This window comes from Hevea brasiliensis, unplaced genomic scaffold (assembly GCF_030052815.1).
Source record: "Hevea brasiliensis isolate MT/VB/25A 57/8 unplaced genomic scaffold, ASM3005281v1 Scaf9, whole genome shotgun sequence".
NCBI lineage: Eukaryota > Viridiplantae > Streptophyta > Magnoliopsida > Malpighiales > Euphorbiaceae > Hevea > Hevea brasiliensis.
Window position 1 is genome coordinate 1192895 of NW_026615310.1, and position 144179 is coordinate 1337073.

Genomic DNA, 144179 nt, shown 5'->3' on the forward strand with positions numbered 1-144179 from the left:
AGATCGCTTTGTGAGATTTTTTACCCTTTTCGATGCCCATAAATTAAATATAATTATATGATAATTATTAACAATTTATGGACTTCATTTAGGTATGATCAGATTAGTGATACCTCACTGGCACTCAGAACTGAGTTTTCGACCTGGTCTGAGTGTCCTGCAAGCTGTCCTGGAAAGATATCATGTTTACAGTTGTTCCTAGTATTTTCAGACTTTCCGGACACGTTTCAAATAGCAGAATTTGCAAATATAGTCCCTAACTCAAGTTGTGTAGTTTGTGTTTTGATTAAGTTAGTTGGTTAAATTTGTAAAATATTCTTGGCTTAGAAAAATTTAGTGAAATGACTTTAATTAATACAAGGACAATGTGGAGGACCTCCAAGAATATTTTCATAATTTTTAAAGTGCTAAAAATAAATATTTGGATTGTAGAGAAGTTAGACACCCGAGTTAGAGTTTGGCTATTTTAGACCTAGATTAGGTTTCTTGTAGGCCACGGATGGATATTATAATTGTTATGGTGGGCCTGAGACCCTGTGTGTTACTATTGCTGAGTTTTCTTGCAGGAAGGTTAGATCCAGTTATAGAGGAGACTCTACCGAAATTTTAGCACGAACTTAGAAATTATTCTTACTTCTTTAATTAAATTAATTTGTTAATTTTATCAGTCTTTTTGATAGAGGTCAGTGTGTATGTTTAGGTGATCGGTGCCGCCGTCTTCTCCTTCCAACCGGAACAGCTGTAGTCAAGTCGACCAATCTGTGAGTTGGATATTAATTATTTTTATAATTTCAATATTAATTATATATCTAGCATGCTCATGCATTCTATAAATAATTAATTATGCATATAAATAGTTAATATATTAGGAGTATTTTAGTTGCTGCATATTAATTATTGTTATTTATTTGTACTTGCCACCCTGAGGATAATTTAGAGCTCTGTGTGTGTGTTGGCTTGAGTATGGTGTGAATATGGATATGGGTAGGATGGGTAATCGCGGCTGGAGCTTGACTCGTTGGGACCTGATCCTTCTATATGGATAAGTCAGGGTGAGCGTGGCTTTGAGTTGATCTCGCTGGCCCCCACACTGGGATTATTAAGCGAAAGTCCGGCTTGAGTTGACCTCGCTGGCAGGTATTGGATTAAGAGAGCTGTATAAGGTATCAGCTTCCACATATATATATATTGATGTGACACACTGGGTGTGTGAGTAACTTCAAATTAACTTTCTGTGTGAATATTGGGTGAATTATTTATTTTATATGTTGGATGTGCATTTCATGGTAGGATGACACTAGTTTTAGATAGTCATAGAAATTGCATCTATAATCAATATCTAAACTCTCTGAGTCAAACGCTCATTCCTGTTCAAATATTTTTCCCAGGTTGTAAGAAAAACAAATTTATTTTTTGAGTCTAACCTGTATTTTTCTCCGCAAGTTGTGCTTCTTAGTTTAATAGTTTATTGTGTCTATTTATTTATTTATTTTTTTAATAACTAGAACTCTGCTGTGACATTAGTTTATGAATATATATTGTATTAATTAATAAAAAAATTTATGATATTAAATAGTTTATACATGATGGGTATCAGGGTTGAGCTGAGCTCCCCTAGTTTTGGTTTCCTGATAAAAATCAGGTTGAGTTGGCCTAAAATAAATTTATAACATTTTATTTTATTTTTGTTCGCATGATGGGCCTTGATTTTGGTCCTGATTATGGCTTTGAGAATAGTGAGGCTTACTATGAGTCTCGGGAGCTTTATACTGGCTCAAGTCCTAGTGCAGTCTGACCCTTGAAATTGGGTCATAACAAAATTGGTATCAGAGTTTAGGCTCTAGATTCATGGGAAAGTGTGTATATAGAGTTATCATATGCAGAGTGTAGGATCTTATTTCGTCTTTTTTTGTGATTCCTCATTTATAGACTCTACATTATTCCTTGGGTAGTATAAGAGTACTTCAGTTTATTGTCTCGATTTTCATGGAGTACATGGTGATGTGAACTAGAGCTAGCAGATGTGTTGAGGTCTATGATGGGAATATTTACACCAAGAAGTTTTGTGTTTTTGTCAGTATGGGGTAATTTAGCATGCCTCTCTAGTGCAAAGCACAAGTACATAAAGGTGAGTTATGACAGTATAGTTGCCCTAGATGGAGGTAAGGGTACCACTGCTGGCAGTTATTAGTGGATAGCCTAGTCAGGGCAAGTTTATAGTATTGGTGGGTTAAAGAGAGATAAGAGGTTGGGAAACCTGATCTGTTGGGACGTACCGTAGTAACTATGCAATGTTCTCAATGTTCGTAATGTAAGCTACAGATTATAGTACTAATATGGGATTATTATGTAGCATTGCATGCATCCCGGTGGTTTTCCATGATGAGAGTGTTTATAGACAACCTCTAGTTTGGTATAGATATGCCAAAATAGAGTATTATATCTGCAAAAGAGTTGAAAACTCATAAAACCTTGAGGTAGAATATCAAAGGTCACAGTTGGGCAGTAACCAGAGTTAGTGACTTGATTACCCTAAGATGAGCTAGAGTTAAAGCATGAATTGTCTTGGATTAAAGGTTTAGTATAGTAGCAGTGTAAGGATAGCACCTACTAAATGAGATCAATTATTCTTCAGTATGGGATCTTGGATAGTTTTTGCATTACGATGTACATTATGCTTAAAGTTTAGTAAAAGTAGTATATCCTTTGCTTGTTAGCGAGGTGCAAAGTACAACCTTGTTGCCTAAAGGAGATCAGAGGCTAGGAATAAAGTTCATAGCCTGTGAGATGATGTTTTAGGAAAGTTTAGAATATAATAAGAGAGCAGATAGCTTTACATAATTGTGGCAATGTAGTAGATGTAGTACCTCTCTTACTGTCAGATGTGTTGTCGAATATGATAGTGTCCTTCAAGAAAAATAGCAGATTGCTTTTGATATTGGTGACTTACTGAATAGCATCCCAGTTAGGACTGTAAGCAATGATAGAGAGTTATTGGCTCAAGTATCCTGGAGAGGGTACAAGTTTCATTGTAGGAACCATAAATGATCGAATCATGATGGATGAAAAGTCTGTGAATTGAATGATGGGTTATGGTACCCAGTATCTTAAGTTTTGACTAATTGAGTGGATATTAGAAAATAGAATTGCTGCAGATCCCCTCTCCTAGGTAATAGAGGGTAGTATGTAGTCTAAAGGATAGGAATAGAGATCACACAGTGAATGAGTGGTGGCAATTCCCCAAGTCTCTTTTTGACTTCTTATTACTCAAGACAAGAGTATACTCTAAACAGAATAATTTTAAGGGAAGTAAGTCAGTAAAGATAAATTACAGAATGCCAGTAAATAGAGAAAGTGTAGAAATAAAATTTTGGACAATTGGTGGCAGATGTAGCATGACCCGAATGCCAGTGGAAGTACTACCTAAAGTGGTTACAAGACCAATTTGATGTGTAGATGACTTGGTAGAGACAGTGAAAAGATATAAGTTTCTAACATGACAGCCAAGTCAAGAAAGAGAGTAGAGCTAAATAATAAAATAATCAAAGTTCGATTTTGGGTGAGATAAAAGGAGTTGGCTAAAGAACAAACTGAAAAGCCCATATTAGGATAAGATTAGGAAGAGTAGAGTCAAGATATAGAGGAGGCAAATTATGATTCTATGAAAGGTAAAAAAGGTAAACAAAAAAGTAAGGATAGAGAGCTTAGAAAAGGACTACTTTAGGGAGAACATTGTCACGATATAAAATCAAAAAGTATAGAACTCAAGCAGGTCATAGTTGGTACAATGTTAGGAGCCAAAAAATAAAGCTCAGAGTGCAAGGTTTGGAATAGACTTTTCTATTTTTTGTTCCGAGGTGGAATAAGAGGCAATGGGACAAGGAACTTTTAGATTGTTAACAGTATGAGGAAAGTTAGGTGAGGTATGCAACCAAAGTAGGTAGTAACCGAAGGGTGTGCAATGATAACTTAAACTATCTTATCAGATAAAGAAGTGAAGTAAGTAGGTAGTAAGTTGAATAAAACTCAACCTAATAGATTCAAATATGCTTGATGGGAGAAAAGAATGAGGGATAATGGCACAGAGATTTGATATTAGAATTCAAAATAGTGAGACAGTAGTCATAGAGTTTATAATCAAGGGTTAGACAGGCATTTTTAGTGTGATCAATAGGATAACTCTGTAAGGAAACATGAGTGATGATATGATAATAGGTAATAGAGCAATAATAGAGGACAAGACAGGTATAGATGTCACTCATAAGTTACAAGGAAGTACAAGGATTCGAGGAATGATTATTGGTAAAACTGGAGTTAGTTCTGGGAGAATCTGTTTATGAGAGGTATCTTCCAAAATTTGGTAAGAAAGATGATAGGTATGGAGTACAAATGGGGTATAAGCAAAGATAGTAACTTATAATATGATATATTAGGCAGGACAATGTTATAACAAAGGGTTGATGCAGTTGACATTCTGTAGTAAGAGCATAGTAATTGTGAGAAGATAATGAAATTTAAAGAAGACAAATCAAGAAATATGGATAAATTTGAGGCTGAAGTTTGAAAAGCTATGGGTAGCAGATGTGGTTATATCAAGGAGAATGAATGTGTTAAATATATTGCCTAGGGGTGTGATAGAAATACGTTTACCACTGCCATGTTAGTTCATATTAGGTTTAAGGAGTGCCCTAATAACCATGATGAGCAATTCCCTATAAAGGATAGTAAGGGATAATAAAGTTTTGATGGTCAAGTTGGGAAAGAAGGTATAGGAATAATCTTCCATGGTGAATTGCATGTGTTGCATAATGTGAAGAGCATATTAGTATTGTAGTGTTACATGATATGAAGGATGTGCTGGTAAGAGCCAATCGCAGGGTTAGAATTCCTAGAATAATATAGCTAGTAATTAAGTTAGGACTAAGAAAAAAGAGAGAGAGAGAGAGAGAGAGAGAGAGAGAGAGAGAGAGAGAGAAAGAGATTGAAGTTAATGCCGATAGGATGGATACCTTCGAAGGAAGAGGCATAATGATGAAAAAAGAAAAAGGGCAAAGTTGAGGACAAACAAGATGGACAACTAAGCATTACTGGTGCCATAAGTTCAAAACTTGAAACAAAGGTGAAAATGAAAATACAATAGTTTAGAGATGGTATTAACAGTAGTAGTAAGAAGAAAAGAGGTAGCAAAAAAGGCCCAAGTAATAAAGAAGTTTGAGAAGAGTAGGTTAATTAAGATGAATAGGAGCTGGTACAAAGACCTCTTTAATGGCAATATCATGGAATTATGAGAACAGATGCTTTAAACATGGAGAAAGCTTTGCTAAAGTTTCAATGAGCTATAGAATCAATAATGATCTCAGGTAAGGTACATTTAACAGTAGTTACTTCATAAAGGTACTTCAATTGACATTTCAAATTAGGGAGTATGAGTTACATCTTTACGCAACAGAGCTCAAGGAACAAGTACTCATACTAATTCCAATCACATTCATTCCAATACCTTTTCTTTGTTTAAAAATTCGGGGACGAATTTTCTTAAGGGGGGAAGAATGTAATAACCTGAAATTTTTTTTATATATATATAAAGATATAATTTTAATATTATTCTAATATTATTTTATTATTTAAACATAATTTATGAGATTATTAATATTAACATCATCATCATCATCATCATCATCATCATTATCTTGTTATTTTATGTTAAAACTAAATTTAAAAGCTTCATTTATTATTGTATTAAATTAAATTTTGGTTTAATTGTTGCATTGAGCTAAGTGTATTAAATAAAATTTATTATATCATTAAATGTAATATTTTAGTTTAATTGTTCATTTAATAGTTATTATCATTATTTTAAGTGCATTTAAATTTATCAATTACTAAAGGATAAAAATTCTAATATAAAAATTTTAATTATAGTATCATTTATATTTATATGGTAAATTCATATTAATATAAAAATTTGATTTTTATTGTATTATATTAAGACTTTATTTAAATTTTTTTAAATTTATTATTTAGAAAATAATAAAATTATAATTTTATTCTATTATTATTGTTTATTAAAGTTATATTTTATATTATTTTAATGTTAAAATAGATTAGATATCTTAAGTTTATATTACTATAATATTATCGTAAGTGAAAGGAAAAAAAAATGATAAAGTACAATAATGGTTGTGATGTATGGGACGTCACCAGTAGGAAAGAAAAGAGAAAAAAAAAAGATTTTTGCATGAACCATTCCTCCCTCCCCCACGCACTCTCCTCCCCCGTCTCTTTTCTCTCCCATTCTTTTCCTTTCTCTTGCGACGACCACCTTCCCACTTGACAAAGACCGATGAGACTCAGGCCCCACAGCACCATACAATGATGCAGCAGGAGCAAGGTTGGCAGCGAAAGGTGGTGCTTTCTAGTAGTTTCGAAGAGAGAGAGAGAGAGGAGAAAGAAAATTTGGTGTATTTTTTTTTTGTGGTGATCTACACATTGGACAGCAGATCTGGAACCTGTGTTTAACTGCCCTCCCTCCAAGCCTTGTTTTCCAACCAACCATGCTTGGAATGGTGGAGTTTTTGGCAAGAAACGAAGAGAGACAAAGAGGAGAGAGAAAGTAATGGCAGTGGACTTTCCGACGAGATTTCAGCCAATCCGACTATTGGATCGAAAATCCAAGACCACTGTTAAACTCAGTGCGACGAAATCTTTAAGATGGGACTGGCCCCGCTTCGATCGAATCTCGTTTGAAAGAGGCAATCATCAGACTGTCTAGATCGCTTGGTGAGATTTTTTTACCCTTTTTGATGCTCATAAATTAAATATAATTATATAATAATTATTAACAATTTATGGACTTTGTTTAAGTATGATCAGATCGGTGATATCTCACCAGCACTCAGAATCGAGTTTTCGGCTCAATCTGGGTGTCCCGCAGGTTGTCCCAGAAAGGGGTCGTGTTTATAATTGTTCCTAGCAATTTCAGACATTCCAGATACATTTCAAGGAGTAGAATTTGCAAAGGTAGCCCATAACTCAAGTTGTGTAGTTTGTGTTTTAATTAAGTTAGCTAGTTAAATCTATAAAATATTCCTAACTTAGAAAAATTTAGTAAAATGACTTTAATTAATACAAGGATAATGAGGAGGACCTCCAAGAATATTTTCATAATTTGTGAAGTGCTGAAAATAAATATTTGGACTGTAGAGGAGTTAAGGATCTGAGCTAGATGTCATAATTTTCAAAGATCATATAACACAAATTTGATCAAACAATTGAATAATACAGTATTGCCAATCGATAATACAACTTAGGTCATAACACAAATTCTCTGAACATGCCGTGTTGTACACCACGACAAGGCATACTCACCCCACTAATCGAAATCAATGAGGGAGGTGGCTAGCTAGATAATGAGTACTCATTCAAACTCACCTCAAACTGGCAAGCCAGAGAGGAAGGAAAATAATCAAATATCAAACTCAACCCCACAAGTGGAGGAGAAACAGAGTAAGGGATTGCCATGCCAAGTGTGAATCAAAAACAATTTCAAATCATATTATTCAAATATTTCATGCAAAACATAATCAATTTCCAAAGTCAATTTTCCATTCACAAAGTGGTAACACAGTAGTTATCAAAACCCATAATTAACACAATGCATACTAATCAAGTTTTCAATGGGAAAATGATAATTTAAAGTTATTGTGCACAAACACAATTTAAAACTATAATGTTCAATTGTAATTCAGGCAACAATCAAACAAACCTCATTTTCAAATTTCCATTTCTAAAATAGGCAATAAACTTTTCTCAAATAAATTTTCCCAAGTCATAAACTCACAACTCATTTCTCCAAATAAATTTTCTAGTAAAAGCAGTGAATATAAAAAGTATTGTGCACAGACCTGATTTGAGTCGCCTCTAGGCCTTTACTCAATGTTCCTTATGCTTTTCAATATCCTTTTCAACTGAAACACACAATTTAAAATGTTTCAGTACTCAGTTAAATTGTTCTAACAATAAAATCTAATATCTAAATTTTCTTTGTACTATTCCCTTCAATTCATTTCATTAGTCAACCTATAATGTTGACCATTAATACACACTAGGTGAATTAATTTTAATGTTCCCAATTTGTCACATTTTATAGTCTCTAAGTATTGGTATATGTTACCAATTTCATTTTAAAGCTTATAGCATTTTATTGCCATTTTCCAGATTTCATGGCCAATGTTTACTGTCTATTGGACCAAGCTATAGTGTAAATTTAATAGATTTCTCTTCATTAAATTGTTTCTCATTGTGTCTTCTTTACTTTCCTTTTTGAATCACTCCATTTGGAGTTGTATAGCTCAAGTTATGGTCAATTAACCATAACTAGGTCAAATCTAAATTTTAGTTTCCTTTTTAGGCATTTTCGGTTCTGATTTTACTAATTTATTTGGATAGTTTGTAATCGCATTGAGGTCTAGCATTCTTCATAAGTATTGTTGCCCTATGTCTTAGGGACAACCAAAAATTTTGCTTACCATTTTTCAAGTCTTATAGAATTCTTTATAGAAAAATTGTTAACTTGGACTCAAAGGTCCTATATTGGCATGTCAATGGCTTGACCTTAAATTCTGACCTTATACATTTATAATTTGAGGAAGTTGTCTGAAACAATATTTTAGGTCTCTTTCTTAGCTTTCCAGATTGGTATGGCTCATTACATTGGGAGATTTCTTGTGGGAGATATGCCTATTTGAATTTTCTGGACTTAATGGTCAATTGTACCAATTCCAGATTTAGTGTGTCAACTTAATCAACTTAATTGACGTAGTTCCCTTGATTTCTAGATTTTGGTCAAATTACCAATATAGTAGGTCTATGTCTTATTGAAATTTTGGGACTGATTTCATGTCATTTGGAGTTCTATGGACCAAGTTATGGTCATTTTACTATTGCTGGTCAAGTTGCACTTATATTACAAAGTTTAGGTCATTTTTAGTCCAAAGTCAATTCGGCCAGTTTTTGTAACCCAACTTTGGCGATCATTTTGACTTGGTAATTGGCATTTCTGGGCTTGGTGTCTTCACCAAAGTTGTATCCCTATGTCTAAGCTTTCAAACAGTATAAATTTCAGATCATTTGGACCTGTTTTGAGTGAGTTATGGCCAGAATACTGACTATTGTTCATATGGTCAAAATCTGAGTTCATATGTTAGGCAATTTCGGATTTGGTCATTTTTTTAGGTCATTTTCTAGGCAGAATCTGGACAACACTTCTACAGGAAAGTTGGTTCATTACATGTCTAATTTTGCTTCCAATTGGCCTCATACTAATTGGGGTCACAATTTTCCACTTATAGCTTAAAATGTATACTGCCCTTAAACAACCTAAATTTGGATTGAAGATTGGCACTTCTAATGTTTACCATTCACAATTCAATTTGGTCAAATGACCAACAATAACTCAATTTGTTAATTTGTCCAGCAACAACTCAGTTTAATGAAATGAAATGTCCAACAATACTCAATTCACTTAAACATCCAGCAGCTATTCTATTTAAGTAAATATCCATTACACTCAATTCAATGAAATCAATATCCAACTCTTATACAAACCTTCAAACCCTAATCCATTGATCAAAACCACTAATGTACATTCCATTAACTCATAATCAACATTAATATACATGAAATTAAAGCTCTCTTACATACATCAAAACTGCCCAATTATACATTTGCTTCAATCTTCCATATACATTTCACAACCTTACTAAATTTAAGCATACACATGAAATTAAATTACTAATACATGTAATTGGCGTAATTAACTTCATTACCTATCAATTTCATGTAACAACAACTCAAACTTCTTCAATATCCATGGCTTCCAAAAATAGTATACATCATTAACTTCTCAAATCCTTCAAATTTCTTCACCATTTAACACTTCTCAACCTCCATATAAACTTTAATGAAGCAAGGAAAGGAAAATGGCACTTACCTCTTTTTGGAGTTTGCTAAAACTTCTTCAAATCCTTCCCTTTTTACTCCCAATGTGCTGCCCAAGATGTGTAGTCCAACTTTAGTGAAGGAATTTGTGAAGATCCAAGCTTGATCATGAGTAGATGATGGTTGAAGGTGGGGCGGCCATGGGAGAATTCTTGGGAGCTTTGGTTCAGTTGGTGACAAAATGAAGAAGAAGAAGAAGAAGAACTTAGTGGAGATGGCTATCCACTAAGCCTTATATAGGTCCCTTAATATGTTTAAATATTCCTTAGTGCTCCACTTAAGTTTGATTAATCAATATTATATGTTAAAGTTTTAATTATTCAATTTATATCACATTTCTTTCATCATTTATTTTATGTACCACAATTTTTAATTTTCATGACATTTTCAAAGTGAGCTATCACTCATTTTTAATGGACATTGAGGTCAAAAGGCAACTCTAGGTGTCAAATGACCAAAATGCCCCTCTTTGGGTTGTATTCCCGATTTTTCGGTAACACCGATTTTTGTCGATTTCTTGATTTTTCACTTTTTTTTGTACTAATTCATTAATTTTTTTTGGACATTTCTAATATCAATTATACTTCAATAAGTCTTTAATTATGTCTCAAAACTTAATTCCAAGGGTTCTCATGTCCTGTGGTCACTATTGCTTGCGCCAGAATCGGTCCAGTCACCCATCGCTTCGGTACTGGCTCGTTTAACCTAGTTTCATTTCCTCTCTTTTATTTTTCCTTAATTTTTCTTATATTTTCTTTTATTTATTTCATCATTTTATGCCTGTTTACTATCACCGGAGTGTAGTTTCAGACATCCTGATTTGCCCGGACTGACTTTAGGTCACCAAAGCAGCAGAAGGTACGGACTACGTAAAGTGAGGACGTTACACTAGAGTTTGGCTATTTGGACCTAGATTAGGTTTCTTGTAGGCCTCGAATAGGCATTATAATTGTTGTGGTAGGCCTAAGGCCCTGTGTGTTGCTATTGCTGAGTTTTCTTGCAGAGGAGTTAAGTCCAGTTATAGGGAAGACTCTGCCAAAATTTCAGCACGAACTTAGGAATTATTCTTGCTTCTTTAATTAAATTAATTGGTTAATTTTGCCAATCTTTTGATAGAGGTTAGTGTGCATGTTTAGGTGATCGGTGCCAGCCGTCTTCTCCTTCCAGCTGGACTAGCTGCAATCAAGTTGATCAATCTATGAGTTGGATATTAATTATTTTTGTAATTTAAATATTAATTAAATATCTGGTATGCTCATGCATTCTATATATAATTAATACACATAAATAGTTAATATATTAGAGGCATTTTGGTTGCTACATATTAATTATTATTATTTATTTGTGATTGCCGCCCTGAAGATAATTTAGAGCTCTGTGTGTGTGTATGTGTTTGCATGAGTGTGGTGTGGATATGGATATGGGTAGGACGGATAATTGCGGCTGGAGCTTGACTCGCTGGGACCCGATCCTTATATATGGATAAGTCGGGCTGAGCGTGGCTTTGAGTTGATCTCACTGGCTCCCGCACTGGGATAGGATAATTAAGCAAAAGTCCGGCTTGAGTTAACTTCGCTAGCATGTATTGGATTAAAAGAGTTGTATAAGGGATCAGCTCCCATATGTGTGTGTGTGTGTGAGTAACTCCAAATTAACTTCTTGTGTGAATATTGGGTGAATTATTTATTTTGTGTTAGATGTGTATTTCATGGTAGGATTGCACTAGTTTTAAATAGTTATAGAAATTGCATCTATAATCAATATCTAAACTCTCTGAGTCAAACGCTCATTCCTGTTCAAATATTTTTCCTAGGTTACAGGAGGAGCGAGTTTATTTTTTGAGTATAACCTGCATTTTCCTCCGCAGGTTGTGCTTCTTAGTTTAATAGTTTATTGTGTTTATTTATTTATTTATTTGTTTAATAACTAGAACTCTATTGTGACATTAGTTTATGAATATATATTATATTAATTAATGAAAAATTTATGATATTAAATAGTTTGTACATGATGGCTATCAGGGTTGAACTAGGCTCCCTTAGTTTTGGTTTCTAGATAAAAATCGAGTTGAGTTGGCCCAAAATAAATTTACAATATTTTATTTTATTTTTGTTCGCATGATAAGCCTTGATTTTGGTCCTGATTATGGCTTTGAGAATAGTAAGGTTTACTCCGGGCCTCGGGAGCTTTATGCCGACCCAAGTCCTGATGTCGATTCGACTTGTGGAATTGGATCGTGACAAACCTGGGTAAAAGATGATTTATCCCACCTTTCAAATTGCTAAAAAAATATAAAAAAAAAAAAACCAATTATTAATGTAACAATGATTTAATTCGAACAACCTTTTTCTTAAATATGCATACATCTTGAGCAACAATTATCAAACTTCTCTTCATCTTAACCAAATCCCATTCCAAGTTATGAATTTGTGATATGAACACATTTTTCCTCTCTCCAATCAATCCTCGAAGCTCCTCATTTTCTTCTTTCATATGCTCACATTCATCTTGCACTCGATACATCTAATTTTCAATTCTTTTAATCTCATTCCTTTGCTCATTAATCACCACCTTAGCCCATCCAGAGAATTGAGTGTCATGCCATTCGAAAAAATCACAACACTTGTTCTGCAATGTAATTAATAAAGCTTCAATCTTTTGACAAATACAATAGAATAAAATGTTAAATGGTAAAAACACATTATCCCTTCTTTGTTGCATGCATAGAATCTTCCTCCTGGGTTTTTCTCAGTCAATGAAACCCATCTAGGGGCTTTTCGATTGCAGTAACACGTTCGAACAATTCCCTCATACTTATAATCAAGTCCATAAAGTATGGTAAACCGACTTGAACGTGCAAATTGAAACGAGCTTGAAGAGGAAGACATACTCATGTGCTGCAAATTAATTTTTGAGGTTTGAGAAAAATATTTATTTTTTTGCTTCTGTAACTTTGACCTTTGGGGATTTTGTATAGTATATAAATAGAATAAATCTATATTTATTTTACACAAATAAGTGTAAAGTGATAATTTTATTAACTTATTTTATTGTTTCAAGTCGCATAGGCATCACTCGCAAACATTTTGTCAGAGAATAAGCTTAAATGACCATAAATCGAAAAAATTGGTTCAATTTCACCGAAAACTTAAAATTAGACAAATTTAGACATTCATAAAAAGTTAGAGAACAAAAGTGAGCTTTCATCCGTAACCTGTGCCCACTGAAACTAATCTCACGTGGCCTATGACTATGAACTTAGAAATTAATCCATTTTATTATAATTATTGTTACTACAGATAAAAAAAAGAAAAAAGCAGTTATTATAAATTTAACTGAAAATAAATTTAATAATTATTAAAATTTAATATTTACATATAATATACAATTTTTAAAAATATTTAAATTTATGCTTTTATTATATATATTTTAATTAATTTTGTAAATAATCCGACATAAATATCTAATTTAGTAATTATGAAACTCAATTAAGAGAGATCCATATATGAGGGCTGAGGCTGAGTTTGGGTGGATTTAAAGGAAGCTGTTGCACTTAACAGCAAATAGCACTTCATAACTACTACCGGCTGCCACTTAGACATCATATAAAGCTGGTAAACATAAACACATTTGAGACTCTAAAACAAAGGGGTTCGGACAAGCAAACAAGAAACCAGAGAGCAACAACAGGACTCTCAAAAGAACACAAATACCTACTTTACAATTGTTTTATTAAAAGCAACCCAAATATTACAGATACTTTTTCAAGCATCTGCATCGGAATAACATTGCATAAGCAGCCACATCTCCACCTACAAAACCTCCATACAATCATCAATACTATCAGCACATCATAGTCGTCCCCCTTGGAGAAGTCCAGCTTGAATGCAATTTGTCTATCCAAAAAAACAAACACACTTAGCAGTGAGTCACCACTGTAGTGATTACAACAAGAGTAAGATGGTCTCAAAAAGTGAATAAATAAAATATATGTGGTGTAAATTACAGAAATTGAATAAATCAAATACAGAAAGTGAAACAAAATGTAGCATAGAAAGGGCACCACACTAAACTAAACTTGCAAGCATTATAAACACCAAAATGTTAGGTTAGTATCTTATATTCTAAAGCTTGATTTCCTTACCTGGATACATCTCAACTTCATCGAAAAGGGCCTAATCAAAATATAGATGCTCAAAGTCAGACATATCACTGCCACCAAAGAATTCATGGTAGTCATCATCATCAGACAAGAAATCAATCTCAGAAAATCCAGATGGATAGTCTTCCTCAGATGATCCCATGTCAGCAATTTCAGCATCAAATAGATAGTCATCAGTGGAATCATAGGGATGCCGCAAATCTTTGATCCATTCAACGCACATTAAAACATTGGCGGAGATCAAGTGATTCAAGGTTTGGACAACCATCTAGAATGGCTTGCAAGCCTTCATTTGTCAGCTTATTCCCAAAAATTTGAAGGTAGCACAAATGAGGCATGTGCTCTGCAATAGCTAGTGCCTCTTCGTTGCAATCTATATGCAGATTTCTGCAGCCCTGGTTGTTCAGATTAAATGATTTGAGTAGAGGACAACAACGCCCAAGAACTTCAAGAGCTTGTTTTGATAATGAGCAGTATGAAATGTCAAGCTCCTCCAGTAATGGAAATTTTGTGGCTGCTTCACTTAATCCCTCATCCGAAATGCTATAGCAAGATACAAGCCGAAGTCGTTTGAGATGACTTGATCTGTAAGGTGGTCATCAAAGAACAAAATAGTAGATGTCAGCACATTGATACCAACAGATAATCAAAACATAAAAGTGAGATTGAGTGTAACATTTTCACTATGGAAACATAAAGAAGCTTAATAAAATATTAGAGAGAAGAATATATCATGTGAGGACACGGATTCCATCATGTCTCACAATACTAAATTGAACCTCCCCGAAATTGGTGAGGCAACAACAAAATGAAGTGGGTTCTATGTGCAAATTGTAAATCATTTTTTCATAGGCTTCTTTTTTGATGATTAAATGCAAGGAAATTTTTCCTCCTTCCAAGATAAACCATCACTGAAAAAAGATGTACACTTGCAGAAAGCATTTGCCAGTTTATCCAGACACAAAATATTAAGACACACAAGAAAGGATCCACAAGCCCAAACCAAATGCTCTTATTAGTTGTCCGTCAATTCCTTCATAAAGCCCACATTTTCTACTCTTCCCTTTTCCTGTTCTTGGAGGTAAGAAAAATTATGCAACTGAAAAAGAAAGGAAATTATACCAAATGCTTCAAAGCTTCCCAACATCCCTAGTCATTTCTAGGACATTATGTCCTCAGCTACTTAGCTAAATCAATTCAACCACATTAACAAAGGTATAGAATAAGAATCAGCATTCTGATAAGTATGTCAAAACACAATACAATAAGTCAACCTGCAAACAACCTGAATTTCCAGCATATAGTGGCCAATAGCCAACAGGATTGCACTTGGCTTGAAGTGAACTAAGTATAAATTTCTTCTTCAATCCACATTGATATGGGCAGAAATAATCAAGACAGGATGGGACAACAAGTTTATCCAATTGACAATCTCCCTAGAGACCTAAAGGTCTGACTTGAAAGAAAGAAGGATTTGTCGACTAATCCACTAGGACCTTGAGTTCGGAAACCAATCTCACACTTGGAAAATTTCTCTCAATCTAAGAAAAGCTTGAACTAAGCTACCTCGAATCCAGATTGTCGGAGCATTAATGATAGATTTGACAGATATCATAAAAGCCTGTCAACAAGAAACTGTAATAAATGAGGCTTACATGTTACAGTTAGAAAGACATCATTACCACGCGTAGATACAGTAGCAGCAGAAGGATTAAAAGACTCTAATCATACCCAGACCAAAATTAAAAGGAACTTCTGCCAGAAGAATGGTTGACAAACTACCACTTTCCAGGAACTGGGAACATCCACTCCAACTATCCCACCACACTAACAGGTATAAATACGAGAGAGGTAAACCATGAAGGGGCTTCTGATTCCACTTTTCTTACTCTCTTTCCCTCTAACTTCTGATAATTAAGGCAAATTCCTTTTTCTAACAACCAAACAGCTTGATCTGGAAAATGGATTCAGGGTGACCTACTTGTTAGTCTATAATGTTCTCTACTTAGTCGCTGACTTAATCTTCGGAGGTCTCAAGGTGCAGATACTCATCCCCGCCATAACCTATTTTTCCTGTATACAAGCTCACAAATCTACCAAATTGTTTTCCTATAGTTGTTCAAGGAAAAAAAAAAAAAAACTTTCAGCAAATGCTTCGAATTTCTCAAGGTTAAATTTATTTTACTCTAAATATAAATTAATAAAATAAGCAAAAATGGACAAGACAAGCATCAATAACCACAATGATTATCGTACACAAATTCATAAGATCAAATTCAATTTGTTCGTACTGTAGGGAGCTTCAGTAATCCACAATAAACGAATTGAAAAAAAAAATCCAAATTCAATTCAAAATTATCACCACAAAGAAAACCTTATCAAAAAATTCAAGAAGCAAACAAGCATCAGTACCTATCAGCTATGTATCGAAGGAGATCATCGGTACAACAATACTCGATGTTTATATCGACCAAGCCACCAGAACTTCTATCAACAGCATGCCTGCACATCATAATCCATGTCCCAGAGATCACCCAAATTGTGCATGTCGATCGATCTCCACATGGAGTGGTCCTTGCAAATGCTACGCCATGTGGAGCAGACGAGCTGCGCTGTTGTCAAGATCTCGATCGCCCCCAGCTTCCAAAGGATCGACACCGTAACGGTCCGTGGCAGCTGCACCCAGTTCCGATATGGTTCTTGTGGCGGAGAGAGCGAATCCATGGTTGAAGAATTGCGATTCGAAGGCGAGTTGTCAGCTACGCGCTTGTCATTTGAGTCGGTTTCGTTTGCTGCGAATTTTCTTCGGTTTAGCGTGGGAATTTCCCTTCTTTTTTCTTTTTTGCAAGGTTTAGAGTGGGAATACGGTGATAAGGGAGTTTGGTTTTGTCTACAGTGAACATTTGATTAATTCAAATTAAATTCCTACTAATTAAATTTTGGGGAATCAGATAAAAAAATTGTAAAGGTTTATGTTAAATTATATATAATTCTATGTAATATAAATTAAAAATTAAAAAATTATATATGATAAATATATTGATGAAAAGTTAAATTATATAATTTAAAAATATATTATTATAATTATATATCACATATTAATTTTATTTTTAAATATAACTCTAAATACTAATATATTTATATAATCAAATAAGATAAAAAGATAAAAAAAAATTATAATTAATTTTTTTAATTTTATGTAGAATATTGTTGTAGAGAATTTGAAATTATACGACTATAAACTTATTAACTGTTATATTAAATTTTTATATTTAAATTCATTCTTTTGTATATACACTTTAATTATTTTTGTATATATTTTAATATAAATATCAAATCTAACAATCATTAAGCTTATTTTCATATAAATTATAACCTATGTTAGATACACTCTTTTATACACTACTATTTTTAAATGTATTATACACATTATTTATACTCATTATTCATAATTGAATTTATTTTCATATAATTTTATGTTAATTTTTTGTATATAATTATAAGATCAAAAATTTTTACTTCAATCTAAATACTAATGAAATCAAACAAATAAAATAGAAATTAAAAATAATTAAATTTAAATGTAAAAATAAAAATATTAGAATAATAATTAACCTTTGATAATAATTATGATATTTTTTTTACTCTTATTTTTAATTTTATATATTGATTTGACATGAATAATTACACTGAAAAAATCTAGGTAAAAATTTATTGAATTAATATAATCGAATATAATATAAGGTAATTTTACAATTTAAAAGGCAAAAAAATTATAATTTTATTTTATTTAACATAATTGTTTACATCATCAAAAGCTTTCAAGTTGTGCATCAATATTTCTTATGTCAAAGTTTGATATTAAATTAATAAAATTAAAAGGTTTGGCTAAAATTAAAATTTTTTGTAAAAGTTTTGATTTTTTTAGTCATTTAACCATTAAATAATACTATAAAATTTATATAAATACATAAAAATTTGAAATGAATAAGCATTTAAATTTGATATTATAATTTTTTTATTATAAAATTAAACTTTACTTTTATTTTAAATAATTAATTATCTAAATAAAGTCTAAATAATTTTTATGAATATAATTTTTTAAATATTTTTTTAATATATTTATAAATTATAATATTCTATTGATATAAAGAATAAAATTAATTTGAAAATAGGACTAATTAATAGAAAAAATTCTAAGCACTTTTTTAATTTTATTTAAAATCTTAGTTGATTTTATTAACATTGTAAGATTAGTGTTAGTTTTATTCTATTTACCTAAATTAATCAAAATTAAAATGCAATTATAATAATTTCATTAAAGTTTTCAATAAAATTTTTTAAAGTTATTATATTGAACAATAATTTGAAAATATAAAATAATTTATTTTTATTCTTAATAAAAATAAAACAAATAAAATTTGTTTATATATAAAAATAAATTTTAAGTTTGATTAAAGTTATATTTTTATCAATATAAAAAATTAGAAAATGCCATATATTTATGGCCACTAATATGGTTCATTTACTTTCGATTAAAAATTCAAATTCTTGATTTTAATATGTAGTTAATGCTAAATTTTTATTTAATTTTTTAATAATATTTTAGTAATTATTTAATTAAATAGTTAATTTTTTTAGTAATAATTTTATAATAATGTGAAGGATATTTTTTGTTCTTCTAATTATTTCCCTCCTTTCCAATATATATGTGTGTGTGTGTGTGAATTTTATTAAAATAAATTAAATAATTATTAATTAAGGATAAGTTGAGAGACGGGAGATTGAGGTGGTTTGATCAGGTGAAGCGTAGACATATGGAGGCTCTAGTTAGATAAGTAGAGTACATTAGGTTAAAGAATATAAAAAAAAAAATGGCAGACCTAAACTGATTTGGATGAGAGTAATACAACATGACATAGAAGCATTACACATTTCAGAGGATTTAACCAAAAATCGTTTAGAATGAAGAAAGAGAATCCATATAGCTGAACCAAAATTCTTGGGATAAATACTTAGTTGCGTTGAGTTAAGTTGAGTTTAAATAATTATTAATGAATTAATAATACTTATAGGATTATAATTATAGAATTACCATATTAAGAATTATAATATAGTTTTAGTATAAGTAGAATTATTGTAACACCCCAAATTTTATTATTTATGAGTATTTTTTATATTTTAATTTTATTTAAAATTTTAGGAATTTTTTTGAGATTTTTCGGATTTTAAAAATCGGGTTCGATTTTCCGAAAATATAAACTTTGATGATTTTTAAAAATTAATTTAAAGACCACGTGGCAAAACTAAAAATATATTTGGAGTCTACGTATTTTCTGAGTTTTATGGAATTTTTTCGGAATTTTTGGACCTCGTTTTCGGTCCCGAGACAGAGTAAAAATTCAAAATTTTGTATTTCGAATCGAACCGGCCGAATCGAACCGGACCGGATCGGACCGGTCGAATCGGACCGGTCTCTTCCCTTTTCTTTTCCTCCTCCTCCGCGACGCCCTCTCCTCTCTTCTCTCTCGTTTCTCTCTCCTCCCTCCCCGCCGGCCAGCCGCCTCCCCTGCGTCCTCCCCTCACCGCGCCTCCCGGCCAGCGCCCGAGCAGGCCGGAAGCGCGCGATCTTCCCCACAAGGCCGACTTCCCCGGCCAAATCCGGCCGATCCGGCCACCGAGTGGACCGGGTCTTGTGTCCAAAATCATCTACTCGGCAAGAGCTTTCCATAGACACCAAGAACGCCGAAATCCATCGAGCGGATTGTCCGATTTTAGCTCGGGAAGATTTTAGCCTATTTCGACTTTTGGGCTAGATTTCTCGAAAACCGTGAATCCCACGAAAACCGAGGCCACCAGCACGCTCCATTCGTCGAGAGCTTCGAACGACATAAATTTCAAATTTTTCTCGACACCGCTTTTCTGGGTCCCACTAACCGCAGATGTATTTTCGAGCATTAAATGAGCTTAGAAAATTATGAAAAATTTATGTACTAACCCCCGTGTTATGGGCTTCGTGTAGGTATCCTCGATTCGCGGAAATTCGGCGATTGGCCAAGATGCAAATTTGGGCGAACGGACCGTTCTAGGAAAAAGTCTCCGAATTGGGCGAGGTTTTGGCTAGCCCCCATTGTCGACGCGTCGGCGCGTTCTCAAGTCGGAATCGGCAAAGGTAAACCCGAACCTTGTTTTTTCGTAATTTTCTAGTGCTTAAATAGGATTAAAAATCCATAAAATATTCGTGGTAGCTTAGAAAATTACGATTCTTTTTGCAATAGCTTAGTAATATTGCTAAGGACCGCGGGGCAAAGTTTTATAATTTTTAGAGCTTGTTTGGGCAGTTTTTGCAAAAATGATCAATAATAAGGACTAAATTGAAATTTTGCGTATTGTGATTGATGATTGATTTGATGGGACAATTAGGTGCTGTGTGATATGATTGAACTGTTGATATATGGATTGTGAATATAGAAGTGCGTTTTTAGCCCTTTTGCAGGTTGGGTAGGTCCTAGGTATAGGGGAGACTCTGCCGGATTTTCGGCACGACTTAGGACGTACTTGATCTTTTTCTTTGTTGTATTGAGTCAAATTTATTAAATATATGTAATGTAATTGTCAGGTGAGCCGGGACAGCCTTCTTCCTCCGCCCAGCCGCCACAGTGATTGTCGTCAAGTCTGTGAGTAAAATATTAATTTTAATTGTAATTTCGATATTATTATATGTTCAGCATGCCCATGCATCACTTATATGCATATATTTATGTAGTTAAACTCTAGGCACGATTTTTGATGCATTGATACATGTTAAAGTGCCATGAGTGTTGTTGTGGTAATTTGGAGCAGTGTGCGTGCGTTGGCGTGCGTGTGATGTGGTGTGGACTATAGATAGGACGGGTAGACACGGCTTGAGTTCTTCGCTGGGACCCGGTCCTTCTGGTAGACACGGCTTGAGTTCTTCAGGACCCGATTTGGTATTAAGCGAAAGTCCGGCTTGAGTTCTTCAGGCACCGGTTGGATTTAAGAGAGTCAGATAGGATCGGCTCGGTATATTATGATTGATGCTACGAGTGCGTGAGTGCTCCAAATTACCTTTTGATGCTATGATGTGAATATGATGTTAATGTTGCATTTCACTCTCTGAGATTGCATTAGTTTGAGATAGTTATAGAGATTATAGTTAAGATTGATATTTTACTCTCTCGAGTCGACGCTCACTCTGTTCAAAAATTTCTACAGCCACAGAGGATATTTTGTTCAGGTTAACTCCTTTTCTACCGCAGTTGTTTATCAATATTTGTGTAATTTTAATTACTCCTAGAATTTCCGCATGTGTTAGCAGAAATTATTTGATTATGGTCTGTAATATTGTTATCATGTTGGACCTGTAAACTAAATATGCTATGCATGTTTGATGGATTGGATGAGGGAGCTGAGCTCCCATTTATTTTATGTTAATGAGTATGTGGAGGGTGAGCTGAGCTCCCCAATTGACTATATGTTGTGTTTACAGGTCGGGTGAGTCGAAAACTCCCCGTTGGTAAGTCCATTTTATGGGCGGACTCTGTCCGTTTGTTTTCTTGATATTGGGCCCAAATGGGCCTTAGAGTTGGGTTAATGAACAGTTAGGCTTACTACGGGCCTCGGGGGCTTTAGGCTGGCCCAGGTCCTAGTGCCGGTCCGGCCCATAGGTTGGGTCGTGACAATTATTATTAAAATAATATTGAAGTTTTAATTTATATTAATTATTATAATATTAAAAATGAAATTATTATGTATTTAGTGACAAATATTGCATTGCTAAAAGTTATTAGCTACAATATAATATATTGTAGAATTGCAATCATAAAGGATTTAGTAACAATAATATTTGGAAGGCATTAATTATTAAAATTATTAGCGATGTATTTTTTGGTCACTAAAATAGTATTAGCAAGGAATTTATATGATCAACTACATGTTATTATCTTCAATATGTATTATTAGAGGCGAATTATTTATCTATGGTTATAAATACTTTTTTCTTATATTTTTGTAAATAATAGATACATTAATAATATATTTTTTTATTTTTTTATTAGTTTCTTATTTTAATTAATTACATTTTATAAAATTTTATATTTAACTTAAATTAAGTATAAGTAGGATTAAAAATTTTAAATTTATATGAACTTCAAAATTAAGAATTTTAAATTTATATAAACTTTAACATTAATTTAACTAATAAAAATATAATTATAATTAATTTTAATATTAATGTTTCCCCCTCTTCATATATTTATATATAACTAGTTTTTACCATAACGTGCGTTGCATATTAATTTGCTCGATATATAAACTTGTAATTTAAAACTTTTTTATATAGTTTTTTGCAATTTTTTATATAATATAATATTATCATTATATATTTTTTCAATAGTCAATTGAATTTTATTATTTAGTAATATGATTGTATTTTACTTCTAATTAAAGTTGATTCAAAAAATTATAAAAAAATAAAATTAATAAGTTATATTACTTTAGTCAATTTAAATATCATAAGTAAAATACAAAAAATAGAATTTTTAATATATATTACTTTAGTGATTAAAATATTATAAATAAAATACAATAAAGATATTTCGGAAATATGAATATTTTGATTTTACAAATTAAAATTTATTGTTTCCTAAAAATTATTTTCAAAGTAGTTTCAATTTTTTAATAAAATTATTATAGTCCATTTAAAATAGATATTGTATGGTAAAAAAAATATGTGTTTTATTGTTTTACTTTATTTTATCCCAACAAAAATTTTAGAACTAACAATTTTTTATAAAACAATGTTTTTTAACTTTTGTAAATAACAAAAATAATGAAGGTGTTTTTAGAAATCCCGATGTTCCCCTTTCTTACTTTTTTTTTTTTCAACTTCTTGGTATTATAGTCATTTTTTAAAATTTTTTAAAATTTTAACCTGATTTTAAATATTTATTATTTTTAGTAAGCAGTAAAATTTAAAATAATTTGACAGTCAAAATTATAACTGTAAGAGAAATTAACAATCAAAATTACATCATATTAACTGATTTATATATTTTTTACTATAGGCTAAAAAATTTTTTTAAAACCATGCTAAAATTGTTAAAAAAATTAACTGTAATTACAAAAATTTGAAAAAAAAATATTAAGCATTTAAATTACATACTATCATTTACTATTAATAAAATTTTTTATGAGTTTGGATTTTTATCTATACAAATATTTTTTGAAATAAGATTTATAATAAGACTAAGATCTTAATACGTTAATTATTATTTACTATAAACAAAAAAATTATAAAATAATTTGGTCATTTCGTAAATTCTTCCATTAATATTTTTATATTTATTAATTAATTATTGAAAAAAATACAATACTATAAGTAAAAAAGTTAGGATAATGATTGAATAAATTTTATTAAAACATTTATGTCAATTATCACTTTTAGTAAAAATTTTAATTATATCAATCCAATCATAAACTTTTCCAAATATTTTTAATTTTAATAAATTAAATTAAAAATAATTAACTCATCAATTAGTAAAAATAATTAATTTTTTTTATTAATTTTTATCTTAACGCGTGTTGCACATTGATTTACTCATTATATATCGTGATTTAAAACTTTTTTATAAAATTTTCTTTTAATTTTTTATATAATATAATATTATTATATATTATTTTCAATAGCCGATAAAATTTAGTTATTCATTAGTATGACTATTTTTTTAATTCTAATTAAAGTTATTTAAAAAAGTTATAAGAAAATAAAATTAATAAGTTACATTTTTTTAGTTAATTGAAATATTATAAATAAAATACATGAAATTGAATTTTTAATATGCATTACTTTAGTGATTAAAATATTATAAATAAAATGCCATAACTATAGTATGAGTAAATATTTTAATTTTACAAATTAAAATTTGTTATTTAATAAAAGTTATTTTTAAAATAGTTTCAATTTTTTTTAAATAAAGTTATTATAGTCTATTTAAAATAGACATTGTAGGGCAAAAAAATACATATTTTATTGCTTGACTTTATTTTATCTTAATAAGAATTTTAAACCTAATAATTTTTATAAAGACATTTTTTTTGCACTTTTGTAAATAATAAAAATAATAAATAGTGTTTTTGAAAACTCCGATATTCCCTCTTCCCACTTTTTAATTTTTTTTTTCCAATTTCTTGCTATTATAGTCAATTTTTCAATTTTTAAGATATTTGGCTTGATTTTAAATATTTATTGTTTAGTAAACAGTAAAAATTAAAATAAAATGACAGTTAAAATTATGACTGAAAGAAAAATTAACAATCAAAACTACATCATATTAACTAAATTAAATCAATTTTGACTAGATGTTAAAAAAATAATTTTTAACCATGCTAAAATTGTTTAAAAAAATTAACTATAATGATAAAAATTTGAAAAAAAAATATTTTTTAATATTAAGCCTTTAAATTACATATTATCATTTACTATTAATAAAATTATTGGTGAGTTAGAATTTTCATCCATAAAAGTATTTTTTAAATAAGATTTATAATAAGATTAAGATTTTAATATGTTAATTATTATTTATTATAAATTAAAAAATTATAAAATAATTTGATCGTTTTGTAAATTCTTTCATTTATATTAATTAATTAATTAATTAATTAATTATTAGAAAAGAATACAATACTATAACTAAAAAATTATGTTAATGATTAATGAATTTTTATTATTTATTAATTTATATATATAATTCTATGTAATATAAATTAAAAATTAAAAAAATTGAAGAATTTAATATATATATATATATATATATATATATATATATATATATATATATATATATATATATATATGGTAAATATATTGATGAAAAGTTAAATTATATAATTTAAAAATACATTGTTTTAATTATATATCATATATTAATTTTTTTAATATAAATCTAAATATTCATATATTTACATTATTAAAATATTTATATCAATTATCAATTTTAGTAAAAATTTTTAATTATATCAATTTAATCACAAATATTTTCAAATGTTTTCAATTTTAATAATAAATTTAATTAAAAACAATTGACAAAAATAATTCAAAATTTTTTTTATTTATTATCAATTTTAACTATTCATTTTAGTTTTATTAATATATTCAATATCTAAGTATTTTTATTAATTTTAACAAATTTTATGTTAATAAAAAATAATAAATGAATTACACATATAATGTTATTATCTGAATTTTTAATTTTTGTTACTCTTTCTTTTTATTTATATTTTTAATTCAAAATTTTTTTTATTTATTATCAATTTTAACTATTCATTTTAGTTTTATTAATATATTCAATATCTAAGTATTTTTATTAATTTTAACAAATTTTATGTTAATAAAAAATAATAAATGAATTACACATATAATGTTATTATCTGAATTTTTAATTTTTGTTACTCTTTCTTTTTATTTATAATTTTAATTCAAAATTTTTTTTATTTATTATCAATTTTAACTATTCATTTTAGTTTTATTAATATATTCAATATCTAAGTATTTTTATTAATTTTAAAAAATTTTATGTTAATAAAAAATAATAAATGAATTACACATCTAATATTATTATCTGAATTTTTAATTTTTGTTACTCTTTCTTTTTATTTATAATTTAATTCACATTTTTCCTAATAAAATTTAAAGTAAAGAAAGAAAAAGAAAAAAATCAAATATTTAAAAATAAAATATGAACAAATACTAAATCCAAAATAAATGTAATTAAAATTTTCAAAATGATAGAAAAATTAATTAAAATAATTTTTTTATTGATTTGAGAATAACTTTCAAAATTAATACAACTCAATTCAACTCAACTAAGCCTTTATCTCAAAAATTTGGGGTCGGTTATATGGATTCGTTTTCTCCACTCTAATCGATTTTGGGTTAAGTCCTCAGAAATGTGTAATGCTTCTAGGTCATGTTGTACTACTCTCTTCCAAGTCATTTTAGGTCTACCACTTTTTTTCTTTCTATCCTCTAACCTAACGTGCTCTACTTGTCTAACTGGAGCCTCCGTATTTCTACGCTTCACATGACCAAACCACCTCAGTCTCCCTTCTCTCAACTTATCTTCAATTGGCACTACTCCTACCTTTTCTCTAATATTCTCATTCCGGACTTTATCTAGTCTAGTATGGCTACTCATCCACCTTAATATTCTCATCTCTGCAACTCTTATCTTAGACGCATACGACTCTTTCAGTGCCCAACACTCACTACCATATAACATAGCCGGTCGTATGGCTGTACGGTAAAAATTTCCTTTCAACTTATTGGGAATCTTACGATCACATAAAACTCCCGTGGCATGTCTCCACTTTAATTATCCGGCTTTAATCCTATGACTAACATCTTCCTCACATCCCCCATCTACTTGAAGGACTGAGCCTAGATATTTAAAGTGATTACTTTGGGACAGTAGCACTCCATTCAAACTAACTCCTTTCCTATCACCAATTTGGCCTTCACTGAACTTGCAATGCATGTATTCTATCTTCGTTCTACTTAACTTAAAACCCTTTGACTCTAGAGCACTTCTCCAAAGCTCTAGCTTTCTATTGACTCCTTCTCGTGTCTCATCTATCAGAACAATATCATCCGCAAACATCATGTACCAATGAATACTCTTTTGTATATGTTTCGTCAATTCATCTAAAATTAATGTAAAAAGGTAAGGGCTTATGGCTGATCCTTGGTGTAATCCAATTGAGATTGAAAAATCTCTTGTGTCCCCTCCCACCGTGTGCACAATAGTAGTTGCTCCTTCATACATATCTTTCAACACTTGTATGTACCTAATAGATACCCTGTTTTGTTCTAACACATTCCATAAGACATCTCTTGGAACACTATCATAAGCCTTCTCCAAATCAATAAAAACCATGTGCAGATCTTTCTTCACATCTCTATATTTCTCCATCAAGCTTCTAATGAGAAAAATCGCTTCCATAGTTGAACGACCGGGCATGAAACCAAATTGATTAAGAGAGATAGAAGTATCATGATGTAGTCAATGCTCCACAACTCTCTCCCATAACTTCATAGTATGGCTCATGAGTTTAATTCCCCTATAGTTTGAGCAACTCTGTATCTCTCCCTTATTTTTAAAAATAGGTACTAAGATACTCCTCCTCCATTCATCAGGCATTTTCTTTGAGCTAAGAATTTTATTAAATAATTTAGTTAACCATGCCACTCCCATATCTCCCAAACACTTCCACACTTCAATTGGTATTTCATCGGGTCCACAAGCTATACCCACTTTCATTCTCTTAAGTGCTTCCTTTACTTCTAAAGATCTAATCTTTCTAGTATAATTCACATTCTTTTCTATTGTTCTATAATCTATATTCACGCTATTACCATTTTGACTATTATTAAAGAGATCATTAAAATAATTTCTCCATCTTTTTTTAATGTCATCATCTTTCACCAACACTTTTCCTTCTTTATCCTTAATGCACCTAACTTGATTGAGATCTTGACATTTCCTTTCTCTCCTCCTTGCTAATCTATAAATATCTTTCTCCCCTTCTTTACTTCCAAATTTCTCATATAACTTTTCAAAGGCATGTGCTCTTGCTCGATTAACTACCTTTTTTGCCTCTTTCTTTGCTATCTTGTACTGTTTATATGCCTCATTATTATCACATTTAGGTAATTTCTTATATCATTCCCTTTTTCTCTTCACTGCCTTTTGTACTTTCTTATTCCACCACCATCTCTCTTTTGAGGGTGGTCCATGTCCTTTAGACTCTCAAAGTACTTTTCTAGCTACTTCTCTAATCATTGATGCCATCTGTATCCACATATCATTAGCCTCCATATCCAGCTTCTATACTTCGGACTCGAGAAGCTCATTTTTGAACTTCACTTGCGTTACTCCTTTGAACTCCCACCACTTTGTTCGAGCTACACTATTTCTTCTGACCTTACTTGAATTGTTCCTAAATTTGACATCCAAGACCACCAACCGATGTTGACTTGTTAAAGCCTCTCCTGGAATGACCTTGCAATCCTTGCATAGAGCTCTATTTATCTTCCTGGTTAAGAGGAAGTCGATTTGGCTTCTATGTTGCCCACTTTTGAAAGTCACTAAATGTGACTCTCTTTTTATAAAGTAGGTATTTGCTAGCATTAGGTCATATGCCATAGCAAAATCCAGGATACTTTTTCCCTCCTCATTTCGACTTCCAAAACCAAAACCTCCATGAACATTCTCATAACCTTGTCTATCACTTCCTACATGTCCATTCAAATCTCCACCAATGAAAACATTCTCTTCATTTGGTATGCTTTGCATTAAATCATCTATATCTTCCCAAAACCTTTGTTTACTCTCACTGTCTAGTCCTATTTGTGGGGCATAAGCACTAACTATATTTATTGTCTCTCCTTCTAGTACTAGCTTTACTAGTATAATTTTATCTCCTACTCTTTTCACAGCTATTACTGCGTCTTTTAATGTCTTATCTATGATTATGCACACTCCGTTCTTATTTCTCTCCTTTCCGGTAAACCACAGTTTGTACCCTGAATTACCCACTTCCTTACTTTTCTCTCCTACCCATTTAGTCTCCTGAATGCAAGCAATATTCACCCTTCTCCTTTCCAAGGTATCCACAAGCTCCATTAATTTTCCTGTAAGTGATCCAACATTCCAAGTACCAACCCTGATCCTCCTCATAATCTGCTCCTTCCTAATTGGTCTCTTTCTATAATATCTTCTATTGTTTTCTATGTCTATCTTGTGTTCTGTTCCACTATTTGTTCTACCATCTGTCCTATGGACTAACTTCTTTACCCACACCTTTTCATGATGTGGGAACCCTTGTTCACTTAACACCACACTCGGGCGCAGGCATGGCGCGTCGCTTTCGGTGAACGCCTTACACCCTTACATATTTCTCACTACACCCGGGCTCTGATGTAGCGCGTCGTTAGTAGAGGACGTCTCAACGTTTATATCATTTGAATCCATATCATAAGGTGTGACGAAATTTTTACGTTGGTTGTCACCTACCGCAACCCTCCTCCTTTATCCGGGCTTGGGACCGGCTAAGCGCAAACTACTTAGGCGGAGTTAACTTTCAAAATTAATATAAAAATAAAAAGATTGACTAATATTAATAATGTATACAAATATTTAAATTACTTTTATCAATTAAGTAATCTAATTAGGATAATTACTAAAATTAAAACTAATGTCAACATTTAAGATTAAATTGATAAAACTAAAAGGTTTGGTTAAAATAGAATAAATTTATAAAGGTTTTAATTTTTTAGTCATTTAGGCATTAAATAATAATATAAAATTTACATTCGTAGATTAAAATTTGAAATGAATAAACATGTAAATTTGATATTATGAATTTTTTTTATTATATTTTAATATAAAATTAAAATTTATTTTTATTTTAAACAATTAATTATCCAAATAAAGTCTAAATAATTTTTATGGATAATATCTTTTTAAAATTTTAGTAAATTTATAAATTATAATATTTTATTGATGTAAAGAATAAAATTAGTTTGAAAATAGGACTAATTAATAAAAAAATTCTAAGCACTTTTTAATTTTATTTAAAATTTTAGTTGATTTTATTAAAATTGTAAAATTAGTATTATTTTTATTTATTTACCTAAATTAGTAAAAATTGAAATGTAATTATAATAATTTCATTAAAGTTTTTAATAAAAATAAATTTTTTAATTTATTATGTTGAACTATAATTTGAGAATATAAAATTATTTATTTTATTTTTAATAAAAATGAAATAAATAAAATTTGTTTATATGTGAAATAAATTTTAAATTTGATTAAAGATATATTTTTATCAACATAAATAATTAAAAAAATACTATAAATTTATGATCATGATTCATCTATTTGAATTCGATTAAAAATTTAAATTTAAATTTTAATATGTAGTTAATGCTAAATCTTTATTTAATTATATATATATTATTAAAATAAATTCAATAATTTTTAATAAATTAATAATGCTTATAAAATTATAATTATAGAATTACTATATTAAGAATTAGAATATGTTTTTTAGTATAACTATAATTATTATTAAAATAATATTAAATTTTATTTCATATTAATTATTGTAGTATTAAAAAATTACTAAAAGTTATTAGTGACAATACAGAATCAGTAGAATGGGCATCATAAAGAATTTAGCTATAAATTTTCTGTCACTAAAAGATTAGTAACGATAATATTTGGAAGGCACTAATTGCTAAAATTATTAATGACACATATTTTTATCGCTAAATAGTATTAGCGACGAATTTATATGATTAGATATATATTATTATTATTATTAATTATACATTATTGTCAACGAATTATTTATTTGTCAATATATTTTTCTAAATAATAGATATATTAATAATATTTTTAAATTTTTATTTATTCATTTTTTATTTTAATTAATTATCTTTTATAAAATTTTATATTTAATTGAAGTTAAGTGTAAGTAGGATTAAAAATTTTAAATTTATAAGAACTCTAAAATTAGGAATTTAAAATTTATATAAACTTTAAAATTAATTTAAATAATAAAAATACAATTGTAATTAATTTTAAGAATGAAAGGCAACTTAAACAAAGCCAATGTTTTCCCCTCCTTCATACATTTATATATAATATAGATATAAATATAGACTAATCTTTAAAGCACACGTGTTACACATGTATCAAATTAAGAAAATAAATATAATATTAAAGTATTTATAGTTTATTATTAATAATGTACTATATATATTATATATTTAATTACATATAAAAATATAATTATATTAAAATTATATAATATATCTTAAAATATAAAAATATATCTATAAAATTATTTTTTTTCATTCTTTTATTTGGTACCATTTGATATAATTTTTAATTCAATTATTAATAAGGAAAAAACTAAAATCATATTAAAACTATAAAATAAGTTCAGATCGATATGGTTTGATTCAATTTTTTAAAGTATCGATTTTTATAAATTGTGTACACCTTATTTTCAACACTAAAAAAATAAAGATAAAAAAAGAAACTAATAACTCTGTCGTAATAATTTTTATTAAATTGTAATAAATAAAATAATTATATTTTTTTAGTAAAATTATAAAATAATTATCATTATATAGATATAGGGTGAATTTTACCTATAATACATGAACTTTGAGGTTGGTAACAATATGGTACATAAATTTTAAATTTTAACTTAAAACCTCTTAAATTTTAACAAAAGTAACTTTAAATCTTATGTGACCTACAATCGCCAGTTTAAAGGTAAAATGATGATATATCACATTCAAATAGGGTTAAAAATTTTCTATTCCCTTTCTTTCTCTTTCGCCATATATCACCATCACTCTCTCTCATCTCTATTTTATTTCTCTCTCTTGCATGCAAGGTCTTCTTCATTCTCCTAACGGCTCATTCTCTCTGCTCCTTTTTCTTCCTCGCTTGCGGCTTTGAAACCCATCCACTTTCATCATTAGTAATTGTATTATAAGGGCATCTAAATCTAAGTTGTTCCAGCCTATTCATCCGCTTAACTTCTATGTCTTCATCAACTTGAGGTTTTTTATCTGTAGAATGGGACAACATACACCTATTAAAAAAAATTAATTTCATAAAAGATGCAATATGCATCAAATTTTGCATATTGACTTCTTTTACCAGTAGCATCATTATCGTCTTCTTCCTCAAGTTTTATTGGCTTCTGCTAGTTAGTCAGGTTTTTTCCACAACCAAAACACATAGCCCATTAGGTTTAACTTAATTTCCTTTTCTTCTCTTTTTCATTATTAGTTTTGTGTGTGTGTGTATATAATTTTAAAATTAATTAACACAAAAATAACTTTAACTAAAAACACAATAATCACATTTCTCCTTGTCTTGATTTAATTTTAGACTTTTTGCCATGTTGAAAACTCTCGTTTTTTTTTTCTTAATTTGGGTTTTATTGGAAGGATTTTTTTTTTCTTTTCTTTCCTTATATGCCTTGTTGTTGGGTTCTAATTATTTTTCCTCTTTTTCCCTTTTGTTTTTTCTTTTGGGAATTTTTGGTGGGTGACAGTTAGCCATGGGGCATAGTTGGATGATATTTGCCAAGAGAGGCATGAAGTGAGAGAGAAGAAGCACATGAGAATAATGTTTTCTTTTTTATTTTCCTTTTTTTACGCCACTTTTTGACATTTGATATAAGACCAAAAGGATTGAAAGCCATGGGAAGTATAGAAGATGATTCAAAATGAAAGATTGTCACATTGAAGGAGTAAAGACTTTTTTTTTTCTATTTTTTAAGGAATTTTTGGAATTTTTATTTATAGATCTTGAGAGAATTTTTGTTTGCAATTTTTTTATTCTACTTCTTTTATTTTTTTTCCTCATTTCCATAAATGATGTCTTATTTTATTGCAATTTTTTTTTCTCTTTGGGTGAATGGCAAATATAGTAACATGATCTTACTCTTTTACCAACTCATAATTTCGCTATGGTATACTTAGCAGTTTGAAGCATTTCCACACATTAGAGTCTTTACATTCTTAAGAAGTAAAAGAAATTATTAAATAGATAATGGATAAAGTTCTCTTCAAGGTCAAGAGAGAGGATGTTAAAGTAGTCGAGAGGATGAAGAAAGTACTAAATGCAAGAGAGAAAAACAAAATAAAGTTGAGAGAGAGTGTGAAGAAATACATAGTGGAGGAGAAAGAAGCAAGGGAAAGAAAATTTTTAATCCCATCTAGACGTATAATGTCACCATTTTACCTTTAAACCGGCTTTTGTAGGTTACATGAGGTTTAAAGTTACCTCTATTATAATTTGAGAGGTTTTAAGTGAAAATTTAAAGTTTATGCACCATGTTATTACCAATCTTAAAATTCATGTACCATAAATGAAATTTACCCTACAGATATATATGAAAATAAACTAATTGAATTTAGGCATAGTTATGGTTTTTGTTAGTATTAATTTTTTATTAAAATAAAATAAAATTCTTTTTCTCTGCATTTTACTTATTTCTTAAAATTAACATTTATCTTTGATTGTTTTATTGTTTAATTTTTTTTTATAATTCATAATCATAAAAAGTTAAAAGGTTCAGTTTTATTTAATAATAATAATAATAATAATAATAATAATAATAATAATAATAATAATATTATTATTATTATTATTATTATTATTTTATTAAATTATTATAAAAGGTTCAATTTAATTTATTTTTATTAATTTTTAAATTTTTTATGATATTTTATTATAGCATTGCTGATAATATAAATTTATTATTTAATGAATTACAAGAGATTAATGAGTATGTAAAATGAAATAAAACTTCTAATCATAATGCTATGATTTCAATGCATAATTTATTGTATTAAAATAAATATACAATTTACAATATTATAAAATTTTTATTTCTAAATATATTAAATAATATTAGAATTTCATTAGTATTATAATAAAATTATAAACAAATTAAAAAAAATATTTTGTTCTTTTACGTAATGTTATTGATTTATCATGTTTCAAGTAAAAACATGACTTCAATTTTTTTTTTAATTTTATCGTAATTATTTATAGTACATTTTTTATTCTTATTTTTATTTTTATTATTTTCATTGTAACATTTTATTTTATTTTTTGGTTAAACTTTATAATATTATAAATAATCTAAAAGTTAAATATATATTTATCCATTCATAAGTTTACCTTTTATTTGTACTCTTATATTTATAGATTATAGGTAGTTTATTATTATTATTATTATTATTATTATTATTATTATTTTAACCTTTTATGTTTGCAAACGTAAATTTATGATTTTAATTTTTTTATAAGATTTTATTTTAGATTATAATAGGAAGTATAAATAGGATTAAAAATTTTAAATCTATTAAAACTCTAAAGTTAATTTAAATAATATGAAATAATTTAATTATAAATAATATAAAAAATAAAGATATTTTTATTCACTCAAAAGTTTACCTCATCGTTCATATATTTATATATACTTATTTTTGAAACACGTGCAATGCACATGCATTAAATTTAAAAAATAAAATAATATTAAAGTGTTTATGGTTCATTATTAATAATGTACTATATATATATAAATATATAATTGTATTAAAATTATATAATATATCTAAAAATATAAAAAAATATAAATTTTTGTTTCATTCTTTTTATTTGGTACTATTTGATATAGTTTTCAGTTCAATTATTAATAAAAAAATAAAACCATGTTAAAACTGTAAAATAAGTGATTGAATTTTTATAATAATAATTTTTATTTGTAATTTATATTAATTATTTTAATTTTTTAAAGTATCAATTTTTATGATCCGCTCACGCCCTACCTTCAACACTAAAGAAAATAAAGATTAAAAAGAAGTAAAAACTCTAGGGTAGTAATTTTTATATAAATTTCTTATTTATTGAATTACAAGAGATTAATGAGTATGGAAAATGAAATAAAACTTCTAACCATGATACCTTTATATGTCAATATGATCTCAATATATTATTTATTGTATCAAAATAAATACACAATTTATTATATTATAAAATTTTTATTTTTAAATATATTAAATAATGTTTGAATTTTATTAGCATTATAATAAGGTTATAAAAAAATTAAAAATAATATATTTTTTCTCATAATGCTATTAGTTTATCATTTTTAAAGTAGAAATATGACTTTGATTTTTTTATTTTATCATAATTATTTATAATACATTTTTTATTCGTATCTTATTATTTTTATTTTTTTTTATTATTTTCATTGTAACATTTTATTTTTATTTTTTTATTAAACTTTATAATATTATAAATAATCTAAAAGTTAAAGATATATTTATTCATTCACAAGTTTACCCTTCATTTGCACTCTTATATTTATAAATTATTATTATTATTATTATTATTATTATTATTATTATTATTATTATTATTATTATTATTATATTGATTTTTTAATTTTTATGTTTGGAAACGTAAATTTATGATTTTAATTTTTTTTTATAAAATTTTATTTCAGATTATAATAGGAAGTATAAGTAGGATTAAATATTTTAAATTTATTAAAACTCTAAAGTTAATTTAAATAATAGAAAATAATATAATTATAAATAATATAAAAAAATGAGGATATTTTTTTCCACTCAAAAGTTTGTCTCCTCATTCATACATTTATATATATATTATAGACAGATTATAGATAGATAGATAGATTATTATCACGACCCAAATTATGGGCCGGACCGGCACTAGAACTTGGGTCAGCATAAGACTCCCAAAACCCATAGTAATCCTAACTATTCTTAACCCAACTATGAGGCCCATCACTGTAGTCCAATTTCAAGAAAACAAACGGACAAAGTCTGGCCATAAATTAAACTATCCAATGGGGAGTTTTTGGCTCATCCGACCTGTAAACATAAAATAATTCAATATATCTCAAATTTGGGAGCTCAGCTCACCTTCACAATCCTCAATATAATCAATTAAATAAATGAGAGCTCAGCTCCCTCATCCCAATACAATCCATCTCATGTATCCATAGACATTCACATAAATAATATTACAACCCCAGAATTTAGTTATTACAAATCCAAATAAATATTACACTGCTGATACATGTGAAGTTCTAGAATGGAATTAAGGAAAATAGAAATGCAATTAAATTTCTTTGACAAAACCTGCGAGAAAGAAGGCAGGTTATTCTCAATAAGAAACCCTCTTGTAGCTTGAAAAAATAGGGTGAACAGGAATGAGCGTTCGACTCATAGAGTAAGATATTGATTTTAGATACAATTTATATAACTATCTAAGTCTAATGCATCTTTAAAGAAGAAATGCAACACATTCATATGTTTCAAATAAGTTAAATAATATTCACACAAAAGGTAATTTAGAGCACTCACACACCCCTGTATCAAATCCATACACACATATATATATATATGTGAGCTAATCCCCTATACAGCTCTCTTAATTCCAATCTCTACCAGCGAGATTAACTCAAAGCCTTACTCACCCCGACTTATCCATAGAAAGGATCGGGTCCCAACGAGTAAAGCTCCAGCCGCGTCTACCCGTCTTACTCATATCCATAATCATACCACACGCATGCCAACTCACACACACAGTTTCAAATTACCGTAAAGCAACATCCACAACAAATTCATCATATACATATGCAATACAAGGCATGCTTAATAATTAACTATATACATATATTTATAAGTAAATGCATGAGCATGCCTTGAATATATAATAATATTGAAATTATAGATAAAATCAATATTTACTCATTGATTAATCAGAAGTTACTGTGGTGGATAAGTAGAGGAAGAGAACTGACCCTGATCACCTAAATAATTATATTATATTTTCATCAGTACTAACTCAAAACAAGACTTTAAAGATACCCTAATTTATGTCGAAAATTCTGCAGAATTTCTCCTGTATCAAGGACTTACCCAACCTGTAAAGTAGTTCAAACAACACTTCTAAGACCACAAGCCACAAGTCCACGTTCTAACAACATCATATGGCCCCTCCTGGGCCCTTCAAACCAGACAAATCTCACATGGTCAGACAATTCAGCTATAAGGCTAAAAATTGATATTTTGCAAAAATCATTCAATTCAACTTCAAAAATTCTATAAACACACCCCGCAGTCCTTAACAATGCTATAAGGCTATTTCAAAAGGAATTATAATTTTCTAGCCACCCACGAATATTTTATAGATTTTTATTCTAAACTCGGCATTAAGCTAATAAGATAATTTGAAGTTCGGGTTTACCTATGCCAATTCTGACACTAGGAATGTGTTCGGGGCATCTGAAAAAGGTAGCGAGGACTGTAATTTTAACCCATTTTCTGGGCGGCTTCGATAGCTCGACTGTCCGGCTTGAAAATGTAGATTCGAGCGCCAATAAAATTTTCACGAAACGAAAGTACGTACTTAAAACTCACAATACCAGGAGTTAGAATATAATTTTTATTTAATTAAATAAGCTCATTAAGGCTCAGAAAAATACTACGAAGTTTATGAGACTCACTGGATTTTTGATGTCAGAAAAGTTTGAAATTTATATCACCGTGAAGCTCTCGCTGAGTAGAGCGTGCCGGTAGTCTCGGAATTGCTATGGAGTTTCCTGTTTGGGAGAAATTTAGCAAAAAATTCGAAATGGGCTAAAACTTTTCGAGCTTAAATTAAACAAACAGCTTGATAAAAATGGGCATTCTTGGTGTCTTTGAAAAGCTCTCAGAGAGTAGAATGTAATTGGAACTGGACCCAGTCCGATTGGTGGCCTAATCGACCGGATTCGGCCTTGGAAGCTCAAAGGTCACGCCGCGGATGAAGGCTCCTTTGGGTGCATTTTTCTGGCATTTGGGGCTGCGGCCGGCCACGGGCAGGGGTGTTGGTGGGGCACCGACGTGTGGGGGAGGCGGGGGAATGGTAGGTTGGCGATGGGGAGGGGAGAGGAGAGAGAAAATGAGAGGGGAAGGAAGGGTGGCAGAACGCATGAGGGAGGGGGAGAAAAAGAGAAAATGGACTGGTTCTATTTTACTGGTCCAATTCTATTCGATTCGATTCAATCAATTCGATTTAGGATACCTGAAATTTAATTTTTACTCTGCCTTGGAACCCAAAACAAGGCCCGAAAATTCTGAAAAAATTACAAAAAATTTTAAAAAAATTGTGAAGTCCAAATATAATTCTTAATTTGTCACGTGGTTTTTAAATTAATTTTTTTTAAATTGATAAAATTTATTATCTCAAGAAAATCAAACCCGATTTTAAAAATTCAGAAAATTTCAATTTAATTTCCATAATATTTAATATAATAAAATATTATAATTTATATATAAAATAATTATTTAAAAATTCAGGGTGTTATATTCTTCCCCTCTTATAAAAAATTCGTTCTCGAATTTTACACAAGGCAGAGTAATATATCAGGATTACGTATTAAACAAATAAGAGTACTTGCTGTGCATGTCCTGCTTTGACTCCCAAGTACACTCCTCTACTGATTGGCTCCTCCACATAACTTTTACTATAGGGATCTGCTTTGACCGAAGCCATCTCACTTGATAGTCCACTATGGCAATAGGCTATTCCTCGAAGGTCAAGTTCTCATTTAACTCTACTGTATCTGGCTACAGCACATGAGAAGGACCAGGAATGTATTTCCTACATATGGAAATGTGGAACACTGCGTGGACATGAGAAAGGTTTGGTGGTAACTCTAGCCGGTAGACAACTGCTTCCACTCTGTCTGTAATCTCAAAAGGTCTTATGTATTGGGGTGCCAGCTTGCCTTTCTTCCTAAATCTCATAACTCATTTCATAGGGGAGAACTTAAGGAACACATAGTTACCCATTGCAAATTCTACATCCTTCCGCCTAGGATCTGTATAACTCTTCTACTTGCTAAAAGCTATTTTTAAACATTCTCTGATTAGAGGGATCATCTCTGAAGTGTACTGCACTAAATCTACATTATGTACTCTTGTCTCTCCAACTTCTGTCTAACACAGAGGAGACCTACACTTCCTGCCATATAATGCTTCATAAGGTACCATTCTAATACCGGAGTGGTAACTGCTATTGTAGGCAAACTCCACTAATGGTCACTGATCATTGACCTCTAAAATCCAGGACACACATATGAAGCATATCCTCTAATGTCTTAATTGTTCTTTCAGATTGCCCATCCATTTATGGGTGGAAAGCAGTGCTAAAGTTCATCTGTGTGCTAAGTGTCTCTTGAAGTTTCCTCCAAAATTGGGAAGTGAACTGGGGCTCTCTGTTAGATATTATGGAAGTAGGAATCCCATGCAATCTGACTATCTCACGGATGTACACCCTTGCATACTAGGCAACGAAATAGGTGGTCCATACTAGCAAGAAGTGAGTCGACTTGGTTAGACAATCCATTATCACCCAAATAGAATCATACCCATGGGTAGTACGAGACAACCTAGTCACAAAGTCTATAGTAATCATTTCTCACTTCCACTATGGGATGGGAATCTCTTGTAACTTCCCTGACAGCCTCTGATGTTCAAACTTCACCTTCTGATAAGTTAAGCACTTGGACATAAAATCTGCTATGTCCTTCTTCATGCTATTCCACCAGTACCTATCTTTCATATCATGGTACATCTTTGTGGAGCTTGGGTGAACACTGTAGGGTGTATAGTGTGCCTCCCACATAATCTCATTTCTGAGGTCATTCACATATGGCACATAGACCCTGGAGCCTTGTATAAGGGTACCATCTGCAGCAAACCCAAACTCACATTCTTCTCCTTGCTATACCCTTTCCACAATCCTCATTAATTATGGGTCTCGATGCTGGGAAACTCTAATCCTATCCCTCAAGTCCGGCCTTACTCTGAAATGTGCTAAAAGTGTGCCCGCATCTGTCATATCTAAGATCAGACCCTGATCTATCAACTCATGTATCTCTTGAATCAACGATCTCCTTTTTGTTGATATATGTGCCAAGCTACCAGAAGATTTCCTGCTTAAGACATCTGCTACCACATTCGCCTTACCTGGGTGGTATTGGATGGTATAGTCATAATCCTTTAGAAGCTTCATCCATCTCCTCTGCCTTAGATTTAAATCTCTCTGCTGGAAGATATACTTTAAACTTTTATGGTCAGTGTATATCTCGCACACCTCACCATACAGATAGTGCCTCCAAATCTTTAATGCAAGGACTACAGCTGCTATCTCTAAATCATAAGTGGGGTAATTTTGTTCGTGCCACTTTAACTGCTTTGAAGCATAAGTCACTACTTTACTGTGCTGCATAAAAACACACTCCAACCTAACTCTAGAGGTATCATAATGCACTGTATATCCTTCTCACTCACTGGCAAGGTCAACACAGGGTTTGTAATTAGACATTCCTTAAGCTTCTAAAAGCTTTCCTCACACTTGTCTGACCAGAAGAATGGGACATTCTTTCGAGTCAACCTAATTAGAGGAGCTGCTACCCTGGAGAAATTCTACACAAAACACCTGTAGTAGCCTGCTAGGCCTAAAAAACTTTGCACCTTAGTGACTATGGTAGGTCTAAGCCAATCAATTACTACTTTAATTTTCTTAGGATCCACCTGAATACCTTCACTAGAAACCACAAGTCTCAAGAATGAGATGCTCTCCAGTCAGAACTCACATTTTGAAAATTTTGCATACAACTGATGCTCCCTCAATGTCTGAAACACCATCCTCAGGTGCCAAACATGCTCTTCCTTAGTTCGGAATACACCAAAATATCATCTATGAAGACAATGAAAAAGCGGTCCAAGAACGGCTTAAACACTCTGTTCATTAAATCCATAAAGGTTGCTAGTGCATTAGTGAGTCCAAAAGACATCACCAGGAACTCATAATGACCATACCTAGTCCTGAACGCTATCTTTGGCACATCCTCACTCCTAATCCTCAACTGGTGATAGCCCGACCGTAGGTCTATTTTAGAGAAAAATCTAGCCCTTTGCTGCTGATCAAACAGGTTATCAATCCGAGAAATCGGATATTTGTTCTTAACAATCACTTTATTCAGCTGTCTATAATTAATACACAACCTCAAAGATCCATCTTTCTTCCTCACAAATAGTACAGGAGCACCCCAAGGTGAAGTACTTGGCCAGATGAAACCCTTGTCCAGAAGCTCTTGCAGCTGCTCCTTCAGTTCCTTTAACTCTGCTGGTGCCATCCTATGAGGTGGCATAGAAATAGGGTTTGTACTCGGCACAATGTCTATGCAAAACTCTATCTCCCTATCTGGCAATAACCCTGGAAGCTCCTTAGGAAATACATCCATAAATTCCCTGACAACTGGTACATTTTCCACACTAACACCTTCAACAGATGTGTCTCTCACTAGTGCCAAATAACCCTGACATCCACATCTCAACATCTTTCTGGTACTAATAGCTGACACTAAGTTGTATGGAGCCATACTTTTATCACCATCGAAACTAAACTTTTCTACTCCAGGTATATAGAAATACACCTTTTTAGTCCTATAATCTAGGGTGGCATAATGTGTTGACAGCCAATCCACACCCAAGATCACATCGAAATCCATCACTGGCAAAGGAACCAAATCTGCTAGGAAGATCTTTCCATCAACTACCATTGGACTACCTGGAAAAACCATATCTACATCTATGTTATCACTAAGAGGGGTAGCTATAGACAAGGGACACTCTAGAGCTGTAGGATTCTTACCTAATCTTAAGGCAAACACAAGGGAAACAATGAGTACGTAGCACCCGAGTCTATCAAGACATGTGCCTCAAAAGAACAGAATGAAAGAATACCTGCCACCATTGCATTTGAAGCCTGTGCATCCTAGTGTGTTAGAGCGAAAACTTGAGCCTGTCCTTTGCCTTGAGATATAGAACCCTGGATTAACTCCTACCATTAGATCTGCATCTAAAATCGCATCCTCTTTGACCTCACTGCCTGTAACACCCTCACCATCTTATCTTACTTTATTCCTTTCATAATTTGATCTCATTATATTTTAATATTAATTATATTTTACAAATAAAATCTCATCAATTATTTTCATAACCATCTCATTCATATATCTCGATTTCATATTCATTTCCATGCATTATCTATATATTTCAAATTTCTTTAATTTACATAATTTCATAATTTACATGATATATAAATTAATTAAATATGAAAAAGCTAATTTATTAAATTACATTACATTTCTATTAATTACCTGCTCATAATCTACATTATAATACAATATCTAGCATTTTATACTAAATACTGCTTAGTGGTGCAATAATAGAACAAGAAAATAAAATATACAAATAAATTTAATTACTAATAGTCTTAATTTATTTCAATAAATTACATTACATAATATCATTAAATATTAATATGTTGTGTTTTATGACTTTATTATTTCATGATAAATTTTAATTATAATTCATACATTCCTTTCTCATTTATACATTCAAAAATCTACTTATGTAATTAAAAATTTTATATTTCAAGTTGAATTACTAATATTTTATGAATTCCATTTGTAATGGGCATATAAGCCCCTACTATCTATTTACATCAATTAGGTGACTTATTTTCATGTTTCAAGTAATCCCATGAAAAATTTCATGATTTCAAATTTATCTTAATTAATTTCCTTTTTTTTTTTTTTTTGCATGGATGTTCACATACAATTCACAATTTTAAAAAGCATTTAAGCTTAGTATTGGTTAGTCTTCATCTTAATTTACTAATCATTTTGCTTACTATTCACCTTACTAGTCAAACCAAAATGTTGACTTTTCATACATAATAAATTTATTGAACCTAAGTTCTCAAAGATACCACATTTTGCATTTAAAACTTGTTGGAATTAATCACCAAATCCATTTGATTTTGTGCCATAAGTTTACTATTCCATTAGGGACTGTTACAGTGGAAATTTGAGAAATGGTAAATATGAAAGTTTTTGTTATTTTGTTGTCTTGATTTTCTTTTTTTTTCACATTTTTGGAGTTTTGTAGCCAGATATGGTCCAAAAATGACTGCCACTGCCTTGTTGAATAGTTTCTGGTCATATTTTGGGGTAGGTTTCTTCATGAAAGTTGTTTGTATATGTCTTATCTTGTTGCTGTAAAAATTTCAGGTCAATTGACCGATTCTACAGTGAGTTATGGCCAAATGAACAGTTACTGTTCATTTGGTCATTCTGAGAAATTGGCTTGGTGTATCAGAGATTGGGGCCAACTTTTGGTCCACTTGCTTTGGTCTTTTGGGCAGGGTTTCTTCAACAAAATTGTGCCATTATAAGTCTAGTTTCATGTCCAATTAGCCAAACACCAATTGAACCTACACAGCCAAAGATATAGACATTTCACTTTGCCATGCTATATTTCAGTCCAAATTATGGTCAACTTACCTCAAATGGTCACTAATTGACCATTAGAATGTTCTTTAACAATTTCATAAGCTAAGTCAAATTTTTCACCCCCAAACCCTAGCCCAAATTCAAGGTTCACCCATATTACCTTAGTTTAACTCACTAATTCATTAACCCCATGTATATATTCTTTAATCATGATCTTTAGTCCACTTTAAGTCCATCAAAACAATCACTCTTATCCCTTCCTTAGGGCTGCCGAAATTCAGGGCATGCATACACATAAATTCCATTCATTTGGTTTTCAAATTCTTACTCCTTTTTAAGTCTTTAACATGAAAATAAAGAGTTCTAAGTATATATGTGCACTAACCTCTTGTAGGGCAAAATTTTCCAAGCTCAAACTTCACTTTCCTTCCTTTTCTAGGCTACCAATCACTTTCCCAAGATGAGTGGACAAGTTTTAATGAAAGATGTCTAGGGTTTTATAGTGGAAATTTATGGGAAAATGGAAGTGATGCAAGAAATTTTTTTATGGAGGGCTATGGAAGAGAGGTCACGTTTTGAGGAAGAAGAAGAAGAAGATGACCAGAATTTTTGGTCTATTTTTGACTCTTTTAAGTGTTTTAAGAATGCTTGTTAACTTGTGATTTGTTGGGAGTAAGTGAGTGACATCATGTGATGTCATATTTGGCATTTTATTGTATTTTCTTTTTCTTTTCGTTTCTACTAACTTCAAATTAATTTTTCATCAACATTAATTCATATTTTATGTCATAATAATTATTTACTAAACTGGACAAGTCAATGACCAAAATGCCCTCAGTTAAACACTCAAGTCAAAAATTTGTGCTGGATTGAAAAAATTTTTCTAAATATTTTCTTGGCATTCTAATGCCATAGGAACCTCAATGACCCTTCTCTGGAGTTCCAAAATTTATTTTATGAATTTTTTTAACTTGGTTGTATTTTATTTCTAAAATTTTTACTAAATTTTTCTTGTTAATATTTGAGTTAGTTATGGTTCTGACTTTAGTTTAAATATTTTTGTGTTACATGACCGAATCAAGCTACCTGCCATACCAGAAGTACCAAGGTGAAGCTGGCGGGGTACATTAGCAATAGAACCTTAAGACCCCATTTGATGCTCACTGAACATGGGGCATTCCCTAGCAAAGTGACCTAGTTGGCCACATCTGAAACATCCACCCAAACTCATCAAACAAGGTCCTATATGTACTCTCCCACACCGTGTGCAAGGAGCAAAAGAAGACCCTGAACCAGATCCAGAACTGCTATAGCCCGAGCTCTGACCACTGCTAAAACCATATCCTGATCTGAACCCTCTAGATTTGTGTTTGAAGCCACCTTTCTTATTACCCCTAGTTCTTCCACTGTGATGACTCTGGTTGCCACCACCCTTGGTACTCATATAGGGCATACCAGATGATCTTTCAGCTTTATTCTTCTTTGCCCTACCCCCTTCATCACCTGCATAACTGATCTCTATCTGCCGAGCTCTATCCACTACTACATCAAAAGGTTGGTCCGACAGCATGGACAGGTTCGCATACCTCCTGTCCAGCCCCTTCAAAAATCTCTTTACCTTCAAGCTTTCTGTGGCCACAGCAGTAAGGGCATACCTGCTCAACTCCAAGAACTCAGAAGCATATTCATCCACTGATTTGCCATTTTATCTTAAGGCTTCAAAGGCCCACTGCTTCTGATCTCTGAAGCTCTCTGATATAAACCTGTTTATAAATAGTTCTACAAACTATGCTTAGGATAAACCCTTAATCCGGGGAAGCACGTAGTCTGTCATCCACTGTTTTGGCACAAGTCCCATCACATACTGCACACACTCTATCAATCATCTGCCTGTCAATTGCAGTTCCACTCCTACCTGTTTGCAAGAGTCCAAGAATCGATATGCATCATCTGTGGTATCATAAGTTCTAGGCACTAACTTCTTAAAATTTATTATCTGTTTGTATGGTTTCACTCTCTGAACTAGGGGTTATTGTTGAGGAGGATGAACCGTGTATTGAGCCATCATGTCTATAGTCCTCTGTAGACTTGCCAGGGTGGCTGCCATTAGATCCATAGGACCCTAGGCCATAAAGAACTGTTCTTATACTTTTGGTTGCTGCTCTTCTACTTGAGCAGCTCTAGGTCTCCTACCCTGTCTCTTTGGGCAGGTGCCTCTACTACCTGATATTTCATTCAGCACTTCTGGCTCTGGTGCTGTGGCTGCTCTCTTACCTCTATGCATTTTTTCTAAAATTCAGCACTATTAGCTACAAAATCCAAAACAAAATACTATATATCTACAACTCATATAGGTATGTAAGGCAGAAACTAGATACAAAGATGACAAAGCAAGGATGAATAAGAACCCTATACTCTGCATGTGACCCCTTACCAAGACTCTTTTTAAAACCCTAGACATACACTTCCCATGAATCTGGAGCTTAAGCTCTGATGCCATATTGTAACGCCCCTCTTAGAACTAGATAGTATTATTTGCTTTAGTCCAACGGACCTCACGACTTTATCCTTTGGACCCCTTCTTTGAGGCCCAAAAGCACACTATCCAAGTTAGAGGTTTGCCACCTTATAAGGACCTTCACTTTCCCCTCCCTTTCTGATGTGAGACTTGGTTCATTCCTGCCCCCCATTTGGACAAGGTCACCAGTGAGCCTTATCCCTCCCAAAGGATCACTCTAGCCAAGATCTTCCTTTCTACATGGGATGTTACAGGTTCAATAGCTTCTGCCTGGTTCGGCGTCACGACCCAAACTATGGGCTGAACCGGCATTAGGATTTGGGTCAGCATAAGGCCCCCAAAGCCTATAGTAAGCCTAACTATTCCTAACCCAACTATGAGGCCCATCACTATAGTCTAATTTTAAGAAAACAAATGGACAGAGTCCGACCATAAATTGGATTATCCAACAGGGAGTTTTTAGATCACCTGACTTATAAACATAAAATAATTCAACATATCTCAGATGGGGGAGCTTAGTTCACCCTCACAATCCTCAATATAGTCAATCAAACAAATGGGAGCTCAGCTCCCTCATCCCAACACAATCCATCTCATGTATCCATACACATTCACATAAATAATATTATAACCCTAGAATTTAGTTATGACAAATCCAAATAAATATTACACTGCTGATACATGTGGAGTTCTAGAATAGAATTAAGGAATATAAAAATGCAATCAAACTTCTTTGACTAAACCTACAAGAAAGAAGGCATGTTATTCTCAACAAGAAACCCTCCTGTAGCCTAAAAAAATAGGGTGAACAAGAGTGAACTTTCGACTCATAGAGTAAGATATTGATTTTAGATACAATTTCTATAACTATATAAGTCTAATGCATCCTTAAAGATGAAATGCAATATATTCACATATTTTAAACAAGTCAAATAATATTCACACAAAAGGTAATTTGGAGCACTCACATACCCATGTGTCAAATCTACACACACACACACACACACACATATATATATGGAAGCTGATCCCCTATACAGCTCTCTTAATTCTAACCTCTGCCATTGATATCAATTCAAAGTCATACTTTCTCTTAATATCCAATTGCGGGGGTTAGCGAGATCAACTCAAATCTATACTCACCCTGACTTATCCATAGAAAAGATCGGGTCCCAGCGAGTCAAGCTCTAGCTGCGTCTACCCGTCCTACTCATATTCATAATCATACCACATGCACGCCAACTCACACACACAGCTCCAAATTCCCGTAAAGCAACATCCACAACAAATTCATCATATACATATGCAATATAAGGCATGCCTAATAATTAACTATATACATAATTTATAAGTGAATGTATGAACATGTCTTGAATATATAATAATATTGAAATTATAGATAATATCAATATCTACTCACTAATTAACTAGAAGCTACTGTGGTAGCTGAGTGGAGGAAGAGGGCTAACCCTAATCACCTAAATAATTATATTATATTTTATCAGTACTAACTCAAAATAAGACTTTAAAGAGACAAAAGACACCCTAATTTATGCCAAAAATCCGACAGAATTTTCCTTGTATCTAGGACCCACCCAACCAGCAAAGTAATTCAAAAAACACTTCTACGACCACAAGCCTAAGTCCACATTCTAACAATATCACATGGCCCCTCCTGGGCCCTCCAAACTAGACAAATCTCACACAGTCCAATAATTCAGCTATAAGGCTTAAAATTAATATTTTGCAAAAATCATTCAAATCAACTTCAAAAATTCTATAAACATGCCCTGCAGTCCTTAACAATGCTATAAGGCTATTGCAAACGGAATTATAATTTTCTAGCCACTCACGAATATCTTATGGATTTTTATTCTAAACTCAGCATTAGGCTAATAAGGCAATTTGAAGTTCGGATCTACTTATGCCAATTCTGACGCTAGGAACGCATCCGAAGTGTCTGAAAATGGTAGCAAGGACTGTAATTTTGACCCATTTTTGGGGCAGCTCCGGCAACTCGTTTGTCTGGCTTGAAAATGCAGATCTAGGCACCAGTGAAATTTCTGCGAAACGAAAGTATCTACGCGAAGCTCACAACACTAAGAGTTAGAATATAATTTTTATTTAATTAAATAAGCTCATTAAGGCTCAAAAAAATACTGTGAAGTTCGCGGGATCTACTGGATTTTCAGTGTCAAAAAATTTTAAAATTTATATCACCGCGAAGCTCTCATCGAGTAGATCATGCTGATAGTCTTAGAATTACTGTGGGATTCCCGGTTTGGGATAAATTTAGCCCAAAAATTGAAATGGGCTAAAACTTTCCAGGCTTAAATCAGACAAACTACTCAATAAAAATGGGCATTCTTGGTGTCTTTGGAAAGCTCTCAGAGAATAGAACGTGATTGGGACTGGACCTGGTCCTATTGGTGGCCGAATTTGGCGGAATCAGCCTTGGAAGCTCAAAGGTCATGCTGCGTGTGAAGGCTCCTTTGGGCGCATTTTTTCTGCGTTTGGAGCGATGGCCGGCGACAAAGAGGGGTGTTGGTGGGGCATCAGTGTATGGGGGAGGCGGAGGAGTGGTTGGCTAGCAGTGGGGAGGGGTGAGGAGAGAGAAAATGAGAGGGGAAGGAAGGGCAGCAAAATGCGTGAGGGAGGGGGTGAAAAAGAGAAAATGGACCAATTCGATTCGATTGGTACCATTCGGTTCAATTCAATTCAGCCGGTTCGATTCAGGATACCTGAAATTTGATTTTTACTCTACCCTGGGACCCAAAACGAGGCCTGAGAATTTCAAAAAATTACAAAAAATTCAAAAAAAATTGTGGAGTCCAAATATAATTCTTAATTTACTACGTGGTCTTTAAATTAATTTTTTTAAAATCGATAAAATTTATCGTCTCATGAAAATCAAACCCAATTTTAAAAATTCAAAAAATTTAAACTTAATTTTCATAATATTTAATACAATAAAATATTATAATTTACATATAAAATAATTATTTAAAAATTCAAGGTGTTACAATTATAGAATTATAGATTATCGATTATAGAATTATAGAAAAATACATGTATTATTACATTGTTTCATCATAAAACTAAAACTTTAATAAAATTACTTTTATTTAGAGAGGAAAATGTATGATATTAAATTAAAGCTTAGTACATTTTAATGAAAAAATAATAATTGTGTTTCCTCTAAAATTTTAATTAGGGATGCAAAATGGCAAATACTGACCATATGTTTTTTTTTTTTTTTTACTTCTAAATTAATTAAATTTATTTATAAAAAAATTATAAATAAATTAGTATTTAGTTTAATTTATAATTAAAAAAATACTTAAAATAAGTTTGAAGTTATAGTTCACCTCTTACTTATAACTTATCTATCTATTTTAAAATTATTTTTAAACCAAAGATTATATATAAATGTATGAAAGGGGGAAACATTCATGGTTAAAATTAATTATAATTATATTTTTATTATTTAAATTAATTTTAAAATTTATATAAATTTAAAATTCTTAATCTTATTTATACTTAAATTTCAATTAAATATAAAATTTTATAAGAATTACTTAATTAAAATAAGAAATTAATAAATAAAAAATATTATTAATTTATTTATAAGTTACAATCTATCTATATATTTATCTATTTATAATATGTAATCTATCTATTTATACTATATATAAATGTGGCAAAGGAGAAGAACATTAGCTTTACCAAAAATATCCATGGTGATTTATGAATATGACAATAAAAGACAAAACTTGATTCGCTATTAAAAATTAATTTATTTTAAATTTTTATTATTTAAATTAATTTTAGAGAATTTAAAAATTTTAATTCTATTTGTAATTAAGTTCTATTTAATTAAATTTTTTTATTATAATTCAAAATATAATTTTATGAAAAAATAAAAACGGAAATTATTTTATAAAATTCATTGCTTTCTTTTTCTTTAAAAAAATGTAGTTTGTTTTGTAAAAATTAAATAAAAAATCAAAATCCAATTTTGTTAAAAAAAATTGATATTTTTATAAAATTTAACTAAAAAAATCAGAAATTTACCTTTTTATTAATTTTTCTAGTTTCAAAAATATTGATGATTATCAAATTAAAGTTTAAAATGATAATTTTATTTTTTATGACTTTTATGGTCAATTTTTAATTAATTATAAAAAATTATTACTTTATTTTAGTATATGAAAAAATATATACATATATAGTGTCCTTTTTTACTTAAATACAGTAGACAATGAAATTCTTAAACAAGTGAGAAACTAAAAAGACGAAAAAAAAAAAATTACACTGTCAATAAAAACATGCTCAGACTGATTGCTACCAAATTGCAAGTGTACCATGTTCATATATATATATATATATATATATATATATATATATATATATATATATATATATATATATATATATAAAAAAAAAAAAAAAAAAAAAAAATATTTTTTTTTTTTTATATAAAAATTTTTAAAGTAGTAGATTCATATATATATATTATTTATATATAGAATTACATTTATATATATATATATGTATTTAATTTTTAAATATAATATAATATAAAAAAATATATTTTTAATAATTTAATTTTTTTAGATATTATTTTTATTTTTAATATAATAAATATAAAAAAAAAAAAAAAAAAAAAAAAAAAAAAAAATATTATAAAAAAAAAAAAAAAAAAAATATATAAAATAAAATAAAAAATAATATATATAAATACATAAAAAATAAAAAAAAAAAAATACTTTTTGACCGTTTTGATAAGTTAAGTTACTTTTAAATACTTTTTAGTTAAATACTTAAATTATTTAAAAGTAATTTTAAGTCTTTTACTTAACACTTATTTTTTAATTTAATTTGTAAGTTAAAAAATATATTTTAAATCAAAAGTTAAAAGTAAATTATCAAACTAACACCCTTTAAATGTAAGAATATTTTTTTTAACAAGTTTTGTATTTTTCTTCCTTGCCAATCTTTAAATTACTAAATAATTAATTAGTTAATTTTAAATTGACTTATAAATTAAAAAATATATTTTAAATTAAATAAATAGTCAAATTAAACATTATCTAAAATAAATTATAGTTGATATTCTGTTTTTTAGAAAAATATTATTTTAAATATTATTAAAAAATATAATTTAAAAAAATTAATTAATTATTTAAATTTTTATGATTAAAATATATTAAATTTAATAACCTAAAAACAATCATGCAAAACTAAAAGAATCATATCATTATACTCGACATTTTGCAGTCCATGGAGAAGGCGGGAAATTGCCTCAAATTATTAAATTTTTTTAATATTTTAAATATTTTTAGTAATATTTCAGTTGACCAAGAAATTTTTAAAAAAATCATACTCTTATTAAGAATTATTTTCTAAAATTTTTAATTACTACAATATTTAGTATATAATAATTTTAAAGTTTAAATTATAGACTGAAATTTATTTTGTTAATGATTTTTAAATAAGACTTTACCTCTTTGTGACTTTTTGAATTCAATAGAATTAAAGTTTTTACTCTCTCACGTTACAAGGTCGCATAATATAAAATATAAAGTATAAATTTTCATATAATTTAAATAAATTTCTTTTGTTTAAATAAAATTATATTTAATTTAGATTAGAACTCATTATTATATAATTTTATTATAAATAGTTTCTTTTGTAAATATATAAAATTATTTATGTATTATAATGCAATAAAAAATTTAAAACTAACCATTTTCTATTTTTATTTTACTTAAAATATACTATTTTTAATAGTTAATTAATTTAATCCTGCATTGTCATACTATAAAATAATCATATCTTAAAAAAAAAGTTGGTATTTAGATAATGTTTATAAATAATTAAAGTTTTAAGCAATTACGTATTTAATTATGGTGCTTATAAGTAATTGAAAAATAGTTAATGTGTTTAATAAAAAGTATCTTATAAGCATATTTATTATTAAAATGATTAAAAAAGATATTAAATGAGATTTATAATGAAATCTTAAAAATTAAATGAGAATAATAAAGTAAAAATATTTTATTAAATTAACTTATAAACACATGAATTATAAACATTAAAATGAAAAACTAAATCTTTCAACTTATTTTTTTTTAACTTATAAATTTAATTTATAAATTTAAAAATTATCATAAATAAATATATTTATTTATTTTTTAATTCTTATTTGACTAACTTATAAGTTAAGGCTAACTTATAAGCTAACACTAATCTCTCCATTGACTTTTAAAGTCTCTCGATTTATGCCTGTCATGCAGAAAATAAGCTGGGATTTACAGTACTAATGCAATAAGATTAATAATAATAATAATAATAATAAAATTACTCAGATTAAAATTATTCTCCTGGATGCTTGAGTTGTCAATTATTAGTTAAATTTATTGGAAGGCTACAATCAAACAGTATCTTGCCATACTCAAGCAACAGCATTTTGCCATACCAAGCCCTAAATAATATTTTAATGCTGACCGTGTGCGCCTGTGCCTTCTATACATCAGGCATATGAGAAGACAACATGCGCATCGTTTACTTGCCATCAATGAAGAATAACCATATCAATAGAATTACACCATATGCAAAAAGGAAAATATTTAACAATTTCATATCATTGCATGATCATTATATTTCATGATGCCAAAGAGATATAGAAGTTGATACAAGACTCAGGCAAGTAGGTGTTGATTGATCTTTGAAAAGATTTTTTGTGCATGACTCCTGATCTGCACATCCTATATGTTCTGTGCACAGATATTCACTTACCGGTAAATACATTCTAGCAATCTTTTATGTCCTCTGCATACTAGTTTTTGTTCCTATACAGCTTGTCCATTCAGCACCAAGGCTTCTAAAATTTAAATAAACAAATAATATAATTGTGAATAATATAAAACTAAAATGTATTTTTGAAAATCCCCATGTTCCCCACCACACACACACACACACACACACACACACACACACACACACACACACGTATTATAGATGGATGAAAAAACATTAAAATTTTGTCCTCTCGATTTAAAATCCTAGTTTCGCCCCTACTTGCAGTCTCTATGGCACTGGGGCTTGCACCTTCCTATACACCCATGTTCCTGCTGTATCATGATTAGGCTTGATTTACTGTTGTACACAATGCCACCAGAGAACCATAAAATGGAACCAAATATTAAGCCATAAAACGCCTTCTATAAAATTCTACAGAATGACACCCTTTGAATATGATGCTAAAATGTGTAAATTGAGCACATTGGTGGTGGGTTGGTATTTACATTCATATATACAATTCTGTCAAATATAAGGGACTTCTGGATTAGGGACAGAAGACTCCATGGCAGAGACAGAAGCCTCATTGGCACCCTGACGAACATCCCCTCGACAGAGTGGGCACACCCTGTAAAGCATTCAATAGAGAGAAGGGGAAAGAAAGAAAATGCAAGGCAAATTCAACCCAAAAATAAAGAGAAAGAAAGAAAAAGTAAAATTTTATTATGACCATGCATCATGAAGATGAAAATCAAGGAAAAAAAAATACAAAGAATGGGAATGAGGTTACCCATGTATCTCTTTAAGCCATTTGTCGACACACAACATGTGATACTCATGGTGGCAAGGAAGAACTCTTATTTTGTCCCCTTCCTCATACTCAGCCAGACAAATGTAACACCTGTCCATCAGATTGTTACTATTAAATTAATTTCCGAAAACTACAAACTGAATGATTACCTACTCATAATACAAATAATTTCATCCCGACTGCAGACACTCGTTAACAACCCCAAGCTCTAACACAAAAACCCAAGCACAATGAGCAAATGCACACATACAAACGGGTTTAAAATCTGGTTTATTATATAATTTATATGCTGCTTCACCCTAAAAAATTATTTTGGGGAGGAACTTACTGTTCAACATCATCACTGCCCTCAACTTTGTCCTCCTTTTTGTGATTCTTAAGAGGGAAAGAGTCAACAACTGATTCTGGAGCTGGTAGGGATACCATTGATAGGGAAAGTGACACAGGCTGGCGATGAATTTCATCCAAAACCTGCAGATTTAGCGTAACAACAAAACTTAAAAGGCCAATCAATCCATGCATAACTTCAATCAAGGTAAACTAGCATAGAACATGTCTCATGGTTAGAGCAGGCTTCGTTATTATATAATCGATGGTTGTCGCCACAACTCTCCAAGAACAGAGGGGTAAAAGCAAATTTTACAACATTAAACAGCAGAGTGTTTATTGACTTGGAAAATGATGCATCACTCAGTTCTCAATGTACATACGCGTTTAATAATGGGATTGAGTTTTTCAATATCATAGAATTCGCAAAAGTCTAGAACCTTCTACATTGGACATGTAAACAACATACATAAAGGTATATACTTTACATACAATCCTTACAAAATGTTTTACTAAACAGCATGACACTCAATTGTTTTGATAAGAAAGAGTTCAATATGATAATATTGTATTAACTGTGGATGAATACTGGCAAATAGGATTTGATTGGACATTTCTTAAGATTTGTTTTTATGCTTATACATAAATATATTTGGTATTGAAAATGTGCCTCAACATCAAACAAAATATACTAGTTTCTGTATGACACCCAAGCACTGCTGAAGTTATAAGAAATAATATACAAAGGCAAAGGATGGTATTATAGGACTTGAAGATGGCATTAACATCAACCAACCAATTAGCTAAAAATATGTCACCTCCCATCACAGTGCTTAATGTTGAAATATGTAAAACATGTGCCGTGCACATATTGATACTGAAAACAAAATGGCTCATGGATATCCACTGTTTGCCGACAGCTATTCCCATGTACTAACTTAAATATTGAAATCCAAAAAATAAATATTCAGAAATATCTAAACAACAGAGAGAGAATTTTTGAAATCTACATGCACATCTGAATCTCACAAATGCTAATTATTCTATTCAAACAGGTGCATTCCACTTTCCAAACAATATTCACTTGGCCCATTACCAGGAATTAAGTTCATCTACAAATATGAATTGCGTGTCAATTGATAAGGAAAACTACCTCAAAAAGAGCTTCAGCAAGCATGACTATTCGTGATATACTTGCACGATTACTAGGCTCCTCAGTTGTCGGCAATGATTCGCATGAGCATGTACCAGCGGGATGGAGTCCAGATGGACAGAAGGTAGTTCTCCGACCATGCTCATCAAGGCCACTGCGAAGTCTTTCCAAGATCTGCAAAAAGTTATGCCAAAGCAATTCATACAAATTACAAAAGGACAAAGGGAACGAGACACCTGAGAAAGGCAATGTAATAAATAGAGCCTTGCTACTGCAGAAAATTTAAAAGACATTATTTATGAGGTAAATATCAATTCTACAATTACAATTATACATTGTTAAAGGGCCATTGGCTAGTGCATTGATAAAATTGTGAGGATTGCAGGTATTTCAACCAAAAAAGATGAAGGATAAGTGTCTCCAGAACTCCCATTCAATATCCTACTCTAGTAGAACAACAAAGACCATTCCAACTAAAGAAACACAACCAAATTGATAGCATACAGATCCTATAGCACAAATTGTAACCAAGCAAGATGGCCTTCCCCAGATCTGCATACAGCTATGCCAAAGCAGTTCATGCAAATTACAAAAGGAAAAGCGACACCTGAGATAGGCAATTTAATGAATAGAGCCTTGCTACTTCAGAAAAGCTAAAAGACAAGATTTATGAGGTAGATATCAATTCCACAATTACAGTTAAACATTGCTAAAGGGCCATTGGCTAGTGCAAAGAGAGCAATGATAAAATTCTGAGAATTGCAGGCTGAGAACAATATTTCAACCAAAAAAGCTGAAGGATAGGCGTCTCCAAAATTCCCTTTCAATATCCCATTCCAGTGGAACAACAAAGACCATTCCAACTAAAGAAACACAACCAAATTAATAGCATACAGATCATATAGCACAAAATTGTATCCAAGCAAGTTGAAAAAGTAAACAAAAGCATAATATAGTGCTCATGATCACCTCAGATCTCGAGTGTCGCCTTTGTCCATTCAAGTTGTGAATTCTACTGCGCAAGTACCCAGAATCACTGCCTATCCCATCATCAAAAAAATTATCACTGAAATCAAGGAGCCATCTATCATGAGATAGTAGATCATCGCTATTATCTCTGGAGAAAACAATGGTTGGAGAATCAAGATGCCTTCTAGAACTACGTCTTGAAAATGCATCCCAAAACAGTCTTCTACTGTTCCTTCTAGCCTCATGACCAATCATGTCAGCATTGCTGCTTGACAAAATGCTGGAAGAGATGCTTACCACATCTACATGTAGTAAATTTCCATCTCCCTGGCCCTGTTCCCTATTGGCCACAAGAAATCCTAAACCTGAAGGTATTGCTTCTTGTATAGATTCATCTCCTGAAGAGTGAAAAGTTACTGGAACCTCTGACCTATGAGGTATAGAATCAGAATCAGAAGCAAACATGCCTGTTACGTCATCCAAGTGATTCTCAATAGAAACCCCATTAGTGTGTGAATCTCCAAGCCCTTGAGGAGATGAAATGCTCGAATGTATGATCTCAGGACAGATATGGGAACCATCCTTGTCCTCTGAATTGTCAATGCCATTGACTGCATCCTTGTTAGCCAAAACATTTACAGAGACAGAATCTGAAGATTGTTGTTCTTTAAATGAAGTACTAGCTTCGGCACTACTTCTATGCCTACAAGATTCATCATGACTATAATTGTCACTTACCTGATAGGGAGTAACTAATTCCTTACTTTCAGACATCCTTTGACTACTTGTTCCATTATTTCTCAAACCACTTTCAGCAGAGGTTCCCTCACCGACTGTGACACTGCTTCCAGATGATGCTCCAATTTCAGCAACAGAGCTGGTAGATCTTGTTCCTATTCCAGAACTGAATGAAGACTCCTCTGCAAGATTCCAGATCTCATTGGTGACAGGATCAAAATTTTTTGTAGAATTTACCAGAATTTCATCTGGATGATTTTCCATCTGTAGTTGAAAAAAAGGATACATATTAGCATCTTCTATAAACTGCAGCCACAAAAATTTAAACAATAATATCCTCAAAATTACTTATCCAAACATTAAAAATCTGTACATTGATCAAGACAAGCAAAACAGCAGCCAACAAATGCAGCTAACTCGCTGCATCTTAATATTAATGGATAGGAGAAGTGTTTACTTACAATGCCTAGTTTCTACCCATCACAGTTCAGTCCCTCCATATAGCAGAACCTTCTGGCTCTTGAAATAGCATTTTGATTTAGTAATTAAAGATGCAGACAAAGTGGATGACAAGTAAGGTTACTGTAATTTTATGTCATAATTACAAATAAAAACGTGCTTTCATCAATCAAGAAACAGCCTGTACCATACATTCATAAAATATACCACGGAACACGTGTAAAAAGCTTCTCCAAAATTTCACCATTTAATCAAGGGCAAAGACACTGAGAATGTGCTTTCTGTTATTGATCAACAACGCATTTGCTGATAGAAAAACAATTAGCAATGACAACAAAAAGAAGAATATGCTATACAGTCTCCTCCTCCTAAATTATAACAAGAAACAATAGAAAATATTAGAATTGTAAAGCTCTAAAATCTTGTTGTAATGTCAGCCAGAGAAAATGAAATGTGTATATAAAAGGCATCACAAATATGAATAATCCTGTATGTTTGAATGCACTTTCAAGGAGTTGCCACTAAAGGAATGTAAAATCAGCTACTATTGCTGCTCAATTAAATGAAATCATGATTGTTGTTATGTTATTTATGTCAATTTATCATCCTTTGAGAAACAACTTTTTGAATTCTGAATGATGTGCCAAGGTGTTAACATATCTGAAAACTACACACTAACATTACACCGGAAATTTTATTTAAGATTGGAACAAGGTAGACTTAATCATGAAGGACATTGTTATTTAATTCTCTATATCCAAACTTTCAAGTTAAATAAAGCATTAAACATTTGGCAATGTGCACATGGCTACTTCTATTGAAAAACACAGCATTCCCATTTGAATTCCTACACTTCGCATTAATAAAAAAACAGCTGGCATATACCAAAACACTGGAGCAAACACCAATATCATAAGCAATTCAATTTATAGAATAGTTAATATTCTAGAAAAGGATAGAAATACAAGCTCAAAAGCTCCAACTGAGACCATTTACTAAAGCCAAATTAAACAGTAACAACCATCAAATTGTGAATTATCATAAAATTTGACAAGATAAAATGCTAAAAATTAAGACAAGCAATCAATAGTGAATGGACTCCCAAGTACAATGCAAGTCAAAGGCCTAGCATAAAATACATTATCCAACCCAAGGAATTGTAAAAAAATAAAAACTGCTACAAAATGTTGAATTGTGAATCAAAAGTTAGTCAGATGATTGGGACCCTTGTTATCGTTTCCAGATTCATAAATTAATCCACCCATAGGTTATGTTGGATAGGGTGTAATATAATACAACGTAATCAATTATATAATGCAATTAAAGTTATAATGTAATATAATATAATTATCATTACATTTCTAATATAAGTAGTGTAATGTAATGATAATTTTGATTTTAATATTTAATTTATTTATAGTGTTAATAATAAGTAGTAATAGTTGCAATGATTAATAGTCGAGTGGTAGTAGTGGCTAAGAGGTAATGGTGGTGGCAACTTTGATGGTTAGGTGGTGATGGTGGTGGTGGCAAGGTGAGGTAGCGGCAGTGGTAGAGGTGATAGTGGCTTAGTGGTGATAACTATGGTGGCAGCAGCGGTGGTAATGACAGGGTGGCAGTATTGATGGTAGCAGAAGTGCTGATCGGGTAATGGTGGTGGTTGCAGAGTTGATAATAAATGAAAAAACTTATGATGTAATGATCATTATATTACATTATATTATGCCATTCCATCCCATCAAATATTTTTTTATTACTAAACAACAAAATCAAGCAATGTGATGATTACATTATAATTCTTATTAGGTCATACCAAACATGGCCATAAATTAGATAAATGGAAAAACAAAAGAATATAAATTTCCAGCTAAACAAGCCTAGAATTACCCGAAAACGACCAATTTTCGCATCAGATTATCAATCCCAGATAACAGAAAAGTGAAAACTTTCTATGTGAAGCTTCAAAATTTGTTCAAAACAACAAAAAACGCAAAACTGCTCATCATCATCTTATTCTTCTTTTGTTCTTCTTTTTTTTTCTTTAAGTCAATGAAAGTTATAAATGGGATCGATCATTGAAACCAAATGACCAATCCCAAGTCATCAAAGCGGAAACAGAGAAATAACTTGGAAAAATAAATTGGGTTATTTTCTTTTCATCTGTGTTGGCATACCTCAAGAGTAGCGCGAGAAGAGGAGCCACCGCAGATGATAGAGAAGAAGAAGTTGGAGAGGTTACTGCGATTCACTCGGGTCCGTGATGAGCGCCTTCCCAGTCGACTAGAGCCCGAACCCATTTTTAGAGAGAGAGAGTGTGTATGTGCGTGTGTAGTTGAATTCAGAGGAGAGGCTCAGAAATGACGGTGATGATGGAAGTAGAGGGGGGAGAGAGAGAGAGAGAGAGAGAGAGCTTTTGTTTGTGGGTTTGAAATCGTAAGTGAAAACGAAATTGAATTAATTGGGGTACAGAAGAGAGGAGAAGAAGGTATTGTAAGAAAGTCGTCTTTTTTTATGGTATCGTATGCATTTCTCAAATGAGGATGGGCACATGCCTCCATTTCTAAAAATTAAATTCAATTGATTTTTTTATTAATTTTTATATTTAGAATAAAATAATTTAATCTTTTTAAATTAAAAAATTATTTTAAAAATAAAAATTAAATATAATTTTACAATTTATTAAATTTTTTTAAATGATTTATTCTAAATAAAATCATTATAAAAAAATTAAATACAATATTTATCCTTTGAATTTTTAAAATAAGAGAAATTGAAGAAAGAAACTAAACAAAAATTAAAATTCTTTTTTATTATTTACATATCTTATTAAAATAGGGAAAAAATAAAATTTTTCTCCTAATAAAATTACTGTGAATTATAATTTTATTATTATATAATGTTAATGATATATAAGTAATTTAAATATAAATAATATCTAATTCTTTCAATTTCTTTTCATTTCATTCCAATTGTATAGAAATATTTCAAATTAATGAAGGAAAATTAAGAAATATAATTTTCCTTTATTCTCCTTATTTAACTCATTTATTTGCTATCTAAATAAAGGAGTTTAAGAAATCATATTTTTCTTCATTTAATTTCCCCCAATTCAAATAAAGGATTAATCTTTAAATAAAAATATTTATAAAAATATAATTATTTAACTCCTAACTCATAAAGTATAATTATTAAATTTTTAAATTTTTTAAAAATGTAAAAAAAAAATAAAGTGCATATAAATTATATTCATACATTTATCAATTATACAAGTTAAAATAGTTATATTTTTATAAAATTTAAATATAAAAGTCAAAAGATATTTTGGATTTTATATAATAATAATAACAATAATTATTATTATTATTATTATTATTATTATTATTGAAAGGGAAGGTGTTGGGTTGCGCTTAACAATAATAATTGAAAGGGGAGGTGTTGGGTTGCACTTGCAGAGAGCTGGCATTTACTTGTAAAAGCAATGAAAGGGTAACAAAAATACAAATGAGTGGCTTATATTTGATGTGCATTTTCTTCTCTCCATTAAACCTTCATTTCAAATTGATGGCAAATGGTGGCTTGTTATTATTATTATTATTATTTTTAAATTTTCAGTTTTAATTAGTGGATGCAGAAAAATGATTGGCTCTACTTTTTTTATATATGATCTTGTAGTGAATCATTAATAATATCTGTTTAATATCTTTTATAAGAAAAATATATATACAAGTAAAGAATAAAGAAAAAAGGTAAAATGCTTGGTTTAGCTTTTATATTTATTGAAAAAATTTAATTTAATTTATTTTTAAATTTTTATCTAATTTAATTTAAAAGTTTCAATTTAATATTAATTTAATCTAAAATTTGTGAGCTAAATTTTTTTATTTTTTGATTTAAATAAAAAATTAAGAAGTTTAATTTTTTAATTTTGGGACTAAATTTTTTTTATTTCTTAATTTAAGTCTAAAAATTAAGAAAGTTAATTTCTTTATTTTCTTAATTTTTAAGTTAAATTGGGCTTAAATCGAAATTTTTGAGCTAAATTGGATAAAAGTTAAAAATAAATTAAATTTAACTATTCCAATAACTATAGGGGTGAAATTGAGCTTTAATCCATTAAAAAATAGTATTTATATCATTTGTGCTAATTTAAACTTAAATAAAAAATATAAAAGATTAAATTAAAAATTAAAAATAAATTAAATTAAACATTCCTAAAAAATAAAAAGACAAATAAAACTTATTTCTTAAGAAAAAAATATCCCTACATTCGCCTCCCTCTCCCTCTCCCTCTCCCTGACCTTAACTATCAACGCTCCCTCTGATCCAACTCTAACGCTCTTCCCATGTTTTTTTATTTTTTTCAAGAAACAAACAAATTTTCTTCCTCGCTTAAACCCTAATTTTCTCTCCATCTCTTCCCCTTTTTTACCCTGTTTCTTCCTTTTCGCATCAATAATGAAAAAACTTTTCACCGTTGATTGAGCAAAAGTGCGTCAAGAAGGCTCTAATGAAGCCTTTTTTTTTGTCAAATTGATTTAAAAAATTAATATCGACTAAGTATGTTAAATTAATTTAAAATTAAAAACTATTCCGTTGAAAAATTAGAAAAGAAAAGAGAAAAATTTTTAAAATATTAAAAGGTAATATAAAAACATATATTATGTCGTTCTAGGGATGAATCTCACTTACAAGAGAAGGAGGAAGTAGGGGTACAATTGCACTAAGCCAAACAAATTTTTTTTTTTTTTTTATAAATTTTGTATAGCTCATTATTAACTTGTTATATTTTCTTAATGCTCAACTTCTATTCGAGTTTTAATATTACATTTCAAACTTAACTCGTTTAGATAAATTAAATTGAAAATCAACTTTTCTCAATCTAATTTATATTATAAATGAACTGAATTTGAAGTCAACTCATTTTAATCTTTCATATATTATAAATAAGTCAAGTCTTATTAATATTATAATATTAAATTAAAATTTAATAATTTAAATTAAAAAAAAAAAAAACTAATGAGCCTACATGACCCACCTATGAATTGGGACACACTTAGTTCATCATTTTTTTTAAATAAGTCCGAAATTATAATTAAGTTATTTCATATTTATAATTTATTATTAAGTTATTTTAAATACGTTTTAATTAAAATTTTAAATTATTTAAAAATTTATTTAAATAATTTTATTCAATAATTAATTACTTATTTTTAAATTAATTTATTTTAAATTTAAAAATATATTTTAAATAAAAATTAAAAATAATTAACCAAAATAAACACTTCTTAAATGATTTTTTTTTTTTATGTGAGGTTTGGAATATGGGAAAATAAAAATTATATATCTACGCGTGTCATGTTGTTATGTAGCTGTCAATTGCCATCACAATTATGTAACATTAGACCATGTGTCCATATGACAAGAAGGGTCCATTGCTTATCTACGAAGTTATTATGAAATTGGAAAGTGGAGCCAACCCATCTTCCATGGATATCCTATACAGTATGTCATCGTCTGCATAAATCCTTGAATTTCAGGTAGAAACCTACCATTAATAAACGTGCATTTGACTGGTAGTAAAATGTGACGTTTGCTTGTATAAATTCAGAGGCTACATCTGCAAATTTACTCACAACTTCCCATAGACTGAACACAAAGATATACTGTTATTAGAGATAAGAAGATGCACAACCCTCCACCACCAGATCCCCACCATCACCACCACCCACCACCACAACAAGCACCGCCTCCGGGTCCTCCACACCATGAACCTCCTCCTCCTAGCCATGCTCCTCCACCGGGTTCCCAGGCGCCTCCACCAGGTCCTCCTGAGCCACGCAAACCTGGACCACCTCATCATCACCATCCTTAATTGATTACACAATAATGGATGGTTTTAGCACACATGGAGGCGCATAATAGAGCATATATGTGTATATGTATACATATGCATGGTGTTGAAGCTACTTAATTTCTACTATTTGCATATATATGCTACTGGGGCTGGCTAGCTCACATGCCAGGTCCTGATTAATGTATGCTGTTGTTATGTTAATTAATTATAATAAAATGGGTAGCATTTTAATCTATGTGCATGGTTTAGATTATTTAATTTTGTAAATCTTGCAATATACCTTTTTTTTTTTTCCTTTGTTAGATAAACACACGCGCACATAGGGTCAATGACAAGAATAGGCCATTGTTAAAATTATGACAATTTTAATAGAGTCCTTATTATTATATAATTTAAGCACATGCACTATTCACAATCGATGTGAGATCCCGAAGGATCGGTCTCTGAACACGCCTCATATGAGACCTCACTCAGGATCTAACCACACCAGCAACTCCAGAAACGGCTCAATGTCTACTTTTTTTATCTTTCGTTAGATAAAGATATGCACATACTGAATCAGTGATAGAAATGAACTGCTGTGAAAATCATAATAATTTTAATAAAATTTTTATTTTTATATAATTTAAATGCATATATTCTTCACAATTAATATAAAATTATTGTAGGATCAATATATTTTATTTATTAATAGAAATAAATTTGAAAAAAAATAATTTATTTTAACAACAAACAATTTAAAAAATTTCTTGTATTTGGACCATTTTAGCCTCGTGATTGGTGAATGAGTGGTAAGGGCCACATTTATTTTTAAAATTAAATGCATTTCTCTTATTTTTCATTTTTAATTTACTAAAAAGTCCCCAAATTACTGTTACCATGAACAGTGGTCATGGATTCTGTTTAATATATAATATAATATCTGTTAAAAGGACAAAAACTAAAATAATTCTAACCATTCTAAAAGAAAAGGACACTTGCCGACAACAACAAGAAGAAAACAATACAACACAACACGTGTTGGATAAGATTAACGAACTATCATAACCATAAAAATAAAATAAACATGAATTTTAGGTGATGAACGACGACGGATTGACTTCTAGTTGTGAAATTGACATTTACTTGCCTTCATCCTTAAGCTCCACTAATATATATAATCACTTCATCTTTCAACACTTCGCCACAAGCAGCAGCAAAAGAAGAAAGGAGAGAAGATGCACAATCCTCCGCCACATCACGACCCACATCACCCAGGTCCACCACACCACGGACCACCTCCTCCGCATGCACCACCTCCTGGGCCTCCACCTCCTCAGCATCACCATGATCATCATCCTCCTCCGCCAGGCCCCCATCATCCTCCGCCAGCTGATCCCCATCCACATCCACCGGGTCCTCATGGTCCACACCATGATCCACCCCATCACCACCGCTGATTAGTCTAATGGGCAGTTGGCCACTTATTATAAATATGGTGTGTAACGTGTGTAGCGCTATGTGGTTTATGCTATTGCTAGTTGTTCTGCGCTGCTAGCTACTTGTTATAATTAAGAAAATAATTAGAGCACCATTTCTATGAGGTTGCTCTTGCTATTTCTCTCTTTTGTGTTTCTTTCCTTTTTTTTTTCTCACTTAATAATAATAATAATCCCTTTTATTATCCTAACTTTTTAATTTTTATTTAAAAAATTAATTTTAATATATAAAAATTAACTTAAAAATATCATGCTCATAAAAAAAAAAAACAATATGCTTATAAAAGAATTTAACAATTGAATTATGGAGAAAAGAAGTATTGTTTTAAAAAAAATTAAATCCAGATGTTCTTATATTAATTAGACGAAATTAAATATGATTTATTATATTTAAATAATTTCAGAGTCTCATACGTTGTAAAGTGTGTTTTGTAGTAATATGCACCAGAGGATACAAATCCATTAAAAAAATTTGTGAAAATAAGACTTTGTAGTTTATAGCAGCATAGAACAATTGACTTCATTGTAAAAACTTTAAAAACTCGTAAGCTTTTGCATGGTTTTTTTTTTATTTTTAATTTAACTTGTTTGATTAAACTCCATCCTTTATTTAGGGGGTTTAATCTAACTTAAATCAGTTTAGAAGCTGCCATAATTTTTTATTAATTTATTTATTTAAAATAATTTTAAAATTTATAAACCTAATTTGTAAGAAAAAAAATAAATTGAAAAAGAATAATTTTTTATTTTAATGCTTTTAAATTAATTTAATTAAATATTTTATTATATTATTCTCATTTAATTTTATAATATCACTATAAATATTTATTGTATTTCTCATATTATTTTTTTAATAATTTAAATAAATTATTTATATTAATTTTAATACTCAACTCAACTAAATTTTTATCTCAAAAATTTGAGATCCGCTATATGGATTCGTTTTCTCCACCCTAAATGATTTTTTTTGTTAAATTCTCATAAATGTGTAATTTATATTAATTTTAATAAATTTTAAAATTATTTATTTTAATTTTAATAAAATATTTATTTATTTATTTTATTTAAAATTATATTATATTATATTATAATATGATTAAAATATATTTTGATATTTACCCTCTGAATATTACCATAACAAATATCCGGATTAGTAATAGAAATTAGCAATAGAATTTTTTTTTTTTCTAATTGACAATGAATTTTTCAATCCATTACTAAACAGTAAAGACTTTTCAATTATTAACAGAATTAAAATTTTGTTGCTAATTTAGCAACGGATTTTGAATTTATTATTAATTAATTTAGCAATAAATTTTTAATTATGTTGCTAAATTATATAGATTTTTTTTATAATTATCAATAGATTTTAATTCTATTGTTAAATTTAACAATGAATTTTGATTTTGAAAGTAAATTAGTATTAAAATTTTAATTTCGTTGATAAATTGTAGATATTATTCTTTAATTAGCAACTAATTTTGAATTCATTGCTAAATTTAGTAACAGATTTTGATTTCATTGGTAAATTCACAATAGATTTTTCAATTCTGTTACTAAATTGTAAATACTTTTTCTTTGATTAGCATTAAGTTTGGTAAATCAACCATGGATTTTTTATTTTATTGCTAAATTATAAAGAATTTTCTTCAATAAATAATGAATTTTGAATCTATTGATAATTTAGTAACAAACAAGTTTAAATACCATGCTAATTTTATATTTTCATATATGTATTGTGAGAATATAATTAATAAATTAAAAAATATTTTCAATTTTATTTTATAATAATATGAAATATTATATTTACATTTTATAAATCAAATTATTATCTACTAATAAAATTATATTGCATATTAGTTACATATATATAGTTTTGTTTAACATCAACTAATGCTAACAGTATAATATTTTTTTAAAATAATATAATATTTATTATTTACGTATTATAATACATTGAAATATAATTTAATAATAAAAGAAATTTAATTATAGAGTCTAATAATAATAATAATAATAATTATTATTATTATTACTTTGATATTTCATTAATCTAATGTTCATATAGAGTAAAATTCATTTTATCATAAAATAAAGTCATTTTAAAATGAGTCAACACTGTTTAATAGTGCTCAATAATTTATATGTCTTATAAAATAGCTTAAATTGAACATATTAATTCACTTCAAATTATAAAGATGCTTAGAAAAATTATAATTTTATAAATAATATAAAATAAATTTTTTTATTAAATTAGTAAAATTAAAATTATACATTTAAAAAAATTAAAGTAAGGTAAATAAAAAAGCTTTATTTTTTTTATAAATAATTGATAAAAATATAATAAATGTATTAAACAAATATAATATATTTTTAAAAATTATATTTTATTTTTTAAGCTAATAAATGTATTAAACAACTTTTTTTTATCTTCATTTTTTCCATGTATTGTCATTCTCTTTTTTCTATTATTTCCTTTTTATTTTCTTCAATCTATTTTTTATAATTTTTTTTATTTATAAAACATTACATTTTAAATATTTTTAGACTTATATAATTTGTTTCATTTTGTAAAATTATATTATTTTTCTATAACTTATTATAAAATTATTTTTTGTAATTTTATTATAAAATATTTATATGGCAAAATATTATTTTCAATTCTATTAGTAAATTATTTTTTAATATTAATATGGCAGTTTTTTAATAGTAAATAATTTTTAGTAATTTATTATTTTATTCAAAATTTCTTTATATTTTTTAAATTAGTAAAAATTTACCAATAAATTTAAAAAATCATTAATAAAATTTTTAAAAATTTTTAATTAACAATAAATTATCAATAAATTTCAAATCCGATATTAAATAACCAACGAATTGTTATATTTGATGCTGAAAATAAATTTTTTATATTATATTTTTCTCCTGATTAATCCAACCAACAGAAGTTCCATTGACATTTGTAATTTTTAGATAAATACTCAAATCTTATGTTAATTTTGATAAAATTTATTAATATTTTTTAAAAAAAAAATTATTACTAGTTAAATAGTATATATAATTGGAAATAGATATATTGAAGAGTTATCTTATAATATAAGAATTCAAGAATTTAAATTCTAATAATTTTATTTTTTTTAAAAAAAATAAAAATATCAAAATAAAAAATTATTGAAAACGATTAAAATTATTACACAACTCAATATATTCTTAGAAAAACTTTTCAGAAATCCTCTGCATAAATAATTACTTTTTTTCAATTTTATTTAAATTATTCATGATGTACCGGCGGATATTCCATCCTGATAATATTATTTAAATTATATTTAGAAATATAATTAGAAAATTTGGAGGTTTTTAGTTATTTTAAAAATATGAAAATTATTTTTTTTGAAAAGATGAAAATTATTTTTAATATTAAAAACATGAAAATTAAATTTTTATTATTAAAAACGAGAAATTATTATTTATTTTTCTATTTTTTTAAATTTGACTAGTGAACATTTTTAATATTTTTTAAATTGTTTAATTTTTTTTATTGCATGGTACATTATTTATACTTATTATACATGTGGTTTAGTTTTTTTTATGTAATTTTTTGTTTTTTTTTATATGATATATAATATTATCATAATATATTAATTTTTAATAATTAATGAAATTTAGTTGTTTATTTTTATAATTTTATTTATAATTTTTTTATACGTTTAACTCATTAGTACTTATTTTTAATTTTAACAATAAACTTCAAAATAGCACGTTCTTATAAAATCCACCTTAAATGAGTGGTGCTAGCTATACATTGCCCAACATCATTCAATTAATTTTTTTTTTAATTTTACAATTTATACATGTAAATTATTTAAAATAAATTAAGATAAATTATTTTTAAACCAAAAGTTACTATAAAATAAAATTAATACGGCATATTACTTTAATTAATTAAAATATTATATATAAAATGCTATAAATATAATATGAGAATAAAAATATATTAATTTTATAAATTAAAATTTATTATTAGTTAATAAAAATTATTATCAAAATAGCTTCAATTTTTTAATTATTTTTAGTAGAACTTATTATAATCCCATTTAAATATTACTACATTCATCGGTTTCATTAGAATAGCTTCAACTTTTTAATTATTATTATAATGGGTTAGTAGCACTTTGGTCAATGAGCAAAAACCTCTTCCTTTTTTAGCAAAAGCTAAAAACTATTCTTCTCATTGGCCCATAGCTCCTTTCTGCAATGGACGAAGAGTCTTTTCATGGATAAAATTAAATAACCTCTTTATAAATATTCTTATTTATGATATTTATCCTTTTAATTTTCATTCAATTAAAAATTTTATTTAATTTAAAAATAACACTATAACATAAATTCTATTTGATATATAAAATAAATTTTCTATCTTATTAAGAAATATTTCTTCCATTTAAATTAGAAAAATATTTCTTTTCAAATTTCATTAGAATTTTGAGTCATTAATATAAAAAAAATTCAATAATTATAATATTAATTCATTTATACATTTATCTCCATTAAGAACACTAATTTAAAAAAATAATAAAAAATAATATAAATAATGAAGGATATTTTTAACGATCTCTATACCCTTCCCTTTTCATATATACTAGTTTAAATATTTTAAAGTCGAATTAAAATATTTTTTAAGTAAATTAGAAAATTTTTATTAGAAAATAGTTATTTATATAGTTAATGAGTGAAAAATAATTAAATCATTTTCATATAAATACTAAAATCGTCAATATTTTCGTCCAACCATTTTCATTTTCATGTTTAAATTTTAATAAAATCAAAATGCAATAGTAAATAAAAATTACAAATTCATAAACAATTAACCAATAACAATAATAAAGCATATTCATTAAGTGATAAAAAAATCAAATTTCTTCCTTTCAAATATCTTATACTGTTGGACAATAACATTTTGAAGATATTTTAGAAATTAATAAAATATTGGCGCCACTTTTGGGATATTTTAGAAATTAAACCCTCAAAGAGATTGCTTAAAATAGATATATGGTAATTAACTAATTGTTTAAATAATTAATTTTTTTATTTTTTTATAAATATTTTCTTTTTAATGATAATAAAATACTCTCGATATATATATATATATATAAATAGTACTGTAACACCCCTGATTTTTTTATATATTATTATTGGGCTTCGTGTAGGTATCCTCAATTCGCGGAAATTCGGCGGGATTCGCAAATTTCAAAGTCTCGAATTGGGCCGAGGTTTTGGCTAGCCCCATTGTCGGGCGTCCGAAGTCGAATCGGCAAAGGTAAACCCAACCTTGTTTTTACGTAATTTTCTAGTGCTTAAATAGGATTAAAAATCCATAAAATATTCGTGGTAGCTTAGAAAATTACGATTCTTTTTGCAATAGCTTAGTAATATTGCTAAGGACCGCGGGGCAAAGTTTTATAATTTTTAGAGCTTGTTTGGGCGCTTTTGCAAAAATGATCAATAATAAGGACTAAATTGAAATTTTGCGTATTGTGATGGATGACTGATTTGATGGGCCCGGGAGGGCTGTGTGATATGATTGAACTGTTGATATATGGATTGTGAGTATAGAAGTGTGTTTTGAACCCTTTGCGGGTTGGGTAGGTCCTAGGTATAGGGAGACTCGATTTTCGACTTAGGACGTAATTGGTCTTTTTCTTTGTTTGTATTGAGTCGATTGTATTAAATAAATGTAATATGATTGTCGGGAGCCGAGGGCGTGAGGCTTCTTCCTCCGCCCACCGATTGTCGCCAAGTCCGTGAGTAAAATATTAATTTTAATTGTAATTTCGATATTATTATATGTTCAAGATGCCCATGCATCACTTATATGCATATATTTATGTAGTTAAACTCTAGGCACGAATTATGTTGCATTCATAATAATGTGCCATGAATGTTGTTGTGGTAATTTGGAGCAAAGCAGCGTTGGCGTGCGTGTGATGTGGTGTGGACTATGGATAGGACCGCCACGGCTTGAGTAATTGGACCCGATCCTTCGAGGGGTAGTCACGGCTTGAGTAATTCGGGGACCCTCGATTTGGTTATTAAGTGGAAGTCCGAGCTTGAGTAATTCGGCACCGTTGGATTTAAGAGAGTCAGGGATCGGCTCCCATATGTTATGATTGATACTACAGGTGTGTGAGTGCTCCAAATTACCTTTTGATGTTATGATGTGAAAATGTTGTTTATGTTGCATTTCACTCTACAGTGCATTAGCTCGAGATAGTTATAGAGATTATAGTTAAGATTGATATTTTACTCTCTCTGTTCAAAAATTTTACAGCCACTGAACCAGGAGGATATTTTATTAGGTTAACTTATACTTCGCAGGTTGTTTATCGATATTTGTGTAATTTTATTTATTCCTAGAATTTCCGCATGTGTTAGCAGTAATTATTTGAATTTGGTCTGTAATATTATTATCATGTTAAACCTGTAAACTTAATATTTTAAGTCTGTTTTGATGGATTGGATGAGGGAGCTGAGCTCCCATTTATTATTATGTTGATGAGTATGTGGAGGGTGAGCTGAGCTCCCCAATGGATTGTTTATTGTGTTTAGGTGAGTGAAAACTCCCGTTGGAAAGTCCATTTTATGGCGGACTTGTTTTCTTGATATTGGGCCCAAATGGGCCTTAGAGTTGGGTTAATGAGCAGTTAGGCTTACTACGGGCCTCGGGGCTTTAGGGTGGCCCAGTCCTAGTCCCACGAGGTTGGGTCGTGACAAAGTTGGTATCAGAGCTTAGGCTCCAGATTCTTAGGGAATGTCTGTCTAAAATGTTGAGAAGAGTCTACTAGGAGTCACATGCGGAGTATAGGATTCTGTTTTGTCTTTTCCTGTAATTCTTTGTTTCTAGATCCTACGTTATACCTCGGGAAATATAAGATTACCTCAGTTAGTGTCTTGATTTTCGTGGAGTACATAGAAACATGAAATAGATTTAGCAAACTTATTGAGGTCTACCATGGAAACACGTACTCCAATAAATACTATATTTTCGTCAGTATGGGTTTAAATGGTGTGCCCATTTCGTGCAAGGCACGAGTACATAAAAGTGAGTCTTGAAAGTACAGTTGCCCTAGATAAGGATGAGGATACCACTGCTGGCAGTCATCAGTGGATGACCCAGACAGAATAAATTTATGATAATAGAAGATTCAAGAGAGATAAGAGATTAAGAGACCTAGTCTGCCAGGACGTATCGTAGTAACTATACAATATTCTCGATGTCTATTACGTAGTTTCAGACATTGATCGACATGAGATTATTGTGTAGAGTCGCTAGTGCTTATGATGAGGATGTTGCGGTCTGTTTTGGTACCAGCAGTTCTATATCTGCAAAGGAGTTGGGAACTCTTGGTTAGGGATCTAGAGCTAGAATATCGAAGGTCACAGTTGGGTGGTAACTAGAGTCAGTGACCCAGTTACCCTAGCATGAGCTAAAGTTACATCAAGAGTTGCCATCAGACCAGAGGTTTCGGATTAGTTGCAAAGTAAAGGTGACACTTATAGAGTGAGAATAGTATACCTTGTGTGTATCAGTATGGAATAAAGTACAACCCTACTACCTAGAGAAGGTCGAAACTATGAATTGATGATTTACAGAGCTATGTTATGATAAAAGAGTCATTAACTTGACATGGTTTTGGTAAGGTGGTAAATGTAGTACCTTTGTTGCAGCAAGTTAGGGTATAGTCCTATCTTTTCAGAAGGGATCGAAGGTTATTACTGATAATGATAACTTATGGAATAGTGTCCCAGATGGGACTGTAGAGTGTGGTAGAGAGTAGTTGGCTCGGGTATCCTGGAGAGGATACAAGTTCCGTTATAGGAATCATATATAATCAAATCACGATGGATGTAAATCCTTTGAATTGGACGACGGGTTTGGGTGCCCGGAATCTTAAGTTGTGGCTAATTGAGTAAACATGGAAAATAATAATAATAATAATAATAATAATAATAATAATAATAATAATAATAATAATAATAATAATAATAATAACAAATAAATAAAAATTGCTACAGAATCAGTTCTCGAGGTAGCAAGGGTATTATGTAAGCTAAAGGATAAGAATAGAGATCATACAATAAAAGTATGACTGCAATTTCCTGAGTTCCTTTATAACTTCATATTGTTCAAAACAATAGTATAATCTAATTATAATAGTGTTAAGAGTAATAAATTAGCAAAGATAGATCATAGAAGGCCAATGGATAAAGAAAGTGCAGAATGAAAGTTTGGACAATTGATTGCAGATGCAATATAATCTAAATGCTAGTTGAAGTACTAGCTAGAGTGGTCAAAGGACCAAATCTGAGTAGCACAGATATGTGATAACGCGGTGGAGACTCTGAAAGATATAGTCAGCAAGTACAGCTGTCATGTTAGGAAGAGGAATGGAACCAGGGATAGAATAGTCAAGTTCTATTTTGGGTAAGACAAAGGAAATAAATGAAAGGACAACCTAAAGAGCGCATAATAAAAGGAACAAAGTTAAGATATAGGATAGGCTAAGTGTTATTCTTGGCAAGGAGAATGACAAGGATGGAAAACCCAAAATGGGACCACATTAGTGAGAAAAGTGATGGAGGTATGGAATACAATAATAATGAGTAAATGTTAGAAGGTGTGCGATGGTATTGCGGACTACCTAAATAGGTAGAGAAAGAGAAGTTAGTAAGCAGTAAGTTGAATAAAAGTCAGTCTAAGGGATCAAATAGGTATGATGAGAGGAAAAGAATGATAGATAATGACACATAGGTTTTAGGTTAGACTTTTGAGATAGTGAGAAGGTAATTAGAGGTTCGTTATGAATGTCAGGCAAACATTTTTAGTGTGATCAACAGAATCACTTTGCAGTGAAGCAATAACGACAGAACAACAGTAGGGGTAGAATAAAAAGTGACAAGTATGGATAGTAATAAATCACTAGAAAGTTTAAGGATCAAATTAATGACCATAGATAAGGGTGGAATTAGTGTTGGAAGAATCTATTAGCGAGAGAAATCTTTCAGGATTCAACAAGGGTTAAGGGCACAATATAAACGATGATAGATATGAATCATAGGTCAAGTATAAGTAAAGTTAATAAATTATAAAATATTATGTCAGGAAGGACGATGGTACGGTAAAGGGTTCATGCAGATGATACCTTATAGGTAGAGCACAATTGTGCTAGGAGATGATGAAATTTGAAGAGAAAGACTAAGAAACATAGGTTAAACGTTATTATATGGACAATCGGCGTAGTTGAATATAAAAGGATATTTTCTTTCTTTTCAAGTTTAGCTTGTGCTATTGGTTCTAGAGGGTTATATAAGGAATAGAGACTGAGTCAAAGAGACCTAGTTATTTGAGATTTTGATAGGCACCAATTCATATATAATTTCCTGATATGAGAATGACAGTAAGTGCATACCTAGTGTTAAGTATGAAAGGACGATCAGAGTAATGACAGGAGTTAAATTGAGTTAGCTACTAAGGCTTGCGACTGTTTTAAACTATGAGCTAGATGAAGTACTATTTATGGATGAGTTTCAATAGATGAAATTGTTCGATGGGTAATTTGAGGTTGAAGTTTAGAAAGCTAGTGGCATTATATATTATTATATTAAGGAGAATGAACTCGTGAAGTATCTTGTTTGGAATTAAGGCATGACACATATTTCCTACAGCCGTGTTAGTTCAGATGGAACTTATAGTTTATGGGGCTCATATTCATCCAGGATAAGCAATTTCCTACTAAGGCTGGTAGGAAATGATAATGTTCTGATAGTTAAGTTGGAAAAAAGGGGGATACAAGAAAAATTTTCTATGGGTAATTATAAGTGTTACATAAGGTGAAGAATGTGCTGGTAGGAGTAAAATCATAGGGTTAGAATTCTCGAAGTAATGAAACTAGTAATCAAGATAAGACTAAGAAATAAAAAGAAAGTTAAAGTTGATGATGGGATAGACATCTTTGAAGGAAAAGGTGTAAGGATGAGATAGGACTAAAATTAAGGAATAAGTACAGCAGGTTGAAAAGATACCAACAATACCAAAAATAGGAAAAGGGAAGTGGATAAGATGCAAAGGACAGAGTTAGAGTTTCCCAGCACAGAGACCAACAATTGATGAAGATCATAGAAAGAGTACAGCAAGGTGAAGGTGGTGAGTTTGGATTTGCCAATGATGGCGCCCTAGTGCAAGGTTCTAGGATATGTGTGCCCGATGTGGACAACCTCAGGAATGAAATCATGCGAGAGGCACACTACACACTGTACAGTGTCCATCCAGGTTCCACCAAGATGTACCATGATGTGAAAGATAGCTATTGGTGGAATGGCATGAAGAGAGACATAGCAGACTTTGTGTCCAAGTGCTTGACTTGTCGAAGGTGAAGTTTGAACACTGGAGACCGTCGTGAAGCTGCAAGAGCTCCCTATCCCGGAATGGAAGTGGGAAATGATCACTATGGATTTTGTGACCGGTTGCCTCGTACCACGCGAGGATATGACTCGATATGGGTAATTGTAGACCGCTTGACCAAATCGGCTCCCTTCTTACCCAAGACTACATACTCGGTGTACAAGATGCGGCTCTACATTCGAGAAATAGTCGATTGCATGGAGTTCCATAATATCAGGGCCCCATTCACTTCTCGGTTTTGGAGAAAGTTGCGAGGCACTTGGCACCTGATTGAACTTTAGTACGGCTTTCCACCCTCGAAGGACAATCCAAACATCGGAAGACATGCTTCGCATGAGTGTTTTGGATTTTGGAGGTCAATGGGAAGATCAGCTAGCTTTGGTGGAGTTTGCCTACAACAACAGATACCAATCCAGCATAGGAGTAGCACCCTATGAGGCACTATATGGAAGAAAGTGTAGGTCTCCTCGGGGTTGGACCGAAATGGGAGAAGCGAGGGTGCATGATGTAGACCTAGTGTAGTACACTTGAGAGATAGTTCCTTTAATCGGAATGATTGAAAACAATTTTCAAGGCGTAAGAGTTATGCACCCGGATGGAGGGATGTGGAGTTTGCGATGGCGCTATGTATTCTGAAGGTTTCTCCAATGAAGGGAGTCATGAGATTTGGAAAGAAGGGCAAGTTGGCACCTCGGTATATTGGACCTTTTGAGGTTACTGATAGAGTTGGAGCAGTTGCCTACCGGTTGGAACTACCACCCAACCTTTCTCACGTTCATCCCGTGTTTCACATCTCCATGCTCAGGAAATACATTCCCGATCCTTCCCATGTACTACGGCAGGATGTAATAGAGCTAAAAGAGAACTTGACCTTTGAGGAGCAACTTTGAGCCATAGTGGACTACTAAGTGAGACACTAAGATCAAAAGCAGATCCCTATGGTTAAGGTTTTATGGAGGAGTCAGTCAGTGGTAGAGTGCACTTGGGAGTCAGAACGGGACATGCGTAGCAAGTACCCTTATCTGTTCAATGTGTGATCATGTACTTTATTCTGCCTTGTGTAAAATTCGAGGACGAATTTTCTGTAAGGGGGGAAGAATGTAACACCCCTGATTTTTTATATATTATTATTGGGCTTCGTGTAGGTATCCTCAATTCGCGGAAATTCGACAGTTGTCCGGATCTGCAAATTTCGGGCCAGACAGACCCGTTACCGGAAAAGTCTCCGAATTGGGCCGAGGTTTTGGCTAGCCCCATTGTCGACGTCGGCGTTCCGAAGTCGGAATCGGCAAAGGTAAACCCGAACCTTGTTTTTACGTAATTTTCTAGTGCTTAAATAGGATTAAAAATCCATAAAATATTCGTGGTAGCTTAGAAAATTACGATTCTTTTTGCAATAGCTTAGTAATATTGCTAAGGACCGCGGGGCAAAGTTTTATAATTTTTAGAGCTTGTTTGGCGGTTTGCAAAAATGATCAATAATAAGGACTAAATTGAAATTTTGCGTATTGTGATGGATGATCGATTTGATGGGCCCGGGAGGCTGTGTGATATGATTGAACTGTTGATATATGGATTGTGAGTATAGAAGTGTGTTTTGAACCCTTTGCAGTTGGGTAGGTCCTAGGTATAGGGAGACTCGATTTTAAACACGACTTAGGACGTAATTGGTCTTTTCTTTGTTTGTATTGAGTCGATTGTATTAAATAAATGTAATATGATTGTCGTGAGAGCTGGGAGCCTTCTTCCTCCGCCCGCCACAAAGTGATTGTCGTCAAGTCCGTGAGTAAAATATTAATTTTAATTGTAATTTCGATATTATTATATGTTCAAGATGCCCATGCATCACTTATATACATATATTTATGTAGTTAAACTCTAGGCACGAATTATGTTGCATTCATAACATAATGTGCCATGAATGTTGTTGTGGTAATTTGGAGCAATGTCGTGCGTTGGCGTGCGTGTGATGTGGTGTGGACTATGGATAGGACCGCAACACGGCTTGAGTAATTCATTGGACCCGATCCTTCGAGGGTAGTCACGGCTTGAGTAATTCGGGACCCTCGATTTGGTTATTAAGTGGAAGTCCGAGCTTGAGTAATTGCACCAGGTTGGATTTAAGAGAGTCATAGGGATCAGCTCCCATATGTTATGATTGATACTACAGGGTGTGTGAGTGCTCCAAATTACCTTTTTGATGTTATGATGTGAAAATGTTATTTATGTTGCATTTCACTCTACAGGGTGCATTAGTTCAGATAGTTATAGAGATTATAGTTAAGATTGATATTTTACTCTCTCGAAAACGCTCACTCCTGTTCAAAAATTTTTACAGGCCACAGGAGGATATTTTATTTTGGGTTAACCTGCTTTTATACTTCGCAGGTTGTTTATCGATATTTGTGTAATTTTATTTACTCCTAGAATTTCCGCATGTGTTAGCAGTAATTATTTGAATTTGGTCTGTAATATTATTATCATGTTAAACCTGTAAACTTAATATTTTAAGTCTGTTTTGATGGATTGGATGAGGGAGCTGAGCTCCCATTTATTATTATGTTGATGAGTATGTGGAGGGTGAGCTGAGCTCCCCAATGGATTGTTTATTGTGTTTACAGGTCGGGTGAGTCGAAAACTCCCCGTTGGAAAGTCCATTTTATGGCCGGACTCTGTCCGTTTGTTTTCTTGATATTGGGCCCAAATGGGCCTTAGAGTTGGGTTAATGAACAGTTAGGCTTACTACGGGCCTCGGGGGCTTTAGGCTGGCCCAGGTCCTAGTGCCGGTCCGGCCCTGAGGTTGGGTCGTGACAAGTACTTTATCTTTTATAAAAAAAAATAACTTTTTATAATTTTAAAAATAAACTCTATGATTATAGGGGATGGTGTACATACATCATCAGATGTATTTAATAAACTTTCTTTTTCATGTGAAATCGTAACTTTATTATTTCAAAAGAAATAATACAATCATACAGATCACATTTGACCATCATTTGCATTACATTCTTTCTCTCTCTCTGTCTATCTATCTATCTATCTATCTATCTATCTATATAATGGTTTTTCCCGTTCATGTAACTTTAGCTATATCTCTCTCTCTCTCTCTCTCTCTCTCTCTCTCTCTCTCTATATATATATATATATATATATATATATATATAATGGTTTTTCCCGTTCATGTAACTTTGGCTAGCTATAGGTGATAACACCATAACTATAATTAATTATTTGTAATTCTTAATAATAGATTTAATCTATCAAAAAAAGATGCAAGTATATATTTCGCATCTCTATTCATGCATGGCGACGACCATTGTGGGTCTACACTTGCATATCCATGTATGAATCTTCATGTTAATTAGGATTAGCGGCTCCGACACCCTTCAGCTGATTCACAACCTCTTCCATAACCATGTATCTGTTGTTCATTGCATTCTGCAGGGTGCAGTGGGCCGCAACCAGGATTAATATCCCTTTCCATAGCTCCCGTACTGATGTCCGCTGCATTTGCTTCTCTTGCCAAGAATGTGCATACCAAGACTGCCAAACAAATAAATGTCAACTTCTTGGAGATCATAGCCATCTTCAACAATGTAATTCTTGTGAAATTTTAACTCTTCTTTAACAGGATGTCAATGTTGACATTGATGAAACACATTACATGCAATTTATATCTAAAATTTAACTACTATAATAAGATATGTTTCATCTCTACCTCACGATTACGTAAAAATAGCCTGACATCATAGATTTTAATTAATTTACTATTAATATTTTTTCTATTTTTGAAATTTTCTATTAAAAATTTATATGGTTGAAAAATTACACAAAATCAACTCAAACTTTTATACCATCAAATTGAAAATATAACTTATTAATATTGTTAATAAATCTGACTCATTTAAACAAGGAAAATGAAAATACACATATAAACTCAATATAATTATATTAATTAAAAAATATTTCTTTTATATTATTTAATATTTATAGGTGTAAAATACTTTATTATTATTATTTTTTAAATATATTTATATTAATTGTAATAATATAATTTTTATTAAAAGTATTTTTTTTATATTTTATTGTAATTGATAAAGAATAAAAATTGTAATTTTTCTGATGGGTGAAAATCACATAATATTTTATTGATATTTTGGGTAGTTTTAAAAATTTTATAGTGTTTTATGTTAATTAATTGCTTTTTACTATATTTTATAAGTTTTTAATAATACTTCATTTATTTTGTGAAAAATAATTTATATATAAAAAATATTTTTTATTATTTAATTATAATATTAAATTAATGATATATATATATGTTATATATATATAAGTATTTTTATATTAAATAATATTATTATGGAGTTGAAAATAAAAAATAATTAATTTTCTTTTTAATTAAAAATATTTTTCATAAATATTTAAAATAATAATAAATATAAAAAAAATATATTTCTAATAGAGCAAACGAAGCTTATTTACCTTTATTTATTTTTTTAATTTACATGCTTTTATTTGTCTTTCACGAGTTGCAGTATATACTTTTGTCTTATTTGTGATTTTCATGCTCATTCTTCAGATAGAAAAAAAAAAAAATCATTCTCATTCCTTAAAAATGGTGTCGATATTCGAATAACATGAATTAACTCAAATCAAAATTATTATAAAATATATTTAAAAATTTTATTTTATATTTAAATTTTTTAATATGTATTATTCATTTTAATTTATTATTATAATAAAAATTTTGAAAATAATTATTTAATTTTAAGTTATAATATGTAAAAAATAATTATTCCTTTGAAAACTTTTATCATAAAGAAAAAATGGCAAAAAACAACTTAAATAATATACTTAATTATCGTTAGTGAGAAACGCTTCTCTTTTTAATTTTAGAGAGGGAAATTCTCTCGAGTTTAGGTCCTTTCAAAGGCACAAGTCCTCTTTCCTTCTATCATGTAGCGGCTGCCCTGCCTCCTTGGGCAGGGGTCGCCCTTCCTTTCTTGTTTCCTCCACCTCTGAACGGGGTTGTAGATAATCTCTTGTGTTCTCATTTTGTTCTGAGTTCTTTTGTTGTGTGAGAGTTTCATTTTCTAGAATGATAGATTAGGCGGAGGAACCAGGTGGCAGAAACTTTCTTGGCAGCCATGCTTCTGAACTTTGGGGTTTTCTTTTGCTTGGGCCAGGGGCCTTCTTGCCTTTAAGAAACATCCACTTATTTTTTTTTTTAAAATTTTAAGTTATAAAATACAGTTTATGTTTATAAGTGAACAAGGGCCTGGATTGTTTTCCGGTCGAAACTCCAAAACTTGTCAGTGGCTTAAACTTAAATTCTGAAAACTGTTTTGTTTTCTGCCCCTGCATCTCAGAACAAGCTGCTTTTTTTCTTTTTTGTTCAGCAGTTCAGGTGTGTTCTTCCTTTGCCTTTTGTTCTCATCTGGTTTGTGTTTATTTGTAAAATTACACCTGTGTATATAAATATGTTTTCATGGATTTTGCGTCTGATTTTGAACGAGTATCCATTTAAACAATGACTGAATACTGTTTAGCGTTATTGAAGGGAATAAAGCTCCAACCCTTGAATTGAGCAGAACATTTGAGAAGAAATGGAATAAAAAATGAGAAAACTTGGTTTGAGATTTTGTTCGGTGAACCATATGCTATTTTGTTTGTTTTTCTTTTTTTGTGGAGGAGAGGGAGGGTGTTGAACTTCAAATAATTAAAATCAGAGCTAGTGTGAAGTGAATGTTATTCCTAATTAGTGTATTAAAATCATGTGGTAAATGGGATAGGTGAGTATAGACAATCTTTTTTGGCTTCAAATCTTATTTATAAAATAAATATTCAGTGTGATGCATTTACTAAAAATCACCAAGAAGAAAAAGTTGTTTAAGTTGCCTACTGCAAATTTGATTTGGCATGTAAATTTCATAGAAACCTCATCAATAAAAAAGAAAAAAAAAAAAGAGGAAAAAGGAAAATCAGTTGCAAATTTTGCTATAGGAGAGGCTGTACCTGTTCTTATCTCTATAACCAAAGGCCATGCTTTTCTTTTTATCTTGATTGGAAGATAAAGAAGAAAAAGTTTGATTAGCACAAGTTTAGTTGGTAATCTTTTTTATTATAACTTGATTCAGTTGTTCTATTAGGTTAATAATTGGTTAAATCACATGGCAGATTTGAAACATCATGGATCATAATCTTTATGATGAGTTTGGAAACTACAATGGTCCTGAAATTGAGTCAGAACAAGAGAGTGATGGAGAGGAAGAAGATGAACAACTTCCAGACAAACCCCATGAAAATGAGGAAGCATCTGATGGTAAGGAGGCAATTGATGCTTCCAATGGATGGGTTACTACCGCTAATGATGTTGATATGGATAATCAGATCGTGCTTGCTGAGGACAAGAAGTATTACCCAACTGCAGAAGAGGTTTATGGTGAAGATGTTGATACATTGGTTATGGATGAAGATGAGCAGCCCCTTGAACAACCTATAATTAAATCTGTTAGGAACATTAAGCCTGAGGTTGGGGTTAAGGATTCCTCAACCTATTTGTCCAGCCAGTTTCTTGTTGGTCTCATGTCAAATCCCTCTTTGGTTCCTAATTGTTGCCCACTTACAACATGGGAAGACATTGTTCATGGATATGTTGGTTGAGCAAACACGTCATATGCTAACTTTCAATACAAATTGTGAGAAGCATATGAGGTACACAGATACAAGGATTGATGAGCAACAAAGAAGGATATCCATTAAGGCAGTTCCAATGTCACCTGTTCTTGAAGATAGCAATTCAAAATCATACCTATGTGACATCATGGATATCCCTGGTCATGTCAACTTCTCTGATGAAATGACTGCTGGGTTTGCTGATGGTGCTGTGTTAATTGTGGATGCAGCTGAAGGAGTGATGGTAAGTAACTTTTTTGAGTAAAAAATTTGATAAATTTACGCCACAGATAACCTAACCTGATTGTGCTTCAGTTTTGCCTATACTTCTGCAGATAAATGAACTCATTATGCTTATATATGAATTTCCATGAGGTAAGGGTACTTGTGTGGAGATGAACTTTGAGATGTTTTAGTTTATGATCAGGTTGATTACAGTGTCAAGGCAATAAATTAGTTTGTTTAATTCTTGATATGTTATTTCAATGATATTGTTGTGGTTTTATGAAATGTTTTCTTAGTATGGTAATTCTGGTATTCTGATTTCTGAATGTGCATGTAAATACAGAGATGGCCATATGTCATGCAATCCAGGAGCACCTGCCTATTGTAGTTGTGATCAATAAGGTAACCTCTGTGAACTGAAGCTGCCTCCTCTCTTTTGATCCTTCCAATTTAACTCTAATATCCTATTGTTCCTTGTTTTATTTTGTGTTTAAGGTTGATAGGCTGATAGCATAACTTAAGTTGCTTCCAAAGGATGCTTACCATAAGCTTGGGCATACTATAGAAGTCATCAATAACCATATAACAGCCGTCTCTTCAACTGCTGGAAATGTCCAAGTTCTAAATCCTGGAAATGTTTGTTTGCAAGTGCTACGGGAGGATGGTCCTTTACTTTGCAATCATTTGCTAAACTGTATCTCAAACTCCATGGCATCTGATTTGATGCTGACAAATTTGCAACTCGTCTTGGGGAGATGTTTATTATCATCCAGATATGATGGCTTTTAAGAAGAAACCCTCTGCAAGTGGAGGGGAAATATCATTTGTCCAATTTGTGTTGGAGCCCCCCTACAGTGATTGGAGAACATAAGAAGAGTATTGGGGCTACTCTAGCCAAGCTTGGTGTCATACTTCCCAAAGCAGCTTATAAATTAAATTTTCAGTCTTTGCTAAGGCTGGGGTGTAGCAGTGTTTTTGGTTCAGCTTCAGGCTTCACTGATATGCTGGTTCAGCCTATACCTTCTGCTAAGAATGCTGCAGCTAAAAAGGTGGATCATATATATCTAGGGCCCAATGATTCTATGATTTACAAGGCCATGGTAAATTGTAATACTTCTGGCCCCTTAATTGCTAACGTGACCAAACTATATCCCAAGTCTGATAGCAGTTCCTTATAGTGGTAAAATTATGACAGGGCAGTCTGTAAAAGTATTGGGAGAGGGCTACTCACCTGATGACAAGGAGGACATGACTGAAAGAAGTGACCAAACTATGGGTTTATCAAGCTAGGTATAGATTACACATAAGCATGGCACCTCCTGGCTCATGGGTTCTCATCAAAGGCATGGATGCTTCAATAAGGAAAACTGCAACTCTTTGTAATGTGATAATTACAAAGATGTTTACATATTCCAGCCTCTGCAGTTTAACACTCTTCCAGTGGTGAAAACAGCTACTGAGCCTCTAACTCCAAGTTAGTAGCCAAAAATGATGGAGGGCCTATGGAAGATCAGTAAAAGTTACCCTCTAGCTATTACTAAAGTTGAGTAGTTTGGAAAGCACAAAATTCTTGGTACTGGAGGGATATATTTGGATTCTGTGATGAAGGACCTTAGGGAACTTTACTCTGAAGTAGAAGTCAAGGTATGGATTACTCATATCTCATTGTTTTATGTATTTTTAGTTTATTTCTTTCCTGCGTTTTTCCCCTCATTCTCTCTGCCTATGATATTCTATTTTTTGGCTGTTTTTGCATTGATGGGTATGAATCCATTTGTTCTAATGCTTCATTCAAATTTAGGTAGCAGATCCTGTTGTCTCATTTTCTGAAATTGTTGTAGAGTCCTCATCAATGAAATGTTTCGATGGAACACCCAACAAGAAGAATAAAGTAACCATGGTAAGGACTGAGGAAGCCATCTGATTTTATTTTATGTCAGTGCCATTGAGAATCTCTCTCTACGTGCACCAAAGGGTTGATAATTAACTTAGTTTATGTTTCAGATACAAACCCCAATTGACTGTCTCTCTGCAATATATATAGTGTTATCTCCCAGATGTGGACATGTTACAGCAGACATTCCTCGGGCTGGTACTCCCGCTTATATTGTGAAGGTTTGATGGCTCAGCTTTGCATACATCTACAGATGATCATCATAGAAAATATTTCCATTAGTCATTGCTTTATGGACTACTGGGAGAAAAATTGCTGAGGACTGTATGCTAAAACACTTTAGAAGCATAAGAGGGTGTTTGAGAAATCACAAAGCTGGGCTAGCTGTGAATAGTGAGCAGATTTTTAAAACTTTTTGCTCTCGTTTGATAATTATTTACATGGTTCAAAATAGTAGTTGTTTGCCCTGGAGTTGGGATGGGAAAGTTGCACTTTTGGTTTGAGGATTAATCAGAACCAGACTGAATTAGTTCTTTGCGTTTGTAAAAACTCTCATGTAAATATTCTTTTCAATGGGGAGTTGATTTAAATATCCTGTAGCTCTTCTCTTGCTATCATTAATTTTTCCCTCTTGTTGGTGCAAATTCTTTGTGATCATTGGGTTATTTTCTACCTTTTTTCCTATTGCATTTCAGGCATTTTTACCTGTAATAGTGTCATTTTGAGATGGACCTGAGATACCATACCCAAAGGTAAGCATTTTGCCTCTCAGTGTTGGATCATTGGGCTGTAGTCCGTGGAGACAAGATCATAGTTCTGCAACCACTTGAGCCATCTGGCTCCATGCTCGTGAAGATCCTCTCTCTTACTCTCTATTGCTTTCTCCTTATGTCTCTTTCTATCAATTATATAGTGATAACAAATAAGTATTCATTCTCTTAAAAAATTTAGCATGGATGATGCCTTACTATTTTTCCTTGAGCTTCATGTTAACAGCACTGAAAGATTGATGAAAATCCACAGTTGGTAATATTTTTTATTGGAATTCTATATCCCAGGAAATGAGTGAAGATATGAGTGCAAACAAGTTCTTTGATGAGGCTATGGTGGTGGAGCTGGCTCAGCAAGCAGCTGATATTCATCAACAAATGATATTAGGTTCCTATATGGTTGCTAAGGCCATGGAATGCAGCTTGCTTAAGGGTGTTGCAGGCAGTTTTATCCTGATTTCATTCTATCCAACCTAGATGTGAAATGGCCCATGTAAAGATGCCCAATCTTGAGCTGCTAACATAGAACACGGCTAACCAAAAAGAAGGATGTGAAAGGACAAAAATTTTGAATTTTATGTAGTTGTTTATCATCTGTTGTCTAAATATATGCATATTACAGCAAAATTTACATGTGTTTTCAGTGGTATTGACTCCCTGTATGCATATATGAGCCACTTTAACTCAAAAGGTGAAACCGTGTCTTTTTTTATGCTTATAGTTTCTATTTTCTTTGCGAGTTTGTTCTTGATTCATGTTGTGGAAACTAAGATTAAAGATTAACAGAATAAGGAATCATGGCTTTTGAACAACACTACTACACATTGATAGATAGAGAATGTTCTGTATCTCATTAGAAAAGTTTTCCATAGAGAAAGAAATAGAGGCAGAGATTTCTCAGGTGATGGATACACTTGCATGCGTATTTTGTATCTCATTATTTACTCACAATCCCAGATGGTTTTCAGTTGGCTTGTACCAGTATAAAATACTAATATTATTTCTGGGCATTCTTCTTTGAGGCCTAGTCATACCTAGCCAAGGAATACCAGGGAAATAAGATGCACAAATTGATGTTCTTATGATCCCATATGTTTTAATTTCCATTGGAATAAACATTAAAGAAGAAAATTCTGGCAAATTCCTTCGCCAGCTCATCCTTGTGATCATTAAAAATAGAAATCATGAGGGCAAAAGGCATAGAAAAAAGTTCAATGTCATAAATAATGACAGCATTTGTTCATGCTTTCGATTCTTATTTACCTGCAATTCCATTTGCTTGAAAACTGAATGAATCAACAGCGATAACTGACAGGAAAAAATTCAGTTTCTATTTCCGGAGGGATTTTATATACACACGCAAGACTCTAGAGTAAAAGCTAGTGTAGCTATTTACCATTATTGACTAGTTTATTGTACAGGGAAGGAAATAAAATCTTTTTGGAACTCAGTATTGGAGTATTATCCTTGTAATAGACATTTGAGGCTCTGAAGTCCCTCAGCAGAAATGCTCCTTCTAACTCTTCCCCTTTCTACTGCCACTTTTGGTGGTGGCTCCAAGTGAAAGCTTATCACAACAACTGTCAAATTGTCTGTCGCCCCGCGTTTTGTTGCTTCCTCTACTATTTCTTTACAACACAATTTCACATCATTGTGCTCTCGAAGTCTTCTCCGAGCAAAGGAAACTGAATTTTGGCTGGAAAACACATCCCATATTCCATCACTTCCGATGATCAAAAACTCGTCATCCTTGGTTAGTGTAACCAATTTAAGTTCTGGTTCAGCACTCAAGGGACCACCTCTATCGCTCTTCACCTTCATCCCTTCGAGGTGCCAGTCACCTAATGCCCGACTGACACCTAACTGGCCATTCAGATAACCATCTTCAACATATCCCCCCAGGTACTCAATCCGGGTCCTTTCATTAACACAGCAAGGCCTATGGTCCTCTGACATTTCTATAGCTGTTCCACGCCGTGACAATACAGCCCGGCAGTCACCAGCATTTGCCACAAGCAAAGACCTGTCCAAGATAAAGGCAGATAATCAGGAAAATATGGTAATACTTTTCAGGCTTTACTATTGTTTCACTTTCCCAAACTCATCAAGCTATACAATCACTAATAACTTCCATATTATCACCTTTTGTTTCTCCCGTGTATTTTCTTCATTTGTGCACCTACAGCTCATTTTGTAACAAACCACACCTTCAGACAGCCATTATTACCTCTTAACTTTCAGGACTGTTATTTAGGTTGGGATGGACCAGAAAGTCCCATTTGAAATAGCAAAAAAGGTATGGAATGAGCTGCAAATTCCTAAAACAACCAAGGAAATGTGATGGCTAACCAGCAGTAAAGGATGGAATGTATTTACCTCCCAAATATCATTGCGGTAAGTGCAGTTGTGCCAGAAGAAAAGGAAGACTCACGGGAGCAAGTCTCTGCAAAAGCTGCATCAGTCTTAATGAACGACCTTGCGACCACTTTCTCAAGTTCTAATGGGAAATCTGCATCCTCAACAATAAATCTTGGCAAATGATCCCGGACAAAATGAGCTGCACTCTTTCCCCCATGCCCATCAAATACCTGTTGTTTCAAAGCAATAACTATTACAAATTGTAAAACTAAAAATGAAAAATCCTTATTATTATTCCCTGTATGTGCATATTATGTTTTCTAAATATTTTATGCAATGTAATTACAGCAAGTCTATTCTGCTCAAGTACTGTTTGGGTCACAAACTTCAAGTAATTGCATATTATTTTTCCTTTGAATTTTATGGGTTGGGGAAAGCCCAGATCACAATTGCTTATGCTAAGGGGTATGTATCCAACCACTGGCTACAAGCAACAACTTCAAGTAAAGCCATGTTCCTAAGAAGTTAATCTGTCTTGAAAGTTCATTAATTAGAAAGGTGCAAGACCAATATTCCTAAAAAGTTGCCACCCTAGAATTAATTGGCTGAGAATTAGGAATCTTGCCATTAATTTAGAAGTAATTCACTTGTGAAAATGAAATTCTTGTGCAATACATAAATTTTTATTAGCTATTATAAAGCACAGAAATAAGATTATAGGCAGAAGACTTACACCATAGAAAGAAACAGATTCCTCCCTAAGTAAATTGTAACCAAATTTCTTTGCCAAGTCACTAATGCAAATGTGTGTGTCCTCCATATAAAGCCGACCACCAATGTCAGACCATTCTCCTGACCGAAGGACAGGAATAAAACTTGTTGCAAGATTCTGTTTCCTCTCCAGAGTCACTCGATCCTCACAGATGCTTTCTAGCTGAGTGGCCACAATGATATGAAATTAATTAAGACAAAGGGCAATAAATAACTCAGAAAAGTAATCTAAAGTCACAGATAGACTAGAACTTCCCATATACAAGAATCACATATGTAAATATTGATTTAATAACAAGCATTTCCCACGAGTAAGAATCAATGCTAAAAGTGTGTATTTGGCCATTATATTAGGGAGGCACATGCTTTTCTAAAGCCATAGTGAGGAGACAATTTATAGATAAAGACTAAAGAATCAAGTAAGACAATATGCATAGCATGGCACCAGTTCCCCCGGAAAGAGCAAGTGCTTTAAGATTATAACACTTAAGACCTTCACATCTAAGAGAACTGGATACTAGAAAATTCTCCATCACCTAATCCACATTTTTCCTTAACCCTACATGTATCATATTTAAAGTCATATTAATTAGGATCCTAAGATAGGAGAGTTATATCAGGCAAACACACTACGTGAAACCTCAACTAATTTTCACAATATATTTGAGAGTTATTACCAAGATAATGTTTTAGAAATAAGTTTTGTCTGGCAACCAATTTCCACCCAAATATTCTATCCTTGTTCATTTGGCTTTCTTTGGTGAAATTCATAGTATCCAAGCCAAACATAACTCAAAATCCAGGAAGCAACAAATAAGATATTTGAAAGGAATGATTAGAAAACGGCTCAAGTCAATAACTATACTATTATTACAGTACTGGAAAAATCGAGACTACAACTACTGGAACATGGAATTCCAACTTTTTTATGAACACCATTTTTGCTTTTCCTTTAGAGATGTAAAAGAATAGCAACAATGACTTTTCAACATTCCTGAATTCAAAAAGGAATTGAAGTATACAAGTGTCAGTGTCACTGTCACCGAAGTAAGCAAGTTTGATTTAATTGGCTAAAGGTTCATCATTACATTTCTGATAATCAAAAGCATATAAAATATAGGATCAATGATTAAGAATCAACAGAAAAGATGTGATAAAGACAAAAAGAAGGTAACACCAGGAAACCTTATCAAGGTTACTGTGATAGCATTCCTGTCGTTTAATTAGTACCAAAAGTCTACACGCTAATTTGTTGACCATACAAAGCAGGCAAAAAGACTTTTCAGCAGTTTCTGAACTTTCCAACCAGCAATACAACATATTTCTAAAGAATTCAATAGCAGAAGGTGGAGAAAAAAAAAAGTTTTTAGTTTAAAGAAGGCCAAAATAAACAGACCAATCTTAGGAGTTTTTCTGACCAAAAAAAATAAATTCCATGACCAAAAAAGAACTAGAAAAACAATAGAACTGAACTCCAACTCAACTCAACTCAACTAAGTCTTTATCCTAAAAATTTGGGGTTGGCTATATGGATTCGCTTTCTCCACTCTAAACTATTTTGGGTTAAATCCTTAGAAATTTGTAATGCTTCTAGGTCATATTGTACTACTCTCCTCCAAGTCTGTTTAGGTCTACCCTTTCTTTTCTTTCTATCCTCTAACCTAATGTGCACTACTTGTCTAACTGAAGCCTCTATATGTCTACGCTTCACATGACCAAACCACCTCAATCTTCCTTCTCTCAACTTATACTCAATTGGCACCACTTCTACCTTTTCTCTAATCCTCTCATTATGGACTTTATCTAATCTAGTATGGCCATTCATCCACCTTAACATTCTCATTTCTGCAACTCTTATCTTAGACACATACGACTTTTTCAGTGCCCAACACTCACTACCATATAACATAGCTGGTCGTATGGCTGTACAGTAGAATTTTCCTTTCAACTTATTAGAAATCTTGCGATCACATAAAACTCCTGTGGCATGTCTCCACTTCAACCATCCGGCTTTAATCCTATGACTAACATCCTCCTCACATCCCCCATCTACTTGAAGGACTGAGCCGAGGTATTTAAAGTGATTTTTTTGGGACAGTACCACTCCATCCAAACTAATATCACCAGTTTGGCCTTCACTGAACTTGCAATGCATGTATTCTGTCTTCGTTCTACTTAACTTAAAGCCCTTTGACTCTAAAGTACATCTCCAAAGCTCTAGCTTTCTATTGACTCCTTCTCGCGTCTCATCTATCAGAACTATATCATCCGTAAACATCATGCACCAAGGGATACTCTCTTGTATATGTTTTGTCAATTCATCTAAAACTAATGTAAAAAGGTAAGGGCTTATAGCTGATCCTTGGTGTAATCCAACTAGGATCGGAAAATCTCTTGTGTCCCCTCCCACTGTACGCACAATAGTAGTTGCTCCTTCATACATATCTTTTAACACTCGTATGTACCTAATAGATAACCTCTTTTGTTCTAACACTCTCCATAAGACATCTTTTGGAACACTATCATAAGCCTTCTCCAAATCAAAGATCTTTCTTCACATCTCTATATTTCTCCATCAAGCTTCTAATGAGAAAGATCACTTCCATAGTTGAACGACCGGGCATGAAGCCAAATTGATTGAGAAAGATAAAAGTATCATGACGTAGTCGATGCTCCACAACTTCATAGTATGACTCATAAGTTTAATCCCCTATAATTTGAGCAACTTTGTATGTCTCCTTTATTTTTAAAAATAGGTACTCGTCCTCCATTTATCAGGCATGATACTGAACACCAGTGAAGGAATTAAAATTGGAATGCATGTAGTTACTATAGAAAGCAATAACTAAAGAAAGAAAGAAATTACTAAAGAAAGCATTACTCATCATAAACAAAGAAATATTGAAATTAAAGAAAATTCATAGCTGATTGAGACAAAAATCTCGAATTCTTGGGAGAAAGCAATAATTGTATTTACATATGGCCAATATGCTCGCCATAGCCATACGGATAAAACAGAAAGAAATTCATAATTGCGCAAGCAACTAAAGTCAAAACCTTCCACAGCAACATCAACAGAAATAGGGAAAGCATAGATATCAGAAATCAACAATAGAAATCATCAATGACTTCAAAAACAAGCATACATGTTCTCTAATCAAATTGGTCATCAAAAGAAGTTTACATCACCAAATAAAATTAAGAAAAAAAAAACTTGGGACATAATGCGAACAGAGAAAGAAGCCAAATTCATACAGGAAAAGAGCTGCAGACACTGATCCCATCACTGGAGCTAATCAAGGAAGAGTCTTTATCCCAATTATCCATCTTGTCATGCAAGGCCTCACAATGCAAAGGCCAAGACTGCTTCTTGTTGATGTTGGTATTGCCGAGGCTTTCCACTTCTTGGTTAACCTGCTTAGCATCCTTAACACACATGATTATGATGTTGATAAATAATAAGAAAGAAAAGGCAAAGGCTTTTAGACTCTTTAGCAGCAACTCCTTTTTGTTTATGGGAATCCAAAGTGAGAAGAAAAGGGGAAAATAGAGGGAGAGGGAGGGGGGGTGGAAGAGAGAGAGAGAATCAGAGAAAATAGTGACTCAGAGAGAAGATTCTGGGAATATAATGGGATAGATGGTGTATAGAAGGTGCAGTAGAAGAAAAAGAGCCGCTAAATTCCATATTTTTCTAAAGGAAGCGCGGCTGAAAATCAGTTGGTTGTGTATTATTTATGTTCTGTTATTTCTTTGATTTTTCTTTTTGTTATTATTTTCCTTCGCAAATGTTGCTGGAATATGTCTCCTCTCTGTTATGTCTTGTCTTCTTTTTCCCTTTTTTTTTCTTATTTTATTTTTTTAAGGAATTATATATATATTTTTAAGAATTTTAAGGACTTGTTATGTCTTGTTACATTTGCATATTATTATTATTATTATTAAAAAAAATTCAAATTAATTTAAATATATACTCTGATGTCCATTATTTCATGATTAAATTTGAATTTCATTTATATAAGTGCAATTAAATTTGAAATTTTATAAATTAATTGTGTGGCCAATTTAAAGTTCTTAAAAGATAAATTATAATAAAAAAAATTCATAATTTTATAATAAAGGAATAAAGTATATATTATCAAAATTTTTGATCTTTTTTTTTACTGACACTTGAATTTATAATGAAAAATCAATAATTTGGTGCTATTTTAAATATTGGGTAGTTGATAAAACAATATATTTAATCAAAATAATTCATGAAGTCAACAAATCTTTCCTTAATTATAAATCAACATAGTATTATCATAACTAAAAGAAATTGATTATTTTTGAGATAGAAGTTAAAAAAAAAAAGAAAATAAAATGAAAAGAATAAATAAAATTATAAATGGAAAATTTTATTTACTTTATTGCTTTATGAAATAATAATTTTATGTTGTATAAAAAAGATAAAATAAACTTTTTTTTCTTAAAAAAAAAGTTTAAGAGTAGGAGAAGTGTTATCATTTTAGGGTATGGCACAGTTTATAGATCATTAGGAATTTATAATCGAACTTACATATCATTCACTTATAAAAAATTTCAATGGCAATCACGAAGTTTACCAAGCTCAAATCCCAACCGGCTCCTAACCTCCAATTTTATCTAAAACAGAACCGCTAACATGGCCAAGAGAGTGACCCAATAAAACTCGTTGGCCTCCCGATCTCCTATATTGTTAGGGTATAGCCTTCAACCAAAAAGGAAAGGCTTTAAAATCTTAGAGATTGATATTTGCTACAATACTTAAATCTCTCTCACCAAGCAACAACGGCTTCTAGAGCCAGAATACTTGTAAACCTAAGTAGAGAGTTTCAATAAATCTGGCTCTCTTAAAACCTAATTTTATGCATGTCTCCCTCACTGTGAAGCTCTAAGATCAGTAGACCAAAAACCCAAAATAATACTATCAACAAAGTAGGGATGGTAATTGTTTTCGAGCTCCATCTAACTTGCTTCGAATCCGATCAATTTTTCTTTATCCTACCTCGATCCTAATATTATGTGAGGTAAAATAAAAAGAAAATCTCCCCACCCCGAATCCTATCTATACAATAATATATTAGTTTTTATTAAAAAATAATTTATTTCTATATATTCATGTATTTAAACAATATAATTTTAATAAAAAAATATACATATATTATTAAGATTATGTTTAAAACTTATATTTTTTTAATTTATAATTTATTTTTTAATAAATAAATTTATTATGTAATAATTAATTAAATGAAAAAATAAAAAGAAAAGTTCCACGGGAAAACATGTGGTGAGAAAGTCCTTACCTCGACTCTAAGCTATCATGGGGCGAGGACGAGGGAGCAATCCTTACCCTTAACCCGCTTTGTTGCATTTTGCAACTAATCTAGGATGAGGAAAGAATTCAAATTTTGATTGGAGCAAAAAGCCTTTTCTTACTTAAAAAAAAATCATCGATCAAAAAGCTCGATTAATTCGAGAAAATTAAGACATTTCTATAAAGAAGTTGAGAAAAAAATTTTCTCCTTGTAAAGTTAGAGAGAGAAACTTTATAGAAAATATTGTATTGATGTTAATTATTCAAATTTGATATGATGACATTATTGTACATTCTCTTCGTGATTACGCGTATGGCGTACTACTATACATGAATATATAGATTGAATTCTTAATCGCTGAATCAATCTTTCACAAACGAAATAAACATTTTTTTTTTTACCTATAAGATAGTATAAGTTTTCATGTAAATTAGTGAATAATTAACAAAGTCATTTTTAAAAAAGGAAAAAAAAATCATTTTTAAGTTTTATGAATAAATCATAATCCAAATATCACTAGGAAAAAAACATTTTACCTATTTTTCTAATTTTTGTAAAAAATATTATCAAAAATTAAAACTTTAATCTCATATATTAATTAAATAATAGATATTAGACATTAGATTAGTAACACAATAATTTTTATTTTCTTCTTCCTATTATTTCTCTAACTACTCATAATTGAAAATACCATCATTAAATAAATTGTATATTCTACAGTTACTTTATTTATAATAAAGTAAGATTACTTTATTATAGAAAATAAGATATTTTAATAAAATTTTAAAATTTATCTCATTAAATTTTTATAAAATAATTAATTATAAAAAATTTATTAATTTAAAAAAATATAAAATTTCTTTAATATCTTAAGTTATCATATTTTACATAACATCTTAAATTTTAATTATGAAATACTAGATGAACATACCTCATCGATGATATTTTTAAACATTACTAAAAATTATTATATGTTAATGAAGAAATTTTTATTTTTTAAATTAATAAAATTTTTATAATTAACTACTTTAAAAGAAAATATTATTTTATAAAAATTTAATAAAATGATTTATATATTTATATTAAATCAAATTATTTTTTACACATTTAACCATGGAAGTCCCCTAAACAAATTTGCGGTCCACAACTGACAACTGCAACCATGTTGACTTTGTAAAGATTGCTTTTAATCTACACCGTTGGATCAACGTTTAAATATATTTGTAATTTGGAAAACGTGTAGCAAATGATTTGAATGTTTATTTAAGGTTTAAAAATGATTCTTTTTAAATTTCATTAATTCATTTTCCTAGACATAGATTTTCAAATTTAGAATAACAATTCAAAAAAATAATAATAGTTAATATCAAGCAGCCCGTACTAATTCAGTTGTTTTACTTTTCACTTTTCGATTCCCCTATTTGGGGAACTAAAATTTTACAAGAATTTATTTTAACTAATTTTTATTTTTGTTAATTATCATTTTTTAAAATATAATAAGTAAAAAATTTAATTCTTTTTAATTTAAAAATATTTTTATTTTAAAATAAATAAAAATTATGTCAAAAATAATATTATCATGTGAGAATTGAATTTAATTCTTTAATTTTTTTCAAGCGAAACCACAAACATCTCACTTCCAGAAGAAGTGTCAAAATTATATTTTGATTTGAGAATGAAACAAAAATCTTAATTAATCTCTTCTAATCCAATACTCAAAATTTTTCTTTGAGAATTGAATTATAATATTAGAAATTTAGCATAAAAGTAGACATTATTTTCATTCTATAAAGGTTTTATAAAAAAAATTAAATTCCTTATATATCAAATAAGAAAATACCAATTTATTGGGCATTGGCATTATTACAGTAGAATTAAGCACAATCCTGGAATTTTCCTCTTCAAATCCATTCATTTGTCTACTTGTTTATTTAAATCTACAATGAAATTTCCTTAACAGCTTCATCAAAAGTGAAAAATAAAAGGTATTTTGCTCAAAAGTAATCTTTTCAAACATGTCTCACCACAATCTTTTCACAAGAGGAAGCTTCTCATGTGCAAAATAGATAAGGTTAACTTCAAAGAAATAGATAAGGTTATAAGACAATAAGATGTATTAATTATTAACAGTTCCATCCCCAAAGTACAGTAATAAATAAAACAAAGAAATGTTGCATTTAATAATTAATATTATTTGACAACTGGAATGGGGATGGAATCTCAATTAGTATCATAATGAATTACATTCTAAATTAATTAACAATTACAGGCATACTTTAAAAAAAAATTAAAAATTACAGGCGTGCTATTTACAAGATTCTATCTCAAATTCATTTAAGATACTGTCAGGAAAGTCAATTCACCTGTTAAATGTGCAAATTTAAGCATAAAACTCTTCTTATTTTCAAGTATAGAACTCATTAGATTTGTTGAAATTTGCAGGCCTCACAAAATTTCAAATCTTGATGGATTTAATGTTGAAAATTTAGAGTGTTTGAATTAATTTATAAATTAATTAAATATATATAAATAAAAAATTATAAATATATTTTTTATAAAATAAGTAAAATATATTTCATTTAATTTATAAATTAAAAAATTATTTAAAATAAATAAGTTGTAAAATATTAATTACTTTTCTTTATTTATTTTAAAATTACTTTTTAACTATATTAACTTAATAATTTTTTTACACAATATTTTCCTTATTTTAACACTCTGAGAATATAACATATCATTTTTAATTATTTTAATAAATTAAATTACTTGTAAACACTTAAATTATTTAAAAATAATTTTATCAAACATAAAATTACTTTCTTAAATTAATTTATAAATTAACAAATACATTTTAAACTAAAAAGTTAAAAATAGCCAAATAATACCTTCTTTATACCTCATTAATAATCCACGATTATCATTTCAAATTATCAGCCTTACTTCTAAAAATCTAACTACAGATTTATGTACCGCCCATCCCTCGGGCTCAGGGCAAAACCTAACATATATAACATTGCCAAACCACTGGCCCTGTGATTACACATGTTGTAGCTCTAATATCATATCATCTTAAAATATCAGAGAGAGAGAGAGAGAGAGAGAGAGAGATAGTAAATGATATGCAGGGAATAACGTCCGCTTCATATCCTAAAATGTCAAACTGGAATTGACTACCACCCAAACACATGGCAACTGGAAGCTGACATTGCTGCTTCCAGTCCAAGCAACATTGTACAATGGAACCCAAGCCCCAATTCTCGCCAATTTTTATTAGATAATATAGGCTGCAAAAGTCCACTGCCACTGTCACCATTCGTCCTTTCATCACCCACTTCACCATAACAATCTCATGGATCATTCAAGCGAAGTAGGTGCCAGTACCTAAAATACCCAGCAAATGTTTGGAATATAAATCCCATCCTGAAGAGAAAATGACCTAACAATTCATCGACGCATCGGTGTGGAGAAACAAAATGTTTACTAAGCCTAATATGAGAAGAACAAGAAATAAGAATCCTAATTGAGTCACTGGAATTCATCAAGTTCTAATCAATCATTTACAAACATAGAATGCATTTCTATAACTCATTTGAAAATAAATTTAAAAATAATTTAAAATGTAAAATTCAATTAAATTTCATACAATCAATATTTAGTATGATTTCATAATTTAAATTCATTTATCCTTTTCTTGTATTTACTATAAAATTAACAAAAAAAATCAATTCATATATATATATATATATATATATGTCTGTGTGTGTAAGCGCATGTGCCTAGTTAACATCATAAATAATGTCACAAGTGCATAATAATAAAGAATGGTAGGAGTAAGAGAGGGGAAGAGAAAGGTAACATAGAATGCGAGGCGGAGAGAGAGAAAGGTAAGATAGAAAGAGGGGTGAAAAGAGAGGAAGTGGAGGTGTGCAGGAATACATGGACATTTTAATCCAAAAAAATGTTTTCTAGAATTCCATCAAATTCCTATTTGATGGAGCCAATTCCATGAAATTGAATTTCTAGAGTTGAAATCTTTTTTCCTAGGGCCTAGTGAATGTCGCTGGCCCTTCTCCTATAGATGTACTAGGGTTGGAGCCGGTGAGCCTTGTGTCTGAGGTGCACCTCTAATAACTATGTTTAAAAGTGCCTTGATTTGATCAAGCATACATTACAATAATCTGATTACAAAGCATAACTTGACTAAATAACAACTCAACTTACGCTTGCTAAATCTCTACGCATCCCCAAATCAAGCAGTAGAGAAATCTAAATGCAGTATATGGTTTCACCATACATATGAAAAAACCAAATACTTTCACAGGAAGCTATTTTTCACAACAGAACGTGAAGTATGCAATGCACATCTAATAAGATGGCAAATCAGGCAATAAGAATCCCAAGTAAAGAGCCTAACGAAAATGTGTGACTTAATCACAATTTCTGATGCCAAATTAACAGCTGATAATGAAGAAAAGATGTTGGATTTACTCCCATGGAATCAACAACAAACTACGAAATCATACCACAAAGCCATGATTCAACAACAAATTGCTGGAAAATCATATGCATTTGCACCATATATTACTATGGAAAGACAAGACGAGATAAAAGACTACTTGTTTATTCCACCTGCAGATGCATTCAACACTAAGTAGCAGATAATTTAGACTCCATTTCAGCTACTAAAATTTAACATCCACAAATACGAGCACCCAGAAGTGATGCATATACATATAAATGAAAGTATAATAACCGAACCTTCAATTGCTTCTCTGGGAGTCTTGAAACCCAATCCAATGGATTTCCAGAATCGATTTCCACCTTTGCCAGGCCTCTTTCCCTTCCCAGATTTCTTCGAACTGCGAAAATTGGTTCCAAAAACAGAAAAGAAAATAAAAACAAAACAAAAGAACCCACATTAAAAAAAAGAAGATTTTCTTTTATCTTATTTTACCATAGAAACACTTTAGGTTGCTTCAGAAAAGCCTTCTCAGTCTGCAACAAAGAATAAACAGAGACGACAATAAGACCCAAAACGTTGCGTTTTAAACAAGACAGCGAAGCGATAGAGTAAAAGGATCTGAAGGGAACCTGCTCCGCCATGATTGAGAGCTGTTTCTCGAGGAAGCTGGTGTAGCTGAAGCCTGAAACTGCAGCAAGAGAGGCGCGAGTTACAGAAGGAGAGATTTTTCACTGGCAGGCTAACCCTAGATTTGGTGATGTGTAGCGAATGAAAATGGGCTTTAAATGAGCTAGGTATGGACCGGCCTTTGTGCCAGGTCCGATTCGGTCAACCTAATTTTATTTATTTTTTTTCTTTTAAGAATGGTAACCATACAAGGGAATGAATATGCCGATTAAAGTCACCCTAGCTCTATCTTGAATCTAATTAATATTTATATTATTAAATTTATTTTAAATTTAATTAAAATTTATTTTTAATTATTTAAATTCATTTTAAATTTGATTATTATTATTATTTAAATAATATTTGGACCCATTTAATTATATATTTTTTAATTAATAATTTACATAAAAAATAATTTTAATTAATAATTTATATTTTAAAATTTTAATAGTTCTATAAATTATTTAAATTATATTTATTTAAAATATAATATATATAAAAAATATAAATATTAAGAAAAATTATTTTATATTTAATTAATTATGTATATAAAGAATTTGGGTAATGAATACCTAATATGTCAAACTCAAATCCAACCTAAACTTATCACGGGTATTATTCTTTAAACTCGAACTTGTTCCAAACTCATCCTATTATGATCAATTAGGTTGATTATCTACAAATGCTCAACTTGTTGCCATTTCTAATAGCAATAAGTTTGGTTGGGAATCTCTCCCTCATCCCGCCCCATAGGATTTTAGGCCCAAGATAGGAATTTCCCCTTTGGAGAGTGGGGCGGGATAGATTTCTCCACGAAGGCCTTTTTTTTTAATTTTTCATTTTAATGTATTATTATATAATATAAGTTTATTTATTAAAAATAAATTATAATTTAGAATATAAATTTTTAATGTAATCTTAAAAATATGCCTATATTATTTGTTAAAATTATAACATTTAAATATATAATACATAGAATTAAATTATTTTTAATAAAAAATAATAATATATTATTATGCTGGTAGGTTACAAGGATTCAGAGTGGGAGACCTTCTACCGGTCTCCCTCACACAATATTAAAGACGGGACGGGATCAAAGAAAATTAATCAAATACAAAACAGATCATATCGAGTTGGAGAACCATTGCTATTCCTAATTTTTTACAGAATTAATTAGTTAAATATTAATTCTTAACTCCCTTTAATCTTATTCTTTAACTGACTTTAACATTATTTTATTAGTCAGATCTTTTAAAGGGATAACAGTTCAAAGGAATGAGAAGGTTGATAAGGGATGTAAATCAGCAAATCAGCACTTTGGAAGGAAGATCATGATCCATGACTTGGCTTACATCTTAAAAGGAAAAATCTGCAGCTGTCTGAATTGTGTTTTATATTGAAATTCAGAAAATGGCTCTTCAAGGAGTGAAAAATTTTAAACAATGCCATTTTGAAAAGACCCAGAGATGCAACTACCCTTTCGCGACAGACAAATTTTTGTGAAATGGTGCTCAAGATTTTTTTTTCCTTTCCTTTTTTTTCTTTTTTATGAAAAATTCTATTGTATACAAATTTAGTACATAAATTGGTAAAAATCCTACACCATTACATGAATACCTAAATTTTGGCTACCACCCTTTAATTTAGATTGGGTATCATTTCTCAATTTTAATTAATTAAATTAGATACTTAAATTTCAACTTAATGTATAAGAAAAATATAATTATTTAATAGATTAAGTATATCATCTAATTCCCAACTTTTATTTGAAAAATCACTTTGTTTGCCTACTTTTAATTACAGCCCATTTGACATCTGAATTTTATAAAAGTTTAACTATTTAACTATTGACCTTTACATAAAAGTCACTTGGCACCTTCACTTTATAAAGTGCATTCATGCGGTTTGCTAACTAATTAATAGTTACACTTTTATAAAATTCAAGTGTCAAATGGGATGCAACGAAAGGTGAAGGTGACAAGTGACTTTTCATATAAAGATGAGGAGTTAAATATTAACATTATTATAAAATTTAGGTGTCAAATGAAATGCAACTAAAAATCAAGCTGTCAAGTGACTTTTTAAATAAAGATTAAATGTCAAAAGATACTTTTTGCCTTATTTAATATAATAACTTTGCATGTTAACCTAGTGATTTGATATTACTTCGAGAAAACAAAGAAAATAACTTAAATACCCTCAAATTATCTAATCATTTATATTATAGCAGGCATGCAAATTTAAGATACACATACAAATTGCACAGTCACACATTATAGAAATAAAAAGAAAAATAACACAGGGTTTAATGTGATTTGACCGTAAGGTCTATGTTCACGAGCAAAATGAGAAAAAAATTCACTGTAATAAAAAAGTAAGATACAATCACTCAGAACTCTCAAACTCTAATCCCAATATGTTTCTCAAATATCTCACAACTCTACTGCAAAGGGCAGAATATTGCAATTGAGTCATAATGAGAAGCTTTCAGGCCTTGTCACAATTCGAGTATATGAAGATGTACTTAAAATTCAAGCCATATAAAAATAACAATTTGTTTTATCTATTGTCCCTCTCTTTTTTCTCTATCCTTGTCTCTCATCCTCTGTTCTCAAAAACATAATATTATGAAGCAAAGTTTTCATTTAAGAATTCTATATGGAATGACAAAATAATAAGAAAATGAGATACAATCAAATTAAGTCATTCAATTTTTTTAAAGTGGTTGGAAGAAATGGATTGATCATAAAAAGTGGAGGCATTTTATCCTTATTGGGTATATCACTAGCCACAAATCAAAATTGTTGTGCACCGCAGAAGCATGTAAACTGTAAAAAAATAAAATAAACACACAAAATATTAATATTTACGTGGTTCACTCTCTCAATATATGGCTATATCAATGGGCATACCATCTTTCACTATCAACAGTAATAAATAATTATTGCAACCCAAAACTATACTACCCATTAACCCAATTACACCTAAGAGATCACTCACTACTGTTAGAGTCCAAGTCCAATTGGAATTAGGAAGTATAATTAGTTTAGAAAATATAATTAGTTTAGGAAGTTTAATAGAATTTAAATTATGAAATTTAATAATTAGAGTCCTAAAAGGACTAGGTTTTAGTGGCCTATATATATGAATAGTTGGTTGGCCATTATATGAAATGTATTGCAGAGAGCCCACAAAGTGGAAAGGCGTGTTGAATTCCGTGAGTTTTGTTTGAGTGATTTTGAGGGTGAGAAAAATAATTAGTAGTTGTAATTATTTTTTCTTGATAGTGAATTTGTTGGTGGAGTAGGCTTACGCCGAACCACGTTAAATTTTGTATTCTTTATTTTGTGTGGGTCTGGTTTTTCACAACAAGTTGTATCAGAGCTGTGGTTTGATATGTCAAAGATGGTGAGCATAAAATTTGAGGTGGAGCCGTTCGATAGGAAAAATAATTTTAGTTTGTGGCAAAGCACCGTAAAGGATGTCCTTGTGCAACAAGGATTAATCAAAGTATTGAACGAGAAGCAATCAGCGATCATGAAAGATGATGATTGGGAGGAGCTTTAACAAAGGACTGTGAGTACGATTAGATTGACGTTAGCCCCAAATGTGAAGTACAATGTCTTAGAGGAGACTTCGCCAGCTATTTTGTGAAAAAAATTGAAGAGCCTATACATGTCAAAGTCACTCACAAATCGTTTATACTTGAAGAAGGGGTTATACCAACTCAAAATGGATGAAGGTACTGATATGAGATATCACCTTAATATTTTTAAAAAATTAATTATCCAATTGTCTAGTATTAATGTGAAGGTTGATGAAGAAGATAAAGCCCTCTTGCTTTTAACCTCTCTCCCACACTCTTATAAAAGCTTAGTGACAGCTCTAACAGTTGGGAAGGGGACTTTGAAGGTGGAGGAGGTTACCGCAGTTATCTTGGATGATGAGAAGTTTAAGAAGACAGGTAATAGTAATGAAGGTGGAGCTTTTGTTGCTAGTTCTAGTCGTGGTAGAAGCAATCCATGTGGAAACAATTAGAGAAGGAATAATAGATCGAGCTCGAGACCATGATAGACCATGAAGATAGAGAATGCTACTACTGTCATGAGAAGGGTCACATTAAATACCATTGTATGAAGATGAAGGAAGATCTTATAGAGTTTAAACAATTCAAGAAGAGTCGTGGAAAAAAAAAAAGAAGGAACTACAGCAATTGCAATGGATGATAGTGTTGATGGGGAATGTTTGAATGTGGATGATGATAAGGAAAAAATAAAAGATCCATTACAAGATGATTGGTTAATGGATTCTGCTTGCCCATTCCATATTTACTCAAAGAAAGAGTGGTTTGATGTGATTGAAGAGAAGGAAGGAGAAAAAGTAAAGCTACCAATGGGAACAAGATGAAAGTTGAAGGTGTTAGAAGAGTGAAGATCAAGCTGCATGGTGATCAAGTAAAAGTGTTTGATGAAGTGAGGTGTGTTCCTAAATTTAAAAGGAACTTAATTTCCTTGGGTAAGTTGGATTCTTTGGGTTATAGGTGTTTCATTTATGGTGGAGTCATGAAAGTTAGCCGAGATGCTCTTGTGATCATGAAGGGTGAGAAGATTGGTACAAAGAATCTCTACAAATTGGAAGGAAGCACATTGATTGAAAGAATGCAAGTGGAAGCAAGAGGCAACATTAATAATCAAGAGTGCAAAGAAGTACCCAAGAGAAAATTAACTTTTGCAGAAATTGTGAAGACTAATTCCATTTGACTTGGAGGTAGAGATTGTTAGAGTTTAAGTCCAATTGGAATTAGGAAGTATAATTAGTTTAGAAAGTTTAGTAGAATTTAAATTGTGAAATTTAATAATTAGAGTCCTAAAAGGACTAAGTTTTAGTAGCCTATATATATGAATAGTTGGTTGGCCATTATATGGAATGTATTGTAGAGAGCCCACAAAGTGGAGAGATGTGTTGAACTCTGTGAGTTTTGTTTGAGTGATTTTGAGGGTGAGAAAAGTAATTAGTGGTTGTAATTATTTTTCATTGATAGTGAATTTGTTGGTGAAGTAGGCTTACGCCGAACCATACTAAATTTTGTGTTCTTTATTTTGTGTGGGTGTGGTTTTTCACAACAACTACTTATAATAAATATATTATTTAGTCCTCTTAGTCTCCTCTAAATATAACCCAATATATTTACTACTATAACTATTATACTACAAAGGGTGTCTTCAACTACATGGGCAATAGCCCTCTCATCAATGGACAAGAATTCTTTCCTCTTGAATTTTATACCCTTTCTCCACCTTAGGCCGAAGCCTCTTTCCTTCCATGAAATTGCAATAGGTAGGAGCCCTTTGTTAATAGGCAAAACTACCCTCCATGGGCAAAGCTACTCCCTATGGGTGAAGCTAAATAACCTTTTTACCATTCTCCTATTTATAGTATTAATGCCCTCAATCCTAATCTAATTAGGAGTCCAACTTAATTTAGTAATAACACTAAAATAGGGGTTCTACTCTATATAGAAAATATACTTCCATCCTATTAAGAAATATTTCTTCAACTCAAATTAGGAAAAGGTCTTTCTCCAAATCCCACTAGGATTTTGAGTCACAATTCTAACAATTTATACCTTGACTCAAAATCCATCAACCATTACATACCTTGAATTATTGGGTGTCATCAAATCATCGGTCCTTCATGCTTGAGCTTAAACCCTTCAAATCATCAACCTTTTCAATTTTCATCTTGGATGTAACTTACTTCTTTCTTCAGAATATCCTCACGTCATCAACTTTCTTGATTTTGCATTAAGAGCTCCACTTTAATTTCAACTCTCCACCATCACCATTGTTGCATGTGCAACTTTCTACATGTCACAATAGCTCTACCTTGAACCAAACTCACCAAAATCATTCCCATGCTCTGATACCAATTTGTTGTGCATTGCGAAAGCATGTAAACTGCAAAGAAATAACATAAACACACAAAATACTAATATTTACACGGTTCACCCTCTCAACATAGAGCTACATCTACGGGCATGCCATCTTCCACTATTAACAATAATAAATCATCATTATAAACTCAAAATTATACTACTCATTAACCTAATTACACCCAAGAGATCACTCACCACTTATAATAAATACATTAGTTAGTCCTCTCAATCTCCTCTAGACATAACCAATATATTTACTATTAAAACTATTACACTACAAAGGGTGTCTTCAGCTACATGGGCAATAGCTCTCTTATCAATGGATAAGAATTTCTTCCTCTTGAATTCTATGCCCTTTCTCCACTTTAGACCAAAGCCTCTTTCATTCCATGAGACTATAATAGGCAAGAGCTCCTCATTAATGGGCAAAGCAATCCTACATGGGCAAAGCCACTCTCCATGGGCAAAGCCTCCCTATGGGCGAAGCCAAATAACCTTTCCACCATTCTCCTGTTTATAGTGTTAATTCCCTTAATCCTAATGTGATTAATAGTCCAACTCAATTTAAGAATAATACTAAAATAGGAGTTCTACTCTATATAGGAAATATACTTCCATCTTATTAAGAAATATTTCTCTAACTCAAATTAGGAAAAGATCTCTCTCCAAATCCTACTAGGATTTTGAGTCATAGTTCTAACGAAAACAATATTGAATTATCATTCTATTTAAGTAGTTCCATAAAGAATCACAATTTTATTATATAATTTCTCCTATTTTCCCTCTCATCATCGTGATCCATCTATGTCTCTCCTAGGAGCAGAGCCAAGAAATTTTCTTTAGGGGGCTAGTCATAATACATTACATATTTATATAGTATAAAGTAGTTCCATATAGAATCACGATTTTATCATATAATTTCTCCTATTTTCTCTCCCATCATTGTGATCCATCTGTGTCTCTCCCAAGAGCAAAGCTAAGAAATTTTAATTAGGGGGCTAGTCATAATACATTATATATATATATATATATATATATATATATATATATTTCCTATAATAAATATAAAGTTTTGATTATTGTATAACTTCATAATATAAATTATATAATTTTAAAAAATAAAAATAAGTTTGTATCAATGTATTATACAAAATCCTTGAGTAAAATTCAAAGGCCCAAAAGTCAAAAAATAAATATAAACGCCAAATAACTAGACTATATGGTATATAGTATAAGATTAAAAAAAATTAAAATTCAAGAGATATAAAATATTAGAGATTAGTAAAATAATAAAGTAGATATATCAAATAAAAATAAATGTATATTTAAGTTGATCCATCTAAAATTTGCATAAGAGTTGAGACGAATAATTTTATCTACATATGCAAATATAAATAAAATAATTTTTAAGTTTGAATGAAATAAAGAAAAAAAAAAAGCTAAACAAGAAGGAAGATAAAGAAAAAATATATATATCGTACCCATAGAATGAGATGGAGAGCAAAAATAAAAATTTTAAAAAATCCCATCTAATTTTAGATTATATGATAGGAAATTATTATGTTGGCTTGACTTAATTTTTAAATAATAACTATCAATCAAATTTTAATTTGTAGATTTAAAAGTTTGAATAATTAATTTTTAATTGAACTTTTGTATTTATTTATGACAATTAAATAATTTTAATGGTTCAATTTAAATCATAATATATAAATTATAAATTATTAGGGGTCAATAAAAAATTTTAAGGACCAAATAACGAAAAATATGAATTCCTTGTAAATCTTAAACAAGGGAGAATATGATCAGAGAGATTATTATGTGAAAGATCAATTAAACTTAATTGAGTCAAATCGCATAATCGAATTGGGATTTCCCCTTCAATGTTATTATGACCCAAGATCATATAGCTCAATTGAGAAAATCTTCCAATCCATGATGGAATGCTTCTAGTCATATTATTATGGCTAAGATCTAGCACAACCAATTCAAGGCAATCACAAAATGCATTTTTCAATGATCCTTGCTGTAACACCCCTAATTTTTAAATTTATTATTTTGTGGGTAAATATTAATATTTTATTTTATTTAAATTTTAAGAAATTATTTGAAATTTTTCGAATTTTAGAAATCGGATTCAATTTTTCGAAAATATAAAACTTTGATGATTTTTAAAAAAATTAATTTAAAAACCACGTGGCAAAATTAAAAATATATTTGGACTCTACGAATGTTTCTGAGTTTTCTAGAATTTTTTTGAAATTTTTGTGCCTCGTTTTCGGTCCCAAGGCAGAGTAAAAATTCAAAATTTTGTATCCTGAATCGGACCGACTGAATCAAACCATATTGGATCGGACCGGTCGAATCGGACCGGCCTTCTTCTTATTTTTCCTTTCTCCTCGCGCGTTCCCGTCCCTCTTTCTCTCTCTCCCGTTGATGCATACATTTTGCATAATCATTTAGGTTTAATTTCATAACCATTTTTATTTGATTATTAGTCATTTTTAGCTAATTTTATTAGTTAATTAGTTAGTTTTTCATAATTGTCGATTTTGGATTAATTTGTAATTTTTACTTTGTTTTGTAGGAAAAATGGTGTTTTTGAAGGACTAAAGAGAATTTTGCCATTAAAGATGTCAAAACAAGTTTTCAAGCTAAATATGCAAGAAAGATCACTGCTCTGTAACCTTCGTTCAAATGTGCATAATTGTGCATAACCTATAGAGTTCATTAATGAATAATTCCTCCTAGAACATACCATTTTAGGGCTCCATGTCAAAATGCTATAAATAGTCCCATTTTCTCATTTTAGAGGAGAGGCAAGGAGAAAAGAAGAAGAGGAGAAGAGAGGCAGAATTGAGGAGTCATTTTCACCTTCCACACCATTTTTAACCAAGATTTTTTCTTCCTTCCTTTACATTTTTCTACATTTCTAGTATTTAATTTCTTACTGTTCAGCTTAGATTAAAGCTTTATTTCCATTTAAACTCATCATATCTTGTAATCATTATGGATAGTGAGTAGTTTACTTTTGATTCGTAAGGGATGTAATATTTTAGTTATTTTTGTGGATTTGAAGTTAGTCCCAATTTAATGAATTTATGAGGTTTAATCCATTTCTTGTGTGCTTATTCACATGCTTAATGAAGGGCCCCATTAAGTTATGTTCTTAATCCAAACCAAGTGATAGTTAATCAAGAAATTGACTTAATTAACTTAGATCTAGAAATAGACTAAGGGTTAAGAGGGTTTTAATAGATTGATTAAAGAACCTAATGGGTCTTGGTTAATTTTAACTAAGTAGGATTAAGTTAATTAAGGCACTCTTTGTCTCACTCAAAGAGTTTTCAAAGGATTTTAGAATTAATCTCCTTTAAACCCATAAATTTCATGGATTGGGCTAGCTAGGAAAATCCCAAAATAGCTTGAATATGAAATTTTACCATTGTTAATTTCTAATCGAATTTAATCATTTGCCATTTTAAATATTGCCATATTTGAACTTGCTTATTTCAATTTGATGCAATTTTAGTTTAATTAATACATTGTTGAATAGAATATTAAATTTGCACATTTAGATTTCCATTACCCATTAATTCATTATTTTAATTTCATGAATACTTCAATTTAGTCAACTTTTAGATCAAATTCAATCATTAACACAACTCCTCGTGGGATCGATATCTTTCTATATTACTGTTGTTTGTTTAAGATTGAATTCTTGATCATTTTAGTTGTTTTTAGTTTTATTTTTGTTATCTTTTTATTTTTGTGTTTGTTTGTTCTTTTCGTACTTTTAATCTTTTATGAGAAGAGCTAGAAGCTCAAGTGATACATCCTTATTGTTCAAAATAGAGAAATTTTGTAAGGCCAACAAGAAAGAAACAAAGGAAGGAAGCTTTGAGAGAAACCATGAAAGAATTAGAATTAAATGGTCAAAACAATGAAAATGAAGCCCAAGGAGAAGAAGTTGTTAATGCAAACGTGCTGGGAAGTATGATGGATCATGCTTTTCCACGCTTTGATGATTTGAGAGAGAGCATAGCAAGACCAAGGATTGATGCAAATAGTTACAAGATGGATTTTGGAGTTCTTCAAATGATTTCAATTTGGAGGACATCCTTCAAAATCCACACACACATCTCAAGAAGTTTGCTATGATTTGTGACATGCAAAAACAACATGATGCGCTAAAATTGTTTCCATTCTCTTTGAAAGATAGAGCATTGGATTGGCTTGATTCTTTACCTCACAACTCAATTACAAATTGGGAATGTATTTCTTGCCCAATACTTTCCAAAAACTCAAGAGTTGAGGAATCAAATGATTGCTTTTAGACCAAGAGAAGATGAGACTCTTTATGAGTCATGGATGAGATGGAAGGAGTTGGAGAGACAATGTCCACATCATGCCATTCCTAAATGGATGATAAACTTTTACACAAATGTCACTGAATCATTGATGCTCAAAGGAATTCATCATTAAGCATGAAGATGAAGCTTATGAGTTATTAGAGAAAATAGCAAAGCATCTATGGAGTAGTCCAAGAGGGTTAACTCCAACTCAAAAAGGCAAGTTGAATGTATGAGCTTGATCCATTCAACATGATCAATGCCAAATTTGATGCACTCACTAATGTCCTTGCTAAGAAAATTGAGGATTTAAGTATGCTAGCATCATCATGCTCGAAGTTCTCAACAAGTTACTTATAACAATGAGGAGTAGATTATCCTTCATATGCTTGGAGGAATCATCCCAATTTTTCATGGGAGAATCAAATCAAGCTTCAACTCGTAACTTTCCATCACAACAACAAGAGCATCAATACCAACAACCTAGGCAATCACCACCTAGTTTTCAAAGAATGCAAAGAACAAAGTTCCACCACAGAGGCTTTATTACAACAAATTCTTGCTAATCAAATTAAGCGTGATGAAGAGTTGAGAGAGATGAAAGCAAAACAAATGCAAACACACAATAGGATGTGGAAAATCAGATTGCACAACAAGCATGCTCATCAAGTACCAATTCTATGGGGAAACTTCCTAGTCAAACAGAAAATCCAAGGGAGCAATGTCATGCCATCACACTGAGGAGTGGTAAAATAGTGCATAATGAGAAGAGTGAAAAAGTTGAAAAGAGAGAAAATGAGGAAGATTTTGAGGAGATGAAAAACAAAAGAGTGAAAAGGGAGTGCAAGAAAAGGTAAAGAGGAGGTTGGAGAGAAAGAAGAGAAATATATACCTAAAGCCAAGCTTGATAAGCAATTTGGGAAGTTCTTAGAGGTTTTGAAGAAGCTATATATAAATGTGCCTTTTATCGATGCTCTTTCCCAAATGCCTTCTTATGCTAAGTTTTTGAAAGAAATTCTCTCAAACAAAAGAAGACTTGAAGATTATGAGGAATGCAAATATCCTTCAAAGGAAACTTCCTCCAAAGCTCAAGGATCCAGGAGTTTTTCAATTCCATGCCATATTGGGGAATCATGTTCTATAAAAGCTTTATGTGATTTAGGCTAGTGTAAGCCTTATGCCCCTCTCCATCTATGAGAAGCTTAACATGGGAGATCTTAAGCCAACCCACATTTCTCTTGATCAATTAAATATCCGTAGGATCTTGGAAAATATACCACAAGGTTGGAAAATTTTACATGACTTTGTCATTTTGGACATGGAAGAGGATTCTCATATGCCAATCATTTTGGGAGGCCTTTCACAGCTACAGTGCTTTGATTGACGTGAAAGGTGAAAAGCTTACTCTTAGAATCTGAGAGGATAGTCTTCAACATTGGCAATGATAAGAAGAAGCAACATGAAGATGTAGACTCTTGTTTGAGAATTGATATGGTTGATGAGTTAGTAAAAGAGCACTTTAAAAAGAGCACTTTAGAAAGAGCTATCCGAAGGCTTCTCTTGAAAGTTGTCTTATCCATGAATGGAGTATCAATGATGAAAATCCAAAAGAGGCTACATTTGCTCAACATTTGAATAGTAATCCACCTTGTCCTATGGCACTAATCTTTCAAGTTGAGCAAGTGGAGAAAAGTGAAGTAAAGCAACCATCTCTCAAAGAAAAGATGCACCAAAGGTTGTCAAGAAAGAAATGGTCGGATTTTTAGACAAAGCAATAAGGATTTTCTCATGTGATGGAAAGAAAATGAAGTATAGATTCATTGAAGCACCTATTGGAAACAGAGGCAATAAATTCCAATTTCATGAAACATGAAAAGAATCTAGCTAAGGACTATAAATTAGCGCTCTTGGGAGGCATCCCAAGTCCTTTTATTTTGCTTTTGTTGATTTACTTTCATTTTCATTAATTTTGTTTTTATCTTAAATTTCCTCAAATTCAATTTTTGACATTATTAAATCTTGTCCCTTGTAGATGTATATCAATGAAGAAAGGTAAATGCAAAAAGGAAAAGTCGAGGAAGAAGAAATTAAAGAGGGTGTTATGGCTTGTGTTTTTGGTGAGGTTGACTTTTAAGTATGTGTGATTTTAATCTTAATATGGTGGTAAGTGAGTCATTGTAGGATTCAAGGTAAAATGCTGCATTTTCTTGGCAAAACTTGGAGACTTCATTTCATCATTTGTGGTTAGATGCAACTTCATGCAAATTTTATGGAGTTTTATGTGCTAAATGTTGATTTATTTGTCTTAAAATGGCATAGTTCTCAAAGGTCTTTTATGTAGGATCCATTTTTACATGCTTGTGTGATGCCTTTTGATATACTTTGTATATATTGATGTGTTTTTGGTGAAACTTCTCATGGTTTATGCTTCATGGAATTATATTTCCTCATTCTAGGTATTTTTCACACTTGCAATCCATGTTCTATTGCATTCTTGATCTTGCTAACTTGTGCATAAGATAGCTTATGCAATCTAACCACAATTCTTGCCATTTTCCACCTTTATTGCAAATGCATAAGGAGAGTGCATAGCTTATGTAACCTCATTTTGTCAAATTTCATATAAACTTGCATAAGGTGAGTGCATGACTTATGCACATTTGCACAACTTCAATTTTCTCTCAGTGCATAACCTATGCAAAAACTCAATTTCCAAACCCGTAAAATCAAACTTGCCGAGGTGCATAAGGAAGGTGCATAAGTTATGCACTTCCGCATAACCAAGAACTCCAAAATTCAAACGTGCATAACCTATGCAGCATGACCACCAACCCAAAATTCCACAACCACTTCCGGAGATGAGTGCATAACTTATGCACTCTCAAAATTTCAAGGGTCAAGAGTGCATAACTTATGCAAAAAAAAAAAAATTTTGCAAATATTTTACACTCATGCAGAACCGCATGGCTTATGCACCCTACTTATGCACATGTTCGAAAAGTTAAAAAGACTTGCATAAGGAGAGTGCATAACTTATGCACTTCCGCATGACCAAAAAAAAAAATTTTTGCAAATATTTTACATAGCCTATGCAACCCTTATTGCCACTCATGCTATGCACCCTACTTATGCACATGTTTTGGCTTATGCATCACCATTATTCCTTGAATTCTCATCATACCAGATAACTCTTTCCTTTTGCTCTTAAATTTCACAATTCTGTAATTTCTCTTTACTTTGAATTTTGATAATGCACTACTTGAGACATTGAGGACAATGTCCAATTTTGAGTTTCATTCATTTTGATTTTTGCTTCATTTTTTTTACATTTTGAGTATAGGAACATCTCATCCCATTTCATTTACATATATTTTAAATATTTTACATATACATCCATACATATATATACATAACACATTTACACACACATTATACATCACTTAGAAATTATACACTTTGCACACAAATAGACTTCTTCCATTTAGTTAATGCATTGCTCATTTTTAGGAATCATGCATCATGCATTAAAATCTTTTGCCAAATCCCTTGAGTATTGAAAAGTTGCCTATGAGAGTGATTTGACTTACCTTTAGTTGGGTTTGTGGATTGAAAGTTTCCTAAGAGGTGCAAAGTTTTGAAGTGTCTATCCCTTGCCTATATCTTCTTAGCCAAAAAGCCACCCAACTAGTCCTTTAGAGATTGGAGTGTTTAGAGGGAGTTATTGGATATAAGGTAGTCAAATGATGTCTCACCAATCCTAGAACAAATTTTCTAAACCTTTCAATATCATACTTGAAAAGAGAGATGATTAGGCATTCTTTGATTTAAACCTTCTCATTTTAAACCTTTGGCCCTTTTTCCTAATTAAAATTGACCTTTGAAAACCCCTTTGAGCCTTTTTATCCCTAATTTTTCTTGAAATCCTTATTGCTACCTAGCCAATGAACCAAAACTCCAACCCTTTTCATGAGAATAATATTGAATATTAGGTACACTTTCTAAAAAATCCAAATAAAAAAAAAAAAAGAAAAAATATACAAAAAAAAGGGAGAAGAAGTGCTTGTCATCTTGTAAAAGTGCTAGTATATGTGCTTTTCACTATTGCCATTCAAAATGAAAGAAATCCACCCAAAGTATTAAAAGAAATGAGTTTGGGGGTGGCATTTTTAGGGACAATCATCAAAAGAAAATGCAAAATACAAGTCTAAAGTATCAAAATGTCCCTCCATTTTTATGTGTTTTGTAAACTATGCTAGCACTTGACAATTCTCATTGTGTACTTCTCTCCTCCATATATACAAAAAAAAAAGAAGAAAAAGAAAAAATTATAATAAAATAAGAAGTGTACCTTATGTTTAAAAATTGAAAATATTCTCATGCTTTGAATACTTTTTACCCATCTTTCTTCTTAGCCTCATTTTAAACCCCATGGCCTCATTACATCCCTAAAAAGACCTTTGATCTCTTGATAGTACTTGCTACATTAGTGGAGATAGGAGTAGGGAATTTGCCTATGGGATTGGAAAACTATTCATCTATTCATTCAATTCTATCATTCCATGTTGAGATACTTTGGTTATCAATTGTCCTAGAATTCTTTTTGAGCATGACTATCTCTTTTGATTTGTTGGTTTGGGGATTTTGAATGATAATTGACTTGATGGCTGAAAGCTTGGATAAGCATTAGATTCTTTGCATTTTGAAGGATGGGTATATGGATAGGTGTGTTAAGTTACTTTAATAGGTGATTTTCATAGTTCTTTGGATAAGGCACCCTAAAATTTTTTGCATTTCATTTTAAAGTTTGCTTGAGGACAAGCAAAAGCTTGAGTTTGAGGGTATTTGATGCATACATTTTGCATAATCATTTAGGTTTAATTTCATAACCATTTTTATTTGATTATTAGTCATTTTTAGCTAATTTTATTAGTTAATTAGTTAGTTTTTCATAATTGTCGATTTTGGATTAATTTGTAATTTTTACTTTGTTTTGTAGGAAAAATGGTGTTTTTGAAGGACTAAAGAGAATTTTGCCATTGAGGAGTGTCTTCAAAGATGTCAAAACAAGTTTTCAATATGCATTGACTAAACTGCATAACTAAGGAGAAAGATCAAATGTGCATAAGGAGATATGCACATTCTCGCCTCCCTTATGCACATTCACGAAATTGTGCATAACCTATGCACTAAGTCATGCCCATGAAGAGTTCATTAATGAGTCACAGGAGATTCCTCAAATAATTCCTCCTAGAACATACCATTTTAGGGCTCCATGTCAAAATGCTATAAATAGTCCCATTTTCTCATTTTAGAGGAGAGGCAAGGAGAAAAGAAGAAGAGGAGAAGAGAGGCTGAGGAGTCATTTTCACCTTCCACACCATTTTTAACCAAGATTTGCAGATTTCTTCCTTCCTTTACATTTTTCTACATTTCTAGTATTTAATTTCTTACTGCTTAGATTAAAGCTTTATTTCCATTTAAACTCATCATATCTTGTAATCATTATGGATAGTGAGTAGTTTACTTTTGATTCGGAGTAAGGGATGTAATATTTTAGTTATTTTTGTGGATTTGAAGTTAGTCCCAATTTAATGAATTTATGAGGTTTAATCCATTTCTTGTGTGCTTATTCACATGCTTAATGAAGGGCCCCATTAAGTTATGTTCTTAATCCAAGGAGAAAACCAAGTGATAGTTAATCAAGAAATTGGACTTAATTAACTTAGATCTAGAAATAGACTAAGGGTTAAGAGGGTTTTAATAGATTGATTAAAGAACCTAATGGGTCTTGGTTAATTTTAACAAGTAGGATTAAGTTAATTAAGGCACTCTTTGTCTCACTAAGAGTTTTCAAAGGATTTTAGAATTAATCTCCTTTAAACCCATAAATTTCATGGATTGGGCTAGCTAGGAAAATCCCAAAATAGCTTGAATATGAAATCCCAACTTTTACCATTGTTAATTTCTAATCGAATTTAATCATTTGCCATTTTAAATATTGCCATATTTGAACTTGCTTATTTCAATTTGATGCAATTTTAGTTTAATTAATACATTGTTGAATAGAATATTAAATTTGCACATTTAGATTTATTACCCATTAATTCATTATTTTAATTTCATGAATACTTCAATTTAGTCAACTTTTAGATCAAATTCAATCATTAACACAACTCCTCGTGGGATCGATATCTTTCTATATTACTTGTACGACCCTGCACTTGCGCGGGGGGACATCACCCGCTTTCTCTCTCCTCCTCCTCCACGCCGGCCACCACCACCCTCCTCTCCTCCTCGCACACCACCTCAGTGTTAGTAGTATGCCTTAGAGCATATCATTTAGTATGTATCTTGTACATATTTTTATTAATAAAAGGCATTTCCACTTTTATAATATATTTATGTGTAATAGAAAAGGTCCATTGACATTTTGTTAGAGATTCTATTCTTAAGTTGTTAAGAATATGAGTGACAGTATTTCTAGTATAAAGTATCATAAATAGGTTCACAATCGAGGATACTTCATAATAAGAACATGACTTATCCAGAAAGATTGTATTCATGTTTGTTCCCAAGTTGTTTATATGAGATATAAATAAGATGAAATGGTGAGTCTCATGCCATATAACAAACATGATAGGCACTTATACATGATAAGTTTATCTTATATATAGGTTGTTTGAGTTTGATATCGCTTCATACTTGTACTATGTATGGGTATATGGGCATGTGTTGGCTCATACTAGTTATATATGGAGGTAGGTATTGATTAAGATTCTAAGTAAATAGAGATAAAATCCTATGTTCATTTAATTATTCTTGATATTTCAAGTTTTTTGATGAGAAAAACTTTTTAATAAAGAACTGGAATTAAAAGAGAACATAATATTCATAGCAAATGGAGTTTGACATAAACCATGACTAACATATGATTATAGGTTCATTTAAGGTAAACCTTATTACTAATAAATGATTTAGAGAAATTATTTATGGTAAGAAAGAGTTCTGATGATATTAAGAGTTGATATCATGTCTCATTGCCAATTAGTGATGAGCCTAATAAGTCACACACATACACAAGTTATCACCTAATTAAATATGATTTAATTAATTAATTAAAGAGTTTAATTGATTAATTAAATAGGTTTGGTTTGTAATTAGATTGCAAAGTCCCTAGCATGACTTGAAACCAAATCTAGATTATTGGATGTATAGTATAAGTTAAATTTATATTTAAAGTGTTTAAATATGAATTTAATTAATGAGAAATTAATTAATAGAGATTAATTAATTAATTAATTTATATTTGATATAAATTGATTAAAAGAAGAGAAATAATTATTTTGGGTTGAGAACTCAAAATTAAGACAATGGCACCATGAGATGGTGACACATGGCATTACACATAAGCTTGCCAAATGTTTTTTAATCATGTAAGATGATTAAAATTAAGATTAAATATAGGTTTGACACTTGGCACAATGTGATTGAGTCACTTAAACCTAGAGCTAATCAAAGGGTGACATGTGGCAAGGATTTAATGTGTTAACCTAGCTATATAAGTGTTGTTATGAAAAAGAAAAAAACAACCAGCAGCCACTCCTCCTTTGTCACGCCATTTTGAGGCTCTCCATCTATTCTTCTTCATCTCTCATCGATTCAAAGAGATTAGCCATCAATCTCTTGAATTAAGAACACTAGAAATTGTTTCAAGTGTCCTGTTTACATCTCTAATCTCTTAAAAGGCAGAACTTGAATTTCTAATTAATAGACAAAGCTTTAGAAGTAGAAGGCTATAGGTGTTCTTGGTGTGCATCAAGAGGTTAGTGTAATCGTTCTTCATTTAATCTAGGGTTCTAAAATTAATCTGATTAATTTAAAAATCTTAAATGGCAAATACAGATCCAAAAACATATTAAAAGAGTTTTAATATGTTGTTTATCATTGAAATCAAATAGATAAAAATAAATCTTGCATGATGCATGTGATCCTAGGTAAAAATTTTTGAATTCAATGGTATAAACTTGTGTTTTTCACGCCTGCCTTCACTCGCCTCCTCGCCGGCCACACCAAACTAAAAAGGCGTGCGAAAACCACCCAGCGCGCAGCGTGCCGTTTCGGCTTCCAGGCCAAAATCCGGCCGATCCGGCCACCGTTTGGACTAGGTCTTATGCCAAAACACATTTACACCTCGAGAGCTTTCCATAGACACCAAGAACACCAAAATCCATCGAGCGGTTTGCCCAATTTTTATCCGAGAAGTTTTAGCCCATTTCGACTTTTGGGCTAGATTTCTCGCAAACCGTGAACCACTAGAAAACTGAGAGTACCGAAGCGCTCCACTCGTCGAGAGCTTCGAGGCAATATAAATTTCAAAATTTTCCGACACCGTTTTTCGGTGGGTCCCATGAAACTTCGTAGTATTTTTCCGAGCACTAAATGAGCTTAGAAAATTCCGTAAAAATTTTGTACTAACCCCCGTGTTGTGGGCTTCGTGTAGGTACCTTCAATTCGCAGAAATTCAACGGTTGCCCGAGTCTATAAATTTCCGGCCAGACAGACAGGCTACCGAAAAAGTCTTGGAATTGAGTCGAGATTTTGGCTATCCCACCATTGGCAGACGTCCCGAGCGCGTTCCCGAGGTCGGAATCGGCATAGGTAAACCCAAACCTTACTTTTTCTTAATTATCTAGTGCTTGAATGGGATTAAAAATCCATAAAATATTCGTAGTAGCTTAGAAAATTATAATTCCTTTTGCATTAGCTTAGTAATAATGCTAAGGACCGCGGGCAAAGTTTTAGAATTTTTAGATCTCATTTGGGTAGTTTTTGCAAAAGGATTAATTATAAGGACTAAACTATAATTTTACATATTGTGATTGATGACTGTTTGGATGGGCCCAGGAGGGGCTGTGTGATGTGATTGAGTTGTGGGTGTATGGTTTGTGGATATAGAAGTGCGTTTTAAGCCCTTTTACAGGTTGGGTAGGTCCTAGGTATAGGAGAGACTCTGCCGGATTTTCGGCACGACTTAGGACATCTTTGACCTATTCTTAGTTTGTATTGAGTCAAATGTATTAAATAATTACAATAAAATTATCAGGTGAGCCGGGACAGCCTTCCTCCTCCGCACAGCCTCCACAGTGACTTCGGTTGAGTCTGTGAATAAAATATTAATTTTAATTCTAATTTCGATATTATTATATGTTCAAGCATGCCCATGCATCACTTATAAATATGTATCTATGTAGTTAAATACTAGACACGTTTTATATTGCATTCATAAATGTTAAAGTGCCATGGATGTTGTTTGTGGTAATTTGGAGCAGTGTGTGTGCGTGGCGTGCGTGTGATATGGTGTTGGATATGGACAGGACGGGTAGACACGGCTTGAGGGATGCTTGCTGGGACCTGGTCCTTCGGGGTAGACACGGCTTGAGAGATTCGCTGGGACCCCGTATTTAGTTTATTAAGCGAAAGTTCAGCTTGAGATCTTTGTTGGCAGAGGTTGGATTAAGAGGGCTGTATAGAGGATCAACTCCCATATATGTATTGTTTGACAGTGTTCGGTGTGTCAGTACTCCAAATTGCCTTTTTGATGTGTTTTGTATGAAATCTATGACGATGTTGCATTTCACTCCACAATGTGCATTAGATTTAGATAGCTATAGAGATTATAGTTAAAATTGATATTTTACTCTCTGAGTCGAACGCTCACTCCTGTTCACCTTATTTTTCCAGGATACATGAGATTTCTTGTTGAGTTCTAACCTGCCTTTCTCCCTCGCAGGTCATCTATTAATGTCTGTAATGTTTGTATAATTCTGTTGACTCCTAGAATTTCGCATGTGTTAGAAATATTTATTTGATTTGGGTCTGTAATATATTTGCCATGTTGGACCTGTAAACTTATTAAATACATGTATGTTGGACTGGATGAGGGAGCTGAGCTCCCATTGGAATTATGATAATTTGATTATGTGGAGGGTGAGCCGATCTCCCCAGTTTATTATATATATTGTGTTTACAGGTCAGGCGAGTAAAAAAAAAAAAACTTCCCGTTAAATGGTCCATGTTATGGCTAGACTCTATCCGGTTGAATTCTTGAAACTGGGCCCAAATGGGCCTTAGGATTGGGTTGAGGAATAGTTAGGCTTACTACGGGCCTCGGGAGCTTTAGGTTGGCATAGGTCCTAGTGCCGGTCCGACCAATAGGTTGGGTCGTGACACTTGCAATTGATTTTTAGACAAAAAAAACTTCTCTTAATAAGGCACAATCCATGGTTAAGTGCTCAGGTATGGTACCCGACAATCTATTGTTGTATAAGTCTAAGCTTCGCAATAAGTTCATATTTCCAAATGAAGAGGGAATGCTACCATTGAAACCATTTTTAGACAAGTCCACATATGTCAGTCTTGGCAAATATGTTCCGATCTCCGGTGGAATGTTTCCATGGAATAAATTATCGGAGATATCTAACTATGACAAATTCGTATGAGAATGAAGTGGTAATTGAAGAGGTCCTGAGAGGGAATTGTTGTTTAAGAAAAGGTTTTCTAGTTTTGTGTTATTTTCTAACAACCAATATGGAAACACTCCTCTCATTTTTAAGCTTGAGAGATAAACATATCGTAGGTTATGTTGATGATAGAGGAATTTGGGGAATACTCCACTATATGCATAATTAGAGAAAAAGAGATGCTCTAATTGAAACTTTGGGGTCAAATTTTGATCATTTGTTTTTGCATATATTTTATTTGCACCCAAATTTTCAAAGTATTTGCGTTTTGAATGGTTGAAAAATGGACTCAATGAGATTGGGATTTGGAAAAGATTGTTTGAGAGCTTTAGATGCTCGAGGTTTAGTAAATCTCTAAGTGGAGATAAAGAGATATTTCCAATAAAATGATTGGAAGTGACAACTAACAATTGAAGAGATGTCAAGTTGGCTAGACATATAGGAAATGTCTAACTCTTGGAGTTGTTTTAGTTTGCACACACCTGAAAATTCATTTGTAAAAGCTTTAGTGAGAATCTTCAAGATGAAAGAAATCTCAAATATAAAGGGATTATCAAGTTTACCTTGGTTTTAAAACTTCGTGTCATTAAGTTCACAACTTTGCAATGATAATTTCTTAAGAGAAGACATTACTTCAATTGATTGTAGAATGTTATCGTTGATGATAGACCCATCCAATGCTAAATCTTCCAAATCCTTCAGATGAGGCAAGCCTATCACACATACACACATATGAAATAGGGAAAAATATATTTAGCATTTGATTTGGCTAATATGAAATATTATTTTCTATAAAAGAGAGATATTAGCAAAATAAATAAAAGAGGGCAAAATCAATTACTTGATAAAAATTAAACATAAAAATATAATTAGAGAAATACATTTAAAAAATAAACGTTAAGGATAAGAGAAATGTAATTAGCATGTTCATCGACTACAACTTACTTGACCAAGTATTGTCCTTCTTAAATTACTCCGTCTTAGATATAGGATTTATGGTAATACCATCTAGATAAATCATGCTTATATTGTTTGAACTCCTTATTTTTGTAAGTGAGAGTATAATATAAATAAAATAACTTTCATAACATATTATGTATTTATTTTATGAAAAAAAGTTCATCCCTTTGAAAGTTTTATTTTTAACAAGTGTGCTTTTATCATTTTTAATCAAAATTTTTAAAAATTATAATTTAAATTTTAAATATAATTATTTTTAGTTTAAATAATTTATTTTTCATATACAACACAAGTGATTCTATGTAATTTATAAATAGTTTATAAATAACTATAAAAATATAATTATAGTATTAACAATTTTGAAAAAACATTGTTACAATAAATTTTCATCACTAAAGACCTTTTATGACGAAATATATGTGTTCGGTGATAATTCTTACATCATTAAATGTCAAATTTCTTGTAGTAAAAATATTAAATTATAATATATTACAAATGGTATCAAATTAATTTTTAAAAAATTTATGTCACTGGTACATATTTATATATAATTATATATTACATTTTAATATAAACAATGAAGGAGGATCACTGAAAAAATAATGAATTAATTAGAATAAATTATATTAAAAATTGAAGATATATATATATATATATATTTAGAAGGAATTATATTTTATTTTAATATTATCATTTGTTTGGATGGATATATAATTATATAAAATGAGATAAGATTTATGTTTGAATAAGATTAGATATGAGAATATTAATTTTAAATTATAATTCAAATGTTAATTTATATATTATTATTTTTTTGTTGTTAATGAATGGTTGTATATAATTTTTTTAGACATGATTTATATGTTTTATAATTATGTATTTTTTTTAAAAAAATTGTATATTATATATAGATAGATATAATTTTTTATTAAATAAAAATTAAAATAAATATACTAATGTAGAATGACTAGTTATAAAGTGACTACTAAATTTTTAACCTAAAATAAATATTTAATTTTCATATGTATGTGGTGCGTTAGGCAAATTCCTAATTAAATTTATATTAATTTTTGTAACATAAAAGGACAGAGCACAGTAGAATTTTTATGACGACTCTTATTTTCATTTCTTTAATTTTTTAATCTAATTTCAATTCGTTTTTGTATTTTGACTTAACAATAATAGGATTAAAATTAAAATTTATATTAATTATATTATTAAATTATAATATTAAAATTATTAAACTTTCTCTTTCTATTATAAAAATACGATAGTTCTATTTTAATGTGAAGGTTAAATATCAATGAATAATATTTTTAAATAAATTATTAAATCATATTTAAGTATTTTTATAAAACATAAATTTTTTTATCAAGTTAGATTTTAATAGAATTATATATAAAATAATTCTTGCATAATAACTAAGAATAGGACTAAAAAGCAACGGAAATCATGTTTAAAATATAAAAATCTTTAATTAGTTTGTAAGATTATTTATTAATTATTTTATAATTTGAAATTGTGCATCTTTTTGTAAATATAATTTAAAATTATGTCCATTTAATTAGTTTACAAGTTTGTCTCTACGTCAAATAATTCATTACATGTATTATTTTATTTATATATATAATTATTGAAATATTAATTTAATTACTTAATTAAAATATTAAAATTTTTGCAGTAATTAATATTATAATTTAATTAGTATATTTGAAATGTTTTCATATCATTCTTTTATTGTTAGAAAATTTTTCCATATCTGCAAGACAATTATAAAATAAAATTTTATGAAATATGATAATTTTATTTTTCTTTCACAATTATATATTGTGAATTAATTTAAATTTTTATGCATATTAATAAATATATTAATGTTAAATAATTAATAGTGATTTTTTTCAACATTAATTATATTTAATCCACTAAAATTGATAATTTATTAAAAAAGGAAACTGTAGAAAACCCATCACACTCATTAGAAATTATGAAAATTTATCAACAAAAAGAAATTATGGAAACTTAAAATATGAAAGTTATTTATGTGATCATAATAATTATAATAATATTTATATGTGTTTAAGAATATATTTATTAGCTGGAGTTTATAAGGATTTTTGTAAATTAAAAATATTATTTTTTATTTTAGAATTTAAAAATTGATATTGTAATTATAGATAATTTTTTAGGGAATTGTAAATACTAATTTTAATATTATTTTAATTAACCTTTTCAATATAAATATTTAATATATAAGGAAGTGGTAATTTATTAAATTTAAGATTATATAGTATTTAAATATTATATCTATTTTTTTAAATATAATTTCATACATAAAATAGGATATTATATTATTAATTAATATACAAGTTGAAGCTTATGCATTTTAGAAAATTATATATTTAAGAATCTTCAGATCAGGAAATTAAGGAATTTTATAAATTTTAAGAGGAGTTGTTATATAAATTTAGAATATAATAATAATATTATAATTTTTTAATATCATAAAATTTTTTAAAAATTAAGAATATTTTTATTCGTTCATAAATTCACTCTCATTTATATTTTTATAAATTGAAATAAAAAGTTTATATTGAATATTTAAATAAAGAAAATTGAGAGAAATAAAAATTTAATTTTAATTTAAAATTATTATGCAGCGATAAAAAAATTAATTTCTTTTTTATTTGAATGATTTTTAAATATTAATTTTATTTAACTCAAGAAAATATAATTTTCACTAACTAACTAAAAGTTTGTACATTGTTATAATCAACAATTTAAAAAAAAATTAAAAGTTAAATTAAAATAATTATAAAATATGATTATCATAAACAGTTAAGAACAAGAGAAATGTAATTGGCATATTCATCAACTACAACTTACCTTGACTAGGTATTGTTCCTTTGAAATTACTCCCTTCTAGATGTAGGATTTTAAGGTGAGTCAATACTTCCAGTGATTCTAATAATATGCTTCCTTTTATGGTTATACCTTTTAAATAAAGCACGCTTATGTTGTTTAAACTCTTTATTTCTGTAAGTAAGATTATAATATAAATAAAATAATTTTCATAGCATATTCAATATTTATTTTGTAAAAAAAAATAATCCGTTTTGAAAATTTTATCTTAATCTATTAATGGAGTTACGGGCCAACAGTAAAAGCATATATAATTAGATAACTATAAAATTTTACGATCAAATTGTGAGAAATAAAAAGGAAGAAAAGAATAAAAAATTATATCTAACCTTTTAAATTGAATGGTCCTTTCAATTGAGTGTTTCTGATATATAAAAATTTGAGAGATGAAAACCCATTGAGAAATGATAAAATGTTGATACTAAAGTTGTTATAACTCAAGTCAAGGAGCTCTAAGTTACTCAGCTTCAATAATTCTTCTCTGCCTGTAGAAGTTATTATTTGCTTGTAGCTAATTTAAGAAAACTAATGATGAATGAAATAAAAGATCAATTCCTACCATATGAAGATTTAAAGCCTTCAATTGCATTAAATGATAAATCCAACTCCTTCAAACTTGTTAGAAAATTTAATTCTGTTCAATAATACAAATGCATTAATTTTGTTTTAGAAAATCAATTTCAAGTACCTTGAATATTAATTACTCCTTTCAAACTATTTCTACCTAGATATAAATATTTTAAAGATGAAAGACCACTTAGAGATGATAAAATGTTACTGTGGAAATGGTTCCAACTTAAATCAAGAAGTTCCAAATTGCCATGTACTGATAACTTTTCAAAACCTACACAAAGGGTTGTAGTTAAACATTAAACAAATTTAATAAACAAATAAATAAATAAGGAAAGAAAAAAACTCATTAAGTGCATTTCAATCAATTTGCAAGTGTTATAATAATGAAATTGATGGACCTTCGTTCTGAATGCAACCAACTATATTATTTGATTTTGACGGTATTTAAACTGAAATCAACAAATTAAATTACAGAATCATATATGTTTGTTTTTCACATTAAGTGGGTTGTATTTGGTTTTCAAGATTTTTACTTCTTTTAACACTTTTTAAGCTTTTATAATTTAATTTTTATTGAATCTTTTGCATATACATGTTATCATACACTGATTAAAAAACAAATATTAATTCAGAATGTATAATTCATTAAAAAATAAATAAGAATAAAAAAAATGAAATAATGCTATTTACGTGTATCTTTAATATGTATAACCAATATTTATAAGTTAGATTCTTACTATGTTAACCCAAAACCCAAATTGAAAATTCAGTTTATAATTATTTTTAAACTATAAACAATATTTAAATGTATAAAACCTCTAGTTTTAGTTTGAATTCTTTCTGATTGATCAGGTTATTCGATTTAGTGGTTTCATTGTACAGCTGTGGTACTAGTCATTAAGGATGCTAAGCAAATCCGTTTGTGCTTACCTTATGTAGCCAAGGGAAAAAATTTTCAAGTTATTCCTATTTTCTCTTTGAGATTATTCTCCAACAATTTTAGTTCTTATAAATCTGGATTTTGAAACCAAGTAAACTTAGAAAGAGCTTGTAAAATATTATTCAGTCCTTCAAAATGGCATTATAAAAATGCAACATTATCCAAATACATGAACCTATAAAATATCCATTAATTAATATGACTGTTTGAGTTTTGATCTCAAAGTCGAGGTTAATAAAAAGATACATAAATGCATAATAAATACATAATACATTTATCTACAAAATAATTTAAGCTTGGACAAAAAAGCAAAATTGTCTACTATAAAATAATAGCAATTGTCTATACTAATCTGAATGAAGTAAAACCAAACATGTCGCCAATATGGATTTATGAATAGAACTATGGCAATTGCCAATAAGACCATAATGTAAGCCACCCCAAAACTCACATAGAAAACACCCATATCCATGAAAAAATTACTTTCTTCATCGTCAATTGAACTTCTTGAAGTTGATGGAGGGGATACCATTACAATACAATTCTTTTGCATTGGCCATCCATGAAGAAGAGGGTTACCTCGATAGCTACTTTCATCAAATGTTGCAAATTGAGCAACCCTTTCAGGTGTTCTACCAGATAAATTATTGTATGACACATTGAAAACTTCCAAAAAATTTAACTCAGTAAGCTGGGAAGGGATGTGGCCTTGCAAGTTGTTGTATGAAAGATCCAAGCTCTCAACTTGGCTTAAGTTGGAAAATGATGCTGGGATTTTTCCTATCAAATTGTTATGGGACAAATTTAGTACATGGATCTCATTGAGGTTTCCAATTTGGATAGGAATTTGGCCTGTCAAATTGTTGCATGAGAGATCAATTCCAGATATATAAGATAGCATACCACTTTTGTAAGAATAGGATCTACTCTTTGTTGTAAACTCTAAAGCTTCATCCATAGTATCTTCTACTGGCATATATGAATTACTTGTAGATCTTAGACAAGGGAGAATATGACCAGAGATATTATTATGCGAAAGATCAATCAAACTTAATTGAGTCAAATCGCATAATTGTATTGGAATTTCCCCTTCAATGTTATTATGACCCAAGATCATATAGCTCAATTGAGAAAATCTTCCAATCCCGGATGGAATGCTTCCAATCATATTATTATGGCTAAGATCTAGCACAGCCAATTCAGGGCAATCACAAAATGCATCTTCCAATGATCCTTGTAGCTGGTTTTTAGACAAATAAACTTCCCTTAATGAGACACAATCCATGGTTAAGTGCTTAGGTATAGTACCCGACAAATTGTTATTAGATAAGTCTAAGCTTCGCAAGAAGCTCATATTTCCAAATGAAGAGGGAATGCTACCATTGAAATCATTTGAAGACAAGTCCATATATCTCAATCTTGGCAAATATGTTCCTATCTGCAGTGGAATATTGCCATGGAAGAAATTATCTGAGATATATAACTCTGACAAATTCATATGAGAATGATGTGGTAATTGAAGAAGTCCTGAAAGGGAATTGTTTTCTAAAAAAAGGCCTTCTAGTTTTGTGTTGTTTTCTAACAACCAATATGGAAACCCTCCTCCCATTTTCAAGCTTGAGAGATCAACATATTGTAAATTGTGTTGATGATAGAGGAATTTGGGGAATACTCCACCGCATGCATAACCAGAGAAAGAGAGATGATCTAATTGAAACTTTGGGGTCAAATTTTGATCATTTGTTTCTGCATATATTTTATTTGTACCCACATTTTCAAAGAATTTGAGTTTTGAATGGTTGAAAAATGGACTCAATGAGATTGGGATTTGGAAAAGATTGTCTGAGAGCTCTAGAAGCTCGAGGTTTGTTAAATCTCTAAGTGGAGATAAAGAGATGTTTCCGACGAAATTATTGGAAGAGAGATACAAAAATTGAAGAGATGTCAAGTTGGCAAGACATGAAGGCAAGCTACCACTGATTTCATTATCGGAAATGTCTAACTCTTGGAGTTGTTTTAGTTTACACACACCTGAAAATTCATTTGTAAAAGTTTTAGTAAGAATCTTCAAGACGAAAGAAATCTCAAATGTATAGGGATTATCAAGTTTACCTTGGTTTAAAAACTTCGTGTCATTAAGTTCACAACTACTCAATGATAATTTCTTAAGAGAAGACATTACTCCAATTGATTGTAGAATGTTGTTGTTGATGATAGACCCATCCAATTCTAGATATTCCAAATCCTTTAGATGAGGCAAGCCTATCACACACACACATAAACATATGAAATAGGGAAAAATATATTTAGTATTTGATTTGGCTAATATCAAATATTATTTTCTATAAAAGGGAGATATTAGCAAAATAAATAAAAGAGGACAAAATCAATTACTTGATAAAAATTAACACAAAAATATAATTAGAGAAATGTATCTGAAAAATAAACGTTAAGGGTAAGAGAAATGTAATTAGCGTGAACTACAACTTACTTGACCAAGTGTTGTCCTTTTTTAAATTATTCCATCTTAGATATAGGATTTATGGTAATACCATTTAGATAAAGCATGCTTATTTTTGCAAGTGAGAGTATAATATAAATAACATAAGTTTCTTAACATATTATGTATTTATTTTGTGAAAAAAAAAATCATCCCTTTGAAATTTTTATTTTTAACACGTGTTTTTATCATTTTTAATCAAAATTTTTAAAAATCATAATTTAAATTTTAAAAATAATTATTTTTAATTTAAATAATTTATTTTTCATATACAACACAATTGATTCTATGTAATTTATAAATAATTTATACATAACTATAAAAATATAATTATCATATTAACAATTTTGAAAAAACATTTTTATAAAATATTTTGGTCACTAAAGACGTTTAATGACGAAATATATGTTTTCGGCGATAATTCTTACGTCATCAAATGTCAAATTTCTTGCAGCAAAAGTATATTACATTATAATATATTACAAATGGTATCAAATTAATTTTTAAAAAATTTATGTCACTGGTACATATTTATATATAATTATATATTATATTTTAATATAAACAATGAAGTAGGATCATTGAAAAAATAATGAATTAATTAGAATAAATTATATTAATAAAACATGAACCTATAAATGCAAAGAATCCGTAGATCAAAATAAAATGATAATCATAGTAATTTATTTGCATATATTATCGTTTGTTTTGATGAATATATAATTATATAACTAAAGATAAGGCTTTTGTCTGAATAAGATTAGATCTGAAAATATTTATTTTAAATTATAATTCAAATGTTAATTTATATATTATTATTTTTTTGTTGTTAATTAATGGTTGTATATAATTTTTTAGAAATGATTTATATGGTTTTTAATTATATATTTTTTCAAAAAATTTGTATATTATATATAGACAAATATAATATTTTTATTAAATAAAAATTAAAATAAATATACTGATATAGAATAAAGTGACTATTAAATTTTTAATCTAAAATATTGTTATGAAAATATTCAGTTTTTATATGTATGTGGTGCGTTAAATGTGTATTAATTTTTATATCATGAAAGGACAGAGCACAGTATAACTTTTATAACGACTCTTATTTTTATTTCTTTAATTTTTCAATCTAATTTCAATTCGTTTTGTATTTTGACTTAACAATAAGAGGATTAAAATTAAAATTCATATTAATTATATTATTAGATTATAATATCAAAATTATTAAACTTTCTCATTTTATTATAAAAATGCAATAGTTCTGTTTTAATGTAAATGTTAAATATCAATAAATAATATTTTTAAATCAATTATTAAATCATATTTAAGTATTTTTATAAAACATAATTTTTTTATCAAGTTAGATTTTAATAGAATTATATATAAAATAATTCTTGCATAATAACTAAGAATAGGACTAAAAAGCAACGGAAATCATGTTTAAAATATAAAAATCTTTAATTAGTTTGTAAGATTATTTATTAATTATTTTATAATTTGAAATTGTGCATCTTTTTGTAAATAATATTAAAATTATGTTCATTTTAATTAGTTTACAAGTTTGTCTCTACGTCAAATAATTCATAACATGTAATTATTTTATTTATATATATAATAATTAAAATATTAATTTAATTACTTAATTAAAATATTAAAATTTTTGCAGTAATTAATATTATAATTTAATTAGTATATTTGAAATATTTTCATGTCATTCTTTTATTGTTAGAAAATTTTTCCATATCTACAAGACAATTATAAAATAAAATTTTATGAAATATGATAATTTTATTTTTCTTTCACAATTATATATTGTGAATTAATTTAAGTTTGTGCGCATATTAATAAATATATTAATGTTAAATGATTAATAGTGTTTTTTTTTTCAATATTGATTTATTTAATCCACTAAGATTGATAATTTATTAAAAAATATAACTGTAGAAAACCCATCATACTCATTAGAAAATTTATCCATCAAAAGAAATTATGGAAACTTGAAATATGAAAGTTATTTATGTGATCATAATAATTATAATAATATTTATATGTATGTTTAAGAATATATTTATTAGCTGGAGTTTATAAGGATTTTTGTAAATTAAAATTATTATTTTTTATTTTAGAAGTTTATAAATTGATGTTGCAATTATAGATAATTTTTTAGGGAATTGTAAATACTAATTTTAAATGTTGTAAATACTAAGCTTTAGTAAGAATCTTCAAGACAAAAGAAATCTCAAATGTAGAGGGATTATCAAGTTTACCTTGGTTTAAAAATTTCGTGTCGTTAAGTTCACAACCACGCAATGAAATTTCCTTAATAGAAGACATTACTCCAATCGATTGTAGAATGTTGTTGTTGATGATAGACAAGTCCAATGCTAGATATTCCAAATCCTTTAGATGAGGCAAGCCTATCACACACACACATAAGGATATGAAATAGGGAAAAATATATTTAGTGTTTAATTTGACTAATATCAAATATTATTTTCTATAAAAGGGAGATATTAGCAAAATAAATAAAAGAGAAGCAAAATCAATTTCTCAAGAAAATTGAATTTTCGGTAACTAAAAAAAATGGCCTTTAACTTTGTCCATTGTTTATTCTAAAAAAAGAAAAAGGGTTTGTCTGTTGTTATATTCAACAATTTAAAATAAAATTCAAAATTAAAATAAAAGATATAAATTATTATAATTATAAAATATAATACACTAATTTAAATATAAAATAAATTAATTGATAAAATTCCTTTCCATATATTTAATTTAGTTTAAATTTACTTATCAAATAAGAATACTATAGTAAAAAAAATTATTAATAAATTATTTTCATTAATTAATTAGTAGGATTTAGCTTTATTCGTTGTTATATTCTTCCGTATAATCAACAATTTAAAGTAAAATTTAAAATATAAATTTAAATAATTATAAAATAAAATTTACTAATTTAAATATAAAAATAAATTAAATCGATAAAATTTATATATAAAAAAATTTTTCATTTAGTTTAGGATTACTTATAAAATTATAATAAAAAACTTTTATTAATAATTATTAATTATTTTTATTTTAATATTATAATTTTTAATAGTATAATGTAAATGAAATGGGGAAAAATATAAGAGAACGTTAGTATTGATTTGGTTAAATGTGAAGTTTAACACTTAATATGAAATATTATCTTTCTATAAAAGGGAGATATTTGCAAAACAAATAAAAGAGAGCAAAATCAATTACTTGATAAAATTCAGCACAAAAATATAATTAGGGAAATGCATTTTAAAAATAAACAATTAAGAATTACAAATTACCTTGACCTGGTATTGTCCCTTCGAAATTACTTTCCCATAAATAGAGGCTTTTAAGGTGGGTCAATACTCTCAATGATTCTAATAGCACGCTGCTTCCTTTTATGGTGATACCATATAGATAAAGCACTCTTATATTGTTTGAACTCCTTGTTTCTGCAAATAAGAATATAATATAAATTAAATAATTTTCATAGCATATTCAGTATTTATTTTGTGAAAAAAAAAATCATCCTTATGAAAATTTTATCTTAGTCTATTGATGCATTTACGGGCCAACAATAAAAGCAAATTGTAAAAAATATTTTTATTTATTTAATTTGGAGATAAAAAATTAAGTTGATTTGTTAAGTCAAACGGATAAATTTTACATTGGATTTTGAAAATTATCGACTTAATTTTTAATTTTTAAATATTTTAAATTTTATATAAATCAAAATAAATTATTAATTATTTTGAATCAAATAAATTGAAAATAAATTGACATATAAGTCACGTTATCATTTGCTTGGCCTATATATCTGACAAGCATTTAGAAAATAATTTCTTTAATTTTTTTGTAACTTGTTAGAAATGAAAAACATAGTAAAGCGTATATACTTTATAAAGATATTCACATGAAAAGAAAAAGAAAATTTTGTTTTATTTTTCTGATTTTTTGCTTTTAAATTTTATTTTCCTAAGTAAATATTTTGTTTAAAAAAATTATATTATTAAAATAGTATACAGTGAAGAAAAATGTTAAGTAATATACATATATTAAATATGTACAATCCGTACCTCTTGAGTCCACAAATTTTGTAATGTTGCTTTGGCTCAAGTCCAATTCCTCTAATTTGCTTAAACCCAAATCTAATTAAGTAAGAAAGCACATATAATTAGATAACCATAAAATTTTATGATCAAATTGTGAGAAATAGAAAGGAAAAAAAGAATAAAAATTATATCTAACCTTTCAAATCGAATGGTCCTTTCAATTGATTGTTTTCTATTTATAAAACTTTGAGAGATGACAGCCCATTGAGAAATGACAAATTGTTGATACTAAAGTTATTATAACCCAAATTAAGATACTGTAAATTACTCAGCTTCAGTAATTCTTCACCACCTGTAAAAGTTATTATTTAATTGTAGCTAATTTAACAAAAAAAAAGAAAGAAAGAAATAAAAGATCAATTCCTACCATGTGGAGATTTAAAGCCTTCAATTGCATTATCTGAAAAATCCAAACTCTTCAAACTTGCTAGATAATTTAATTCTGTTCAATAATACGTTAGTCGTTAAGATGTAGAAAGGGCGTTTACAATGCATTAATTTTGTTTGAGATAATGATGATGATGACAATAAAAAGGGTAGAAAATCAATCTCACGTACCTTCAATATTAATTATTCCTTTCAATCTATTATAATTTAGATATAAAAATTTTAAAGATGAAAGACCACTTAGAGATGATAAGATGTTGTTATTGAAATGGTTGAAACTTAAATCAAGAAGCTCCAAATTGTCAAGTACTGATAACCTTTCAAAACCTACACAAAGAGTTGTAGTTAAACATTAAATAAATTTAATAAAGAAATAAATAAACAAGGGAAGGGAAAAAGCTCATTAAGTGCATTTCAAACAATTTGCAAATGTTATAATAATGAAATTGATGGACCTTCATTTTTAATGCAACCAGCTATATTATTTCCCTGTAAGGAAAGATTCTTCAGTTGTTGAAAGGGTAGAAACAAAGAAGCATTTAGATACCAATCTCCTCCTCTTCTTATACCCTCAAGAGAGAGTTCCACAACATGCCCTGTGGTGGTGTTGCACTTTACCCCTCCCCAATTACAGCAGTCAGTATTTACACCCCAAAGAGGCATATCATAATCATGAGAATAATAATAAGAAGAAGAATAATAAGAAGAAGAAGAAGAAATGAACTCAAACTTGAGTTGCAAAAGAGCAATTCTCTCATGCTCCAAACAACCATCAGAGCACCAACTCCCCTGTAATAATAAAATCATCACCAATATCCAACACCCTTTCATAATCTCCATTTCTAATATTTTTTATGTGGAATCGTCTATCTCTTCTGCATCTAATGCACATAGCTTTAGCCTTTTATAGGCAGGGACGAGATCAATGGCCGGGCCTTTGGCAAAAATCAATGACTTTTTGGATCAATCTTGTTTTTTGTTGGTATGCTTAACCATTAATTTTCCGCGTTCCTTCCATTATTCATTCTTTATAACTTGCAAAGGACACCTCACTTTTAAGTCAGCTATATAAAGTTGTTGATTTCTTATAATGTTTTATTTATTTCTTTATGCAATGTGCATTCTCCACAATAATTATGAATGCAAAGTGAAACTTAAGTTAATACACAATTAAAAAAACTCAAATTTGAATCTATTCAATCCATCTGTTTTCCACCTATACTTTTGACTTATTGCCATATTTTCCATGAAAACGTGTTAACATGTTAGACCAATTTATGTTATTTGTTTTGTTCCTTTAGCAGAAACGTTGACTGGAAGTCAACTCAATCAATTTTAGAATTATTCTTACTTTATTTTTCTATATAATATCTTTTGCATGTAAACAATTGCTATATTTTTGTGAAAATATTTTATAAAAAAATTACATGAAATAAATGTGAATTTTGTAAGATTAAAATTGTGAAAGAATTAAATTATAAATTTATAAAATATCATTTATAATTCAAAATCATAAATTAACATATTAAATAAAGTGAACTTTGTGAAATCGTAAGAATTTTATTATAAAATTATTTACTTATATAAACATTTAAAATGAATTACCATGTTTAAATATATGTATATATATTCATTTATTTTAATGTTTTTAGTCAATATTATTATTTTTTTTATTGAACTTTGCGTTATTGCATCAAAACAGTTGCCGCTCTATATATACTTTTAGAATTTCTTATAATATTTTGTTCATTTCTTTATGACAGGTTTATTCTCCAGAATAATTGTGATTTTTTTTTTGTCTTTTTTAAAACAATTTTAAACATGGATATCTTGAAACTGATATAGATAAATAATAACGTGTATATATGAAGAATAATTAGGATTTAATAAATAACATTTAAGTAAAAATATTAACATTCATATTTTTTTAAAAAAATTATTGATATATATTGACTAAAATATAGTTTTAATCAAACTTAAAATTTATTTTTATATATAAATAAATTTTCATTAAAATAAAATAAAATATTTTTTATTTTAAAATTATTTTCATTTATAATAAATTAAAAAATTTATTAAAAATATTAATAAAATTATTAGAATTGCATTTAAATTTTGACCAATTTAAGTAAATAGAATAAAATTAACACAAATTTTATAATTTTGATAAAATTAACAAAATTAAAAAGTATTTAATTTTTTAAAATTAATCTTATTCTTAAATAAAATTTTATTTTGTCAATAAAATATTCTATTGGAACACTATTACTAAGCTTGTCTCTATCCTGAGTCTCCAGTTATTAGAGGAAATTTAGGGAGGGAGGTAGAAATTATATATATATATATATATATATATATATATATATATATATATATATATATATATATATATATAAGCATTTAAAAAGGAACAAATGGATGTACCACCACCACCAAGAGAAGCCTTTCAACTTGTGGAAAATAATGTCATTTTCTTATGATAACACTAATTGACTTGACAAAAGCAGTGAAAAAGAAGGAAAATTGGGAGCAAGAGCTAGTGGAAAGCGGTGAAAAAGAAGGAAAATTGGGAGCAAGAGCTAGTGGAAGTCCACTAGCTCTTGCTCCCAATTTTCCTTCTTTTTCACCGTCGCTTTTGTCAAGTCAATTAGTGTCATCATAAGAAAATGACATTATTTTCCACAAGTTGAAAGACTTCTCTTGGTGGTGGTGGTGGTGGTACATCCATTTAAAAAGGTATATATATAAGCTTTTAAAAGGGTGGTGGTACATCCATTTGCTCCTTTTTAAATGCTTTTATATATATATATATATATATATATATATATATATATATATATATATATATATATATTTGTTTACCTACCTTCATTATATGTATAATTATAATTTATTTTCAATAAAATTTATAATTTATGATTGCTATTTTTGTGAAAATATTTTCTTTTTAAAAAATGTACATGATATAATTGTGAAAAATTGTGCGTGAATCATATTATAGAATTATAAAAATATCATTTATAATTCAAAATCATAAATTAATAGATTAAAAAAGTGAATTCTGTAAATTTTATTATATAAAACTCTATTTAGATATATAAAAATTTGAAATGAATATATATATATATATATATATATATATATATATATATATATATATATATCATTGCTCAAGCAGCTGCCGTACTGTTTGGTTTGGTTTGCTTAACTATTAACTTTCTGCATTTCCATTATTCATTCTTATTTTCCATGAAAACGCGTTAACATGTCAGACCAATTTATGTTATTTGTTTTGTTCCCTTAGCAGAAACCTTGACTAGAAGTCAACTCAATCAATTTTAGAATTATTCTCACTTTATTTTTCTATATAATATCTTTTGCATGTAAACAATTGCTATTATAGATTAACTACGATCATCAGTATGGGTTATATGATTGTTTATAATTTTTAACTTTTTTTTTTATTTACCAGCCTTTATTATATGTATAATTTTAATTATGACTTTTAACATTTATAATTTTCAGATATAGTTATTTTTTAATAAAAGAGTTTATGGTTGTTGCTTTTGTGAAAATATTTTTTTTAAAAAAAATTCATGAAGTACTTGTGAATAATGAGTTTTAATATTAAAAATTGTGAAAATAATTATATATATGTATGAAGTTTCACTTTATTTTTTAGTAAATATTATTAATTTTTTTATTGAACTTTGAAGTTCATTGCATCAAATTAATTTTTTTTATTAATTTTGGTTGATACGGAAAGATTATCTAGAAGATTTAGGAATTTCTTTTCCTTCCTTAGTGTTTCCACCAGCCCTTCCAATTGCAGTCCTAGGGCCCCTTAAGATTCAGATAAGAAAAGAGTTCCAAATCTTTATGCATGCACCTCCGTATAAGTGCTGCGTACAAGTTCCGGCAAGGAAAATTGGGAAAGATCAAACCAATTTGACCGCTAGTGGCTGGTCTTTCCCTTTCCCCAACTCCATCTCCTCTTCCACCCGGTGAAGCTGCTTCTGGTTCAAGAAAGCACTGACTTAGGCTTAGGAATTGTTTGCGTTCCTTCCATTATTAATCATTTATAACTTTAATTCGGCTACATAAACTTTTAGATTTCTTAAAACGTATAATGTTTTATTTATTTCTTTTATGCATAGTGCATTCTATTATGATATATGTTTTTTTAATGGTATATGATAAGTTAATTAAAGAAAGCAGACCATTCTAAAACAAAATAATTATGATAGGATGGTCTACTTCATCCAACCTGTTTTCCACTTCTACTTTTAATTTATTTTCTTATTTTTCATGAAAACGTATTAACGTGTTAGACTAATTCATATTATTTTTTTTATAAGAATAATTGCCATTCAACCCAATGAATTTTGGAATTATTCTTACTTCTCTTTAGATACAGTGATAAATTTAGAGCTCATCCTCTAATAGTTTTAACTCATACAGAATCTGAAAATATATAAATTCAAATAATTTACAAAACTGAGAATTTAATTAAAAGTCAAGTCAATGATTCATAAAACTCAATTAATCTGAAGTTGATCCAATCACTTTGAATTATGAATTAAAAAATTAAATGAATAAAAATTCTAAAAAAATTAAAATTTTGAATTCCATGAAAACGTGTTAGACTAATTCATATTATTTGTTTTGTTCTTTTAGCAGAATAATTCATATTATTTGTTTTGTTCTTTTGGCAAATACCTTGACTGGAGGTCAACCCAATCAATTTTGGAATCATTCTCACTTTATTTTTCTATATAATATTGCTATTTTTGTGAAAATAGTTTTTAAAAAAATGTACATGAAATGAATGTGAATTTTTTAAAATTAAAATTGTGGAAGAATTAAATTATAAATTTACAAAATATCATTTATAAGTCAAAATCATAAATTAACAGACTAAATAGAGTGAATTTTGTAAAATCTTAAGAATATAAAACTATATTTCAATACATAAAAATTTCAAATGAATAAGTATATATTTAAATTTGATATTCTTTTTTTTTTTTTTTTTATTGAACACTTGCGTTCATTGCATCAAACAGCTGCCGTATTCATTGGGGTTTTGCTTAACTTTATTTAAGTAATTTTTTTAAAAAATATATATTCAAGTGGGGCCATTTTAAATTGTGGATTAATTTAAATTATCTATTGAGCCCAAAAAAAAAAAAAAATCAAATCATAATAGTGATTGAAACTTGAGGAAAATGGCAAAGTAAGGCCCCATCTTTACTCAACAGTTAATTCGACTACCTAATGAAGTCATTTGTGTATGTCCTTAATATACAAATATCTCTTGTGTGCACACTGTCAACAATGTCCATTAATTCTTAACCGTGTTGTTTGGTTTTAACTCTTAAGTCATAATTTAATTCGTAATCAATTAATGCTATCATTTTCTATTATTAGTCTATTGCTTTTCTCATCTATATTCATAAGCAAATGACATTATTTTCTACAAGTTGCAAGACTTCCCTTTTAGATAGAGGTGATAAATTTAACTAAGTATTAACTCAATGATTCATAAAACTTAATCTGATCAACTTGATTTACTACCTAAATAATTAGAAAAATAAAAATTGAAGTAAAAAAAACAATTGGTTAGAAATGACCTCAACTTATAAATTGATTTAAATTTGACTCAAAATTTATTTTTTATAGTAATTTGATTGATAAATTGAATTAATCCTTGACATGCTTCATTTGATAAAATGAAACTTAAATTAGCACACAATTCAAAATAATTTAAATATGAATTTATTAAATCCAATCTATACTTCTTGCAAACACCTTGACTGTGTCACAGGGTCATTATCTTCTCCCCAAAAGATGCACCTAATGGGGTGTGCAGTACACCTGCTTATATGCCCTAGGAACTCCTCTTATTCGTCCATGTCACCAATCAGTTATCTCTACAGCTAACGGTAGCACTTCTCCTATTACTGGAGAAGGATCTGTCAAATTGTCTAGCACTCTCACACTAGATACAGTCCTTAGTGTTCCATCTCTTGAATATAATCTTTTATCTGTTAGTCAAATCACCTCCACTCTTGCTTGTACTGTAACATTTTGGCCCCTTTTTTGTGTTTTTCAGTATATTCTGACTCAGAAGATTCTTGGTTATGGTGTTAAACGGGGCAAACTTTATTACTTGAAACTTATAAAGAATGGAGGACAGAAATTCAGTCATACGTACCAAACTAGTAGTGAAGAAAATGCTCGAGCAATTATATGGTTATGGCATCGAAGATTGGGACATCTTTCTTTTGGTTATCTCAAAAAATTAAGACCACATCTTTTTATAGATTTAAGTGTTTCGAATTTTAATTGTGATATTTGTGAAATGGCAAAAAGCCATCGTGTTCCTTATTTACCAAGTTCAAATCAAAGTTCAGAACCTTTTGAGGTTATACACTCTGATGTTTGGGGTCCTGCAAAAATTCCTTCTATATCTAAAGCTCATTATTTTGTTACATTTATTGATGAATGCACTAGAATGACGTGGGTATCTCTACTTCACAAAAAGAATGATGTTTGTAAAGCATTTCAGGAATTTCATAGCATGTTAGGCACTCAATATCAGAAGTAGATTCATGTTTGGCAAACTGACAATGGGATGGAATTTGTAGATGCATCGCTCGGATGATTTCTATGTGAACATGGGATTCAACCCCAGACTTCTTGCACATATACTCCATAACAAAATGGCTTAGCACAGAGAAAGAATAGACAGATAATGGAGGTGGTTCGTGCCTCACTTTTTGGCATGAATATGCCACGGTTCTATTGGGGAAAAGCTGTGAAATATGCTACATACCTGATCAATCGGATACCTTCACGAGTGATAGATTTTCAAACTCCTCAACAAAAGATGCAATAATTGTGTTCTGTTACTCATCTTCTGAACCTCGAAGCTAGGGTCTTTGGTTGTATAGTATATGTTCACATTCCCAAAACTTTAAGAAATAAACTTGATCCATGTGCAAAAAGGCGTGTCTTTGTTGGCTATTCTGAGTTTTAGAAAGGATATAGGTGCTATAATCCTCAAACTCTGAGATTACACGTGACCTTGGATGCCTCTTTTCATGAATCTGAACCATACTATTCAGGGGGAGTTGCTACACATCCTTTTCAGGGGGAGAGTTCTAGTGAAGAGAATGTGTTACAAGAAGGTAATAGAGGAGGAGAACTGGAATTTTTCCAGCTAGAAAAAATGAATGAATAGTTTGGTATTCCTGAAATTGAGAATGAAGTGTTAGTTCTAGCGTCATGTCATGACCCGATCCCATGGGCCGGACCGGCACTAAGACCTGGGCCTGCATAAAGCCCCTGAGGCCGGTAGTAAGCCTTACTGTTCTCAATCCATGACCAGGCCCACAATTTAGGCCCAACATGCATATAAAATAATTTAAATTAAACTATTATAATTTAAATTCAAGCCAACTTAACCCAATAATTATCAGAAACTAAAATTAGGGGAGCCCAGCTCAACCCTGTTACATCATTCATAAACCATTTAAAAATCATAAAAAATTTTCATTTATTAATACAAAAAAAAAAACTTAAATTCATATAGTCCCCGATAAGATTAATGCTACTGCTAGTACATGCGAAGTTCTAAATTATAAATTTATAGAATAATAATACAATTAAATAATTATTGATAACCTACGAGGAAAGAAGCAGGTTATTCTGAAAACGGTCTCCTCCTGTAGCCTGAAAAAATAGGGTGAACAGGAGTGAGCGCTCGACTCAGAGAGTAAAATACCAATTTTAAGTACAATTTATATAGCTATCTAAAGCTAATGCATCCTAAAGAGTGGAATGCAACTTCATCATAATTTTCATACAAATCACATCATAATAGTAAAAAGGTAAATTTGGAGCACTCACGCACCCATATAATATTCAAATAGTACATATATGGGAGCTGATCCCCTATACAGCTCTCTTAATCCAACCTCTGCTAGCGAGTGTCTCTCAAGCCGGACTTTCGCTTAATAAACCAAATACGGGGGCCAGCGAGATCATCTCGAGCCGTGCCTACCTCGACTTATCCATAAAGGATCGGGTCCCAAGGAGTGTCTCTCAAGCCGCGTCTACTCATCAAAAGACACTTCTATATTCACAAGTCTCCCAACCACAACTCAATCACGTCACATGGCCCCTCCTGGGCCCATCCAAACAATCAACAACTACAATTTAAAAAATTTCAATTTAGTCCCTATAACTAGTCCTTCTGCAAAAACTACCCAAACGAGCTCTAAAAATTTTAAAATTTTGCCCCGCGGTCCTTACCAATATTATAGAGCTAACGCAAAAGGAATTATAATTTTCTAATCACCCATTAATATTTTATAAATTTTATTCTAACTCAGTATAAGGCAAAATTTGAGCAACGTAGAGTTCGGGTTTACCTATGCTAAATTTGACACCTAAAATGTGTCCGGAACATTTGAAAATGCTAGGATTGATTATAATATCGATCAGGTTCCAAGACAAGCCGCTGGGCAATCGGATCTGGCTGAAAATGCGGTCCCAGCGCCGGTGAGCTATCCTCTATCCGATTGCACCTAAATTAAGTCCAAATTTTGTTAATAATTATCATAAAATTAATAAAATTATTTTTAAATTTTGGGAATAAAAAAAGTTCGAAAATCTCACCAAGTGATCTGGACCGTCCGATTATCATCTTTTTTAAACGATGTCCGATCGGAGTGGGACCTGTCCTATCTTGAAAATTTCGCCGTCCTGAATCCATTCGTGGTCTTGGATTTTTGATCCGATAGTCGGATCGCCAGGAAGATGGCCGGAAAGTCCACTGCCATCACTTTCTCTCTCCTTTTTCTCTCTCTTCGTTTCTTGTCGGAAACTTCATCATTCCGGGCATGGCTGATCGAAAAATGGAGCTGGGTTCGTGAGGAGTTGATGGCAGCTTGGGGGGGGGGGGGGGCGGCTGCGTTTTTAATTTTCTGGGTTTTTTTTTAGCTTTTAATTTTATTGAAATCCCTGAACTTTTCTTGTTTGTTCACATAGGTCCCTAATCTTTCTTTAATATATTTAAATTGATGATAATAACAATGTCAATAATAATAATAATTAATTTAATGACCACTAAATCAATTGTTAAAATATAAAATAATATTTTATTAAACATTTAATATGGATGTTTAAAACTAGTCATATAAATAAATAATAATAATGATAAAAATAATAATACATGTAAAAATAATACCCATTTAATAAAAATTACTATTGTAAAATATTAATTTAAATTCATGAATAAAATATCAATAAATTATGAGCTCAATAAAAGAAAAATAATAAAAATATATTTATTTGAAAAATTGGATTGTTACACGTCAGTTCCTTTAGAAGTTGGACCTGAATCAGTGTTAGTTCCAGCGTCAGTTCCTTTAGAAGTTGGACCTAAATCACAAGTAGTTCCTTTGGAAGACAGGTCTAAATCACCAATGCTCGCAGAGTTACTTGTAATAGCACCATTAACTGAAGAATCAACTCAGAATGTCCAAAATGCCTTTCGTCAGGTAATCTCAAGTTCTTTTTCTAATGAGTCTCATGAAACTAATGCTTCTCCTGAAAATATGAATCCAAGATACTCACAGAGACTAAATAAAGGTGCTCCAAAGAAACAATATGAACCCGATCCTAAAGCCAAGGTTAAATATCCAATTAATAACTATATCTCTTCCCATAGATTGTCTAAATCATATGAACTTACTATTAATCAATTATCCGAGGTATCTATTCCTAGAAATATGCAGGATGCATTAGCAGATCCAAGATGGACAAAGGCAATGAATGAAGAAATGGAGACCTTGCAAAAGAACTCTACTTGGGATCTTGTTCAATTACCCAAGGGAGAGAAGACGATTAGATGTAGATGGGTGTTCACGGTGAAACTTCAAGCTGATGGAAGCATTAGCAGATATAAAGCATGGTTAGTTGCAAAGGGATATACACAAAAGTACGGTGTGGACTACCAGGAGACTTTTGTGCCAGTAGCGAAGCTCAACACAATTCGCATTCTCATTTCTATAGCAGCAAATTGAGATTGGCCTCTACAACAATTTGATGTTAAAAATTCATTTCTAAATGGAGATTTAGAGGAGGAGGTCTACATGGAGCTGCCACCAGGAGTCAAACATAATTCTCTTTGCAAAAATGCAGTTTGCAAATTGAAGAAATCATTGCATGAGCTTAAGCAGTCACCTAGAGCTTGGTTTGGGAGGTTCTCATCTGCAATGAAAATCATTTATAATTAAAATTGTGAAAGAATTAAATTATAAATTTATAAAATATCATTTATAATTCAAAATCATAAATTAACATATTAAATAAAGTTAACTTTGTGAAATCGTAAGAATATAAAACTATATTTCGATATATAAAAATTTCAAATGAATAGGCATAATTTACAATTTAAAATCATAAATAAACAGATTAAACAATAAACAGATTAAAATCATAATTTCCTTGCGCAAAGTGCATTCTCCACCATAATTATGATATATTGTGAAAATATATATATATTTTTAAATGTTTATAAATTAAAATTTTTTTTTTGTTTACCAGCCTTTATTACATGTATAATTTTAATTATGACTTTTGACATTTATAATTTTCAGATATAGTTATTTTTTAATAAAAGAGTTTATGGTTGTTGCTTTTGTGAAAATATTTTTTTAAAAAAATTTCATGAAGTACTTGTGAATAGTGATTTTTAATATTAAAAATTGTGAAAATAATTATATATATGTATGAAGTTTCACTTTATTTTTTAGTAAATATTATTAATTTTTTTATTGAACTTTGACGTTCATTGCATCAAATTAATTTTTTTTATTAATTTTGGTTGATACGGAAAGATCATCTAGAAGGTTTAGGAATTTCTTTTCTTTCCTTGGTGTTTCCTCCAGCCCTTCCAATTGCAGTACTAGGGCCCCTTAAGATTCAGATAAAAAAGGAGCTCCAAATCTTTATGCATGCAACTCCGTACAAGTTCCGGCAAGGAAAATTGGGGAAGATCAAACCAATTTGAACCGCCAGTGGCTGGTCTTACCCTTTCCCCAACTCCATCTCCTCTTCCACCCGGTGAAGCTGCTTCTCGTTCAAGAAAGCTCTGACTTAGGCCTAGGAATTGTCTGCGTTCCTTCCATTATTAATCATTTACAACTTTAATTCAGCTACATAAACTTTTAGATTTCTTATAACATATAACGTTTTATTTATTTCTTTTATGCACAGTGCATTCTATTATGATCTATGTTTTTTTTAATGGCATATGATCAGTTAATTAAAGAATCCAGACCATTCTAAAACAAAATAATTATGATAGGATGGTCTACTTCATCCAACCTGTTTTCCGTTTCTACTTTTAGCTTATTTTCTTATTTTCCATGAAAACGTATTAACTAACGTGTAAAACTAATTCATATTATTTATTTTGTTTTTTTAGAAGAATAATTGCCTTTCAACCCAATAAATTTTGAAATTATTCTTACTTCTCTTTAGATACAGTAATAAATTTGGACCCCATCCTCTAATAGTTTAAATTCCATCCTACTTCCACTTTAGCTTATTTTCTTATTTTCCATGACAAAGCATCAACGTGTAAGACTAATTCATATTATTTGTTTTGTTTTTTCTTAGAAGAATAATTGCCATTCAACCCAATGAATTTTGGAATTATTCTTACTTCTCTTTAGAGAAAGTGATAAATTTAGACCTCATCTTCTAATAGTTTAAATTCCATCCCACTTCCACTTTTAGCTTATTTTCCATGAAAACGTATTAACGTGTAAGACTAATTCATATTATTTGTTTCGTTTTTTTTTTAAAAGAATAATTGTCATTCAACCCAATGAATTTTGGAATTAATCTTACTTCTCTTTAGATAAAGTGATAAATTTAGACCTCATCCTCTAATAGTTTAAATTCCATCCCACTTCCACTTTTAGCTGATTTTTTATTTTCCATGAAAACGTATTAACGTGTAAGACTAATTCATATTATTTTTTTCGTTTTTTTTTTAGAAGAATAATTGCCATTCAACACAATGAATTTTGGAATTAATCTTACTTCTCTTTAGATAAAGTGATAAATTTAGATCTCATCTTCTAATAGTTTAAATTCCATCCCACTTCCACTTTTAGCTTATTTTCTTATTTTCCATGAAAACATATTAACGTGTAAGACTAATTTATATTATTTGTTTCGTTTTTTTTTTTAGAAAAACAATTGCCATTCAACCCAATGGATTTTGGAAGTAATCTTACTTCTCTTTAGATAAAGTGATAAATTTAGACCTCATCCTCTAATAGTTTAAATTCCATCCCACTTCCACTTTTAGCTTATTTTCTTATTTTCCATGAAAACGTATTAACGTGTAAGACTAATTCATATTATTTGTTTCGTTTTTTTTAGAAGAATAATTGCCATTCAACCAATGGATTTTGGAAGTAATCTGACTTCTCTTTAGATAAAGTGATAAATTTAGACCTCATCCTCTAATAGTTTGAATTCCATCCCACTTCCACTTTTAGCTTATTTTCTTATTTTCCATGAAAACGTATTAACATGTAAGACTAATTCATATTATTTGTTTCGTTTTTTTTAGAAGAATAATTGCCATTCAACCCAAAGAATTTTGGAATTAATCTCACTTCTCTTTAGATATAGTGATAAATTTAGACCTCATCCTCTAATAGTTTAAATTCCATCCCACTTCCACTTTTAGCTTATTTTCTTATTTTCCATGAAAACGTATTAACGTGTAAGACTAATTCATATTATTTGTTTCGTTTTTTTTTTAGAAGAATAATTGCCATTCAACCCAATGGATTTTGGAATTAATCTTACTTCTCTTTAGATAAAGTGATAAATTTAGACCTTATCCTCTAATAGTTTAAATTCCATCCCACATCCACTTTTAGCTTATTTTCTTATTTTCCATGAAAATGTATTAACGTGTAAGACAAATTCATATTATTTGTTTCGTTTTTTTTTAGAAGAATAATTGCCATTCAA

The 144179-nt window shown here is 30.1% G+C and overlaps 5 protein-coding genes, 1 non-coding gene and 2 pseudogenes across 7 annotated transcripts; 2 read left to right on the top strand and 6 right to left on the bottom strand.

The window, feature by feature from the left end:
• Positions 1–13532: 13532 nt before the first annotated feature.
• On the bottom strand, positions 13533–16998 carry LOC110653157 (F-box protein SKIP19-like; annotated as a pseudogene).
• Positions 16999–52870: 35872 nt separating this feature from the next.
• Positions 52871–59408, bottom strand: LOC110646070 (uncharacterized). The gene is made up of 6 exons (XM_021799386.2): positions 59116–59408; positions 55745–56746; positions 54776–54949; positions 53624–53766; positions 53275–53385; positions 52871–53112 (listed from the first exon to the last, which is right to left on the bottom strand). Exons 1-6 carry the CDS (start codon positions 59236–59238, stop codon positions 53010–53012), a joined length of 1656 nt encoding a protein of 551 aa, XP_021655078.2. The 5' UTR covers positions 59239–59408; the 3' UTR covers positions 52871–53009.
• A 20211-nt stretch (positions 59409–79619) lies between these two features.
• LOC131177805 (110 kDa U5 small nuclear ribonucleoprotein component CLO-like) lies at positions 79620–81496 on the top strand. The gene is made up of 2 exons (XM_058142906.1): positions 79620–80142; positions 80913–81496. The coding sequence occupies exon 2, from the start codon at positions 80925–80927 to the stop codon at positions 81396–81398; it is 474 nt and encodes a 157-aa protein (XP_057998889.1). The 5' UTR covers positions 79620–80142; positions 80913–80924; the 3' UTR covers positions 81399–81496.
• A 295-nt stretch (positions 81497–81791) lies between these two features.
• On the top strand, positions 81792–85033 carry LOC110651407 (110 kDa U5 small nuclear ribonucleoprotein component CLO-like; annotated as a pseudogene).
• Positions 85034–85499: 466 nt separating this feature from the next.
• LOC110651406 (probable protein phosphatase 2C 27) lies at positions 85500–91126 on the bottom strand. 2 transcript variants are annotated; one of them, XM_058142904.1, is made up of 4 exons: positions 90684–91126; positions 87391–87591; positions 86676–86887; positions 85500–86322 (listed from the first exon to the last, which is right to left on the bottom strand). In XM_058142904.1, exons 1-4 carry the CDS (start codon positions 90864–90866, stop codon positions 85761–85763), a joined length of 1158 nt encoding a protein of 385 aa, XP_057998887.1. In that variant the 5' UTR covers positions 90867–91126; the 3' UTR covers positions 85500–85760. The 2 variants fall into 2 exon arrangements, with proteins under 2 accessions (XP_057998887.1, XP_057998888.1); XM_058142905.1 differs by having other exon boundaries at positions 90702–90893.
• A 6237-nt stretch (positions 91127–97363) lies between these two features.
• Positions 97364–98020, bottom strand: LOC131177813 (40S ribosomal protein S11-like). The gene is made up of 3 exons (XM_058142921.1): positions 97853–98020; positions 97716–97756; positions 97364–97620 (listed from the first exon to the last, which is right to left on the bottom strand). Exons 1-3 carry the CDS (start codon positions 97862–97864, stop codon positions 97437–97439), a joined length of 237 nt encoding a protein of 78 aa, XP_057998904.1. The 5' UTR covers positions 97865–98020; the 3' UTR covers positions 97364–97436.
• A 10111-nt stretch (positions 98021–108131) lies between these two features.
• On the bottom strand, positions 108132–108239 carry LOC131177819 (small nucleolar RNA R71). The gene has a single exon (XR_009147097.1). It is a non-coding gene; the product is annotated as a small nucleolar RNA R71 (small nucleolar RNA).
• A 16015-nt stretch (positions 108240–124254) lies between these two features.
• LOC110651882 (putative receptor-like protein 8) lies at positions 124255–131990 on the bottom strand. Its single transcript, XM_058142910.1, has 5 exons — positions 131567–131990; positions 131283–131438; positions 131092–131166; positions 126201–126350; positions 124255–126119 (listed from the first exon to the last, which is right to left on the bottom strand). Exons 1-5 carry the CDS (start codon positions 131949–131951, stop codon positions 124363–124365), a joined length of 2523 nt encoding a protein of 840 aa, XP_057998893.1. The 5' UTR covers positions 131952–131990; the 3' UTR covers positions 124255–124362.
• Between the last annotated feature and the right edge of the window lie 12189 nt (positions 131991–144179).

Coding starts and splice junctions, on each gene's coding strand:
- LOC110646070 (XM_021799386.2), bottom strand. CDS start 59,238: ATGGGTTCGGGCTCTAGTCGACTGGGAAGGCGCTCATCACGGACCCGA. Junction 56,747..59,115: donor CTTCTCGCGCTACTCTTGAG/GTATGCCAACAC, acceptor TTTCAACTACAG/ATGGAAAATCATCCAGATGA. Junction 53,386..53,623: donor GGCAGTGATGATGTTGAACA/GTAAGTTCCTCC, acceptor TCTGATGGACAG/GTGTTACATTTGTCTGGCTG.
- LOC131177805 (XM_058142906.1), top strand. CDS start 80,925: ATGGATCATAATCTTTATGATGAGTTTGGAAACTACAATGGTCCTGAA.
- LOC110651406 (XM_058142904.1), bottom strand. CDS start 90,866: ATGTGTGTTAAGGATGCTAAGCAGGTTAACCAAGAAGTGGAAAGCCTC. Junction 87,592..90,683: donor GTGTCTGCAGCTCTTTTCCT/GTATGAATTTGG, acceptor GTGGCCACTCAG/CTAGAAAGCATCTGTGAGGA. Junction 86,888..87,390: donor AATCTGTTTCTTTCTATGGT/GTAAGTCTTCTG, acceptor TTGAAACAACAG/GTATTTGATGGGCATGGGGG.
- LOC131177813 (XM_058142921.1), bottom strand. Junction 97,621..97,715: donor CAACCTAAAGTGTTTCTATG/GTAAAATAAGAT, acceptor CAATTTTCGCAG/TTCGAAGAAATCTGGGAAGG.
- LOC110651882 (XM_058142910.1), bottom strand. CDS start 131,951: ATGGAGATTATGAAAGGGTGTTGGATATTGGTGATGATTTTATTATTA. Junction 131,167..131,282: donor AGGAATAATTAATATTGAAG/GTACGTGAGATT, acceptor ATTATTGAACAG/AATTAAATTATCTAGCAAGT. Junction 126,351..131,091: donor AGGCTTTAAATCTCCACATG/GTAGGAATTGAT, acceptor TGTGTGTGATAG/GCTTGCCTCATCTAAAGGAT.